The 144,179-nt window shown below is 44.7% G+C and overlaps 2 protein-coding genes across 2 annotated transcripts; both read right to left on the reverse strand.

Annotated features, from left to right (window-relative positions):
* Positions 1–6,435: 6,435 nt before the first annotated feature.
* Positions 6,436–39,249, reverse strand: ZNF652 (zinc finger protein 652). Its single transcript, XM_082194378.1, has 6 exons — positions 39,094–39,249; positions 21,942–23,064; positions 13,994–14,141; positions 11,832–11,947; positions 10,702–10,846; positions 6,436–9,267 (listed from the first exon to the last, which is right to left on the reverse strand). The coding sequence occupies exons 2-6, from the start codon at positions 22,842–22,844 to the stop codon at positions 8,747–8,749; spliced, it is 1,833 nt and encodes a 610-aa protein (XP_082050504.1). The 5' UTR covers positions 22,845–23,064; positions 39,094–39,249; the 3' UTR covers positions 6,436–8,746.
* Positions 39,250–48,813: 9,564 nt separating this feature from the next.
* Positions 48,814–60,638, reverse strand: PHB1 (prohibitin 1). Its single transcript, XM_082194526.1, has 7 exons — positions 60,513–60,638; positions 59,393–59,526; positions 57,041–57,202; positions 54,973–55,115; positions 53,600–53,716; positions 51,202–51,297; positions 48,814–49,835 (listed from the first exon to the last, which is right to left on the reverse strand). Exons 2-7 carry the CDS (start codon positions 59,478–59,480, stop codon positions 49,623–49,625), a joined length of 819 nt encoding a protein of 272 aa, XP_082050652.1. The 5' UTR covers positions 59,481–59,526; positions 60,513–60,638; the 3' UTR covers positions 48,814–49,622.
* Positions 60,639–144,179: the final 83,541 nt, after the last annotated feature.

Here is a 144,179-nt window from a genome sequence, read left to right on the forward strand (position 1 = left end):
TGCATTACAGTCTTGCTCAGTAAGTAGGGGGTGGGCCTTATGGGCCTTGGATACCTCAGTTGGTTAGACCATGGTGCTGATAACACCAAGGTTGCAGGTTCGATCCCTGTATGGGACAGCTGCATGTTCCTGCATTGCAGGGGGTTGGACTAGATGACCCTCAGGGTCCCTTCCAACTCTACAGTTCTATGATTCTATGATCTTCTTCTGCTAGTAGCACAGAAATGCATAGTGTTAGCTACTTCTAACACTTCATAACTTTTTGAGGGCTTATGTACAGTGATGGGTTTGTATCCATTCATGACGGTATGGGTGCATTGATAAGTGCAGTTTCCCTCACCAATCACTCTGGTGAATATCATACACTGAAGTTTCAGACACAATTGATTTATCCCTTTTCTCAAGCTGCATTTGATCAGAGCAAGACGATGCAGGTTAAATGCCTAAAGATAAGAGTAGGGGTCAGCAACCTTTTTCAGCAGGGGGCCAGTCCACCGTCCCTCAGACCATGTGGTAGGCTGGACTATACTTTGAAAAATAGGTAAAGGTAAAGGTACCCCTGCCCGTACGGGCCAGTCGTGACCGACTCTAGGGTTGCGCGCTCATCTCGCTCAAGAGGCCGGGAGCCAGCGCTGTCCGGAGACACTTCCAGGTCACGTGGCCAGCGTGACGAAGCTGCTCTGGCGAGCCAGCACCAGCGCAGCACACGGAAACACCGTTTACCTTCCCACTGTAAAGCGGTACATATTTATCTACTTGCACTTAGGGGTGCTTTCGAATTGCTAGGTGGGCAGGAGCTGGGACCGAACGATGGGAGCTCACCCCGCTGCGGGGATTCGAACCGCCAACCTTACGATCAGCAAGTCCTAGGCACTGAGGTTTTACCCACAGCGCCACCCGCGTCCCTATTTTGAAAAATAATAATGAACAAATTCCTATGCCCCACAAAGAATCCAGAGATGCATTTTAAATAAAAGGACACATTCTACTCATGTACAAACACGCTGATTCCTGGACCATCCGTCGGTTGGATTTAAAAGGTGATTGGGATGCATCTGGCCCCTGGACCTTAGGTTGCCTACCCCCGGATAAGAGTGTCCAGCTATGACTTGGGATATATTTCTGAGACAACCCCCTGCAAACAACAATCCATACTCCAGCGTGCTACAGGGAGAGCAAAGGCAGAAAGAAGCTAGAGTGCCCCATCCCTCAGCTACTCATCCTATTTCACTCCACAGAGATAAACAAGGTTATTTGTGTCCGCAATTACACAAAGCCAATCATAAAACAATTCCTACTGATGCACTCCTCCCCAATAAACATTTACGGTACCAAGGAACTATACCCAGACGTGCCATGCAACGCTATCTTAAAAATAAATAAATACAGGAATTTAAGAGCTGCAATTATATATTTTTATCTCTCAAAACTGACCGCACTTTGGACAACAAGGGAAGAGGGCAGAGTGTAATGCAATTTAGCATAAAACTAGTGAAAGGACAGTAGTTGAAAGGAACAACACAATAAATAGCGAGCTTATCTCTTTCTCAAGTGGTTGCTACAGCTCCAACCTTGCATTTCCTTGCAGTCGGATATTCAGATAGCAGACTGGCTTGCTTCAGCCCAGCTTGCTCCTGTAAAGTTTCACAAGAAAACACAAAAGAGCCTTTGTACAGAAAGTCAGCTGCTCCAAGCATAACACAGGAAACGTTACATCAACTTGCAACAGTTGTGTCAGCAGCAATTCAATAACCATCAAGAAATGTTGGACCATCTGTTTTAAATGGAAAGGAACTTTGCTTCAGTTATGACACAGACACAACAATGATAGGTCCTGACATCACCACTGCCATCCCTTCAAGTCTGCTGGAGAAAACAGGCTTGCAGCTTTTCAAACTGACCGAAAGATTAAAAATTGCACATATCTGCAACCTCTTTATGCAGCTAGATTCTCAGCAATTAGCTGGATAGGTTCTGTAAGAAGTGTTCTAGCTGTTGCTTAAAGAACACCCACATCCCAATTGTGAATTGTGATAGAGGTTCCTCACATGATAACAAATGAGTATGATTCATGTAATTTTGCATAAATACTTCCAGCCCCACACATGGGCTTCTGTAGCCTTTGCAGTACTGTATTTTTGCAAGAACACTGGCGTTAGAAGGGCAGGGAAGGAGGCAGACTGGGAGAAAACGTTAAGAGGAACCTTGGAATAAGTAGGAATTAAGTAGGAATTATGCAACACAGAAGCGACACACCCTTTGTCCTAGGACAGCATTATCCAAAATTCCATGTTCGTTTCAAGCTCACATACGCACAGGGGATACACAGAGTTTCCTCATTTTCCTTCTACTGTTGTGTTTTAATTATGCACCCTCAGTTACTACTGATAAACAATGCAATTTAGCATTTTAATTTGCATAGAAATTAGTGGAAACAGATGCTGTGCAGAAGCGATGCAGTCTTGACTTAGGAGGGCACAGAATGTTGCTCATTTTGGTTAAGGATTTAGCAGCACCTGCGATGTTGTGTAGAGGACCACTCCACATGGACACAGTACATTTGGTTGCCTGAAGGGCATGCACTGCCTCCACAAGTGCTCTGGGAATTGGTGGGCACCCAACACACATGTCCCACACGCCCAATGGTAGGACCAGAGCAAAGCTTAACACAAATTAACCGTGATGTTAGGTTAAGGAGAATCAACTCAAGCACAGGAACAAAAATGGGCAACCATGTTCAAGCAGTGCAGCCCTGAGCCCAAAAACAGGTTGCCCCACACCATCAGTTCCCTTCAGAGCAACCCGAAGGCAGTTCTCTTTTTAATGCAGTTGGTTGGCAGACTGGTAGCTTGGTATTTAGCAGCATTGAGCACCAGTATAGCAAAGCAAAATTATGCCCCAATCATCAAAAAACCAATAAAAACGAAAAGCAAAACCTTAAGCAAAGAAACGCCAACAGCCTGCTGCTCTGACAGTTTAACACAAATGCCATTAACAATGAATTATATTTAAAAGTACAGTGGTACCTCGGGTTACAGACGCTTCAGGTTACAGACTGCTAGCCCAGAAATAGTAACTTGGGTTAAGAACTTTGCTTCAGGATGAGAACAGAAATCGCGCGGCGGCAGTGGGAGGCCCCATTAGCTAAAGTGGTACCTCAGGTTAAGAACGGTTTTGGGTTAAGAATGGACCTCCGGAACGAATTAAGTTCTTAACCCGAGGTACCACTGTATGTTTTAGGGAGATGACTGTAGAAGGATTTAAACATGGAGATTTTAAGATGTTGCCCTAGCTGCAAATACCAAACTACTCATTACCTCAAGAACTGTTTCTGTATATAAAATTTATTTCCCTGTTGAAAGGTGAGTACAGATGGGAGATAAGGTTGTTAATAAGACATGCTACAGAGCATAACAGAAAAGTAATTTTGCAGCAATGTCACAAGGAAGGTTTTCTGTTCTCAGTGTCTAATATTAGATTTAATTTTTAAAGAAAATATGTAAGTATATAAATATGGGCGACAGGAATGGACAAAGTGTTTTTATTCACAGTCCACAGTGGACCTGCCAAAGAGGTTGCTTGTTAGAAAAGGGAACATGGAGTCTCTTCTATAAGCAGCAACTTCCACAAGCGACTAATTTTGCAAGTTTGCTTCGAGTGCCAGCTAATGCACGGTAGCTCCAGCATTTATTCCAAACTGCATCCATGCCTGCACATAATGCAATAAATAAATTGAGGGTGGCGTATTTCTGGTTTGCAACGTGCAACTTATTTTTACTGCAACATGCTGACAGAAGTATAATATGCTATTGTCAACTTGTGCGTTCCATCTATTATCCAATCTTACTACGGTGCCACCTGCTGTAATCCTGAGAGCCAAACTGCAGGAATAGACTTAAAACTCAGAAGCTTATTCAAAAAGCCTTTGCAATTGAAACAGAGATACAGATGCCAAATCAATATTATAGACTCTCCCCTTCTGTGTGTGATGGCATTAGTAATATTCAACTAGTCTTTCAAAACATCCACTTTCTGTAGGCTTTTTTTTACTTGTTTGCTCCACTCTAGTACTCTCAAGAATTGGAGCCCAGTGATTTTTAAATGAGGAAAGTAACTCAACTTTCAATTCAGTAAAACCAAGATGAGCCAGTTCTTAAGTCTACATGGAGTAATTTTGGTGGCAAGGAACTGCACCCTGTTGTTCAGCAACCTTGGCAAAACAAATCCCAAGTAGTTTGCCATACCCACTGCTCAAGCACTTGTGCTGGGGGGAAAATGTACAGTGGTACCTTGGGTTAAGTACTTAATTCGTTCTGGAGGTCCATTCTTAACCTGAAACTGTTCTTAACCTGAAGCACCACTTTAGCTAATGGGGCCTCCTGCTGCTGCCCCCTCACCAGAGCACGATTTCTGTTCTCATCCTGAAGCAAAGTTCTTAACCTGAGGTACTATTTCTGGGTTAGCGGAGTCTGTAACCTGAAGCGTATGTAACCCGAGGTACCACTGTATTGAGTTTTAATCAGCTCTGGGAATTTCAGAAGGAACAGTGATCCTAAAACCCAGATGAGAAGACGTTATGATGGGGCACAGGTGATTTGCTGCCAGGAGTCTGCTACAGAGGCCCCTCCCACATCCGCAAAAATCTCTATGGTCATAGATCTAGGCTGCTGGTGGTTTCATCAGTGAGAGGCTCTGAAATGGGGCATTTGAGGGGCGAGTTGGAAGTGACTCTGGATCTGCTGGATCCAAAGTCTTTGATTCCTCTGAGAAGCTCTAGGATGAATTTGAAGCTGGCAGAGCTAATTCCTCCCTTCCCTCTTGGTTTCAATGGGGGGGATTTTAAAAAAATAAAACAGAGAATTGCCTGGGCAAAACTAAATAAAGAGGACAAAGGTAAAATCCCTCCTCGCTCTCAAACCAGCCAGCACAAACTGGCAGACCTTTGAAAATGGCAATCTGTCCCCTCACCTTAGCCATGGATGCTTCCTAACTTTCAATATGTCAGAATCACTGATTCTGTAAGAAGTTCAGCTTGGAAGAATGTATTGATGCAAAGATCAGTCTTAATTATGCAGACATACTGTGGTGGCAAATTGTTGGTGCCTCTTTTAAAGTTTGAAGCAACTCGTAACTCAAAGGGATAGACTGTCCTTTCTGACATCAGCGCCAGTACTGCACTAGTTAAGAGCACGAAGAGGAAATCAAATATTCCGTTTAAGCAAAGCTGGCTTGCATTGCCACCTGAAAATATTTGCAATGAGATGCAACAAACTGGATTCTTATAGCATTCTGACACTGTCAGACACACTTCCTTCATGGATTTGCCAGGGTCAGGGCACTCATGCTTTCTGCAGCATCTTTGAAGGAAATGGACTCCAAGGTTTCCCAAGCTAAATTACTAAAATCCAAGCATAAATGCCACTATAGGGAAACGAGAAGGTGCAATATGCAGTCTTATGGCCTCTGAGGGACACACACAAAATCCATGTAACCAGTGCCTGTCCCACTTTTCCCAGGTTCAGGAAGCGATCAGCATGGACACCTCAATATCCCCAATACTGAGAACAAGTCAGACCCCCTCCCACAGAGCTGCATGTTCTGAAACCATTCACTTTTAGGACAAAAATGTTGAAATCAGTAGTATATCCATGAAATCAGCAGTATATCCATGAGTACGCGGGTGGCGCTGTGGGTTAAACCACAGAGCCTAGGGCTTGCCAATCAGAAGGTCGGCGGTTCGAATCCCCGCAACGGGGTGAACTCCTGTTGCTCCTGCCAACCTAGCAGTTCTAAAGCACGTCAAAGTGCAAGTAGATAAATAGGTACTGCTCTGGCAGGAAGGTAAATGGCGTTTCCGTGCGCTGCTCTGGTTCACCAGAAGTGGCTTAGTCATGCTGGCCACATGACCCGGAAGCTGTACGCCGGCTCCCTCGGCCAATAAAGCGAGATGAGCACCGCAACCCCAGAGTCAGTCACGACTGGACCTAATGGTCAGGGGTCCCTTTACCTTTACCTTAGTATATCCATGAACAGGTTTAGTTCTAATTCAGGCTTCCAAAGGACACATGGAGAAATAAATGGGCAAGGGGCTGCATTTGTCAGTTGTCCGCAATATCCTCATGCCTTTCAATTCCACCCCCTGACCTTTTTGTGTTGATGGAGGCTCTTCATGTGTTCTTCCGAACACACTTAGAACCTCTCCACAATCAGGAACTTGGCTTGGCTACTGCAACACAGCGGCTGCAAATCCATCCATAGGTTGGAAGGCAGATAGATAATGTGAGTAGAACTGCAGCTGCCCCCATCTTGCCACTTGCCAGGTTTACCCACATATATATATATTAATACAACTCTGAAGTGTGTAGAATCAGCCGCACATTCAAAGAGCCAGCTCAGCAGCTGTTTGGGGGAAAATAACACACCCATCTCAAGTAGTAGGATTCATAAATAGCAGCCAAATACTGTAAATTTATTGAGAAAACTTATTTTTCTTTTTTTTTTGCAAAAGTGGATTACAACTGATTTTACTACAATGGTTTTTTTCTTTCTTTCTTCCTATAAAAGTAGATTTAACAAGCCAGTTTGTTGACCTGTGGCATATCTACACAGAACTTTAGGTTTGCAAACATGACATGGAATGTATAAAACCATTCAGGGTAGTTGAAGATGACAAACTGTTATGTATCAATTATTCACTTTTATAGCTAGCTTTACTACCTACAAAAGAGAAGGAACAGATGTTATCACATTTTTTTAAAAATACTTATTTTTCCAGAAAAAAGGAGGAGATTTAGAGGTTTTTATTCAAATATGAATAGGTATGCAAAAGGCCTAACACTATTTTTTAATGCAAAAATCAAAGTTAATAGAGATGGTAAAAACACAATTAGCAACCTTGAGGTGCAATAGAGAGGGCTTTCTTTTTGATCAGATGTAATCCCTCACCTAAGATTTAAAAGCCATTTTAAAAAAGAGAATGGCATGCTAGGGATCAGCATGATGGTCTTGGGGGGGCGGGCGTGAAATGAAGCTTAAGGAAATTTGACCTCTTTTAATCATGAGTGTATCACTGTGCCTTCTCCTCAAGGAGCCAACAGCTATTTCAGCTGCTTAAAACGGTGCTGTATTTCAAATTCCGTAAACTACATCTGAATAAGAACCATGACTCTCTGCATTCAAACTAGTTTGCCACAATTCAGTGCCACTGGAAACTTTGAGAAAACACAACTAGCAACTTGCTTAACATTCAAATATTTCTTTGCCACATACCTGTGAAACCTGGTCAAATCTGAAAGAAGCTATCCTATATAATATGCACCTCTTTTCTATACCAGACACTGCTTCACTGCGTGCACATACTCTGTGGGTAAACATTTCAGGCAACATAACAACTGCGTTCCTGCTAATTCAAGGTTGTTGTTTTTACAAACCAAACCAAACAGCACCTTATTTGTGGTTTCCCACTTGTATCCTAATGAACTCTTTAATCTTTCGAGGAGGGGGGAAGCAAAAGCAGCATCAAGAATGATTCCCAGATTAAGTCATAGCTTAAACACATATCTATAAAATGAACTAGGTCCTAATGTATGCTAAAGAAACAACAGCATACAAATTCCAAATGTGTCACTTCTGGTTGAGTTCTTCCTTGCATCTTCATACCCCCAATTTCCCCCCCCCCCCAATGAGAGAGTCTATCCTTTCTGAAACGTTCCACACTTCAGTCCAGCAGAGGCAAGTGAAAAATGTTTGTGGGAATACAGTAGTTTAATGTTCTTGTCTAGCAACCCTTGAGTGACATTGAAAGAAGGTAACCGTCACGTTTAGAAAAAAAAAACACCCTACAAATAAGTTATATAAAGTTCTGAAATCATCTCCACTTCTGAGGCAGCCTTACCAGAGACTTATTGGGTTCCTTCCTCTCCCTTTCAAAGCACCTTTTTAAGAGTAGTACAGATGTAAGAATATTTTTTTCCCTATTATAAGCTATTTGCATCTTTTTTTCCTTAAAGAATCACATTTGAATGATTATAAAAAATTATCTATTGTAACAACATAGGTCCAGCTACACTGAAAAAAAGTTACACCGCTTATTTGAAATACATTTCATTTTAGAAACAGGCTACTAAATAGGTCTATACAAAAACTCTAAAATAATTTTTCCGTATTAAAATAAAGAGTGTGTTAGGAGAACTACTCAAATGGGATTAAGTTTTGTTTACCGTCTTTTTCCTATAATGCTTGATATTCTGCGATCATGTGGCTGGCTCACTCCATAACCAGCACACACACACACGCACAACCACACACACACACAATCACACACGCACACACACCAAAAAAAAAAAAAAGCTGAAAAGAAATTAACAAATACACAGTGATAATTAATGCTCTGGGATTTAGTCTCACAGTCTCTGATTAGTACAAAGGAAACCAGGCTCATCCCCTCTTTGAGGAGAAAGTCCGGGATATAAAAGCAAGCATACCTCATCAGCTGATATGAAATTATAAAAAATTTCACAAGTCTCAGTCATTTTGAAATCTAAAAAAGTCAACAGTAAAACGTGCAAGCCAAGTTGGGCTTCTGTCCTATCGGTTCCCCTGGGCTTGATGACCACTTTGCAGAACAGTCAAGATGCATGTGAAGTTCTTTCCCTTGGGGCTGCAGAAGCCACCGCGAGATTTCTTGGGAAGGGAGCACTTCCAGGTTCTCAAGACCAACTGAACGGCAGGCAGAAGACAAGAGCAGTTAGTGGTGCTGTACTGAACTGTTTTTCTCCGCTAGGTGTCGTAGAAAACTGTCTTCGCCTTGGCCCCTATGATTTAAAGGCTCACTCTTAAACAGAGCAGGAGGTGGGGGTAAATGAGGGACGGGAGGCACAGGGACAGGGAGGTGATGTGGATGGTGGGGGTGGAGGTGCAGGTGAGAATATGGATGGGCAATGGGGCGGGGTGGAAGCGTGCTCACTGGGTTCATATTGATTGGTGGAGTAGGAGCAGGGACGTTCTGTGTGTTCGCAATGGAAGGTACAGTGGTGGCAGGAGAGCTTGTGGCTAGTGTGATCTGGGCAGCTGGTGGCACGTTAACAGGACTGGTAACACGGAAGCACTTCTCCTTGTGTGCCTTGAGCATGTTGGAAAAGCGGAACCGCTGGCCGCACACGTCACATGGATATGGCTTCTCCCCTGTGTGAGTTCTGCGGTGTCTCTTCATGTTGGGGCGGCTGGTGAAGCTTTTGCCACAGATTTCACAGATAAAAGGCTTCTCTCCTGTTGGAAAATTGAAGGTGGAAATTCATTCTCCACCTACCTCAATCAGATATTCATTAACCGTAGGAAAAAACAGATCTACAATCAAAAACTTGTCAAAGGCTGAGGAATATATTAGGTGCTATGTTAAAGGACTCAAGACTTAAAATCACACAAAAATGATCTTAGCTAAGCAATGCTTATGATGCCAACTTGGTTTAAATCCTTGATGCTTCTCTACTTTTCATGCCCAAAGGCTGCACTTCTCCAGTTCCTTGACTCTCAATATAAAATGGGAGCTATCCAAACACTCTTTCCACCCCCATCCTTCAACACAGCCCTAAACCTTCTCCACCGCAGTCTTGCTTGCAGAGACGACCATGTGCCCCAGGATCCTATCCCTTCCAATTTCAGTTTGCCATCTCCCCAATTATTCTTCCTTTTCAGCAGAATATAATCAGCCTATTCTCCAGCTCCTTCTGTATTGTGTTCAAATGAATCAGCAAGACAAAAAGTCCTCTCTTGACCTATTCCACCCTTCTATCTATGGTCACATTTTTTCTTTTAGATCTTTCCTCCAAATTCCCGGAATACGGACTCTATTCTTGCTGTCTTATCCACCTCTTCTCTCAACCTACCACAACTGGCTCCTGCTTTCTGCACTCAATGTAACCTGCTTTATAAGTAGGCAGACCATCTGGTTGTCAGTACACTCTGGATAGCAGCAGCCCTCCAAGGCTCCAGAACCCGTCTTTCCCCCTGAAAGCGGACAGGGTCCATGTGTCACTGCTACTTTCACTTCGGCCTCCCATTTACTAACCTCAGTTCTTTCCTGTTTAGCTAACAACTCATTCATCTCTATCATTCAGACGATGCAACACATCGTCCCAAATCCCTATGTTCTTTTCCCATCCCCTTCTGTTTCCAGCACAAACACATGCTTAAAGCTCTCCAGCTCCCATAACTTTCCATACTGGATGCTGCTCTTTAAGGCCATAACTTCTCTCAGAGCACAAAAACTCTCCTCTAAACCTGTATTTTCTGGGAAACCTGGATCTTAACCATTTGCATTTCCCCACGTGCAATTCTGTTTCCTTATGTTTGGTTGTTGTTTACCCTTGACTTTCCTCCACTGTACTTCAAAATTTTTAGACTGGGCAAGAACCTGTCTTTTTCTTTTCATGTTCTGTATTATTGTTATAAATAAAACCGAGGGGTACATGCTGATGAATCTCTTTATTGTGGACTGCATATGACCTTTTCTGGTCTAGTGCAGAGTTTCCCAAACTTGGGTCTCCAGCTGTTTTTGGACTACAACTCCCATCATCCCTAGCTAGAAGGACCAGTCGTCACAAGATGATGGGAACTGTAGTCCTAAAACAGCTGGAAACCCAAGTTTGGGAAACCCTGTCCAGTGTACTTTCACATTATAGAATAAAAAAAGTACATCTTTACCAGTGTGGGTTTTCATGTGCTCATCGAAGTACTGCTTCATGTTGAAGTCTTTACCACACCACTGACACATAAACTGCTTGTGTCCAATGTGGATGCTCATGTGGGAACGGAGCTGGTACTTGTACTGAAACCTTTCATCACAGTTCTAAAAGAAACAAGAGGGTACAAGTCTTTCATTTGCAAGAATCAGGGTAAAATAAGCTATAATACAGCAGCAATGTATCCCATTGTGAAGAGACCAAAAAGGCTCTCATTCTGATTTAGCTTTCATTCTGCCTTACCACACAGAGTTTCAAGGCTGCTAAGGCTATCATAAAAATAATTGCAATAAAATCCTGTTGTGCTAATAAGTTCCCAGGATAGTTTGCATACTATTTCAAAAAAATTCAAAAAATTACACTGTAAAGACTTGATCAGTTTATCGTGTTGGGAGAAAGGAAACAAAAATATTCTTTCATATTTATGGACTTAAGGGCAAGGTGGAAAATTTGTAGTGGTATATGTAGAGAGCAGGAAATGAAAAGGGAGAACTTTGTTCTATTTCATTCCCAAGTCGAAATACCCAAGAATCAAGCTTTCGAAAGGTAAGAATCAAAGTAAGTCGCAATACTGATGCACATACTGGATTGTGTCCAACAAAGTCATTCCATTCACGCAAGAACATCTGCCTGCACAATGGAACTTCTTCTTCCCCTACCCAATTTTTGCAGATAACATTTTTTTTGGGGGGGGGAGGCAAAAGCTTAAATTTGCTTTTCTATAAGACTATTTCTTTCTCGCTTTCACCTTTGACAATCCCATTTTCCGCATCTCTAAATCTACACTCATACTCAGTTTTATTCTTCTGCTGCCTACGCTAAGATAAAATAGTCAGAATTTGCTGTATGATGGCAAGAGCATGGTCAGCCAGTCAGCTGTAGTGTCTTACCATATAGTGAAGTGCATTTTACAGTGTCCCTGCTACTTCACACTGTGATGATATGGCACAATAAATCTCACAGTCGGGCAGCAGACAAGCAACAAACAGTCACCAATATCCGGTCTAGATGTTTGTTCTCCATTGTGCACGTTTTTCAAATTCAAAGTAATTCCCAACTCTAACTGCACCCTGAATTAGCAAGAGTGCATACCTCACATCGGAAAGGCTTCTCTCCCGAATGCTGCAGGGAATGAACTTTGAGTGACATACTGCGTTTGAAGGATTTTCCACAGGTTTCACATGTAAATGGCATGTCCTTAGTGTGTGCTGAAAAGACAAATTTGGGAACAAGTATTTAGAGAGGAGAATCAGTAAGTGGTGAAAACAATGCTTAGTTCTATCCAGAATTCCACTCTGCTGTGATGGGCAAAAAAAGAGAGGTTGGAAAGGGTCAAAAAGCCACTGAGTCAAATCTCATACACTGGCAAAGGACTCTTCAAACCAACGTACTAATATCCACAACTGATGTTTCTTTTATTTCTATAATGACCTTCAGCCAGAATGCTTCCAGGATGGTTTATAAGAAAATAATTACAATATAAACGAAATAAAACAATATCATAATTAGATTTTCCAAATCCGTTTCTCCCCCAGAAAAAAATCAGCCCCCCCCCATTTTTTCTGGGTTTTTCCCAGGCCTTCCCATCTCTAGTCACAATAAGAACCAGCAATTTAAAATGGCATGTGAAATTTGAACCATAAAAAGCCCATTGCTGCGCACAACAGCCCCAGAGGAGGAGGGACCCAAAGAACACATCAGATATGTCCATAGAGCCATTACTAATTGAGAAAAGGGCTAATAATCAGACTATGAGAAAAACTTTCTTCTGCTGAAAATCTTTATAAGACCCCGGGGATAAAAGTAAAAAACTGCATACATAAGACTTAATATCAAGGAAGAAAGCAGCCTTTTACTATCATGCCTACCCTGCTCAACATCACACTAGTAATCTTAAACTTCCCAGGTATATTATTGGGTAAAATAGCACACATCAAAGTCAGCGCTTGGTGCTCCTGCACTGAGCAGATTTAACAAAACAACTGAATAATAAGGTAGCCTGGCTTTAGAAATGTCAAGTTGGAATATAAGATCTGGTATGATCTTCTAGGTTGTTGGTTAAACAAGTTATTCATTACTGAGCCAGAGTTCTTAGCAGGATGCTGTTGTAACCTTTGTGTCTTGGGCAGATTCTGCTGTAACTCAGCTTTGTTGAAGAAAATGTTTGCTAAGTAAGAACCTGGTAGGAAGGAAATAGTGTCAGACTTCAGACCTGTTAAGACTTGAGTTCAGATTCCCCCCTGAGGGTATGAAACTCACTGAGAGAGCCAGTCTCTCTCCCTCTCTCCTACCTTATAGGGTTGTTGCGAGGCCCACGTGAAGATGTGTTTGCATTCTTGTGCATGGATTTGATTTGCAACTGGGACAGCCGCGCCTGGGCTGGGAGAGCCTGGCCACAGTTCAGGCAGTGGTGACTTCAAGGCTGGATTACCGCAATGCACTCTCGTTGGGACTTCCCTTGTGTTTCATGCAGAAGCTGCAGTTAGTGCAGAATGCTGCAGCCTGGTTGCTGACAGGCCCTGTCTGCATGGAACACCTCTGCTCAGAGATCTACCGGGCCAAGTTCAAGGCGTAAACTTTAACCACAGGACCCACACTTCAGAACTCCCTTCTTAAAACATTTTTGTTTAGGAAAACCGATGCAGACCATGTAGAAGTTGAGTTGTCTCTCTTTGTTATTATTTTAGTAATTATGTTTGAAATTGTTTTTATTTCTTTTAATTGAGAATCTGAATGTCTGATTTTTGTTCTGTTGACAGCTCTGTTGTTTTCACCATCGAATGGTATATACATTTTGCAAATCAGAAGAACAGAATTTGAATTTCAGAGCAAAGGTAGTTTTGCTGGTGCAGGTAACAGCACTGATCTCACCAATAGCTCAGCTGGTTACAGCATGGTGCTAGCAATGCCAAGCTTGCTAGTTCAATCCCCGTAAGGGACAGCTGCATATTCCTGCATTGCAGGGGGCTGGACGAGATGACCCTCAGGGTTCCTTCAAACTCTGCAATGTTTTTTCCCATGTGAACATTTTGTTGACAAGGGTATTTCCCTCCACATTTTGGCCTCAGCTGCAAATAGAGATGGCAATGGCTGATGAGAATAAGGTTACAGTACTGGAGAGGAGACATAGACAAATCATTTGTCTATTTATAACCCAGAAGGCACTGGCAACAGTATAAGGAAAGTACTTTGAACGTTCTCGGAAACAAGCAGCAGAGAGATAAGGAACCACAATATGGGCAGCAAAAACTCACCAACCATGTGCTTTCGCACGTGAGCCATTGTGTAGAACTTCTTCTCGCATATCTCACAGGAGAACTTTTTCTCTGCATACCCATGGACAATCTTGATATGCTCATGGAGGGACCATAGCTTCTTGAACGATTTATTACAGGAAACACACTGAGGATGGATGGGACAAAGAAGTGCAATTCACACAGAGCTCATTTCAGATGGGACAAGCCAGCTGTAACTGAAATGCAGTGAAATACGGAAGGAAACCACAACCCTAGATACATTATTTTGTGGCAACTACTGAAATGCCACCCACTTCACTGTAATTCTGCTGCGCCGGCAGAGCTCAAAAGCTGAAAGTCCGATTAAAGAATGAGTGGGTTGTTCTTGGACTTACATCGCCACCTGCTGCTTCCGAACAGCAGCTACATCTAGATTAAAAACCTGGTGGCTGTGATGGGAGTGAAACCAATCCAAGATTGGTGTGGATGGGAAAGAAAGATTAGGATCACACTATTACAAACCCTATTCAGAGGCTAAAATATAACTTGTACTAGCTGGTCTAGAAGTATGCATGCACACGAAAGCTTATAACCAGAACAAACTTAATTGGTCACTAAGGTGCTACTGGACAATTTTTTCATTTATTTTAGCTGGTTTAGAGACCGTGATATTCTAACTCAGATAGATGCCAGCACGTTTTCATTTGTACACAGTGATTGGAACTTGTGAAGTCTAGAAAGCCCCATATTATGCAAACCAAGTAAATCTAAAGTGAAGCCTTTCTTATCCAGATTCTAGGAATTGCGAGAGTTTGGACAGTAACTGGGACTGGAAGGAGGGAGTAGAAAATAACATCCAAATGTTTTCCTTCTACCAGGGATTTATGAGATTCATTAAATCTAAACAAGTTAATGTAAGTTGGAAGTAATGACCCTTGGTTGCAAAGGGAGACAAATTTGAACTTATCAATTAGTAGTCAAAATAATTTTTGTTGTTTTAGTAACTAATGCCTCCATTTTCTCCAAACACAACTCCAAAATGCCTTAGAAAAGTAAAAATTGGATCAACACAGCAAATAAAACACCCTGTAACACAATTTACATCAACTACTAGACAACATGATTATGAGTTAGAAATGCATATAGGCACAAACCTTAACAATCCCCAATGGCCCAGTTATGCACATGGCCGTGTGTACTGTGAGCTTAAAAACTGAAATTCTATACCAAGAAAAGCTGGATTTTGCCCCCCTGTATAAATTATGCTAAATGTATCAACAGCAGCAGTTTATAAAAGTTAAACAGCATTTTAAACAGAAATACTTAATACTTTCTTCTAACACTTTAAAGGACTTTGAAGGTTTCTAACTCAACCCCTGGCATCCTTCGAACTAGTTAGCCCACTCCACAGTCCACCTTAGTGGACTTCAGGTTGTGACTCTTCTTTAATTTACTTGTAGGATTCAGGGAGATATGGAGACAGAAGTTAACTGGATTCGAGTTCCAAATGAACATGGCAGGAGGATTGTCCTAGCTGAGACAGCGGTAGCAGAATGAGGAGTTGGAACTAGTGAAGTGAAGCAGCAGCTTCTGTGCTTCCGTGTACCAAAATCATACCCAGGTACAAAAACTGGAACCTGGAATAGCAGAGGACTTTTTGGAGGGATGAATGAAAACAACCGGATCCCAGCAATCATATCAAGCACTTGGAATACAGCAAATCTATTGAACACACGAGGTTTCCCTGATCCAAAACAAGATCCAGTTCTTTAGCCATGGTATATAGCTCCAGTGTCTGAGGAATGACAGCTCTGCAAGTCTTCCACTTCTTAGCCACCAGATGCAGGTATGTCACCACCCAAACAGGCAATAGCTTAAAAGGCAGCCAATAGTAGGAGCTTCGGAAGGTTTGCCTATTAGTTCCCTTAGTCCTTTGCTACAGGTGATAAATGTTAACACCATCAGAATAGCTGGCCTCTTAGTACAGGAACCCTTAAAGGAAGAGAGCTAGCAGTTGCTAGCGCAAAGTCCTGCCAACTCATTCATCAAACATTTGTTCCCACAAGGACCCCATTTTCATATTCATTCCTGGACTGCTTAGGGTAATAGTCTCTGACATCAACCTCACCATTTACAGGCCCTGCAACCCCAGAAGTTTCTGGCGGAGTTCAATCTGCTCTGCTGCAGATAAGACTGCCCAAAAACTCTGCCCGATTCTTGGAAACAGCCTATACTTTGACTCATCAAATCTGATATAGCATTCCTGCAATGCAACACCTGATGCAATGACTATTTACACAGGCACCAGATTAAGAGACACTGATACCCTTTGTACATTTATCCCATTAAAATAAAATTAAACAGCTTAAGCAAATTCAAAATACACATCAATATACTAAATGCTTTTATCCAGAAGGTTTTAGATTTATACAATCACTTCAAGATCCAGCACAGGGTTCACCCTGGGCTAGTACCGCAGATTCTGAGCTCCCCCCTTTTTTAAAGCAAGTCACTAGCCCCCCTAGAAAGGAGGTTATGGGGCAAAATGTGCAGCAATCTTCTAAGTGATTTCTGTGAAACGAGTGAGCGTGATGTGGCCATCTTGTATATTTTTCCTGGTACTGTTCTTAAAACAGCAACAACATTTGAATGTATGTGTATGGTTGTCTGGCTAATTTTATGTTACGCCATTCCCCATGGCAGCTATTTTGTATTATGCCAAGTCTAGTGACATCCATTTTGTGTTATGCAACATGCAACATCTTTATCAACGACTTGGATGATGGACTCAAGGGCATCCTGATCAATTTTGCAGATGACACCAAACTGGGAGGGGTGGCTAACACCCCAGAGGACAGGATCACACTTCAAAACGACCTTGACAGATTAGAGAACTGGGCAAAAACAAACAAGATGAATTTTAACAGGGAGAAATGTAAAGTATTGCACTTGGGCAAAAAAAATGAGAGGCACAAATACAAGATGGGGGACACCTGGCTTGAGAGCAGTACATGTGAAAAGGATCTAAGAGTCTTGGTTGACCACAAACTTGACATGAGCCAACAGTGTGACACGGCAGCTAAAAAAGCCAATGCAATTCTGGGCTGCATCAATAGGAGTATAGCATCTAGATCAAGGGAAGTAATAGTGCCACTGTATTCTGCTCTGGTCAGACCTCACCTGGAGTTCTGTGTCCAGTTCTGGGCACCACAGTTCAAGAAGGACACTGACAAACTGGAACGTGTCCAGAGGAGGGCAACCAAAATGGTCAAAGGCCTGGAAACGATGCCTTATGAGGAATGGCTAAGGGAGCTGGGCATGTTTAGCCTGGAGAAGAGGAGGTTAAGGAGATAGCCATGTTCAAATATATAAAAGGATGCCACATAGAGGAGGGAGAAAGGTTGTTTTCTGCTGCTCCAGAGAAGCGGACACGGAGCAATGGATCCAAACTACAAGAAAGAAGATTCCACCTAAACATTAGGAAGAACTTCCTGACAGTAAGAGCTGTTTGACAGTGGAATTTGCTGCCAAGGAGTGTGGTGGAGTCTCCTACTTTGGAGGTCTTTAAGCAGAGGCTTGACAACCATGTGTCAGGAGTGCTCTGATGGTGTTTCCTGCTTGGCAGGGGGTTGGACTCGATGGCCCTTGTGGTCTCTTCCAACTCTATGATTCTATGTCCCCATGACAGCCATTTTGTGATTGGTGCCCTTAGCACTCTCTCAAAAACTGAAACACTTCTACTGGTTCAAAAAGGTTGGCAACCCCATTCTAGCAGTAGCCTAAACCTAAAACATGTCAATGAGTTTACGAGTAACTTCAAATAGTTAATAACCACATTTACAGACCGATTTGATTCAGATTTACTCATAAGCCCAAATTCAACAGGACTTAACTATCAGGATTGCTGGTTTAATTGCTCCACTTTAGCAAGCCAATGTAATAAGGATAAATGGTAATGAAAACTTTTGCCAAATGGGCAATGACAGTTATTTGACTGTCTTCTTTGTGACAATTTACCTTCAGATTTAAACAGCAATATGAGGGCACATGCTTTGCATTGAAAAGGTCCCAAGTTTAATGTCTGGCATCTCCAATAGGCATGGGAGATTCCAGTCTGAAATATTGGAGAGCCACTGCCAACACAATACTGGGTTAGACAAATCAATGATCTGACTCAGAATGAGGCAGCTTCCTAGGTTCTTTTGTCTGTCAATGGCCTGATCCACCTGTCACTTCAAAACCAGGGGTGGGGAACATGGGTCAAATCCTTATCGCTCCTACATCCTTGTGGGCCAAAGTTGACAGGTGGGCAGGGCTGTTTGCACAACATCACAGTGCCATCAGGTGATGGTCACCAGGAGTTCAATGAAGCCTGAGAGTCATTTTGGACTCGCAGCTGTCCATGGAGGCACTGGCCAATTGTGTCCAGGGCAGCTGTTTACCAGCTCCATCTGGAACGCAGGCTGAGACCCTATCTGCCTGAGGACTGTCTCGCCAGAGTGGTGCATGCTCTAGTTATCTCTTGCTTGAACTACTGCAATGCACTCTATGTGGGGCTACCTCTGAAGGTGACCCAGAAACTACAACTAATCCAGAATGCGGCAGCTAGACTGGTGACTGGGAGTGGCGGCCGAGACCACACAACACCGCTCTTGAAAGACCTACATTGGCTCCCAGTACGTTTCCGGGCACAATTCAAAGTGTTGGTGCTGACGTTTAAAGCCCTAACGGCCTTGGCCCAGTATACCAGAAGGAGCGTCTCCACCCACATCGTTCTGCCCGGACACTGAGGTCCAGTGCCGAGGGCCTTCTGGCGGTTCCCTTGCTGCGAGAAGCCAAGTTACAGGGAATCAGGCAGAGGGCCTTCTCGGTAGTGGCACCTGCCCTTTGGAACACCCTCCCACCAGATGTAAAAGAGAAAAACAACTACCAAACTTTTAGAAGACACCTAAAAGCAGCCCTGTTTAGGGAAGCTTTTAATGTTTGACAGACTACAGTGGTACCTTGGGTTACATACGCTTCAGGCTACATACGCTTCAGGTTACAAACTCCGCTAACCCAGAAATAGTACCTCGGGTTAAGAACTTTGCTTCAGGATGAGAACAGAAATTGTGCTCTGGCAGTGCGGCGGCAGCAGGAGGCCCCATTAGCTAAAGTGGTGCTTCAGGTTAAGAACAGACCTCCGGAACAAATTAAGTACTTAACCCAAGGTACCACTTTATTGTATTTTAATATTTTGTTGGAAGCCACCCAGAGTGGCTGGCGAAACCCAGCCAGATGGGCAGGGTATTATTATTATTATTATTATTATTAATAATAATAATAATAAAAATAATGTACCACAAAGGGCTTGCAAAGAGCATCACTGACCAACAGGCCTGATGCATTGTCAGGCATTATCTGCCTTGGGAGACAATGAAGGAGTGTGCCTTTGGGAGTGAAGTGAAATGGCTGGTGCAGTTCCAGACAACCATACACATGACATAACGCTAAGCCAAAAGCAGGAGATGAACACTGCAACCACAATTTCAGCAACGTGCACTGTCAAATTTAAATAATAGTTTAACAATGCAAATCAGGCCAATAGGAACAAATTTACTACCATGTTTTTGGCATGTTTATGGAGGGCTGTGGGGCACCTTAGGAGAATGAGCGAGTTTGGAGGGCAAACATTTTGGGTGACATATATATTTTGTATATGCTATGAGATGCCTGGTGTAGTTTTTCCTTTTATATACTTAAAAAGTTATGCAGCTGTTGTGTCTGGGCTGAGAGATCAGCAGTATGGTTCCCTTCTCACTTCTTTGCCACACAGTTCATTTTTCAAAGCTCTAAGGCTGATTATTTTTCAACAAAGCTTTGAGCTGCAACTTGGTTTTTTAAAAGTACTCAAGGAAACACTAAAATTGTCCCCAGCCCCTCATAATTGTAAGCAGGAAAGTCTTTACCTGAAAGCAAAGCACTTTCCCTCTTCACTTGGAAGTCCCTGATATTCTCTTCCCACCTTCACCAATGGACACAAATTATGTAAGGTGAGAAAGGAGGCTACATGTGAGACTTATTTGTTAAGTAAAAAAGGTGAATAAGGGGCAGTTTCAGAAAAGTTTATAAAATTATGCAGTGTAGAGAAAAACAGGCAGAAAAGTCAGTCTCTCTCATATAGTACTAAAATTCAAGGTCATCCAATGAAACTTACTAGAAGGAGATTCAATACAAACAGGATCATTTGGTTTAATCTAGCAGGGTTGCTTTTGTATTTTTAATACCCCTTTCAACATGCTCTTTAACATTATCTAATGTAACCAAGTCATCCCACTAGTATGATCCAACGATTCACATGTTTGTCCCTGCTTTTGTTCTCATCCTAGCAAAGCAACCAATTTATTTGTATCCGCCCTTTAAGAATTTGATGGCCCTGGTTTTCAGAGATGGAGAAAATTCAAGGCTGAGAATGTCAGCAAGCATCCTAAGACGGTGTGCTTTGAGGGTTTCTTCATAAGTACTTGTGCTACACGGAATCTGGATGTCAATGCAGTTTTACTTCCATTGAAGTAAATATAGCAGACACCAATGCTGTATTACTTTAGATGCCTGGGAACTATTTTTAATTTAGTAGGTCTACCCAGACATATAATTTGATTAGGTAATGTTTTATAAAAGTTTTGTTGCTTTTATTTGTGTTTTGTTGACAATTGTTTTATTATGTACACCGTGTAGGATTTTTTTTTTATATTAAGCAGTCTATAGGATTTTCTAAATAAAATAAAATGCAAGGACTCTGAATAAATAAAGTTTGTGATGAGGAGAGAACCCTGAGCAGGATTTGTGCTGATTGTATGCAGTTTCTATAGGACTCTTCATAAAACCTACAGCTTCACAATCCCTACTTCATCTCTTTGTGGTAGCAGCAGTCTCTCTCCCCCTTGTGGCACCTAGAACAGTTTCACACAAGATCATTCCATACATAGTTCTTTAATATGTGTACAAATGTCTATTTCACAAGCAGACATGAGCAATAAGTTGCAATAAGCCATCTATACTCAGACTCCTGTCCATTTTGTTACACATTAGTGTTTACAGCTTTCCTACATGGATGTGGGTGGCGCTGTAGGTTAAACCACTGAGCCTAGGACTTGCCAATCAGAAGGTCGGCGGTTCAAATCCCCGTGACGGGGTGAGCTCCTGTTGCTCGGTCCCAGCTCCTGCCAACCTAGCAGTTCGAAAGCACGTCAAGTGCAAGTAGATAAATAGGTACTGCTCCGGCGGGAAGGTAAATGGCGTTTCCGTGCACTGCTCTGGTTTGCCAGAAGCGGCTTAGTCATGCCAGCCACATGACCCGGAAGCTGTACACCGGCTCCCTCGGCCAATAAAGCGAGATGAGCGCCGCAACCCCAGAGTCGGCCATGACTGGACCTAATGGTCAGGGGTACCTTTTACATGGAAATACTTTTGAGGTAGGAAAATAGTCTTGCATGAAACAGCATCTGGATCCATCCTTGTATTTGCCTGCCCATCAATTCAAATTTTCCCTCCTTCCTTATCAAAGCATGTGACACCACACATTCTACAAGCAGAATTACTAAAATAAATAAATACAAGTTTTAAATTCAGCCTGTCCTTAGAACCTGAATTGCTTAGAGCACAGCAAACTCAGCTTCATGTTCATGATTGAAATAAACTTCTGCTCATACTAACCAGCACAGAGTGCATTAAGCTCTATTTTGAAGCACCTTATATTTCACCTCACCTGTAATGTTGTGTAGAAAAACCCTAAGAGCCACTTCTTACTCCCTCCCTTCCCCACCCCACATTCATACAGGTTAGTTTCCTTAGGTGCGCAACAGGAAATGCCGACAGAAGCAGAAAGGCTTGGGACCTTGTTCTCCTCAAAGGATTTCCCCCCTTTCGAAGTGTCCAGGGGACAGCAGAAGGCAGGGAGATCTTGCAAGCAGGCAAGAGAACCTACCTGAATGTTTTTTTCACAGTCTGTTTGCTGGTGGAGGGAGAGCTCACTTTCTAGAACAAATTTCTTCCCACACTTGTCGCAGATCTGCATGCGCCTGTGAGTGACGTTCATGTGCTTCTCCAGATACCAGCGTGTGTTAAACACCCTGGGGCACTTCTCACAGGTCAAAGTCTCCTTTTCTTCACACTTTGATTTCTGCACAGGTGCCTTGGGCTCCTTTGCAGCTTTCTTCTTACGCTTGGGGGGCTCAACGCTCTTTCTACGGCCCCTTGTAGTTCTGGAAGTAGGGGAAGTTGTGGCGGCTGCAGCAGATGCAGCTCTCCTTGTCCTCCTTTGTGCAACACTATCTTTCTCCTCTCTTTGCTCTTTTTTCTTCTGCCTCTCATTCTCCTCCTCATCATTACTGTCTTCAGTGGCCTCTTCCTCCCCACTGTCACCCTCCTCTTCCTCACTGCTGGTCTTAAGAACAGCAGTTTCTTTGGACTGGGAGGGGACCCCCTTCTCCCCTTTTGAAACATTTAATGTTTGGTTGTTAAGGTTTACCTCTACTATTATCTGCTCCCTTTTGTAAGTCACTTCATCTTCCTCCTCGTCCTCCTGCAAGTCGTCAGAGTTCTCCCTGTCTTCTTTCACGGCTCGGACCTCTCCTACTGTTCTGTCCTCCTTGAAATATGGCTGTTCCTCTCTTTCATGGAGATGTGGTTTACTTGCTTTTGGGTCCACCAATACGGAGTAAGGACTCCCAGACTCCCTTTTGTAGACTTTGGTGGACAAATCAAGTTCCTGGCTGGCACCATGGTAGAAAGTGGGTGGCACTTGAGCTCTGTCCTCTTGCGCCATCCCTGCTACATGTGTGCTACAGTTTTTAGCCATCTGCTGGCAAGAGCTGGCTGTTTCATTCATGGGGGCTCCCGATTCATTGAGCACCTTGTATTCCAGAATACCAAGGAAGTAACTCCTCTGGAGCAAGATGAATTGTCGGAGAGAACTAACACATGACTGCCTTGGGGAAGTAGAGCACCAAAGCACCCCGTGCAGGTCATGGAACTCTGGCTTTACAGCACGAGGAAATCGGCAGCAGTTCACAGGAAGAAAGCTGCCGCTCAACAGCTGAACATCTTGTCTAGAAAAGAAGGAGAAAATTAAGTCAGTGGCTTAAACATAACTAAAAGAACTTATCCCTGTGAAATCATTGGCTGCCTAACCTAAACAGAGTACAGGATTTGCCACACAAGTTGTTAAACATTCTTATTAATAATGGCTTATTCATCTTATTGCTGGGGGTTGGGGCGGGGAATTAATTCTACTGCTGGAAAATATGCGGCTTTCATCTGATCCTCAGAGCAGAGGAAGGTCCTGAAACACAGTTCCAAATAAATGGCCTCATCTAATTGAAAGATGGCACATAACAAAAAATAGTTTATCCAAGGTCAGTCACCAGCACTGGCATTCATCCATTTAACATCATTATTAACATACTTCCCTATTCTTATGTTCAACACTACAACAGAATTAATGTGCTGCACAATTAAACTTCATTGAATTGGTACAGTAAAATATCTCTCAGATTAAAAATAATAATAATCACACATTTATTCACACATAATTGAAAACTCTTGCACACACTAGTCCGCCCACCCATCGGTTTTGCCAGAAACAAATTATGAGCCCCCCAGGTATCCAACTAAGTTGTATGGTTCCTATGTGTCTACAGGTACACATTCAAAAGACATAGATTGTAATGTAGCATGGAACTTGGTATTCCCTGTCCTTGGCTTTTATTTTTTTAGATGATTCTAGACCAAGGGTCAGCAACGTAAGGTCCATGGGCCACAAGCGGCCCATGGGGGTCACTTAACCGGCCCATGGCCCTCCATCGCCCACTTGGCCAGCTCCCTTGCACCATGCTAAACCAGCATGGAGGGGAGTGGGGACTGCCGTCTGCAAAGCTGGACAGCTTCCCACTGGCTGCTGGAAGCTCCTGCAGCCAATGGGAAGCTGCGCACGCCTCCTTTGTGCTGGAAATAGCGTTTGCTCATGCGTGCCCACCGTGGCGTCTGCGGGACTGTGAACTGGCCCAAGGCACAAAAACTTTGCTGACCCCTGTTCTAGACCCTACAGCTGTGAAATGCAGCTTAAAAACTCATGGAAAGTGCCTAGTGATAAAGCTTCTCGTGTTCCTAGTTCACATCAGGACTGGTTACCTGTCTATAGCACAATCCTGTCTACTCTGACTAGCAGCAGCTCCAAGCAGTCTTGGACACAGGTCTTCTCCACTCAATCCTCTTTACTAGAGATGCCAGGAAATGAACCTGGGGCCTTTTGCACGCAGAACATGTGCTCAACCACTGAGGTACAGTCTAACTCAGAAGCCAGAGAGGATAGGAATTTCAGGGGTGGGGTATTTCATCATCATCATTTATACCCCACCCATCTAGCTGGGTTTCCCCAGCCACTCTGTGCGGCTCCCAACAGAATATTAATGATAATAAAAAAGTGATAAAACATCAAACATTAAAAACTTCCCTAAACAGGGCTGCCTTCAGATGTCTTCTAAAAGTCAGATAGTTGCTTATTTCCTTGACATCTGATGGGAGGGCATTTCACAGGGTGGGTGCCACTACCAAGAAGGCCCTCTGCATGGTTGCCTGTAGCTTCACTTCTCACAGTGAGGGAACCGCCAGAAGACTCTCGGAGCTGGACCTCAGTGTCCGGGCTGTCATATGCTCTATATAGCTCCTTTCCTATTCTGCTAGGAGGTCAGATAAATGTACACACACTTCCTTGATTTACACAATATATTCAGGCTTCAATATTTGGATTTTCTTATTTAAAAGATTTTATGCTACCTTTCCAAAGTTCCCCCAAAACAACTAAGACTGCCACTTATAAAAATCAACAATGTTGCTTATAGGGGTTTTTTCCTGTTTTGTTTTTCTTTAAAAAGCAACCAAACACTGTAAAATCAAACAATCAAAAACCCAGAAACAACCAAGGGCAAGAAAGCAGGGGGGCGGGGCAGTCAGTTTTCAAAGGCTAACCGTTTTGCCTGCCTTTGAAAAGCCAACAGGGAGGTAATTGTACAAACATCTCTTGGGAGTGAGCTGCACAGCATCAAGGCTGCTATGGAAGAAACCCTGCTGCGCAACACATTTCCTAAGATAGGACCAATCTGTTTAGGGCTTTAACAGCAAGAATAAAGCTCTTCTGAACTGAACCTGGAATGAAAGGATACTTCAAAACGGGTCAATATCAGACCACACATAGAGGCTTCTGCATTCTGCACTAGAAGTTTTCAAGTCATTGTCAAAGGCAGCCACATGTAGAACACAATACTCTATATTGGAGGCAACCAATGTATGGATAACCATGGTCAGGTTTCTATTTTCCAGCAACAGGCTTAGTCAGTATATCAGCCAAAGCCGATAAAAGGCACTCCAGGTCGTAGCCATCAGCTAGGAATTAAGGAGCAACACTGAGTCCAGCAACAAACTTAAGTTACAAACTTGGTTTTTACAGCAAAGTTGACCCTATTCAAAAAAGGTATTTCTTCAACCAGTCTACTGAGTTATCATCAGCTATCTTATCTGAATTTAGTTTAAATTCTTACATCTGTATTTAATCCACCACTGATCACACACATGTATTCTAGAACTAGGGTGTCTTGCCTGGGTTTGATGAAAAGTAGTAGTTTTTTGTGTGTAGCAAGGTGTCTATCACAGTGGATTTATAACTGTGGAATAAGGCATATATACCAGGCACATGTTGGACTGATCTGCTTTCAGCAGTTACATAACTATTTCAAAGTCGAAGATGCACATTTGCTACATAGTTTTCAGAATACATATAGTCCCTAAGGACATGCCTCCTACAGTGTCTTTTAGGTGCAGTCACTTTTTCCATGCTGCAGGGAAGCACAGCAAAGCAAGAACTCAAATGGCAGAACCAATAAAAAAGAATTGTCCACCTGCCGGGGGGGGGGTGTTCTGGCCAGTGCGCACCAAAAGAAACAGCTCCAGTTTGCTACTGCCATGCCTTCCCTTCAAAAGCTGAAACATTAAAAAGACTCTTACATACCAAGTAACTTTCTTGACAGCATGTAAATGTACAAACAGTTTAGGTTTTTGCCTTTTGACAGCAAACCGTACTACAGTGGTACCTCGCAAGATGAATGCCTCGCAAGACAAAAAACTCGCTAGACGAAAGGTTTTTCCGTTTTCGATTTGCCTCGCAAGACGAATTTCACCTATGGGCTTGCGTCGCAAGACGAAAACGTCTCACGACTTTGTTTCCTTTGTCTAAAAACAAAGACATGTTTTGTTTATAAAGTTAATTTATTTTCCCTTCAATTTTTGAACTGCTCTTTACAGTATGTGTGACTTTAAAGAGCAGTTAATAAACTGTTGTTGTACCAAATTTGGCTTTGTTTGGACTTTTTTTGACCATAGGAACGCATTAATTGATTTTCAATGCATTCCTATGGGATTTCGTGATTCGCAAGACGAAAAATTCGCTAGACGACAAAACTTGCGGAATGAATTAATTTCGTCTTGCGGGGCACCACTGTACAAGATACTGTGATCAATTGCTCCCTTCCAGGTCAGTTTCCATACAGCTTCATAGTTGCATGTACTTTGTGTGTCCAAATAAAAACCCATAGATTAATTATGCAAATAGCATAGGCATACATTATGTCAGGGGTCAGCAAACTTTTTCAGCAGGGGGCCGGTCCACTGTCCCTCAGACTTTGTGGGGGGGAAACTGAACAAATTCCTATGCCCCACAAATAACCCAGAGATGCATTTTAAATAAAAGAGCACATTCTAACTCATGTAAAAACACACTGATTTCAGTACTGCCCACGGGCTGGATTTAGAAGGCGATTGGGTCGGATCTGGCCTGCAGGGCTTAGTTTGCCTACCCATGGTCTAGAAACTATGTTCTACCAGCAGTTTCCATTTGTGATTCCCCCCCCCCCCTCTAAAGAAACTGGTTTAGCAAGACAACCAAGCGACTGCCTGTTGCCCTAAAACTGCAGCATTAGACTGGGGTAGGGGGAGGGGAAAAGAGGACTGCTGAATGGATCTAACAGCAAACAAATTCCTAAAGTCAACTGTTACATTTTCAACATTCTCTTTACCCTGTTCCAACTATATAAAAATAAAACATTTTTATATCACCTTTCAATTATATTCCAGGATGGCTTACAGAAAAGAACAAAACAACTGAAAAGAGAAATACAAACATACAATAACAGCGTTCGAAACTCCCATTGTTCTAGGTGCATTTTGCCACTGGGAATTTCATTAGCTCAAGCAATTTCTGAGCTCTGGGCACAGTACTGTGACTAAGATTTCAGATTAAAACTGCCGCTGCTGACGGCATGGGAGGAGAAATTCCTGCTTGCTTGACTTTCAAGAAATCACTGCAGCGTCAGGCAAGCTGATAGGTTCTGCCTTGAAGCTGGCCTCACAGAAAGGCAGTGTTTTGAGGGGAGGGCAGGGAAAGCATGGCTTTATTTTTTGCAGTCTTCAGATGAGGACTAGACCATGTGAAAAATGAACATAACATTTTAGGGGCAGTTCATTCATTTCCAACTTTGTATTCTTATTATTAAAAAAGTATGCCTCAACATTCCGTTGTGGCACCCATAACCTAGGTTTAAGATGCCATTTAGCTCCTAACTTTCATATCTCAGTTTCTAACACAGTACAATCAGCAAAAAGTCACAAAATCATAAAAGTAGCGTAAAACAGTAAAGGAGGATTAAAAGGATTCAAAATGAATCTAAAAAGCTTGGGAAAATAAACAAAAGTCTTAGCCTGGTGCCCAGTGGACAATAATATAGGTGCCAGACAAATCTCTCTGGGGAAAGTACTCCACAACTAGCATATGACCACCAAGAACATCCTGTGATCACATTTAACATATCTGGGTTGCTTTAGGGTTCAATAACAGCCACACAAGGAGCTGTAGGGAGAGGACTAAGGAGGGAGAGATCAGGACTGCAGGATACAACTTTCCCTTCACATTAAGTTCCCAATGAAAATGGCCTCTTCCAGGTTTCTGATGTGCAATAGCAGCTGACCCTGAATATACACACATCACTACTATTTAACAAAAAATACAGATACATTAACTGTGAACATGAATTTAACACTGTGCATACTTTGGTCCACGGTCTCTCACAAGAAAAACTTGAACAACGGTTTATTTCACATGACTGTTGTGACTCATTAAATAGTGCCGCATCTTCTGTAATTATTTTTCTGTTGTCTGCACTACAGCATTTGTAGAACCTGTCTGTGCTTGGGTGAATGTCTGCTGAACTCCAAATACTTCCTGCAGAATACAAGTAAGAAACAATCTTTTAAGGCAAAAAGAAGGGAGGTTGTGATGCCACTAGTCAACAGAACATGCTTCGTTTGCTTATCCAAAACCCTGAAGGTTCAACAACTAAAAGTTGCAATTAGAACCATGGTGGGTGGGTGGGTGTTTGAAATGCCTAGGACTGGGTGCAGATTATTTTCAGTGCCAATATCACATTGTGAGCAATCTTATGGGACTACATGCTAGTGGTGGAAAGGACCAGAAGCACTCATGGATGGCGAAGAGTATGGCTAGTCCTAAGTGGAGTCCCAAGGGCTAGACAGAGAGACCTGAAAGGCAACTTTTGATCTGCAGACTGGAGGTTCCCCACTCCTGACCTAGGATATATTTCAGGGGGAAAAAGTGATGAACCTGTAGGAAGCAGAGACTTAAAAGAAGTTGAAGCAAAGGGAAAGGAAGCTGAGACCAACATTCACTCATGCAGATGCAGTCTCTCCTCACGCAGATTCAGTCTCTCTCAGCTATACAGTGGTACTTTGGTTCTTGAACAGCCTAGTTCACGAACAAGTTAGAACCCGAACGTCGCAAACCCAGAAGTGAGCGTTCTGGTTCTCGAAATTTTTTTGGAAGTCAAATGTGTCCTGAGCTTCTGTTTTTAGTGTTGCGCTTCTGTTTCTAGAGAGATTGCACTGATTGGGGAGGTGAGGAGAACCCCAGCTGCTTTGAGGAGAGAGAGATCGAGATCAAAAGATCGCGCTGATTGGGGGGTGGGGAGAAGTGTTTTAGGGGTAGTTTTTCAACAGCCTGGAACAGATTAATCCGTTTTGCAATACTTTCTATGGGAAAGCACGCCTTGGTTTTGGAATGGACTCCCAGAACAGATTAAATTCGAGAACCAAGGTACCACTGTATTTCAATGCACATTTCAAGGATGCATTGCTAATGTAGCTACAAGGAACAGTTACACCTGAATAGGGTAAAACAGAAAGGAGGCAAGGGCCTGATGTAAAGGTATAGAGGAGGTGCCTGACAGATGAGAGGGGGAAAAGCAGGGGCTAGAAGCCAGAAATAAGTCTCTAGAAAAGTCAGCTGCGAAAGTTATTGGGGCTCTCACTTACCCCCAAATAGCTTCTTCCACATATTTGGCCACATTTCCATACACATTCCCTGCCATCTGATGGGCAGGAGCAAATCCAAGTTGAAGTTAAGTGGCAGGTAAGGTAATAAAAGGTGTTTGGGGAACCACCATCCTTTCATTTGGAAGCTCCCCAAGTACCCTTCACTCTGAGAACTGCAGAAAGGAATAAAACAGTACAGTACTCTGCTTTCGAAGAAAAGGGAAAATGATTGTAACAAATGTCAGCCATTGCACCAGTTCCCAACTATCAACTCCTTGCATGCCTAGAAAAACAATGTATGCAAATAAAGGGGCACTGAGGTCTCAGACAATGGTAAGAATTGGTACAATAGCAGCCACTGTCACAAGAATACCACTCCCCCTGTTCCTTGAAGAAAGTAATAGCAGAAGTCGACTGAAGAGAAAAGCAGAAAGAGTCAGACTCCTAAGATAAGAGAATAGAGAACAAGGAACAGTGAAAGGCAGGATGAAGGCAGCAAAGAAAACAGAAGACGAGGCAAAACTGGATGAGATGGGCAGATGGGACCAAGTCATCACCCAGGTACTGCTCATCAGTATGGTCTCCTTTCCATTCTTTTTGCAGTCAAGTTGTGTATACCTCATGAAAAATATAAGATGAAGAATCTATGTAAGCTAAGCTCATGTCACACCAAACCAAACCCAGTTCCACCATTTTACAAATTCATTTCCAGTCACGCATCAAAATATTTTTAAAGAATGAATTACAGATCTAACACATGAAATAGCTCAAAGTGATATAATCATTTAAAAAACTGGTTTTAATATATTCCCCCTAATGCATTTGAATTTTCTACAGCTGTGCCAAGCAGAGCAGGCCTGTGATTTTCCTGCTAAAATGGAGGGTGCAATGACAGTCATATTAAAGCAACTGTATAGAAAAGGAATATTTAAAACAAGTCTAAAATACTGTTCCATGAAGGACCCACAATATCCTAATAAAAATCTATCAGGCGGGTGATAAAACATTTAAACCAGAGCTCAGCAAATGCTTTATACAAAAGATTAGAGTAGAACAGGGACAGAAAACAGGTTGCGAAGAAACAATGCTTACTGACTATAGTTACGCTTTTTATTATAAACTTTTTTTTTTTAAATTAACAAAACACCTTAAGACAAAGACTGACATTCTTGACCAAGGCTGCATATACACCATGCCTTTAGAGCACACTCACTCAAAGAACCATGGGAACTGTAGTTTTGCAGGTGCTGAGGAACTGTAGCTCCGTGAAGACCAAACTTCCAGGATATTTTTTTAGCATGGAGGGTGGGGGTGAGAATGTGCTCTGAGTGTGCTTCAAATGTATGGTGTGTACACAGCCCAAGTATACATTAAAGGAAATTAAAGGAAACAAATCTCAGTCACTGTTCATTAATTAATCGTTCAGTGTTATAAGAATGAGCTGTGTTGATCTGCCACATGTGCTCTCTCTCTCCCTTTTCCACACATGAAGGAAGAAAAATGAAAGCTTGTGTATTTATTCAAAACCAAAAGTGAAAGCTTTCAATCTTCTACCCTAATAGCACTGTGTTCCGCACTATAAAAGCATGGGATGCCACACTGGAATAATAGATGAAAAAGGTAGTATATGAATCTGAATGTATTGAAGACATGACGAATTTCAGTAAGTCAGTTTTGAACTAAAGTTCAAAAAGATGAAAATCCATCTACAGTGATGAATAAATAGACCAAAGTAACACAGAAACCTGAAATCCTATCCGTGCATTGAAATGAACATGTACAGGGATGACATGTGTAAGGGGGAGTGGCAAGTTCCCCTCCAATCCATTCTTGCCTGCTCCACACCTAACCTTCCCATACTGAGCAGGAAAGCCTGAGAGAGGCTTCAGTCTGAACCTTAAAAGAATTGTTAGCACACAGAACATTTTACTAAGCTGCTATCATGTTTCCATGAACCATCTCTCCAAGCATAAGAGTTCAGTTTCTCGAGACTCTCATCTTTCATGGAAAAAACAAGTTCTGAGCCCTTAGGGTTGCATAAATATGCTTGAAATATGGCTGACATTGTAGAAGCCAGAAGAATGGCTGAATGAGGTTTCTAGTGGCTGGATGTGGGGTTTTACCTTTTTACCTCTCCATGGCTAACAGAAAGAAAATTATGGAAAATAATAATTGCTGTGTATGTATAATTTGAACAGGCTGCAGAGTCCAGCTTTTTCCTAATGTCATATAATATTCTATTGATTTTTCTCCCATTTCTAAAAATGCATTGCTTGATAAAAATTTGTAACACAATACCAGACAAATCAAGCAATTTCAAAGTTATTATTTTTTCAGGTGATTTTCCCAAGGAACCATAAATTTCTACTTACAGTCTATTTGTAAATTGGGAAGAGGGGAAGTTATTTTTTGTGTTGAAAATAAGTTGTGTGCGTTTCAAAAATAAGTGTCAGCACTTCAACAATTAATTCAACACTTAACTGACAGCTGCTAGGATGACTATTTGTTTTCACCCCAACTGAGAAATGAATTGATTCTTCTGCCCCATCTAAGTATAACATGAATGGCTGCGTGCACACAAATGCAGTGAGAGAATGCATACCTGGAAAATAATAGGGTCATAACCATACATGTAAAGGGACGCGGGTGGCTCTGTGGTTTAACCCTAGGACTTGCCAATCAGAAGGTTGGCTGTTCGAATCCTCGCGACGGGGTGAGCTCCGGGTTGCTCGGTCTCTGCTCCTGCCAACCTAGCAGTTCGAAAGCACGTCAAAGTGCAAATAGATAAATAGGTACCGCTCCGGCGGGAAGGTAAACGGCGTTTCCATGTGCTGCTCTGGTTCGCCAGAAGTGGCTTAGTCATGCTGGCCACATGACCCGGAAGCTGTACGCCAGCTCCCTCGGCCAATAAAGCGAGATGAGCGCCGCAACCCCAGAGTCGGCCACGACTGGACCTAATGGTCAGGGGTCCTTTACCTAAAGTGGGCAGTAGCAGAACAGTCCTTTACCTAAAGTGGTAAAGTTAGGTAAACAGTCCTTTACCTAAAGTGGGCAGTAGCAGAATAGGGTGGAGATGCAAGGCAAAACTGGAAGTCTGATAGGAGTTGAAATGAAAGGTGAATGTGCTTGAGTGCACAACAAATGGATACCAACAACTGATACTATACCAGCTAAAAGACAGACTAAAATTCAACAGAACCTTACACAATGAGGAGCTCTGATCGTATGTAAGAGCCTTTACATGATTATAGGAACAAACCATCTAGTAAAGCAGAGCTTTCCAAACTGTGTGTCATGACACGTTAGTGTGTCGGCTGCAGTGTTTAGGTGTGTTGTGTGAATGCTCCCTGCGCTCCTCCCAGGACTGGAAAGTGGTTAGTTTAACCTCTGGTTTGCTAGTAAAACTGAATTACTGTGTTGCGAAATGATGCATGTCTAAAAAGTGTGTCACCAACATGAAAAGTTTGTAAAGACCTGTAGTAAAGTATCTTAAACTTAAAGCCGTCATGACTATTAGTCGTATCCTCCATTATCTCCTCTAAAAGTTACTTAAGCTAGTAGCTGTTAACACATCTAGTAGCAGCAAACTTTATCAATTAATTTCCTTGAATATCATGACCATTCAAGTTCTGGTAATGAGACAGTTACAAACTTTTCTTCAGATCACACAAAATTTTATAAACCTCTTTTCATGCCCTGCAGATGTATCCTTCCTTCATCGAGAAGATGTTTCAGCCCATTGATAATTTCGGTTTCCCTTTCTTGAAACCTTTCCAGCTCTACAATATCCTCATGAAGACTGGGCACCCAAACTATTCACAGTATTTTAAGTGTGGTCATACAAGGATTACAAACATTGAAATACTACAGGAGTACCAGGCTGCCCATATGGGCTTTGAAGGCAAACCAGGTAGCTTATACCATGGGCACCTCATGGAGCCTAATGCTTAGCAATAACTTGGACCCAACACAAATACAACAATAACAGGTAACGTATTATTTAGGGTGCTATATATAATGATCAACATCAGAAATGAGATCTCTTTCCTCAGAGTTCTTTTTATGCACAGAAAACTGGTTTCATTTAATCTGTTAGCAGTCATGATTAAATAAATAAAATATAAACTACTGTATAGACTTAAGCATTTGCTTGTAAACAGTTCAGATTTCACTTTAATTTGCCACTATTTGATTGTTACAAAACTACCATTGATATTATTATTATTAACAAAAATCTATTTTTAATCCATCCTGATATAAGCTTATGAATTTGTGGATCGCATAGGACAGGAGTGCCCAGATTTTTTTCAACGAGGGCCAGATTTGATGAAGAGAACGTGCGTGAAGGCCGATCAAAGTTGTTGAGCTTTTTTAAGGATTGCAGTTGTTGAGCACACTAGAATCTGCACACTAGAAAGAGGGGAAGTGGGAGATGATGCAAAGGCAAGAAAAGTTCTTGCCAGTCCCTAGTTGTTTAATCTCCAAACTAAAAAAATACACACTATCAATAATTTATAGTATTTATGTCAGCTGCAAATAAACTACATTTTGGTTCTGTTTATGAATCACTTTCCATAAAACATCTAGAAGTGATTGCACAGTAAAATAATTGATAAGCTTCAGCCCTATGACAACTGGAGTTTTAAAAAGTTTGTGAAGTATCATTATCACCCTACCTGTAAGTTAAAAAGGACAGTCTTAACTGGCACCAGTAAATAATGAAAGGAAGGACTAATGGACTAGAGAATGAGATTCCTCAAGGTGCTAGCATGATTTTGAGCCAGTTCACAAGATCCTTGTCTCTTTTACTAATCATGTAAACCTTGGGTCTGCTGCAGAAAAGAAGACAAGGGACGCATTAACTCAACAGCAACACAGAATCACAGAATTGTAGCTATCATCATTTTTATTTTGAATGTTAGGCACCTTGAGCAATATTCAGTTGGGAAAGGTGGGATATAGATATTCTTAATAAATAAATAAATAAGAATAGTAACTATTCTGTGCTGATCCAATGTTTCTCTAGGTTAGAGACATGAGATGCAAAACAATGTACAGTTAAAGTCAATAAAATCTGCATGCGTATAACTGCATGCTGCAGCGTATCCATTGCTTTTATAAGCTACTTTGACTTCTACAATTCCGTCGCATGCTATCAAGATGAACTCATCATAATGTAGCGCACATTAATTTTGCACAGGAATCAACAAACGCTAGCGTAATGTTGGCTGTAAATAGTATTGCCAGAGTGAATGCAGAGGACACGTCAACTGACAGGCCAGTCACAAATCAACACAAGCTGCTATTCAATTCTTGCAATAATCACATATACACCACAGCCAGTCCTGGAACAATTAAGGACACCCTAGGGAGGGAGGAGAGAAGAGAAGAGAAGAGAAGAGAAGAAAAGAGAAGAGAAGAGGAATGACACTCAGCATATCATGGAAATTTAATACACAGAACCATCCCCTGTATCTCATTTTAAACCACTGTTTTATGCAATCCATGTACCTCAACAGAAACTAAAATGAAGCGCAAATACAACGCTACAACAGAATTAATGGAAAACATTATCTCAAATCACTACCGTCTGAATATGGACACTGCCAAAACTTCCCCAGGACCAAAAGTTGAACACAGGCCTGTTGAAAACAACCCCGGGCATACATACTGTACTATCTGTTACCCTAGGAGTGTCTGAGTGTTATCAGCATGCCTAATAACACAAGCACATACACAGCCTCCCAGCAGTTGCACCATCAAGAAATCCCACCGTATTCCAGATCTAGAAGAAACACTAGAAAAAAGTTTTTCATCCCATCCCTACCTGTCCTGATTGAAGTAGCCACATCTACCAAGTACAATCCTATTTCACCCCAGCTCATGAATGCTTCTGCTAAGGCAGCAGTTATATGGAGAGGAAATCTTTCTAGCACTTTATTTTTTGGTGGAAAAGTTTCCATTTCATAAGTTGATTAGTATCAGTGAATGGATACCAACTGCAAATACAATATTAGGCAAGCTTGGCTGTTTCAAAGATTTAGCTTTGTTTCCTCAAAGTGTCGTTGGTTTTTTTTTTAATAAAAAGGCTAAAATAGAAAATTCTATTTGCGACACAAATTTGCAAAAATTTCCTAGGCAAATTAGGCTATTATTTTTAAACCCCACACGCCTTTACAGAAGGCATTTCAGTAAATACAAGTCACCCTCAAAGAACCAATGTACACTCAAACTTTCGGAAGGATTATTTTAGATCACAAGGTATTACAGCAAGTGCAGCCTTTCTTCCCCTCTCATTGCTCAAACTGAAGCAGCTACAATGCAGTCAGTACAATTATTCCCTGGGCCAGTATGCTAGGAAATAAGCACTTACCACAGGTGCAGTAGCTGAAATATCTAGTGCCAACATCCAGATGCTGGCATAATTTTCTGCTAATTCTGGATTATCCCCCTATCATTCCTTCCCCCCCCCATACATCCATGACACAGAAAACAGCTGCTACCCCAAAGACTTTTAATTTGGAGTGGTACCTCTGGTTAAGAACTTAATTCGTTCTGGAGGTCCGTTCTTAACCTGAAACTGTTCTTAACCTGAAGCACCACTTTAGCTAATGGGGCCTCTCGCTGCTGCCTCAGCGCGATTTCTGTTCTCATCCTGAGGTAAAGTTATTAACCCAAGGTACTACTTTCGGGTTAGCGGAGTCTGTAACCTGAAGTGTTTGTAACCAGAGGTACCACTGTACTTCCATTTCTCCCAAGGCAGCACACTACCTACCAGTGTTAGAAACTCTCATATATAAGCTTGGTTTCAAATGACTCCTTAAACCAAAGTTTAAGGAGTCATTTGGAACCTAGCTTATATATGAGAGTTTAAGGAATGTCTCCTTAAACCAAGGTTTAAGGAGACATTCCTTAAACTGAATATCTACTTGCCGTTTCGGGGCAAGATAGCTCTAAAGTCTTAATTTTCAAAGGATGGACTGACTGTGATTGATTCTCAGTTAAGCATCTGGCTAGTTCAGATGACAACCTTGAACAAGGTTAAAAGCTTTGAGAACTTAAGAAAAGTCCCTTGATCCAGGGACAGTCTACATATATGCTGGACTCTTCCTACCTTTTTTCCTTAATGGTGACACAGACCATTCATAACAGAAGAATATTAATCACAACTGTGAGCACGGGAGTGGGCAGGGGTAAGTGAATACAAGCGGCAACTATTAACTATAGCACTGCTTCTGCTCAAGCTGCACAGAAAAAGCATTTTGTTCCTGAAATTCATTCTGATTGTGCAGATAAAATATAACTGAAATAGAATTCTACAGGATGCGGTATTCGTGTGTGAAAACAGTCAAGATCCAGTAATCCCTGTACCTTCCTGTTAAGTTGTACTGATTTTTTCCATACATTTAAAGTGTTGTAAAATGGATATTTAGCTGAAGGATCTGATCTGGGATAGCATAATAGATTGCTAGGTGATGCATATACTGCATTAAGAGTAAGGGGTAAAGGGCAGTAAGAGCATGCCCACATGAGTCGGGTTGTCATGCAACCCTGTATGCACATACACAACTCTCCACCCTCCTCTTTCCCTCATTAACCTTTGTTGCCAGCTGCTACCATTAGCCAGTTACACCTAGCAAAACAAACTTGATGCTAAGGCTTCCCAATATATATCTACCCTGAATAGTGTGGTGCTGAAAATGACAAGGTTGCAGGTTCGATCTCCACATGAGGCAGCTGCATATTCCTGCATTGCAGGGAGTTGCACTAGGTCCCTTCCAACACTACAATTCTATGATTCAGTTCTATGATATGGCCCACAACTTGTTTAGGAGCAACATCACCATCACCACCATCATTATTAATTATTATTAATTATTATTATTATTATTATTATTTGTATACTTCACTTCATCTGAAGATCACAGGGTGGTTCACAACATACAAATACAAAATGATAACATAAAATACAGAACAAAAACTAACACAAACCTATTTAAAAGGCTACATAGAATGTTCAATCAGCCAAAAACCTGATTATAAAAAAATACCTTTGCCTGGCGCCTAAAGATATGTAATAAAAACGCCAGGCAAGCCTCCCCGGTGACAGCATTCCACGAACAGGAAGCCATGTGGAGGGTGCACAAGAAGAAGGGGTTCAGATTTTGATCACATCTCTTCCTAGTTTCAGTTGGTGCCACAATCTCTGCAGGGCATACATTTAACTGCATCACTCGAGAAGGTTTTGAGTAGATCCTTTCTCCATCTTCATCATCCCAAAAGCTGTAAACCCCATCCATCATGCAAATAGCTCCAATTGTTTTTCTAGTTGCACAAACTTCTATCTGGTGTACAGAATAACTCCACCACCCAAGTTCAGCACCACCCAAGTTCAGCAACCACCCAACTGACACCCATAGACTAGCTTACATGAACATACCTAATTCTCACATCACGCACAATTTGAAGGACAGTAGATTTGCATCTATTTTCTTATGAATCCTATTTCACCTGAACAAAACTATCCCATTTGTCTCTCCTGCTTTACTCCAGCACAAATCACCTGAGTTCTCCCATTGGTATCCTTGTGAGAAAGAGCAATAGTAACACTCTCCAAAAGTCTGCTGTATAGCAGCCTAACAATTCTCCAATCTATCACCAGAGGAGCATTTTAAGAGTAGGGAGTATTTAAACAATGATGTTTGAAACAAATGTGTAACTTTCTTTTTCTACAAAATGAGATTTTAAATAGGACTGAACCAATTAATTTTCAGGCTTTCTAGGAGTTAGATTCAGGTTGCATGGAGATACATCATCCAAAGATATACTCCCAGGTAAGTTTTTATGAAAATAGTGTGACATAACACAGGTTGAAGTTAAGTCAATTTACAAACATTAGACACCTGTAGCTTATTTGCAGATGAGGAGTTTGGTCATCGGAAATCTGGGATTTTTACAGCCCTGATTTTAATCATATCAAACTTCAAATAGCAGTGGTTTGGAAGAGAAGGAACACTGTGTGTTGGGAAATGATAACATTTCTACTTCAGTACTGGAACATTTTCTTTTTTTTAACTTTTCTACTATTTCGCGGACCTAATGTAACAGAACACCCGAGGGTGCAAGGAGTCTCTTAACACTGCTTCCCTTCCCCCAATTCCCAAGATCCGCATTAAACGGAGATATTCCCAGCATCAGAGTTGTCTCAGGAGGCGGCACAACTTCCTCCTCCAACCACGCCAAACCTTTAAAGTGATGCCAAACTAAATGTTCCCCCCCTCTATGCCAACTTCTCTGCTGAAGAAGCACCTTCCACCTCAACTTTCCAAAACCCACACACACCCTTCAACTTTCGACCAACTGAGCTCCCCACCCTCCCAAAAAAAACTCGGCCCACGAAATCTCTCCCCCTTTCTCCAAAAAGGTTGCCAGTTTCAAGGAAGAAACGCTCCCGCAGCCAAACCCTCCGACCCCAAGACACTATCTCAACTGTCCAGATCCCAAGCAAGCAAGAGCACTCTGCACATGCTCAGGTGCACGCTCGCCCCTCCCTGACGCTCCACAGCCGGGCCTCGTTGGCACTTCGAAGCGGGAGGCACGTTACCAACAACTAAGCAAAAAAGAAGGAGGCTGTGGAGCTGAGCAGGAGGAGCTCGGCCTGCCCTTTCCCCAGCCGGAGGGCCTCTTTTCCTGCACGGACTCACCCAGGCCGGGACTCTCCGGGGCTGCCACCGGCGCTGCTCCTCCGTCGCCGCTCCGCCTCCTCCTCCTCCGCCGCCGCGGTCCATGCCTAGGCAGGGGAGGGGGGAAGGTAGGGGCGGCCAGGGCCCTCTTTCCTTCCTGCCCTCCCCCTCGGCTCGAGCCCCCTCCTCGTCCGCCGCCGCCTCAGGACCAGGCCTAGGCCCCGCCGCTCCAGCGGCTGCTCCCACTGACGCTCGCCCTCCCCTCGGCGGCCGCCGCCGCAGCGCTACGTGGCCGCCGCCGTAGCCAACCAAAGTCAGTCAGACACTCAGCCTCGCGACTGCACCGCCCGCTCCACTCGCAACACCCTCCCCCCTCCTCCTCCTCCGCCCCGCGCGCGCTCTCTCTCTTCGCTTTTCCTTCAGCGTCGCTGGCTGGCTTGACTGGCTCGTCGTAAAGGAAGACAGCGAAAGCGCTTGCGTCGTCGCCTGAGGAGGACTTCGCGCGAGAACGCGCGGCGGCTTCCCTCTTTCCCTCCCTCCCCCTTTTACTCCTTTCGCCGCCCCGCCCCTCGCCCAGCTCGTAACCTGCGCGCGCAATAGGCGCGAGCGCCGCTTTCTGAAGCGCGGCCGTTCCGTTCCTTTCCCTCCACCCTCGAACGCTGGCTGGCTGGCTGGCTGGCTGGCTTGGACGGCGGCGCGTGCGTGGTAGGAATCAACGTCTCCGCGCTCGCGCGCTCTGCTGCTCTCACCGCCTCAGGTGAGACGGGAGGAAGGGGCGGGGCCGAGGGCCAACAAAACAAAACGGTGCGGGAGGGAAGGAGGGAGCCAGCCGCGCATGCGTGCTCAGGGGCAGCTGCGAAATTCTGCTAGTTTCACTGAAATATATATAGAATCATAGAATCATAGAATCATAGAGTTGGAAGAGACCACAAGGGCCATCGAGTCCAACCCCCTGCCAAGCAGGAAACACCATCAGAGCACTCCTGACATATGGTTGTCAAGCCTCTGCTTAAAGACCTCCAAAGTAGGAGACTCCACCACACTCCTTGGCAGCAAATTCCACTGTCGAACAGCTCTTACTGTCAGGAAGTTCTTCCTAATGTTTAGGTGGAATCTTCTTTCTTGTAGTTTGGATCCATTGCTCCGTGTCCGCTTCTCTGGAGCAGCAGAAAACAACCTTTCTCCCTCCTCCATGTGACATCCTTTTATATATTTGAACATGGCTATCATATCACCCCTTAACCTCCTCTTCTCCAGGCTAAACATGCCCAGCTCCCTTAGCCGTTCCTCATAAGGCATCGTTTCCAGGCCTTTGACCATTTTGGTTGCCCTCCTCTGGACACGTTCCAGTTTGTCAGTGTCCTTCTTGAATTGTGGTGCCCAGAACTGGACACAGTACTCCAGGTGTGGTCTGACCAGAGCAGAATACAGTGGCACTATTACTTCCCTTGATCTAGATGCTATACTCCTATTGATGCAGCCCAGAATTGCATTGGCTTTTTTAGCTGCCGCGTCACACTGTTGGCTCATGTCAAGTTTTTGGTCAACCAAGACTCCTAGATCCTTTTCACATGTACTGCTCTAAAGCCAGGTGTCACCCATCTTGTATTTGTGCCTCTCATTTTTTTTGCCCAAGTGCAATACTTTACATTTCTCCCTGTTAAAATTCATCTTGTTTATTTTTGCCCAGTTCTCTAATCTGTCAAGGTCGTTTTGAAGTGTGATCCTGTCCTCTGGGGTGTTAGCCACCCCTCCCAGTTTGGTGTCATCTGCAAATTTGATCAGGATGCCCTTGAGTCCATCATCCAAGTCGTTGATAAAGATGTTGAATAAGACCGGACCCAAGACAGAACCCTGTGGCACCCCACTAGTCACTCTTCTCCAGGATGAAGAGGAACCATTGATGAGCACCCTTTGGGTTCGGTCAGTCAGCCAGTTACAAATCCACTGAGTGGTAGCATAGTCAAGACCGCATTTTACCAGCTTCTTTACAAGAATATCATGGGGCACCTTGTCAAATGCCTTGCTGAAATCAAGGTAGGCTACATCCACTGCGTTCCCTTCATCTACCAGGCTTGTAATTCTGTCAAAAAACGAGATCAGGTTAGTCTGACATGACTTATTTTTCAGAAATCCATGCTGACTATTGGTGATCACAGCATTCCTTTCTAGGTGCTCACAGACTGTTTGCTTAATGATCTGCTCCAGAATCTTCCCTGGTATTGATGTCAGACTGACTGGGCGGTAATTATTTGGGTCCTCTCTTTTCCCCTTTTTGAAAATAGGGACAACATTTGCCCTCCTCCAGTCTGCCGGGACTTCGCCTGTTCTCCAGGAATTCTCAAAGATAACTGCCAGTGGTTCTGAGATCACATCTGCCAGTTCTTTTAATACTCTTGGATGCAGTTCATCTGGCCCTGGAGACTTGAATACATCTAAACTAGCCAAATATTCTTGTACTATCTCCTTAGTTATTCTGGGCTGTGTTTCCTTTGCTGAATCATTTGCTCCAAATTCTTCAGGTCGGGCATTGTTTTCTTTATCGGAGAAGACTGAGGCATAGAAGGCATTGAGTAGTTCAGCCCTTTCTGTGTCCCCTGTTTGCATTTCACCATCTTCTCCTCTGAGTGACCCCATTGTTTCTTTGTTCTTCCTTTTGCTACGAACATACCCATAAAAGCCTTTTTTGTTGCTTTTAACCTCTCTAGCAAGCCTGAGTTCATTCTGTGCTTTAGCTTTTCTGACTTTGTGTCTACACGTGCTGGCTATTTGTTTGAATTCCTCTTTGGTGGTTTCCCCCCTTTTCCATTTTTTGTACACATCCTTTTTTAATCTTAATTCAGTTAAAAGTTCTTTAGATAGCCACCCTGGCTTCTTTAGGCACCTTCCATGTTTCCGTCTCATTGGTATTGCCTGACGTTGTGCTTTTAGTATCTCCCTCTTAACCTGTTAATGGCAAACATAATATCCCGCCATTTCCATGTTTATCCTTCGTCTCTCTTTCTGTCTTTCGGTCTGTTTGCTTGTTTCTCTGCATTAAGACCGATCCGGGGTTTTTCTTTTTATTTTTTAAAAAATTAAAAAAGTAAAAAACCACTATTTCTGTGGAAGGTTTTAATAAATGCTACAGCTGCTGATGGTGGTTGGAAAGTGTGGGAAGGCACGGAGGTACTTCAGAGTCCGTGCACTGAGAATGCACGCTCTTCAGTTAATTTTTGCGAAGGTGGATCAATGTTTTAGGAATTTTGTTAATAAAAATTATTTATTTATTTATACCCCGCTGTTTTCCCTGACAGGAACTCAAGACGGCTTACAGATAGACATAAAAGCAACCAAAAGCATGGGGGGGGGGGGAAAATAATTAAAACAACAACAATAATTAAACATTGATATGAGTTAAAGTGCTCTCTCTTTCTTGTCAAAGTCCTTTACATTTCAGAATTAGAGATAAGGTCCAGCTATTTGGAATATACACAGTTGTTATAAGAACTTTAAGGTCTTAGGTATATAATAAATGTTCATAAATGTGCCAGGCAGGCACGTACAGTCATACCTCAGGTTACAGATGCTTCGGGTTGTGTGATTTTGGGTTGCGCACCACGCCGAACCCAGAAGTACCGGGACGGATTACTTCTGGGTTTCGGCGCATGCGCAGAAGCGCTAAATCGCACTTTGTGCAGAAGCGCCTAATCGCAACCCACGCGTGTGCAGACACGGTGCTGCGGGTTGTGGGCGCTGCGGGTTGCGAACGTGCTTCCCACACATTTGCAACCTGAGCGTCTACTGTATATGAGTGTGTGAACCTCGTGTCTGGAGCAGCGCAGAGGGACAGTCCTGAAACCATTTTGACTCCCAAGCTGAACAAGTGTTTCTCTGCAAGGAGGTGAAAAAAACCTTCCCATTGTCTCAGGAATTAAGTAATTACCAAAGGAATGGCCAGACTACCAGAAAAGGCAATCAAATAAGGCATTGTCAGATAACCTGGCAGACAGGAAAAACAACAACATTCAAATTTCTGTTGTAGACTGCTTTTCTGTGATGTAGGTATGATGTATGGAGGAGTGGTCTTGAGCTTCAGGGCAGGGAATTTCAAAATGGCTATATAAGGCCTTGCACGCCATTGTTCGAGGTCGTCGTCCTCTCTCCTACATGTGGGGGAGCACCATGTTGCAACAGTCAATAAATATCAGGCTTACTACCGTAGTTGCTTTGCTTCTCAATATTCTCTGGTTGGTCTCTGTTATTTTCTCCTACCGAGAGAGAACCTACAAAAGGACTCTATATGGGCTCTTGGGTACCTCATAAGGGAAACGGAGCAGTCTTTTTACTTATATCACAATGAAGTCAGAAAAGCAGCAGTGGTTGCTACCCGTGAGGGAAAAACAAATCCAATTTACACTTTGGAAATTAATGACGAGAATGCCCATTGCCACTGGAAACAATGGGAGCTATCCGAAGGCCCCTGGGAAATAATGAGCTCTCCAAATGACCTTTTTTATATGACTGCTCCACGGAAGTAAAGTTCTTGGTTTGTGCGCAGAAAAAAACCCCAGGTTCAGTCTCCAGCACTGCCGGGTAACTAGGGAAATAATCCTGTCTGCAATTCTGAATAATCACTGCGGGTGAGCATAGATGACTGTTAGCTAGATAGGCCACTATCTTCTACTCAGTGCAAGGCAGCATCCTAAGCTCCCATAAGAAAGAGCTGCCGTTGTTTCCAGTGGGCATTCTTGTCATTCATTTTAGTCCAGGCATAGGCAAACTCGGCCCTCCAAATGTTTTGGGACTACAACTCCTATCATCCCTATTAACAGCACCAGTGGTCAGGGATGATGGGATTTGTAGTCCCAAAACATCTGGAGGGCCGAGTTTGCCTATGCCTGTTTTAGTCTATCCCAACATAAATACCAGGATTGTTAGGGTTAGCGGACCTAGAAACCAAGGGAAAAGCAGCTTTGGAAAATACAGTGTTACCCCGCAAGACGAATGCCTCGCAAGACGGAAAACCCACAAGACGAAAGGGTTTTCTGTTTTGGAGGCGCTTCGCAAGACGAATTTCCCTATGGGCTTGCTTCGCAAGACGAAAGCCCATAGGGAAATCTCCGGGGACCTGTTTTAAATTGCTGGCGGTCGGGAGCAAAGACTTTCGCCCACAGCCGGCCTTCAGAAGAGGTCCTGGACCTCTTCTGAAGGCCGGTGGGGGGCAAAAGTCTTTGCTCCCCCCCCCGCCTGCCTTCCCGGGACAGCGGAGACTTCTCTGCTGTCCTGGGCGATCTTAAAATGCTGGCGGGCGGGAGTGAAGTGTTCGCTGCCGACCCCCAGCATTTTAAAATCTCCCCGGGACAGCGGAGGCTTCGCTCCCGCCCGCCAGCATTTTAAAATCGCCCGGGACAGCAGGGGCTTTTAAAATGCTGGCGGTCGGCAGCAAAGCCCTCCTGTCCCCGGAGCTTGCGGGGCGGGAGGTGGGAAGAAGGGCTTTTTTTCCCCACCGCTAGCCTTCAGAACAGCCTTCTGAAGGCTGGCAGTGGGAAGAGAAGCCCTTGTTCCCCCTCCTCCAGCCTTCAGATGAGGTCGGGGGACAGACTGTCCCCGGACCTGGTCTGAAGGCGGTTTCCCTAGGAACGCATTAATTGATTTTCAATGCATTCCTATGGGAAACTGTGCTTCGCAAGACGAAAAACTCGCAAGAAGAAAAAACTTGCGGAACGAATTAATTTCGTCTTGCGAGGCACCACTGTAGAAGGTAGAAATGTATGCAGCATACGAACGATGCTTTATTGAGGGTAGTTGGGTGGTGGTTGACGCTTTTCTAGTCTGTCTTTTAGTCTCCCCCTTTTTATTATTCTTTCCATGAACAGTGACTGGGTGTGTCTCAAGAACCATGATGCCAAAGTGTTACCCAAATCAGTGCATTTTTTTTAAATGGCTGAGTCCTCAAATGTAGACCAAAACATCCTCAGGAACCAACAGGTAGAGGGGCATCTAACAATAGACAAAAATTGTTCCATGACATCAGGAACCATCATTACAACTTTGATTTAAGGTATCTTCAGTGGCAGATTATGCATGTGCACAAACAACCCTTGCTGGCTGAATTCCATATGTGGAAACCTTTTGACTGAGTAGACTTGGTGTTGACCTACATATGGCATAACAAAGGTATTTGTATATACTTGTTTGATATTTAAGCAGGATTTTATATAATCATTATCATCGCCAGCTTCATCTTTTTAGTGAACAAACTTCAGTGACTAATAACACAAATATAAAAAAGACAAATGGGTCAGGGCAGGCTGTGGGAAAAGGGGTTGTGCTGTCCCTTCCTGAGCATTGATGGATGTATTCATAGTCAGTATGGTGTCGTGTTAGTGTGTCAGATTAGGATTTAAGAGATTGGTGTACAAATCCCCTTTCATTCATGAAGCTCTTTGGGCAACTTTGAGCCAATCATCGTTGACTGAATTATCTCAGGGCTTTTTTTTCAGCCAGAACTTGCCAGAACTCAGTTCCGGCACCTTCCAGGTGGGCACCGTTGCCATTATAAGAGAACAAGGGAGGCATTCATAGCGAGTTCTGGCACCTTTTTTTTCTAGAAAAATAGCACTGGTTATTATGAAGATAAAGTGGAGAGGGGAACCACATGTACTACCTTGAGTTCCTTGGAGGAAAAGTGGAATGTAAACAAAACAGCAAAAATATTTTGGAAATGTTTACCTCTCATATAATCCCTTTTGCTCTCTCCTGGCCCCCATATTGGTATTGAATACTGTCAACAATAATTAAGTACTATCTTTTTTTATTCTTACTTGGGATACCTGCCACAAACCCTGGAGAGCCAGTGCCAGATTTGATGAAGCGAAGGGCCATGGGGGCCCAAAGGACCAACCAGTTGTTGACCTTTTTTTAGGATTGAAAAGTTGTTGAGCTTTTTCTATGATTTTACCCCAAAGTTGTTGGGCTTTTTTTAAGATTGAAGTTGTTGAACTTTTTAAAAGGTTTTTTTAGGGGTGGAGTTGTTTGTTGAGCTTCTTTTAGGATTGAAGCTGTTGAGGTTTTTTTAGGATTTTACCCCAGGAAATAAACTGCTACAAGGACCGGATTAAACCAACCAGCGGGCCGGATCAGGCCCCTGAAGCGGACTTTGGACATGCCTGCCATAGGCCATTCTGGATGGGACTGGCAGGAGTTGTAAACCAATACCCCTGGAGACCACCAAGTTGGCTATGCCTGGACAACACTGGACTAGATGGTAAAAGAATATCTGACCTGGTATACGACTGCTTTCTGTGTTCCCCAGAGAGCAGATCATGGTGAGGTTGGTACGCAGACGTTCTCCACCCGCTGCATCCAAAAGCACATTCTAATCTGCCTCGCAGCTTCTAAATTTGCAGGTGAAGAAACACTCTCACACCACCTGCGCGTTGGCATGAGAGTGGGATCGTTGATTCTTGGAAGACAAGTATATGCGGCAACGTACGGCAAGAACTGAAGCTTGGAGCAGCTGCCAAGTGAAACCGCAGGGAGGATATGGAAGGGAGATTATCTGTTGGGATTGCAGCCAGGATGCCTGGGGAGAAAAATGCCATGAGAAATATTCCGAAGGCTAGGGAGCATCTATGTGGAAAGCAGATTAGGCATCTTCAGTCTCCAGTGCCAACAGGGAAATCACGGTCCCGATTAAGATCTGCAGCTGAGGGGCAGGCGTGTCGCGCTGTGTGTTGGCAAATGGCTGCGGTATGCGAACAGGTGTGGGTTTGTTACGCAGTTTCCTTTCTTTCTCTGCCCAGGTGACATGTCCTTTCATGTGAAAATGGAGATCAAAGGTGGGGGCACTGTAGGCAGCCAAAAACAGCCTTGTGAAAACAAGCACTGCAAAATTGACCATGCAACACTTTGAACATACGTTTCCACTTACAAGGCAGACTTGAGGAGGCCCTTGGGCAAAGTGTGTTTCGGTGAGTCATCTCTTCCGTCAGTGAGCCCTGGCTGCGGTGGCAAAGCAGGGCTGGACAGCTAACTCTAGCCATCACATTAATTTCCCATAATGCCCCAGAACAATGCTAGGCCCAGGGCATTGTGGGAAATTTAAAGAGTGGCTAGATCCAGCTGCTGCGTGCTGCTCTGAGTGCCAGCCCAGAATGTAACATTGGCCTGTGGCAGGAATCATCTGTTGACTCTGCCAGTGAACAGCACCTAGCTTCAATTACCTTACTGCCCTTGTTCTTAATACTATGCAAACTTCTCAATTTATTGCCTAGCCATGTCTCAAAAAACATTGGGCAGGACATCTTTTTCTTCCAGTGGTCTTAACATATGCATCGAATGTTAGTTCTCCTCAGAGTAGACTCACTGAAATGAAGAGGACTAAGCTAGGCCCAAATATTTCAAGGGGTTTACTCTGAGGAGAACGTAGTTGGATATTGTCAGGGCTGCCTCAGGTCTCAGCTCACAAAAGACCAACGCCAAGCTCTTCTTATATACAAGGATGTTTATTGCAGTTCATTATCGGTTCCACAACCGAGGCGCGCAGCCCCGCGTCTCTTAGCCTAGACGTTTGAAGTCCCCTCTGAATCAGTCCCACCCCTACACCAGCTTAAGAGGCTTGTGCTAGACCACCTCTTCCTGTCTTTCCTTTTCCGCAGGGTCTTTCTGCCCCCCTGGGTTCCTTCCCTCCTGCTCTCTCCTGAAGCGGATTCCTCAGATGCCTGTTCCCCCCTCCTTCGTGCTTTGGGGCCAGGCTCCTCCTCCGAGCTCTCTCCATTTCCGCGCGCCTCCACATTTGAACTTGGCGCGCGTTCGCTACCCCTGACCTTCCTCTTGACACTTACACTACTCCCTGTACTACTCTCCACCTCTTCCGGCAGGACGTCCTGCCCCGATCTCCTTCCCCTGTCTCCATCCTGCTCCGCTCCGTGTGTCACACTGGGAACTCCACTCTCTTCACTTCGTTCCTGCTGGGAAGCCGGCCCCGATCTCCCACTCCTACTCGGGGTTTCCCTGCTGCTTCCCTGCTCCTGGCAGGTCCCCCCTGTGACCCCCCTTGGCCTGACTAGGGGCGCCCCCTTCTGGGAATCCTCCGATTCACTTGAGAGACTCATGGAAGACCTCAAGTCATTGTCATCCTCTTCCTCACTGTCCTGGGATTCTTCCCCATCGCTCTCCGTCTCCCCCCTCACCTGTGCCTCTGTCTCTGAACCCCTGACAGATATAATTTAAAGAAATCTGCTTCTGTGGAAATATGAGGCCTATGAACGAAACACATTTAGAAACTAAGCATTAATTTGATAGGCATCTTTCCCAGAATCTGATTCACTATGTCCCAGGCATGTGTCAATCACACAATTCAAATGCAGGTTAACATTCAAATGAACACTAAATTTAGTAACTGGGCAGTGGGTGGGTGGGGTAGCAATCCTGTTTTTTTGCTAACCTTAAACACTGGCAGAACCAGCTGTAAGATTTTAGAGGCTTTTCTGGGACTACTTGAGTGCAAGACAGTCAACACGGCACCTTCCAAATGTTGTTGGACTACAACTGCCACCATCCCCAATCACTGACCATCCTGGCTGAGGGTTAATGGGAGTTGTAGTCCCAATCTGCCATCCACACACAACACTTTTTTCGCTAGATTTTCCTCCCCACCTCTGACGGAAAATGCAAATTGTGAAAAGCAAACACAACCATAAATTTTGGTAACACTGTCAACGTGCTAAATACAAACCACGCAGTTAAGAAGGGGCATTTTATTTGTTCATTTATTGAAGGTTGGTTAGTACAATTTCATATTTTGCAATATGTTAAAGTGAACATCTTTTAATTAAAAGAGCCCCAATAACACACACATGAATGCAGCCTATCAGTGGAATAAGTACCCCTCTTAAAGCTGGGCCTTGAGACATGTGGAATAGATGCTTGCTGCCTAAAAAGTCAGCCTTTTTCTGCACAAGGTCAGATACAAGCTACAGAGAAGAGAAAGAGCTGTCTCCAAGAACTGTAATTCCACATATGGGAACATTATAATCTCAGATCTATACAGAACTGAAACTATATCAGGTGTTTTAGATCTGCGCTGTTGCAGTCTGAAGCATTACTGCAGAACCAGAAATTAGGGAGAAATAAACCAGGAAGAGGAGCTGATATGTTACCTGTATGACACTAGATCTGGCAGGAAAGAAGGTGGGGCAAGGGGAAAAAACCCTTCTCTTTTCCATAAACAGCAGCAAACCAAAGTTGGCCTAGTTCCGATTACACAGACCGCAGGCTGCTATGGCAAGGTCTTACCAAAACAAAAGGCTTTCCCAGTGGACAAAAACAAACACCCCCCACTCCTTTACAGCTTTTATTCCAAGCACTGATCTGCTAAAAATTATATTCTAGAGTGGGAAAGGGAGATTGCCTTAATTAGATCGAGGGATTTTACATCCATTTGATTTCCTGCTATCTGTCAACCCCCAGATGGGGAAATCTCAGTGATTATATACTTATGACACATCTGTTAAGTTTCAAGGGAATAGTAGAAAAAAACATGAGGATGGGGAGAGTCAGGACACTCATTGTGGTAGCTGGAGCAACACTGACTGTCCTGAGGGCAGGTAGGTGATGTTGCGGGAGCGCGAGAGCTGGTAAGCGATGTCTTCGGCTGCCTCAAGTTTGCGCAGCTCAATGAGGCCGTCGCCCACTGAAGACAGTGACGTGGCGATGAGCTCAGCTGCCTTCGAATCCCCCTCAGCTGAGATTATAGCGGCTTTCTTTTGCTGCTCTGCCTGTGAAGGGGACCGGGTTGGGGTGGGGGGAGAGATAAGATACAGACAGTGAACTTTGGCCAAAGAGCAGTGCTGATAAACAGGTCATGTGCCCCCAATAATAATGAACTCAGGTGGCGCATGCCGACAGAAGTGTAACCAAAAACAGGCATCTGAGAAAACCAGAGTAGCAGCAGTTATCTGCAGACTTGCATGCGCAGATACACTCAGTGATGGCTCATCATGCTCAGTAGCCATAGGAGTGTCAGAAAAAGAGACCAGGCTCCAATTGCTGACCTAGGCTAGGCAGTGTCAAGCAAGTCATCATCTTTCACAGCCCAGCCTATTTTACAGGACAGTCAATGAGATAAATGAAAAGTGCCAGTTTAAAGGTAAAGGGGACCCGTGACCATTAGGTCCAGTCCTGGCTGACTCTGGGGTTGCGGCGCTCATCTCGCTTTATTGGCCGAGGGAGCCGGCGTACAGCTTCCAGGTCATGTGGCCAGCATGACTAAGCCGCTTCTGGCGAACCAGAGCAGCGCACAGAAACACTGTTTACTTTCCTGCCAGAGCAGTACCTATTTATCTACTTGCACTTTGACATGCTTTTGAACTGCTAGGTTGGCAGGAGCAGGGACTGAGCAACGGGAGCTCACCCCGTCGCGGGGATTTGAACAGCCGACCTTCTGATCGGCAAGTCGTGGGCTCTGTGGTTTAACCCACAGCGCCACCTGTGTCCCTGTCAATGAGATAAATGAAAAGGGCCAGTTTAGGTGGTTTCAAAAAACGAGTTAAGACAAATTCATGGAGTCTTCCAAGGCTTCAATCCGAGCCCAATTGAGGTCAGTAGGACTTAGTTTTGAGTAAACATGCTTAGGATCGCACTGTAAGTCGGTTACAGTGGCTATGGGTCATGCCAGGTGCAAGCAGCCTCCAGATTTCAGAGGCAGTTCCACTTGCTGAAGAGCAAAAACAGGATCTGGCGGTTGCTTTCTTCTCCTGCTTGTAGGTTTCCCAGAGAACATCTGGCTGATACTGCAGAAAATAGGATGACTCTGGTCTGATCCCAGAGGATTCTGATGTCTCTTATGCAGGGGTGGGGAACCCACGACCCTCCAAATCCTTTTTCACTCCCAACTCTCATCAGCTCCAGACAATGGCCAGGCTTGATGGCATTTGTAGTCCAACAACATCTGGAGGGCCACAGATTCCCCAAAGCTGCTCTAAAGCATTTGCAACACAGAAACGGTGCATTGGAAGGGATGGGTTCTGCAGAACATGATGCAAGTGGAACACTGAATGAGGTGAAAAAACCCCACCTCGGTTGTTGCATTGGCAAGAAACAACAACAGATGTTGAGGCCAGCTGGCAAGCTCAACGTCCTCACCTTTTCCACGATGAATCTGGCTCTCTCTGCTTCTTGCTGTGCAACTTGCTTCATTTCTACTGCCTCCGTGAACTCCTTTCCGAATGTCAGATGTGTCTAAGAGGGAAGAATAAATGCACGTGCTCAAAAAACATTTCTTTATTGTCTTACTTCCAAACAGATTCCCAGGGCAGGAGATGTACAAGAGGACAGAGGCTTAATTGAAACATAATATAACACAAAGTATTTACAAAGACGACCAAGGGATTATAGAAATTTAAAATGACTGGGTAAATAAAAATATGCCTTAACCCGGTGCTGAAAAGATGGTAAAGTAGGCACCAAATCTAGAGAAACATGATCAGTCCCAAAAGGAGGTAAGGTCCACAGCTTATATGCAGGTTTCATTTAAGCACCACTGGCTTAACATATGTATTGCATTGGCTGCTGTTTTCTTTTAATTGATTAGGTTAGCAACATCTACAGACTTGGTACTTTACAAACAGGTTTGACAGGTCTCTGCTGCCCCAAAAGACTTACAGTCTAGAAAAGAAAGGGAAAAAAACAGAGGCAAACGACATAAGGAAAACAACAGAGGAAGGTGGGGTGATGAAGGGGGTAGGGAAGGAAATTAGGGGAAGAATATGTGATTATTTCAGTTCTATGCACTTTCAGTTAGCTATATTAGGGTACTGGGATTAGGAGGCTGTTCCAAAGTAGGAATGGGCAATCTAGGTGTTGCTGGACCCATCAACTTCATCAGCCTTATCAGTGACTGCGATGCAAAGCCAAATCTCAAAATTCAGTTCAATTGAGCATTTTTTCCTATTGGATGCTGTGTGTGTTTCTCCCTGTTCTACTTGCTATTGGATGTTGCATGTTGTTTAAGCAATCTTGTTAAATTTGTAGTATTGAAATACGAGGGTGGAGGTTTGTATGTTGTTATATTTTTGTTTTGCTGTGCTATTATGAAATTTGTTATTTTTTTTGCTTTGCAAAAAACTGATTTTTTTTTGCATTTGTTAGACATGCACGCCTGTTTCTTTGTTGTAAGCGGTTTTGAGCATTATATTTTAGTGGGAAAGTGGCATACAAATAAAATAAAAATTTATTACAAAGCTCTTCAGTATGTTATTCACAACTTTCCCCTCTTCTCCTTTTCTTGGAATCATAGGACTGCCGCATCCCTGTTGTTGGTGGCTGGCTGAGTTCTTGCATTCTTACAGGCAAAGAGCACTGCAAAGCCAGAGAAATAGAGTATACCATATTCTAGAACAGAGCTTTCCAAACTTTTCATGTTGGTGGCACACTTTTTAGACATGCATCATTTCGTGACACAGTAATTCAGTTTTGCTAGCAAACAGGAGGTCAAACTAACCCCTTTCCAGCATGGGGTGTGTTCGTGTGATACACCTACACACCGCAGCTGACACACTAATGTGTTGTGACACAGTTTTGAAAGCTCTGTTCTAGAATATCCTGGCTCTCAATTGTGAAGGTTCCTAAGCATTTGGTGATAACAGCTTTGGAGTGTGGACAGAGACGTCACTGAAGGACTTGAGAATTTTGCGTTGCTTTTGTTTGAACCTCGATAGCCTCCCAAACCTCTCACTGCATCCAGCAGAGGCAGCTTGCTCACTTCTCCCAATTGTACTTTGAGCATCCCTTTGATGGGGAACCCTTGACCTGTCAGATAGTTAAGACTCCTACTCCCATCAGCCCCTAGCAGCACTACAAATGGTTGGGTATGATGGGAATTGCAGTCCAACAACATCTGAAGGCCCATAGGCCCACTTTAAGGATCAAAACACAACCTCGGCCTGAATTTTGCAAACCGGCTGCGGTAGCTGACCAAAATCACAATCGAGACCTTACTATTGGTTTGCGGTATTGGGAGGGCTAACCATGGCCTTAAGGTTTGCATGCCCGGCAGGTGAAAAACAAAATCACTAACCTATTTAACTCTGGAGAAAATAAGAGACGAACCTAACACATATTTTTTTTCAGCAGTAAATATTCCCCCGATCCAAATCTTCTGCTTCCTCTGCCATGAATTTTTTTTCACTGCAGATTTTGTGGTGCAGAGAATGGAATTTGAAGGGTCCAGTCCCTAAAGTCAGAGTGGGAAACCTGTGATCCTCCAGAACAGGCATAGGCAAACTCAGCCCTCCGGATGTTTTCGGACTACAACTCCCATCATCCGTGGCCACTGGTCCTGTTAGCTGGGGATGATGGGAGTTGTAGTCTCAAAACATCTGGAGGGCTGAGTTTGCCTATGTCTGCTCCAGAATTTGCTGGATTAGAACCAGTGACTGCTGGCCACACTGGCTGGGGATGATAGGAGCGGGAGTCCAGCGAGGTCTAGAGGGCCACAAGCTTCCTTTCCCTGCTGTAAACCAAACTAGAAGGTAGCTCTTACCAAGGAAACATCATCTAGGATGAGGCCAAAAGTTGCCGCTCTTTCCGTGAGGTCTTCGCTCACTTGCCTAGAAACGAGTTCTCTCTGCGTGATCAACTCACCAGCATCAAAGCGAGCCTAAAAAGGAGACAAGCAATGATAAATGCGGAAGTAAACCAAAGAGCTTTCGTTAAAGCTGCAAGCCCTTGTTACAACATAGCCCTAAGGAGCCTGCAAGGGACGCTGCTGGATGTGGATTGCCAAGTCAGCATCCTCTGATCCAGGCAAATGCATGGACACACCTTCCCAGCTCTTTCCCTCCATTACTCTGAGACATTATCCAATACCACTTTAGTTAAGGTAAAAAAAAAAAAAAAAGGTAAAGGACCCCTGGACGGTTAAGTCCAGACTACGGTGTTGCAGCACTCATCTCGCTTTCAGGCCGAGGGAGCCGGCATTTGTCCACAGACAGCTTTCCGGGTCATGTGGCCAGCATGACTAAACCGCTTCTGGCTCAACGGGACACCCTGAGGGAAGCCAGAGTGCACGGAAACACCGTTTACCTTCCCGCTGCAGTGGTATCTGTTTATCTACTTGCACTGGTATGCTTTCAAACTGCTAGGTAGGCAGGAGCTGGGACAGAGCAATGGGAGCTCACCCCGTCACAGGGATCCAAACTGTCGACCTTCTGATCGGCAAGCCCGAAAGGCTCAGTGGTTCAGATCACAGTGCCACCCTTTACCACTTTAGTTAGCACCGAGGCTAGACATGACACTGTTTATGCTATTGAAAATTATTAAAAAGAAAAGCAGTGGGAAGAGGTGATCTAGATCAGAACTGCAGAAGTGGCACAGGGTAAAAGCCCCTCTGCCCACATCAGGGTTTGTATCAGGCCAGCCACGCCTACCATTTATTATTTTATTTTTTATTATTATTACTATTATTATTGTTGTTGTTGTTATTAGAGTTTATATAATGCCCTATACCTGGAGGTCTCAAGGCGGTTTAACCCTCTCACATCTAGCTTGGCCCTTGGTTAGTATTTAAAAGGATCAATCCTAATGGAAAACTATGTGACCCAAAGTGTGCTGCTGGTTTCCATGTACCCCTTAAGATCTCTCCTTTGGCTTTCTAATACAACCGCTCCCCTTTTCCTTCCTTCAAAGGATGAGAAAAGAGGAACACAAGGCCCAAAGATAGGGGAGGGGCAGCTGAAGCCCTCCAGCTCTTGTGGGACTCTAACTCCCATAAGCCCGCCAGCATAATCAACAGTCAAGGATGATGGGAGCTGCAGTCCAAGGTTCCCCAGCCCTGCCATTTAGGGCTCCAGTATTAATGGAGCCAGAGGCTTCCAATGAAAAGAGGAATATCACCCGCTGTTCCTTGGTCCTTACCACCACAGATTTGAGGATCTCAGTCGTGATGGAAGGCAGCACCCGCTCATCATAATCCTCGCCGATCGTGGTGAAAATCCGGGGGAGCTGCATGGTCACCGGCCTGAACAAGATCCTTAGTGTGATGTTCACGTTCTGTAGATCTACCGGGGGAAGGCAGCAGGGAGAGGGGCAGAGCAGGAACAAGTCTCAGCAACTGCTAAAGGTTAAAAGCTGGATTGGCGGCGGCGGCACAAATTCCACCACTACTGCTTTAGGGGTTCGCAGGGGGGACCCGCAACAAAATGTTGCTGGCATCGAGTGTTGCTGTGCAGGATTCCGGACACTCAACTTTGTCCCCCACTCCCAGTTTTCAGTTCCTGCCCCCTCCCTAAAGCAACCGCTGCTCAGAGTCCAATATCCTGCTCAGAACACTCACTGCTCAGTGAGCTCTTGGGAAGAGAGGATTCTAAAGGTTTTATGTACTTCTGCAAACCTTGGGGCTCCCCACAAACTTGCTAATGCCACCCCCACTTTGGATATATAAGCAGCAGCACTGAGATGGCTATGATCGTTGTTGTCGGCATCCGTCCGTCTTGAGAGACAATGGAGCACACCTCCGGGGGTGAAGTCAAACCGCTGTGTCAGCAGCAGCAAAGTGAGCTCCCTGGTGTACAAGCCAGGGCATTGCATACAAAGTTCTTCGGCTGCCCAGAAGCCTTGCTGATGTGGTCCAAAGGAAAGCAGAGCAATATGTTTGGCACCAGCTTGGCTGCAGTTGCTGCCGGAAGGAGCAGTACAAGGTGCCATTCAACCATCTTAGGGACTCCAAATTTGTGTAGGGTTTACTCCTTAGCCTTTTCTACTCCTGAAGATGTCCCTCAAAGGCAGCGGTGGTTTAAGATCAGAGTTTTCCTTTTCCTAGATGGGCTGCCCACCCAGGTTGACAAGCCCCATCTGCCCCTCACTTCCATCTACGGCATGTGCAGAAACTGCCTTCTTGATTGTTGGATCCACTACAGTGGTACCTCAGGTTACATACGCTTCAGGTTACAGACTCCGTTAACCCAGAAATAGTGCTTCAGGTTAAGAACTTTGCTTCAGGGTGAGAACAGAAATTGTGCTCTGGCGGCGCGGCAGCAGCAGGAGGCCCCATTAGCTAAAGTGGTGCTTCAGATTAAGAACAGTTTCAGGTTAAGAACAGACCTCCGGAACGAATTAAGTACTTAACCTGAGGTACTACTGTATTGGTTTTGTTCGCTCAATCTGCTGGAGCTTGTCTTCACATGCAGGGGAAGTCCCTAGCTCCCTGAGGGTTTGAGACCCACCGACCACCCACACGTGGTTCAGCTGGCCAGTCGAAGCCATTCTCGGGGAGTGGCTGCTATTGCATGTTGGCATCTTCTAGGAGTCCTGGGTGAGAGCTGGGTACAAGGACAAGCTGGACAAACCACCCTGGGAGGAGTATGACATGTCCCCTACCAGAGGTATTAGGTAAAGGTAAAGGGACCCCTGACCGTTAGGTCCAGTCGCGGGTGACTCTGGGGTTGCAGCGCTCATCCCGCTTTATTGGCCGAGGGAGCCGGCGCACAGCTTCCGGGTCATGTGGCCAGCATGACTAAGCCACTTCTAGCAAACCAGAGCAGCACAAGGAAATGCCGATTACCTTCCCGCCAGAGCGGTACCTATCTACTTGCACTCTGACATGCTTTCGAACTGCTAGGTTGGAAGGAGCTGGGACCGAGCAACACGTTGCGGGGATTCGAACTGCCGACCTTCCGATCAGCAAGCCCTAGGATTGGTGGTTTAGACCACAGCGCCACCTGCGTCCCACCCCTCCCCTAGCACCCCATACACCCCTTGCTATGACTACGTGCAACATTATGGGAAAGGACATATTCAAATGGATGTCTTCTTTCTCAATTTTAAAGCAGCCTTTATAGCTGCTGCTAAAAAAATGATGCATTTGGGGTCAGAAGCTGGTATGTAATTAGGGCAGCTTGCCTTTGTGTTTAGTTTCTCGTTACCCAGACCCAACTTCCGACTCCCGAGTCCAGAGGATAAAAAACTGCATCCACCCACTGCTCACCTTTGCTGCCAGTGATAACAGGAACGTTACGTGGGCGTGAGCGGCAGTCGAAGATGATTGGCTTCTGCACCCAGGGAATGAGAAAATGGGTCCCTTCTCCCACCACTATGTCCTGGACGCCTCGGAATCGGTCAAAGATGACAGCCCTGTGGCCTGCGTCAACTAGAGAAGAGAGAAACAGCTCAGCGACATTGCACTCAAAACACAAAGAAGAAATATTGAATGATTATGTGACGATCGCTATGCCCAGATTCTAGGTAAACCTGGATTCATTTACACGTTCTTCTGGAGGCTTTTTTTTTTTGGGGGGGGGGACACATGACATAGGTGAATGGGGCCAGAGGCAAAACTGGGAAGTTCAATAAATGAATTTTACATTTGCGCCATCCACACTCCTGAAAAACCATTTTAGAAAACCATTAAGAAAAATCAGTTGAACAGCACATGTTCAAATCCCCAAACACTTACCAATACACCCCCCTACTCCCCATTTGTCCTACTCCCTTGGTGGACTGGTCTTTCTTTTTCTTCGACCTCACCGGTGCATTCTTAAAGGGACACTGTATTAAAGAATACAAATGGGCCTGAAGAATGGAAGCCCCTTTCAGATTATTTAAAGAAATTTTACAACATGAAGAATCCGCAAACAGGTTTTGAGTTATGAGCAAAAGAAAGGATTAGAAACTATTGTGCTTGGAGGACTATGATAAAAAGAGTGTGGAGTGTGGATAGGGTGCAGCAAAGGGGTTGAAAAGGAAAAATGGTTGGGAAGTCAAAAATAGAAAAGTAATTTCTTTTTTAAAGGTATTGGAATTTTATGCAATTTCAGAAATTTAATAAAAATACACACACACACACATTACAAATGGGCCAAACAGGTCCTGCAGCAAGTTGTTTTGTGGAGTGCTTGATTTAGAGCAGGGATTTGATTTAAATCAAATCAATGTAAATCATGATTTAAATCACTAGTCTGTAAGACTTGATTTAACTCATTTTTTTTTTAACAGAAAGACTCATTCTTGCTGGTATAATCTTAATATTTACAACCAGATGAAGGTTTCATTTTTGGAATAATAAATTTTCAGGGTAGTTTTTACAGTTATATCAAAAATTAATGATTTGGTTATACTATTGAAAATACGTAGACAGATAACTTATTAAACCTCACAATAATTTCATAATTAACTGTTTATATTTGCACAACTTTTCTGCTGTACTTTATTGGAAGGAGAAAAATAATCATTAACAATTTAAACAATTTATTTAACTAAAACAGTAACAATGTAGCATATATATCCATGTTTGCTAACTGATGTGGTTTTTTTTAAACAAGAACAACCTTAGACTGAGTTTTAGCACACATGAAAAACTTGAAACAAATCCTTATTTCCTGATGAATAGCCTTTGGACTATAATGTAACTTAAATAGAAAACTATCTTTAGAAATATTTTTCCTCCAAAAGCATTTTATTTTTTAAAAAATAAAATAATCTGATCTAATTTTTTAAAAAAATTGATTTTAAAAAAATAATCATTGATTTTTATCCACCCTGATTTAGAGTTCCGCCAGTCATGCCCCCTTCCAAGGTATGTCATTCCATTCACCAAGCCATCAATGTTCTATGCACATTGAGCATGCTCAGTCCCCAAATATATTTTTGTACTTCTGCAGGCCTTGGCGTTTGTCCAAGCCACCCACTTTGGTGAGATAAGGGCTGGTGCTCAGAGAACGAGTTTGCCCTTTAAATAGGACTAAATAAGCACATTCCTCCTTCTCCCCACTACAAAATTACAGAACCAGGTGAAGCCAACAGCACTGGCCTAAGTTGGATGAACTCAACGGCTACCAAAGCACAAGTGATCTATAAGAAAGATAGGGAATTAGGCTTGTTGCAGCCAAAGCATTTGGGACTGTCTCCTATCGCACCAGTAGACCAGGGGTAGCCAACGTGGTGGTTCCTTCTCGATCTTTCTGGACTACAACTCCATCAGCCCTGGCCATTCCCTCTGTTGGCTGGGGCTGACGGGAGCCAGAATCCAACAATAACTGGAGGGCGCCATTTTAGCTACCGCTGCTGTAGACCATATTCAGGAGAAATACTGTAACTGTATATTCACTGCTGTGCTTTGTTTTTATTTTACGACTGCAGCACCTATAGAGGTGAGGATCCAGACCCTCATATTTTTTATAAAAATCACTGCTACATAGCCTGTGGGAAAGGATAGAATCCTGTAGACTCCCATCTTATTCCACAGGAATAAGATGTGTGGTTTGTTTTGGGCTGAAGAATTCCAGATAAACAAAAATAGTCATGCAACAGCTCAGTGTTATGGAAGAAAAGGCCTCCTCACCGTTATAAAGAGCAGAGTTGACGACTCCGCCGGCAACGGCCAGCCCCAGGCCAAGTTTGCCGATTGTCTCAAAGATCTTGGTAGCCATCGGTGTCGGCTCAAATCCGCCTCCTGTGTTGCCGAAAAAGTCACACCTACTCAAACATAAAGGAAAGATGCAGCAGCATTAGACAACTCAGTCAGCGAAACAGCTTCCTAAAAGATACCATTGCAGGGGGTTGGACTTGACCACCAGGGTGGTTCCATCTCTCCAATCCTATGATTCTAAGCCCCCCAGCCCCCCTCCCCAGCTTGCAATGCACTCCAAGGCATCTGGAACACAGTTTGAAGCTTCCTGTGCTTTTTCTACACTCGTCTCTTACCTCAACCCCATATTTCCCCCTTCTCAGGGACCACTGCCTTTCCCAGTCTTGCATTACCCGCCACCTTCTCCCCCCAACCCCCACCCTCTCTCACCATCACTATATTCTACCGCTGCATACTTTTTAATTTTACCAATCATGAGAGCTCTGCTGCTGCAGCACGAGACTCCTTAATCTCAGGGTTGTGGGTTCGAGACCAGCGTTGGGCAAAAGATTCCTGCACTGCAGGGGTTGGACTGAATGAAGCTCTACAATTCTATGACATATACTGCACATCCTTTTCCTGCTCAAAACCCCAAAAAGGTGGAGGGCAGGGGAATCGCCGCCTTTCACTTAACTTTAGGCAAAAGCATTCCTCTTCTCCCAAGCCTAGGAACAACCAAGGGCCTTTTTAACTGTGTGTGTTTGGGGAGGGTGTTTGTGAATTATTATTATTAAAATTATGCTATATATTTTCGTATTTTCTATTGTAAACCGCCCTGTGATCTTCGGGTGAAGGGCGCCATAGATATAAAATAATGATAATGATAATAAGAATATTCTCAGCACCGTTCTCCCTTTCCTACTTTACCTCGTTACTTTATGTCACTAATTAACCTCCACGCTCTCCCAGCTCCGTTTCCCTATCTTCCCCTCCCCTTTCTCTTCCTTTTCTGCAGCCGCTGGCGTGCCAAGCACCGTTTGCCAACCCTCCCGGGGCTCCGGGGCGCGAAGGGCGCAGCAGCCAAGGCCCTTCGCCTCCCGCGCTCGACTCTCACCTCGCAGCGCAGCGCTGACCTCCGCGTGAATGCCTAGCCGAGCCACCTGGTCCTTGTCGCTCGAGGCATGACGCAAAACCCGCGCGACCGCGAAGCGTCCCGCGATTGGCTCCCGCCTAAAAGGGCCGCGACGCCTGACGGGATCGGTAGTTCCCCAGCCCACCCGCTGCGCCGTTCGCAGGGCGCTTAACGGCAGGGCCTTCCCTTGGAAGGCGTGAGAACTACAGATCCCGAAGGGCACCGCGGCACCACCGCCTCCTACTTTCGCCTTTGGGGCAGCGCAAGGGGATCCTGGGAGTTGTTGTCCGCTGTATTTGGTGCTCGTTCCCACCTGTAAGCACCAAGGGCAGGAGGCAGCGGTGCCAGTGCGGGAGGGGAAAAACAAGCGCCCCCACCCCACCCATTGCTGGACACCTGTCCATATACGTTACGTTACGTTACCATCACGTTATCGATATCGATATCGTTACCGGCGATATTGATATCGTTATCAATACCGGAAGCATCGCGATATAGATATCGATACTAACGATATCATTATCGTTATCGCCACTGGCGGTATCGATATTATCGGATCCTCCGATATTTTTACCGTCTATATCGTTATCTTCGATTTCGATATTGTTACCGTCGATATATCGAGATCATCGTTAGCTGGCTGTTTTGGCTTCCTCTTTAGCCCCACGCAACCTCTCCTTGCCGGGAGAGGCTGCGCAGGGCTAAAGAAGCCATATGGAACAAGCCTGCATTTGCTCCATAGGACGCACACACATTTCCCCTCAATTTTTGGAGAGGAAAAACTGTGTCCAATAGAGCGAAAAATACGGTACATCAAACTATATAATATTTCCTTAAAAAGTCCAAAAAGGTCTTCCATTCTTCAAAAAAACCCGACACCCCACCATCATCATTATGTTGTTGTTTAGTCGTTTAGTCGTGTCTGACTCTTAGTGACCCCCTTCCCCTGAAGATCACAGGGCGGTTCGCAGCATAACAATACAATCGGAGAACACAAAATACATACTAAAAACAAGAACAGAACATATCCGACAACTATGGAAGATCTGTTGCCTCTGCCAGTGCTGCCTCTACAGCAGCCTTTTGGTGAATAGGAAGACTGCTGTTCTCTCCCCTCCCCTAGTGAGGAAATGGTGGGGGCTGCCCTGTGGGGCCATAGCTGTCAACTTTTTCCTTTTCTTGCAAGGAATCCTATTCAGAATAAGGGAATATCCCTTACAAAAAGGAAAACATTGACAGCTATGTGTGGGGGTCTCCAGGGGTCTGCAGCCAGCCGGCGTGGACTTAAACTGGGGTTAACAGATGGGCAACCGACAAACCCAGCCCGATGCAGTCAATGATGTGGAACCATTGTAGTACTTTTCTGCTATTAGAGGAGAGCAACCAAACACACCCATGTCATTGTCAACCATTAAAGCTACTGGCAGCCTCCCACCATATCTGATGTTGCCACCAGTACTGATGTGGGAAAGGGACCTCCGATCCTTTTGCTTCGCAGAGGCCCCCTATTACAGTGGTATCTTGGGTTAAGAACTTAATTCGTTCTGGAGGTCCGTTCTTAACCTGAAACTGTCCTTAACCTAAAGCACCACTTTAGCTAATGGGGCCTCCTGCTGCCGCTGCGCCGCCGGAGCACAATTTCTATTCTCATCCTGAAGCAAAGTTCTTAACCCGAGATACCATTTCTGGATTAGCGGAGTCTGTAACCTGAAGCGTATGTAACCCGAAGCGTATGTAACCCGAGGTGCCACTGTACTGCCAAGGAGGTGATGCAATGCAGAATCTTAACTGTAATGCTGTTGTCCCAACAGTAGGTGGCGCGGTTTCCCATAACTTAGTAACAGCATCTCTTGTATCCATCAGGTTAGAATAATACAACTTGAATTCTTAGCAATATGCTTAGGGTAGCTTTGCAGAACCTGTTGCCCTACAGATGTTTGGGAGCCCAACTCCCACCAGCCCTAGCCAGCCAGCACGACTAATAGTCACAGATGATGGGAGTTGTCATCCGAAACATCTGGAGGGCACAAGTTTGGGTACTGTCCAAGAACACAGAGGTGTTCATGGCAAAAGAAAACGCTCTGACGCAGGTGATGTGCTGCAGGTGAAAAGGGCTTCCTTTAAGACAGGCCTGAATCCCAGATTTGGTTTTCAAAGTCAGGGCTCAGCAGCAGGGGAAAATTTCTTGCAGTGATCAGCAGAAAAGGAGCTCTGAGCATGGACAGAATGCCATGGACCGCCCTGTCCAAACAGCCCACAAAAGAAGACATTGAGCCTCTGACCACATTTCCTTCCCCTTTTGTTCAGTATGGCATTCTCCTTGGCCGTTTTCCCAGCTGACTGTGGCATCGAACCCCATTAAAGTACTAACTAAGCAGAATCAGAGCAATAGGTCATTACTTCTTCTTTTTAATCTTCCATTAAAAATGTGGGGGAAAGGCACAAAATTGCCTTTCTTTCCTCCAATACACTGCTGAGCTAGCAACATTTCTAGGAGCAGAGGTATATTATTGAGCAGAGACAGATAGACCGAGGAAATCTGCTGACAGTGCATCTTGGGAGGGCATAATACACTCGCCTATCCAGAAGAAGAATGATTGATTGGGGGCTATCAATGGCGACTGCCTTTCTTTTCACTGGAGTGCTTAGTTTTTCAAAGGAGAGGTGTCTGGGCTCCACGTTATTGTTGAACTACAGTGGTACCTTGGTTCCCAAACACCTTGGTTCCCAAACACCAAAACCAGGAAGTAAATGTCCCGGTTTTCGAACTCTTTTCGGGAGTCGAATGTCCGATGCAGTTGGCGGCTGTTGTTTCTGGGGCGCCTGCACCAATCAGAAGCTGTGCCTTGGTTTTTGAACATTTTGGAAGTCAACCGGACTTCTGGAATGGATTAAGTTTGGCGCTTTTGTTTTTGCTATTAATTTTGTGTTTTTGAGGCTTTTTCGGTTCATTTGTTTTTGTGACTGTGTGGAACCCAGTTCAGCTACTGATTGATTGCTTGTGTGACTGCGGAAATGGATAAAAGCCCCCCATCCAAACAACGACTATCATCAGTGCTGGTAAGAAAAATCAATTAATTTTTATTTTTATCATCTACAGTACTGTTTTATTTATTTTATAGTATTGCTTTCATTTTATGGATCAATGGTCTCGTTTTATAGTAAAATGCATGTTAAATTGCTGTTTTAGGGGTCGTTTTTAAAAGATGAATCCATTTTTCATTACTTTCTATGGGAAAGCACGCCTTGGTTTTGGAACGCTTTGGTTTTGGAACGGATTAAGTTTGAGAACCAAGGTTACCACTGTAAAGTTCCTATTAGCCATCCTGGCAGGACTGATAGGTGCTGGAGACCAGGCTCATTCATTTATTTACTACTGAAAGAAATAAAAAATACGTCTCCCCTCACCCACTGCAGTCTCTTGCTTTTCTAAGGCCGGCTAAACATCTTACAGATCTGACTTTACATTAGCAGGGGTGGGTGGGGATAATCAGAGGAACACAGAGTAAAAGAGTCATGTGCTTCCCATCCCTGGTGGCTTAGGCAAGCCTCATGTTTGTGGGGAAGGATGTTCATCACTACATGCAAGAAATATGCAGATTAGCTGGAGCCCCTCTGCTTGGCATATGTTGCCCACCCAAGACATAATCGAGAGACCTCCTCCATCCCATCTCAGCTACGTCTTCTTGCAATCGTTTCTCTCCAGTGGCCACTGGGAGGCACTGTTGTCCTCACCCATCAGTCTTGGTGGGTGAAAAAAATGACTCGAGTTTTGCTGAAGGTCTGGACTTAGCCTGTCGTCCGAGAAGGAAGAAAATATAACTTAAGTATATTTCTTGTTTAGTCGTTTAGTCGTGTCCGACTCTTGGTGACTCCATGGACCAGAGCACACCAGGCACTCCTGTCTTCCGCTGCCTCCTGCAGTTTGGCCAGACTCATGCTGGTAGCTTCGAGAACACTATCCAACCATCTCGTCCTCTGTCGTCCCCTTCTCCTTGTGCCCTCCATCTTTCCCAACATCAGGGTCTTTTCCAGGGAGTCTTCTCTTCTCATGAGGTGGCCAAAGTATTGGAGCCTCAGCTTCAGGATCTGTCCTTCCAGTGAGCACTCAGGGCTGATTTCTTTCAGAATGGATAGGTTTGATTTTCTTGCAGTCCATGGGACTCTCAAGAGTCTCCTCCAGCGCCAGAATTCAAAAGCATCAATTCTTCGGATCACTGCCTTGCCGTGGAGAAGGGGCTTGAATAACTAAGAGAAGCTATGAGCTATGCCGTACAGGGCCACCCAAGATGGACAGGTCATAGTGGAGAGTTTTGACCAAACGTGATCCACCTGGAGCAGGAACCGGCAGGCCACTCCAGTATCCCTGCCAAGAAAACTCCATGGACAAAGACCTCAATATCTAGTTCAGCGTATATCAAGTCCCTTCCACAGCCCCCCCCCCCCGCTTCACTCTAGCAAACTCAAGCACTGCTCTGTAGATCTTGCCTTCAGTTTCATACCCCCAAGCATAGGGTCTTCATTAAGACAAAGGGTTGGTGATTTGCAAGGCAACAGCTTAGATCTTGACATCTATCAGGTATCAGATAAACTTAAGAGGGCCAGAGGGGAGGGAGGACGAGGCGAAGGGAGTGGGGAGTGGTTCCGGAAAACCAGCTGCTAGTGGTGGGTTCTCCTTGCTCAATGGCACACTGGCTGATTTACGAGCTCCGAAATGAATCACTTTTATTGCTGTCCCTTTGTCTTGCTGTCATGCGTTTAACCCAAAACATCAGTCAGGGGCTGCGGAGGGTCTCTGCTTGCGTCAAGCACAAGCTATCTATTCCTGCAATGACGTCCGATCCTCCCATAAGCCCCTTCCCTGTCTTTGCATGCAATAGAATCACAAGGGGCAAATTTAGGTCCACAGCAACTAAATCGAATTTCTCCCTGCCATCATATACACTATATTAACAAACACACCATATTATTATGATTAGAGATTGGATGGCCATCTGTCATGGATGCATTCATTTAGATTCCTTGCATTGCAAGGGGTTGGACTAGATGACTCTTGGGGTCTCTTCCTGCTTTATGATATTATTATTATTATTATTATTATTATTATTATTATTAAAATTTCCATGCATGTCCATCAGCTGATATCACTGGATGATGACATATAGTGGGCAGGATTTAATTCTGCTGGGTGCTACTTTAAAGCCCTAAATGGCCTCAGCCCAGTATACTTGAAGGAGCGTCTCCACCCCCATTGTGCAGCTTCTGGCAGTTCCCTCGCTGCGAGAAGTGAGGTTACAGGGAACCCGGCAGAGGGCCTTCTTGGTGGTGGCACCCCCCGTGGAACGCTCTCCCATCAGATGTCAAGGAAATAAACAACTCTATGACTTTTAGAAGACATCTCAAGGCAGCCCTGTTTAGGGAAGTTTTTAATGTCTGATGTTTTATTGTATTTTTAATATTTTGTTCAAAGCAGCCCAGAGTGGCTGGGGAAACCCAGCTAGATGGGTGGGGTATAAATAATTTATTATTATTATTATTATTATTATTATTATTATTATTATTATTATTATTACTTTGCCAGCATCTTCCCTGTGAGAAACATGCTGGTGAAGCAGACCCATGCCAGGTAAATGTAAAGGACCCCTGGATGGTTAAGTCCAGTCAAAGACAACTGTGGGGTTGCGGTGCTCATCTTGCTTTTGGGCCGAGGGAGCCGGCGTTTGTCCACAGACAGCTTTCCGGGTCATGTGGCCAGCATGACTAAACCACTTCTGGCACAACAAAACACCATAACAGAAACCAGAGCACACGGAAACGCCGTTTACCTTCCCGCCGGAGCGGTACCTATTTATCTACTTGCACTTGCGTGCTTTCGAACTGCTAGGTTGTCAGGAGCTGGTACGGAGCAACGGCAGCTCACCCCGTTGTGGGGATTCGAACTGCCGACCTTCTGATCGGCAAGCCCAAGAGGCTCAGTGGTTTGGACCACACCCCCACCTGTGTAGGATTGAACCCTCCACTCATCAGCTGACGAGCAAAGCAGACCCCACTCAGGCAAGTTTGACAGATGAATGGCAAGTGGTTCAGTCTGCAGGGTTGGGGGAGATAAAGAATTGATCCACTGGGCCAAAAAATGTTTCCTGCCCCAGTTGTAAATACATACCTTCGTGAATCCCATAATCTGGCAGAAAGTTCCCCTGCATAAGCTGCATTGACAGGATCAAGGGGTAGGAGTGGCTCCCTTTTGAGAAAAAGTTACAGCATCTTGGACCGTTTAATTGGGGGGGGGGGGGAGGAAACAAGGACATGAAAGAAGTGCATTAGGGTAGAACTACCCAGTGCTTTTTTTCTTAAAAAATGTTTAGGGGTTCTCAGGGCACTGCGCTCAGCTCAGAGGCGAGAGGTGGAAGGGGAGTTGTGTTACAGGGAGCCTCCGAAGATCGTGTGAAGAAGAAGAAGAGTTTGGATTTGATATCCCGCTTTATCACTACCCGAAGGAGTCTCAAAGCGGCTAACATTCTCCTTTCCCTTCCTCCCCCACAACAAACACTCTATGAGGTGAGTGGGGCTGAGACTTTGAAGAAGTGTGACTGGCCCAAGGTCACCCAGCAGCTGCATGTGGAGGAGCAGGGAAGCGAACCTGGTTCACCAGATTACGAGCCTACCGCTCTTATCCACTACACCACACTGGCAATGCAGCTCTTCCTCCGGCGAGGAGGGAAGCCCCGCCTCCAGTGGGGAAGGGATGTAGGGATCAGAAGATGATAGAGAGAGCCTCAACACTGAGCCTGAGCAAAGTGTGTGTGTGGGGGAGGCAAGTCCCCCTGGCCAATGCCCTTTCTGCGCAGTCGGTTTGCGCGCAGAGAGGGGAGGAGAAGGATGGGGGTCAAAAGACTGTTATGCTGGGGAAGGTTTAAGAACCGCCCACTCCCAGATTCTGCTAGCGACTGAGCAGACATGGACTTGAGACGCTCTGCACTGTAAATGTTTTTGTACAGATAATAAAGCCTGGAAAAGACAAGTTGGCGTCTTGCTTGTTCGCTCTCGAGCAACCACGCTGGCACATAACAGGGGTACTCTCATTTTCCTACTCATATTGAAATACTGCCCCTCAATGAGGCCAAACTTAGATTCACAAAATGTTTAGGGGTATGCGTACCCCTGTGTCCCCCCAGAAAAAAGCACCGAAACCACCCAAACTGTATAGAAATTTATGTATGTATGTGGCTACAGCAGCAAGAATGTTACTTGCCCAGAAATGGAAAGAAGTCCCAACAAAAGAAGAATGGATACAAAAACTTATGGAATATGCAGCTATGGTGAAACTTACCGAAATAAAAGAAAGAAATCAAGATAACAAACTTTTTATAAAAGAATGGAAATGCTTTATTGAATATTTACAGATAAATTGCAAACAGTTAAATACCCTTTTGGTTGGCGCTGTGAGTCCCTGTGTCTAAAGGTAAACAACTATTTCCTAAAAAAAGCCAACAACTTTGGGGTCCCCCACCCCTAAAAAAGGTCTACAACTCTGGGCAACCTAGGGGCGCTGGGTGGATCTTTGCACCCTGGCGCCACATATGCTTAAGACGGCCCTGTTATGTACTGAAGTTCTCACCCTGGGCCAGCAGGGGGATACTGTAGATAGTTATGCAATAAGGGATCGAAAGTGACGTTCAGTGATTGGATAGTTTTAGAAAATTGTTACAGTTACGTTGTACTGGAGCTCTATATAAGCAGGCTGGCTGAACCCTTCAGTTCAGTTCTGTTCTGGCCTGTGAATAAACCAGAGCTGTTTGAAGAATCGCTGTGTCGTCTGATATGTTCACCCACAACTTAACAGGCTCTGTGAATGAGCTCAGTAGAAGGCAGTTCTCTCCTCCTGTTCTGCTTAGAGTGTCTCCTTCTTTCCTCTTTACTGTAGTTTCCTCTTTACTGTAGTTTCAAGGATGGGACTGGGGCAATGACAAGAAGATTGTCACCTCCCCTTGGGTTGTAAAATGTAAAGGTACCCCTGCCCGTACGGGCCAGTCGTGACCGTCTCTGGGGTTGCGTGCTCATCTCGCTTAAGAGGCCGGGAGCCAGCGCTGTCCGAAGACACTTCCGGGTCACGTCCCCTTGGGTTGACTGTGTGCTACAAGACTGGTCTCCTCATACTGCAGGGTCTTCCATTTTACAGAGTGTACATTCAAGAAGGGGAGGGGAGGGAAAATGCCCTGCTGCAGGAATTCCTTTCCTTTTCTTAGATGGTATTTTTGAGGGACAGGCAAGGACAGTGCCATCCTGTTTCGTCACCCGATATGAAATGGGAAGGTGCCGCCTCAACTCACCACCGCCCAAGCCTCCCTTTTTACATATATAATAATTTTAATTCGATTTTACAAATATAGAATTATAACAATCCAAATTACATATCCCTATTTAGAGATTTCTCCAAACCTCTGGACTTCCCCCCTTCCACCCATGGATCCTATTGTCCACCTACTCAACTGCATATTATTTCATAGTCCATATTTTATCTTCCCATATTATCCATAATATTGGCTACATTACAAGTGTTATTCAAATCCTGCTAAGGTTTTCATCTGCTTACAGTGGTCTCCTAGATAAATTATAATTTTTTTCCATTCTTCGTTGAAGTTTTGGTCCTCTTGGTTCCTGAGCCTTCCGGTCAGTTTTGTCCTTTTGGAATAGTCCATCAGCTTGGTTTGCCATTCCTCTCTGGTAGGGACTTTGTCTTCTTTCCATCTCTGGGCTAGTAGCATCCGCATTGCTGTTGTCACATACATGAAAAGTCTTTTCTGTTCCTTTGGAATGTCGGTACCTACAATTCCTAATAAAAGGCTTCTGGGTTTGTTTGTTTTAACAAAAGTTATTTTAAACATTTTTTTCAATTCATTATACCGGTACCTTGAAATAACCCAAAGAAGAGTTTCTTGAAGGGAAATCATCAAAAAGGCCATGTTTTCTGGGCGTAATTCCCTTTTCCATGATTTCCCAAAGAAGGATAATGCAAACTTTACCCTTCAATAAAAAGTTGTTGGTGTCACTGAAAGCTCTGTTACTGTTTTTTTTCTTTTAAGACCAAAGATGCTAATGTATGAGTCGTTTTTTTTTCTAAACTGAAACCTCAGTAAGGTAAAGGGTAAAGGGACTAAGCCGCTTCTGGCGAACCAGAGCAGCGCACGGAAACGCCGTTTACCTTCCTGCTGGAGCGGTACCTATTTATCTACTTGCACTTTTGACATGCTTTTGAACTGCTAGGTTGGCAGGATCAGGGATCAAGCAACGGGAGCTCACCGCGTCGCGGGGATTTGAACTGCCAACCTACTGATCGGCAAGTCCTAGGCTCTGTGGTTTAACCCACAGCTCCACCCGTGTCCCGAAACCTCAGTATTCAGGTTAAATTGCCGTGTTGGCACTTTGCGATAAATAAGTGGGTTGCACTTTGGGCACTCAGTCTCTAAAAGGTTCATCATCCCTGGGCTAGATGATCCTCACGGTCGCTTCCAATGCTACTTTTCTAACCTTTCTACACCTTCCCCCTTCTTTTCTTCTCTCTTTCTCCGATTATTTAAAATGCATGCTGTATCTTACTTTTATGGGCTTTATCTGACTATTACTCTCTGATGGCGTGTTGCCATCTTTGCCTTTTTACGATGTATTAATCTTCCGGCACACACATCGGGAAGAATGCTGAATAGATGGGTTCACTGGAAGTGCCCCAGGATTTGCCTCTCTGTAAAGAAAGGAATGTGGCTGGCGGTGGCACAAAATTAGGTGGGCATCCTATTTCAAAAGGAGAAACAGAATGGCGTAATGTTTAGAGCAGGGACGCGGGTGGCGCTGTGAGTTAAACCACAGAGCCTAGGACTTGCCGATCAGAAGGTCGGCAGTTCGAATGCCCGTGATGGGGTGATCAAAGTGCAAGTAGATAAATAGGTACCACTCTGGCAGGAAGGTAAACGGCGTTTCCATACGCGGCTCTGGTTCGCCAGAAGCGGCTTAGTCATGCTGGCCACATGACCCGGAAGCTGTACGCCGGCTCCCTCGGCCAATAAAGCGAGATGAGTGCTGCAACCCCAGAGTCGGTCACGACTGGACCTAATGGTCAGGGGTCCCTTTACCTTTACTAGTCAACCTTTTTATACCTATGTTGTTGTTGTTTAGTCATTTAGCCGTGTCCGACTCTTCGTGACCCCATGGACCAGAGCACGCCAGGCACTCCTGTCTTCCGCTGCCTTCTGCAGTTGGGTCAAACTCATGCTGGTAGCTTCGAGAACACTGTCCAACCATCTCGTCCTTTGCTGTCCCCTTCTCCTTACGCCCTCCATCTTTCCCAACATCAGGGTCTTTTCCAGGGAGTCTTCTCTTCTCATGAGGTGGTCAACGTATTGGAGCCTCAGCTTCAGGATCTGTCCTTCCGGTGAACACTCAGGGCTGATTCCCTTCAGAATTGATAGGTTTGATCTTTTTGCAGTCCATGGGACTCTCAAGAGTCTCCTCCAGCACCATAATTCAAAAGCATACCTACCGCTCACTCGTGCGTACTTCTTGATGGTAAAATTTCCTTACCGGCCACCAGTGCTCGATGGAAGGAGGATTTAGCTTTCACCGTAGAACCCCCTACCACCCACCTAGAATCCTGAAACACCCACTAGTGGATGGTAGGGACTAGGTTGGCAACCCCTGTGTTAGAGTGATGGACTGGGAAGAAGACATGTATTCAAATCTCCACTTGGTCATAAAGCCTTGGGCCAATCACTTTCTCTGAGCCTGACCTATGTTGTGAGGATAAAATGGGGTTTGTGAGAGAGAATCACACACCCCACTTGGCGCTCCTTGGAGGAAATCTGAAATATACATGTAAATATGAGAATGTAATGATAACTATTACTGCTGTTTGGTTCAGAGGAAAGTGAAATATCAACAGCAATAATATTGAGGTGAATGTTGCCGTGGTTCAGATGAAGATGAAAGAATAAGCCACGCCTTACCGTTTTGTAACTTCCATCAAGATCTCCGAAAAAAATTAACTAATCCATCAATCACTTTGTATCCTGGAAGATCACCTGAATATTATGTCTCTCCTTCTCTGATACAGATAAGAGCAGAGTCACAGAAACCACAGCTAAACTCCCGTTTCGAGCAATTAAGATACAAGTAAAAATGGCACCCAAACAAATGCAATTAAGTGATCTTATCTGTTAATAGAGATCATTGATCATTCTGCACCCTAGTTTTGCATGTTAACTTGAGCTGTAAGTTTTATTGTGAGGTCTCCTGACAGAATCAGTAGATTGACTCACTAATGGCACAAAGGGAACAAGTGGTTGCCAAGGTCCTTAAAATGTTAATTTTGCTGCAAAGTTTGGCATGAATGTTAGATTTTATCAGCGCTAGCCCACCTTCTGAGAATAAATTCTTCTTAACACCCACACCCACAGCTGCACAGCTGCAATTCTTTGCAAACTTACCTGAGAATAAGATCCCCTGAACACAAATGGAACTTAATTCCAAGTAAACATTGGACTGGGCTGTTTATATTAGTTTCCTGCATGATACCTTACTGAGTTCTACAAACCAAACCCCAAATGTTGTGGAATTCAATTGTATATATAATTCAGTCAAATATATATATATAGGAAACCCATGCAATGCCTACTATTTTCCCCATTCCAAAAGTAGGAAATGCAAAGTGACCTAGCCAAGCTAGATGGGTGGAGTATAAATAATAAAATTATTATTATTATTATTATTATTATTATTATTATTATTATTATTATTATGAGCCATTGGTAATGGAAGAGAACTGTCATCCCTCCTTGCCCTGAAGTGTGAACAGAGATGGGGGGTTTGGAAGGTTGCCAGGGCAACTGGGTGTGAGGTAACAGGAAAAGAGAGGGTTTTTTTAGCTAGGTGTTCTGGGAAGAAGAAGAAGGAAGAAGACAGAATGGGATCCATCTTGGGCAGGCTGACTGAAGGCTGGCTGCACTCCTGTGGGTGACAAGTCCCTCTTGAAATAACCATGCTGTAAGATCTGGACTCCCTCCATGCAGACTGAAGGTGTAAATAGGCGAATAAACCATATTTCTTAAAGCTACGGCAGTCTCTGCTGTGTCTCAATTTTCCAAAGGAGCACAGAACCTGGGTGAGTGCCTGGAATCCTCTGGGATCTTGAAGAGAGTGGGGGATGGCGCATGGTTGTGGCAACAATAGACTTCGTTTTTAATCCTGGAACTGTTTATACCACAAATGTTCCAGGATTTGCTTGTTTGGTCCTACTTTTGCTGTGCTAGAGTGGAAAAGTAACATTGGGGGGACTAATAAGGCAGAACGAGGAGCGGACAGCCCACTATAAACCCACGACTAATGCACTATTATGGCATCAATGACATGTTGCAGAAGACACCCGGCGAAAATCTGCAGGGGCTTCAGAGATGTGCCAAAGTTATCAGTGTCCCAAGACCCCTTGCTTGAATCTGGTTCTGATAAGCACCTCCCTGACCAGCCATATGACCGATGAGATGTATGACCTGTTGTTGTTTTTTGACATTGCAGGGAAGTGTTTTCAGTGGGGAGGAGGAATAAATAGCAGCCTCTTATTTACAAACAGCGAGAGAGGCGGTGGGTGGCCTCGAAAGCAGCTGGAACAAATGTGTGTGTACCGTATCTAGACAAAGCTGCTCAGATGTAGAGGATCTCCAACTGCTGAACTGAAAATTCAAGAAATGACCTCCGGGTTCCACTCGGTGTGAAACTCCCTGTGCACCAAGGACAAGTTCACAGCTGATATTCACTTCTGGCACCAAGCATGTTCCTGTTTTGTTAAAGGGGGGGATTAAATGAAAAGGGGAGCGGGGGAAACAGCCTGTACACCCAAGTCCCTCACTGCACTGGAGACCAGCTGTACGGAACAGATGTACGGCAGCGTGGTTGGAGTTGAGTTTTGCATTTCTGGCAAATCCTTTCCCCGCATTCACAAAAGATCTTTTATGTCTTGACAGCTCTGGGAAGCAGAAACTTTAGAGGAGAAAGGAAGAGAGGGGGAAGGTGTTTACAGGTGTGCGGGATTGTTCTAGTGTCTCATCCCCCGGGACAGAGGAAGGGAAGGAGACCCTGACGTCACAGACGGAGGTTCCACAAAAGTTTCTAATAAGCCATTCGCCGGAAGAAGGGGGGGAGGGAAGCAGTGAGGGGATCGAGGATCCTCTGGGGGCTCAAACCTGGATGGAAGAAAAGGAAAGGAAGGCGAGAGGTGTGTGTATGTGCCAGAGCTCATTCTCATAAAAGAGAAGCTACGAATCGCGGGGGACTCCAGATTGGCTTCTTTTGGAGGTTGAAGGTTGGAACGGACCGGCCCTTGGGACCGGCTAAAGCCATGTGGAGCTGAGCTCATCCATATAAAGGACACTTGGAGGGGGAGGACAGCGGAAGAGAAGCCTGCAGGACGGAAATGGGGTGGGTGATGGTAACAGAGCATCACGAGAGATTTGAGCACAAAGGGGCCAAACACCAGTTCATAAGGATAAAGGTAAAGGGACCCCTGACCATTAGATCCAGTCGTGGCCGACTCTGGGGTTGCGGCGCTCATCTCACTTTATTGGCCTAGGGAGCCGGCATACAGCTTCCAGGTCATGTGGCCAGCATGACTAAGCCACTTCTGGTGAACCAGAACAGCGCACGGAAACACCATTTACCTTTCCGTCGGAGCGGTACCTATTTATCTACTTGCACTTTGACGTGCTTCTTAACTGCTAGGTTGGCAGGAGCAGGGACTGAGCAACGGGAGCTCACCCCGCTGTGTGGATTCGAACCGCTGACCTTCTGATCGGCAAGTCCTAGGCTCTGTGGTTTAACCCACAGCACCACCTGCGTCCCGTAAAAGATCGTACCATAACCCCTTATGTACCCGACTGATCACTGTGCGCCAACATCTCATCAGGGAATCTGTTCCATATGATGTAAGAATGGGACCTTTCGTGTGGTGCATCTATACTTTGGACCGCCGCACCGTGATGGAAACCAGAACAGCGCACGGAAATGCCGTTTACCTTCCCGCTGGAGTGGTACCTATTTATCTACTTGCACTGGCATGCTTTCAAATTGCTAGGTTGGCAGGAGCTGGGACAGAGCAATGGGAGCTCACCCCGTCGCGGGGATTCAAACTGCCGACCTTCTGATCGACAAGTCCTAGGCTCTGTGGTTTAACCCACAGTGCCACCCGCATCCCTGTATAAATAATAATAATAATAATAATAATAATAATAATAGCTCAGCGCCCTGTGTGTGTGTGTGTGGGGGGGGACTGGATGCACCACCCTAAATCCTGGCTATAGAGTATTAGAAGCCTGGAAGCAGAGTTTCTATACCAGATTAAAGTGCTGATTGATTGAGTGCTGCTAAACCACCCTCTTCTGCATCATCCTGGGGCTCCTGTCTAGAATGACCAGCTTGTCAGTTTGCATTTCTTAGTGCAGAAAGTATTGCTCTGATGTGTAGAGATCTTTCCTATTCTAATTAATTCAAGAGTGTTCTGGAAGCTTTTGGAAGCTTCTCTATGTGAAAGAAACAGGCAGAAGGCTCATGATGTTTGGGTTATTCCTTCAGAGAAGCTGAGCACAGCAGGCTTAAACTGGTTCTGTTATCTTTTCTGTAAGGCCAGAAGGAGCCTGGATTTCACTTTTCTCCATCTCTTTTTTTCTGGTGTGGTGTTCTGTACATAGTACATAGTACAGTGTTAAGGTTTAGATTTATTATAAGGTATTGTAGAATCATAGAATCATAGAGTTGGAAGAGACCACAAGGGCCATCGAGTCCAACCCCCTGCCAAGCAGGAAACACCATCAGAGCACTCCTGACATATGGCTGTCAAGCCTCTCCTTAAAGACCTCCAAAGAAGGAGACTCCACCACACTCCTTGGCAGCAAATTCCACTGTCGAACAGCTCTTACTGTCAGGAAGTTCCTGACAGTAAGAGCTGTTCGACAGTGGAATTTGCTGCCAAGGAGTGTGGTGGAGTCTCCTTCTTTGTAAGTTTTTTAGATTTATTATAAGTTATCGTGAAGCTGAGGCTCCAATACTTTGGCCACCTCATGAGAAGAGAAGACTCCCTGGAAAAGACCCTGATGTTGGGAAAGATGGAGGGCACAAGGAGAAGGGGACGACAGAGGATGAGATGGCTGGACAGTGTTCTCGAAGCTACCAGCATGAGTTTGACCAAACTGTGGGAGGCAGTGGAAGACAGGAGTGCCTGGCGTGCTCTGGTCCATAGGGTCACAAAGAGTTGGACACGACTAAACAACAACAACAACAACATCACTGTAAGTTTAAGTTAAGTCTTCCACTACTGGATTTCTTATGGACAGTGCCAATCCTGAATGTATTGGAATTGTGACCATTATGCTCATTTGCCTTCAGTAGCAGTAAAGCTCTGCTGGATGAAATACATTTGCCTCTGGTCTATTTTTGTGTGAATCCTGCAACGTGTTTAAGGTTTTACGCTGCTAACTATACATTGGAATCTACTCTGGATCAATACTGAGTAGAATTCCATGACACAGCTGTCTCCAGATCTCAGTTCTATGCAGACCACATGCATGGAACGTTTGACCCTCCAAATGTTGCTGAACCACAACTCCCATCAGCCCCAGCCAGCATGACCAATGGCCAGGGATGATGGGAGCTGTAGTTCAGCCACATCTGAGGGACCAAAGAAACCTGTGGCTAATGATAGCCAAATTTTAAAGCTGCATCATTTCTGGGGCTAAGTACCAACCATGCAACGATGGTGATGCCTTTCAAAAAGCAAGTTACTGTAGTTGCATGTTGTTCTTGTATTTACATGAAAACCAATAGAAAGTATTTGGATTTTTTAAAAAATGACACACCATTGACTGAGTGTTGGGACATTTTTCTGGCTGGAAGCGTTTTATGATCTTCGGCGGGCTCCACAAGAAGCTGTGCTGATGACAACTGCAATTTGCGGCACTTCCCTGCTTGGCTGGCGTTTTCTCCAGGGGAGACCCCAGGCCACTTGGATCCTGGCTGAGAGTCTCAATTACAGACAGCAGCACCCCCGGCATGCTCAAATCTGGGCTGGCTGAGTGGCTTGATGTTGAGAGAGAGCGCAGATCTCCTGGGTACTTGCTAATTAGCTGCTCTTGAAGAATTGATGAGCTGCTAATTTCTGCTCATCTGGGGTGAAACCTGGAGATTTGTTTTCACCGCTTTCTGCAAAGACCCGGCAAGCTTGCCGTGCCACCCGGCGAGCGTCGCTGCTTGCTGTGCTTGCAGATTTTACATTTCCCAGGACCCATTGCAAACAAAGTGAAAGCAAAAACTCCCAAGGCCTCCAACAGAATTGTGGGGACTGTCAGTGCCGGATTTATGTATAAGCTAAACAAGCTATAGCTTAGGGCCCCAGTCTCTTGGCCCCCCCCAAAGAAAAAAACACACACCTGGATGTACATTTCCAAAATATAAGATAAAAACAAATAAAATAAAGCCTACATACAGCAACAGTGTTTTGTGTTGTGTAGGCTCCTATGATGTAAGTAATGGGCCCGCCTTGCTCCCTAAAATATCACTGGTTTGCTCATTTCTATATATAGGGTGCCTAAATTCTGCATGGACTAGTTACATGGCAACACGTGCAAATGGCTTTAGATAACTATGAGGTCCATAAATTACCATATAGCATATATTCAACACAAAAAACAGCGACAATTTGTTGTTGGCAAAGGACAGCTGGACATATAAAGGGCCCCATTATCTTCAGTGGCTCAGGGCCTCATCAAACCTAAATCTGGCCCTTGGGCTGATGCGTCAAAAAATATACTTTTTTTTCGTCCCAAAACAATCGGGAGAGAAAAACCCTCACAGGACAACGTTATGAAGGTTTCTTCTCAGAGTTTAAAGGAAGCAAGAACTCATCATAGCATGGTGCTAAGATCACATTTCTGTGCCACTCCTGTAGCAGTTGAAAAGCTTATGCAAAGTGGCCTATTGTTGCATCGTCATCACAGACCACTCTTCCCAGGTGGAACTTAGGGTGTCCTCAATAAGAAAGGAGGGTAGAAGGCAACTTCCAGGTGGATTTGAACCTCTACGTAGAGTCTATGGGATACGTTTCCTTTAAGACATTACAGTGTTACATACGCTTCAGGTTACAGACTCCGCTAACCCAGAAATAGTGCTTCAGGTTAAGAACTTTGCTTCAGGATAAGAACAGAAATCATGCTCTGGCGGCACAGGGGCAGCAGGAGACCCCGTTAGGTAAAGTGGTGCTTCAGGTTAAGAACAGTTTCAGGTTAAGAACGGACCTCCGGAACGAATTAAGTACTTAACCTGAGGTACCACTGTAACTACTATCCATGCGAATTGCTGCTACTGCAGCAACACCTCAAGGATTCTTTATTTAAACATTAGATATACATCTGATCTATGTAGCGGTGCACAGGAAGATTGCAAAAGATCCATTAAAGATCAAATCAGCTAAAAGTAACTGGAAAACTAACTTCAAATGCCATGGAAATTAGTAAGCCTTCACCAAGGGCTGGAAGTTCAGCGGGGACTGGGAACATGCAACCCCTGTTCTTCAGCCAAAAAGACTTCCAGAGTAGCTTACATACAATTAATTAAAACAAGAACGTCCCTGCGCACAGGCTTAAAATCTTAAACATATGATACAATAGAAAACAAGGAAGGAAGGAAGAGTGAAACGTTAACATCATTCAGAAAGCCATCCTTTATCCCAAAAGACACTCTTGTTCCAAACCGTGCCAGTTAAAATCCAACTCTGTCTTTTGCATTAAACCAAAATAAATACCATTGCCTGATTAATAACTATTGGAATCATCATGTCAGCTATAAACAACATGGCACCCTCTTTTGCTGTAACCAGGGTCCAGGGAGGAGGGTACCCTCAGCAAAGTGCTATCTGGTGGGCCCCCAATGTAGGACAATCATGGCTTTGCTTGCTGCTGGGAGCAGATGGTTGGAAAGCTGCCAATTAGAATTTCCCACAATGCCCCTGTGTGCTCAGTGGACAGTTGCTCCAGAGCACTATGGGAAATGTTCGGTGGAAACATCCCAGACCCCGCCATCTGGCATGGAGTGGACAGGGCATCCATCAAAACAGGAGGGTCCAGGGCCGGACAGCTGCTGCTGGACTCTGAAATGCCACATATATGTGACAAACTGCCTCTTAAGACTCTCCCTGCTGCCCTCTTCCAAATCACTGTCTCAATCAACTTCCTTTTCTACAGGGTTTCTTTCTTTCTTTCTTTCTTTCTTTCTTTCTTTCTTTCTTTCTTTCTTTCTTTCTTTCTTTCTTTCTTTCAACTTTCTTATGTCACATGTGTATACATTATCCTTTTCTACAGGGTTTCTTTCTTTCTTTCTTTCTTTCTTTCTTTCTTTCTTTCTTTCTTTCTTTCTTTCTAACGTTCTTATGTCACATGTGTATACATTATCATATTACATTACAGGGCATATTATAATATAATTTCCAACATGTATACAAAGTTTGTATACCAAATTTATGTACCTAAAGAAAGAAAAAAGAAAAAACAAAGATATAAAGCCATTTCCAAATAATATTTGTACCAAGACTACAGACTTCCTGTCAATCTCATTGTATATGTATATTCTTTTTTTACAAATGAATGTACTCTTATTATTGTATATTTCTTTACATTTTATCTAATACATTCCTATATCTATATGTACCCTTAATCTTGTTTCTCAACTCAATTTCTCTCCAACGTCAATCGAATGCTAGCATAGATAGCGAACCTTTACTATATTTTTGAACATATATCTTATATCTATCCCATTTTTCCATAATTTTTTGTTTTGAATTGCCTCTCAGGCTATTTGTCAACTGTGCCATTTCAGTAAATTCTTGTAGTTTATTATGCCAATCCATTATTGTCGGGGCTTCTTCTTCCTTCCACCCCTTTCACCTTCTGCAAGGTTTCAAATACAGTGGTGCCCCGCAAGATGAATGCCTCGCAAGATGGAAAACTCGCTAGACGAAAGGGTTTTCGGTTTTTGAGCTGCTTCGCAAGACGAATTTCCCTATGGGCTTGCTTCGCAAGACGAAAATGTCTTGCAAGTTTGTTTCCTTTTTCTTAACACCGTTAATACAGTTGCAACTTGACTTCGAGGAGCAACTCATAGAACGCAGTGTACATAGTAGCCTTTTTTGAGGTTTTTAAAGACTTTGGTGATTTTTGAAGCTTTTCCAAAACTTCTTTTGCAGCCATTTGGTAAAGTTAAGCTTTTAAAACTTTTTTTTTTTTTTGGGGGGTGGATTTTGGGTTGGGGTGTTTGGAATTCAAGGACTTGGTGTTGGGAAGGGGTTTGCAAGAATCTGGAAGCTTGTGTGTTATTTCCCTGCATTTTTATGATTTTCTTTGACCATTGGGCCACTCTGCTGTTTTTTTTTTTAAAAAAATCTGGATTTGAATTTCTGTGTGCTGGGAGGCTGGGGGAACAGTTGGGGAGGGGTTTGCAAGAATCTGGAAGCTTGTGTTTTTTTCCTGCATTTTTATGATTTTCTGTGACCATTGGGCCACTCTGCTGTTTTTTTAAAAAAATTCTGGGTTTGAATTTTGAAATGCTCTTTACAGTATGTGTGACTTTAAAGAGCACTTAATAAACTCTTGTTGTACCAAATTTGGCTTTGTTTGGACTTTTTTTGACCATAGGAACGCATTAATTGATTTTCAATGCATTCCTATGGGAAACCGTGCTTCGCAAGACGAAAAATTCGCTAGACGAAAAAATTCGTGGAACGAGTTAATTTCGTCTTGCAAGGCACCACTGTACACATCTGGCAGTGGTGGTACTGCCCTTGAGCTGAGGCCAGGTAGGCAGTTCTCTCCCCTTGCAAGCTGCCATGGTGTGGGATATTCAAAAGGCAGTCACACCAACAATTTATGCCTTGCTAGATAGGCACATGATAGGAGCTGAAGCTCACAGAGTTTTCCTGTTAAGTCTGCTAGAGAGAACTCTGTGATAGATACTCCCATGGTGCCCTGACAGGGAGGGAGGGCATAGCTAGATATTCACCTACCTGCCTGGGCGCACTCTTTTATTCCCTTTCCATCTATGTCCACCTCCTTCCACTCTGCAAGCAATGTGAGAACACCTGCATGTCTGAGCTCCATGCTCAGACACCATTTCAAGCTAGACTTAAGTACAGTGGTACCTCAGGTTACAAATGCTTCAGGTTACAGACTCCGCTAACCCAGAAATAGTGCTTCAGGTTAAGAACTTTGCTTCAGGATGAGAACAGAACTCGTGCTCCGGAGGCACGGCGGCAGCAGGAGGCCCCATTACCTAAAGTGGTGCTTCAGGTTAAGAACAGTTTCAGGTTAAGTACGGACCTTCGGAACGAATTAAGTACTTAACCCGAGGTACCACTGTATGTCTTTGTGACTGAATTACCACCTGAAGCCTGCCTGGACAAAGCTGCTGTATTCGTTACTCTTCCAACAAGTATTCTGTGTGAGTAAATGCTATTTTTACCTTTTACAAGACTGTTTGTGTGTTTGTTGCTTTAAGGAGGAGAAAAGGGGGAAATGCCAGGAAAATCCCATCTGCCTTAAAGCTTCCTGGATTCCTTAAACTCAAAAGCTAAAACTAGCCTATCTAAGCTTCCCTTTTAAACTGAAAAGGGATGACACTCTATTGAACTCACAAATATAAGGAAGGATAATATCTAACAAACGTATCCTCTCCTAGCATATAAAAGGTAAAGGACCCCTGGGCGGTTATGTCCAGTCAAAGATGACTATGGGGTTGCGGCACTCATCTCGCTTTCAGGCTGAGGCGTTTGTCCACAGACAGCTTTCCGGATCATGTGGCCAGCATGACTAAACTGCTTCTGGCACAACGGAGCACCGTGATGGAAACCAGAACAGCGCACGGAAATGCCGTTTACCTTCCCGCTGGAGTGGTACCTATTTATCTACTTGCACTGGCATGCTTTCAAATTGCTAGGTTGGCAGGAGCTGGGACAGAGCAACGGGAGCTCACCCCATTGTGGGGATTCGAACCACCGACCTTCTGATCGACAAGCCCAAGAGGCTCAGTGGTTTAGACCACAGCGCCACCTGCGTCCCCTAGCATCTATTCAAATCCCAACAACATGGAATAACATACAGTGGTGCCTCGCAAGACGAAAAGAATCCGTTCCGTGAGTCTCTTCATCTTGCGGTTTTTTCGTCTTGCGAAGCAAGCCCATTAGCGGCTAAGCGGATTAGCGCTATTAGCGGCTTAGCAGGCTTAGCAGATCAGCTGATAAGCGGTTTAGCGGCTTAGCGGATCAGCTGATAAGCGGCTTAGCGGATCAGCTGTTAAGCGGCTTAGCGGCTTAGGATCAGCTGATAAGCGGCTTAGTGGCTTGGGAAAAAGGGGGGGGGAAGGAAAAAAAACCCCGCAGGAACTCGCAAGACATTTTCGTCTTGCGAAGCAAGCCCATAGGAAATTCGTTTTGCGAAGCACCTCCAAAACGGAAAACCCTTTCGTCTAGCGGGTTTTCCGTCTTGCGAAGCATTTGTCTTGCGGGGCACCACTGTACACTGGAGCCCTGCTTTCCCAGCCCCCAGTATGAGAGACCACCACATTGATGTGCGAGATAAGTGACTGGCTGCAGTTCTCTCCACTCTCACCTCACACCTATTTGCATGCCAAGCAACCAACACATGTCAAACTAAGGGGCGAAGGGAGGCAAGCTGCCATGTTTCACAGGCATGTAAGGCAAGGTTCAAGAAACGAGGATGGGCACGTAGAGGCGAGTCTCAACAAGCGTAGCTACTCTGTGCTTTGCAAATTCTCATTTTGCCCTTGGTAGTTCCTCCCTTGAATTTTGCCTGCTTGTCAGTTCCATTGCGGCTGTGTTGTTCGAAACACTTCGCAGCCTTTGACGCATCTGTCTGCAAGACAAAACTCTGCGTGGCAAAGTGTAAGGATGCTAGTTTTACAGAGGGAGGGATCTGAAGAGAAGCGGCTGGGCAAGGGAAAGTCTGTGGGGCTGGCCAAGGTTTGAACCCAAGGCTGTGTGGCCGCAGGTCCAGGACTCCTTCCGGAAATGCTTTCCGTTGCACTGAACTGTTCAGTAGACGGCACAGTGGCTGCCTAGGGAAGAAAGTGCTGAATCTTTTGCTGAATTAGGACTTTGGAGCGGCAGTGACGCCGACTTGACTTGCTATCAGCTTCCACAGACACACGCCTGGCCAAAGCATCCTCGGAGGTCAGATTGGCCTCTGCCTCCTCCATCCAGATTTGTCACGGGGAGTTTTGATTCTGTTTAATGAGGCTGAAGGATTGCTGAGGAAAGAAACACGTCAGTTGGATTTCATTTACAAATCAAGCGGATGGACCTTTGGCTTCGTTAGCAAAACCAGACGCATAACATGCACGCATGCACACCAAATGAACAAACAAACAAACAAACAACCATTTCCACATTTTTTATAAAAAAAATAGTTTCTCTTAAAGCTTTTTCTTGCGCTGCAAAATAAACGAATAGGGAAAAGTGCATCTTTCGACTCCACTCTCAATTCATAGATTCTTTTTCACAGCTCGTTTACATGTCGCGAGAGACACTTTTGACATACAGTGGTACCTTGGGTTACATACGCTTCAGGTTACATACGCTTCAGGTTACAAACTCCGCTAACCCAGAAATAGTGCTTCAGGTTAAGAACTTTGCTTCAGGATGAGAACAGAAATTGTGCTCCGGCGGCGCAGCGGCAGCGGGAGGCCCCATTAGCTAAAGTGGTGCTTCAGGTTAAGAACAGTTTCAGGTTAAGTACGGACCTCCGGAACAAATTAAGTACTTAACCTGAGGTACTGCTGTATTGTGATTGGGGGGAAAGGGAGAGAGAGGGAGGGAGGGAGAAAGACGGTGTGTGTGTTTTCCCCCCCAGATGGGGGGGGGGTGTTCTTTTGGTCTGTTGTGTAGTGTTAGGGCAGGGTTTTGTTTCGGAGTCACAATTATTTAGCAAACCATCAAACCGACAAGTCCCACCCCCCTCTTGGGTTATTTATATATTTAATTGCTTTCCTTTGTAAAAGATCATCAGTTCCCACACAACATATCCACTTACCTAAACTGGCTATAAATGGATGCAAAATGAGAAGTTTGTTTCTTGAGGGACCACATTAAGAAGACAGGGAGGATTTGCATGTGTGTGAGAGAGGGGGGGGGGAGGGAGAGGGAGAGAGGGAAGCCACGCAGTACAAAAACTGCAGAGTTTCAAAGGAAAAGGGTTCCTCTGGATCAGTGATTATGCAAAGGGCCCTTTTGGCATTTATTGGTCTTCTGTGAAACTCTGGTAAATTGTAGATGATCTCAAACGTGTATTGTGTGTGGGGGTGAATAATAGACCTAGAATTTTTGAGTTGAAATGGGACCCTGGAGGTTTATCCATTCTAGCAGCCTGCACAAGGCAGTTTATGAAGCAACTGGCTATGCTTATTGGGACTAGGGATGGGTGAACCTGTTCATTTCAGTTTTCTCATTTTCTTTAAATCTTATGTTTAAAGAAACAAAATGCAGGTGAGTTTGCGTTTTTCTTTTCCTTTCTTTTCTATATATATAAAAAAAGCCCTCATGAATATTTGTAATCATTTTACTGTGAATTCTTCAAAGAGACACATTTTGGCAGGGACCTTTGTCTAATATAGTTTGTTTATTTGCTTATTCGTTGAAGTTTTTGTAACCTACAATTTCATAGCAGTATATCATAGGTAGGCAAACTACAGCCTGGGGGCCGGATGCAGCCCAATCGCCTTCTAAATCCGGCCTGCGGATGGTCTGGGAATCAGTGTGTTTTTACATGAGTAGAATGTGTGCTTTTATTTAAAATGCATCTCTGGGTTATTCATGCAGCATAGGAATTCATTCACATTTTTTTTTTCCAAAATATAGTCCGGCCCACCACATGGTCTGAGGGACAGTAGACTGGCCCCCTGCTGAAAAAGTTTGCTGACCCCTGCAGTATATCAGGGGTCCGTTCCAAAACCAAAGCGTTTCAAAACCAAGGCACGCTTTCCAATAGAAAGTAATGCAAAATGGATTAATCCATTCCAGACTTTTAAAAACAACCCCTAAAACAGCAATTTAACATGAATTTGACTATCTAACGAGACTATTGATCCATAAAATGAAAGCAATAAACAATGTACTTCAGTCACACAATCTATCAATCCGTAGCTGACTGGGTTCCACACAATCATAAAAACGAAACAAAAAGAGCCGCAAAAAGAAAAATGCAAAATCAATAGCAAAAACAGACAGATCTCAGTGTAACACTCAAAACGGTGGCGTGGTACTCAAATCGGAAGCGTAACATGCAAAATGGAAGCATGGCACTCAAAACGGAGCACATTCGGTTTCTGAAAAAAGTTCGCAAACCGGAACACCTACTTCTGGGTTTGTAGTGTTTGGGTTCCAAGTTGTTTGAGTACCAAGGCGTTTGAGAACCAGGGTACCACTATATTGGATGCTAGCCCGAGGAGTTGCCACTTTTTCTCCTGGTCCACAGCATGCAAAAATTGCGTGTGAAATTTTTCATGGTGAGGCTATCAGAGGGAGGGAAAGCAGGTTCCAACACGAGCTCCTGCATGTACACTTAGAAGGGGACTTCCCCCTGTGGGCACAGGAGTGCAGTTGGTTTAATGCTTGTGTATCATGGGACGCGAGTGGCGCTGTGGGTTAACCACAGAGCCTAGGACTTGCTGATCAGAAGGTTGGCAGTTCGAATCCCCGCGACGGGGTGAGCTCCCGTTGCTCGGTCCCAGCTCCTGCCAACCCAGCAGTTCGAAAGCACGTCAAAGTGCAAATAGATAAATAGGTACTGCTCTGGCGAGAAGGTAAACGGCATTTCCATGCGCTGCTCTGGTTCGCCAGAAGCGGCTTAGTCATGCTGGCCACATGACCCGGAAGCTGTACACCGGCTCCCTCGGCCAATAAAGTGAGATGAACGCCGCAACCCCAGAGTCGGTCATGACTGGGCCTAATGGTCAGGGGTCCCTTTACCTTTATCATGCAACTACTAAACTGAGAAGAACAGAGCCAGTAAAGAAAAAATGTAATGCAATCCTGCTGCAAGATGCCTCTTCTCTTGTTATCATTGCCTGCTTGTTCTTGCCTAGGGCAGATGTTGTGTCTGCACAACATCCCACGCCTGCTTGCCTTGCCAGCATCGGTGCCGTTTCTCGTGGACTGGTGCCGTTGTCCTCCTCCTGCCCCCTCTTAAACTTCTAGCACCGCAGCTCATAAGGCCAGGGTGTCGGGCTTTTCAGGAATCCAGAGGGGCATCTCTTGGTCCTTCCCCAACGGCTAACAATGGGATTTCCGATCGATGACGACTTGCAGAAACAAAGACGGGAGTCTGAATCGGGGCTCTGTGTGGGAATTGGGTGTATTTGAGAAGATCCATTCCGAGATTGGGGGCAGAGCCTCCACCGGGCGAAGCCACGGCCTCCGAGCCAAGAAGCGCTCCATTGTATTTCTCCGCTGGGAGTCTAGGCCAGCACCAACTCCATGCTTGGAAGGGAGCAGGCGGGCTGGGGGAACAAGAGAGACCCTTCTTCCTCATCCCTCTCCAGCCCGCCAGCCCAAAGACAATGGTGTCCAAAGTCTACCCCAGAGGGGGGAAAGTTGCGGCATGAAATTTGCAAACTCTGGAGAATTTGAAGTGCTTGTCACCGAGTGACCCCAGAGATCTTGTCAGCTATAAAGGCAGCCATTGATCTCTCCCCATCTCGCTTTGGGAATCCTTGTTATTGCTAGAAGCTCGTTATTTCGTTTGGGCAGAGGCAGTCGTGGTGACAGTGGTCAGGATGTCTCAAACTGGCTGCGTTTTCAAGAAAGGGGGAGTCACAGGTGTTGCGTGATAGCTGGTTGGCTTTGTCCTGCCTAGAGATGGGAAGGCCTGGGAAAAACCCTGGAAAAATGGAGGTGGAGACCCTGTCCCCCCCAATTTTTCCAGTCCCCCCCAGGCCTTCCCATCTCTAGTCCTGCCCCTTTGGTGATGCCATAGGAGTGTGCCGGTCAGTAATCACACACTTCAAAGATGGAGCTAGCTATTAGCAAACACATGACCTCCACAGACTTGGTTGAGTGTCAGGCCTAATGAGCGGTCTTCCTCCATGAAAATCTGCTCTAGAGATTCATAGAATCATAGAATCATAGAGTTGGAATAGACCACAAGGGCCATCGAGTCCAACCCCCTGCCAAGCAGGAAACACCATTAGAGCACTCCTGACATATGGTTGTCAAGCCTCTGCTTAAAGACCTCCAAAGTAGGAGACTCCACCACACACCTTGGCAGCAAATTCCACTATCGAACAGCTCTTACTGTCAGGAAGTTCTTCCTAATGTTTAGGTGGAATCTTCTTTCTTGTAGTTTGGATCCATTGCTCCGTGTCCGCTTCTCTGGAGCAGCAGAAAACAACCTTTCTCCCTCCTCTATATGACATCCTTTTATATATTTGAACATGGCTATCATATCACCCCTTAACCTCCTCTTCTCCAGGCTAAACATGCCCAGCTCCCTTAGCCGTTCCTCATAAGGCATCGTTTCCAGGCCTTTGACCATTTTGGTTGCCCTCCTCTGGACATGTTCCAGTTTGTGAGTGTCCTTCTTGAACTGTGGTGCCCAGAACTGGACACAGTATTCCAGGTGAGGTCTGACCAGAGCAGAATACAGTGGCACTGTTACTTCCCTTGATCTAGATGTTATACTCCTATTGATGCAGCCCAGAATTGCATTGGCTTTTTTAGCTGCCGCGTCACACTGTTGGCTCATGTCAAGTTTGTGGTCAACCAAGACTCCTAGATCCTTTTCACATGTACTGCTCTCAAGCCAGGTGTCACCCATCTTGTATTTGTGCCTCTCATTTGCCCAAGTGCAATACTTTACATTTCCCCCTGTTAAAGTTCATCTTGTTTGTTTTGGCCCAGTTCTCTAACCTGTCAAGGTTGTTTTGAAGTGTGATCCTGTCCTCTGGGGTGTTAGCCACCCCTCCCAGTTTGGTGCCATCTGCAAATTTGATCAGGATGCCCTTGAGTCCATCATCCAAGTCGTTGATAAAGATGTTGAATAAGACCGGGCCCAAGACAGAACCCTGTGGCACCCCACTAGTCACTCTTCTCCAGGATGAAGAGGAACCATTGATGAGCACCCTTTGGGTTCGGTCAGTCAGCCAGTTACAAATCCACTGAGTGGTAGCATAGTCAAGACCGCATTTTACCAGCTTCTTTACAAGAATATCATGGGGCACCTTGTCAAATGCCTTGCTGAAATCAAGGTAGGCTACATCCACTGCGTTCCCTTCATCTACCAGGCTTGTTATTCTGTCAAAAAACGAGATCAGGTTAGTCTGACATGACTTATTTTTCAGAAATCCATGCTGACTATTGGTGATCACAGCATTCCTTTCTAGGTGCTCACAGACTGTTTGCTTAATGATCTGCTCCAGAATCTTCCCTGGTATTGATGTCAGACTGACTGGGCGATAATTATTTGGGTCCTCTCTTTTCCCTTTTTTGAAAATAGGGACAACATTTGCCCTCCTCCAGTCTGCCAGGACTTCGCCTGTTCTCCAGGAATTCTCAAAGATGACTGCCAGTGGTTCTGAGATCACACCTGCCAGTTCTTTTAATACTCTTGGATGCAGTTCATCTGGCCCTGGAGACTTGAATACATCTAAACTGGCCAAGTATTCTTGTACTATCTCCTTAGTTATTGTGGGCTGTGTTTCCTCTGCTGAATCATTTGCTCCAAATTCTTCAGGTCGGGCATTGTTTTCTTTATCGGAGAAAGACTGAGGCAAAGAAGGCATTGAGGAGTTCAGCCCTTTCTGTGTCCCCTGTTTGCATTTCACCATCTTCTATTCTGAGTGACCCCACTGTTTCTTTGTTCTTCCTTTTGCTACGGACATACCCATAAAAGCCTTTTTTGTTGCTTTTAACCTCTCTAGCAAGTTCATTCTGTGCTTTAGCTTTTCTGACTTTGTGTCTACATGTGCTGGCTATTTGTTTGAATTCCTCTTTGGTGGTTTCCCCCCTTTTCCATTTTTTGTACACATCCTTTTTTAATCTTAACTCAGTTAAAAGTTCTTTAGATAGCCACCCTGGCTTCTTTAGGCACCTTCCATGTTTCCGTCTTATTGGTATTGCCTGAAGTTGTGTTTTTACTATCTCCCTCTTAACAAACTCCCAGCCATCATGAACGCCCTTTCCTTTTAGTATTACTGTCCATGGGATCTCACCCAGCACTTCCCTAAGTTTTATGAAGTCGGTTTTCTTAAAGTCAAGAAATTGAGTCCTAGTATGCTTGGCTGCTCCTTTCCGCTGTATAGTAAACTTCAGAAGAGCATGATCACTCACGCCTAATGATCCTTCCACTTCTACCCCACTAACCAGGTCATCAACATTGTTTAGGACCAGATCTAAAATGGCTGTTCCTCTTGTTGCTTCTCCCACTTTCTGGACAATGAAGTTGTCTGCAAGGCCAGTGAGGAATCTGTTTGACCTTATGCTCTTGGCTGAGTTTGACATCCAACAAATATCCGGGTAATTGAAGTCCCCCATTACTACTATCTCCCTACCTTTTGCATGCTTGGCCATCTGTTCCAGGAAGGCATCATCTATGTCCTCCGTTTGGCTTGGGGATCTATAGTAAACTCCCACAATGAGGTCTCTGTTATTCTTCTCTCCCTTAATTTTGACCCAAATGCTCTCACTTTGGCTTTGAGGTTCTAAATCTTGGATCTCTTCACAGGTATACACATCCCTGACATATAATGCCACTCCTCCTCCTTTCTTGTCTGGTCTGTTTCTCTGAAATAGATTGTATCCCTCCATTATTACATTCCAATCGTGGGACTTATCCCACCAGGTTTCAGTGATGCCTATTATGTCATATTTAGTTTGCTGTACCAAGAGCTCAAGATCATCTTGTTTATTTCCCATGCTTTGCGCATTAGTGTACAGACATTGAAGTCCATTAATCATTCCCCCGTGTCTCTTATTTAAGGATTTTTTCCTCCCACCACTAGGTCTGCGTGCTGTTTCCTCCATTTGGTCTATGACATTTGGATGATCATCTTCATCAGTTGATAGACTCCTACCTTCAGGAGCACTGTCTCCCTCCCCCACATTAGTCAGTTTAAAGCCCTCCTGATGAGGTTTCTGAGATTTTTGGCAAAAACATTCCTCCCAACCGTTGTGAGGTGCAGCCCATCGCTTGACAGAAGTCCATCTTCAAGAAACTGCAGTCCGTGATCTAAGAATCCAAACCGTTCCTGTTTACACCATTTGTGAAGCCAGCTGTTCACTTCCACTATTTTCCCCTCTCTTCCTGGGCCACGTCGTTCAACTGGGAGGACAGATGAGATGACAATTTGTGCATTTAATTGCTTCAATTTCCTGCCCAGAGCCTGCCCAGATTGAAAGTCCCCACCTCCTCCTTGTTTCCCAAGCAACCAGAGACTGTGTCTGTGTGATACCAACCTCTCCTATGCCCTTTTCATACCTCTCCTGGTCCTGGGAGATCAGAAGGGAGGAGATCTGGTCACAGTAGGAAGGGGAGACACCTGTGACTCTGCACCAGCCTGACTCATCTCTACCTCTTGGCCTCCCTCATCTCACTGTCCTGCTTCAGCTTCTGCCTCCGATTCTGGACTTCTTTCTGCCACAGACTCTCCTGGGTCATTAAGCCCTGTTAGCTCTTCAGCTTCTGACACCTCCTCCTCCCAGTCCTGTCCCTCTTCTCCCTCTGGCCACTCATCATCGTCCTACCACCACCACTCTGAGCCTTCATTTCTTGGGGTTTTCATTGGGGGTTCCCCAGCTGATGCCTTACACCACTACTTTGCATCCAGCGCGCCCATGATACCAAACTACACTGACCTTGTAGTCTGAGGCCCTTCTCTATGCCCCTGCTCCCTGAGAGGTTCGGAAGGTGACATGAGAATGGGCCTTTGTTGTGGTGGCTCCCCATCTGTGGAATGTTCTCCTCAGAGAGGCACACCTGGCACCATCATTGCATGTCTTTAGGCCCCAGTCAAAACATTCCTCTTTACCTGGGCCTTTGGCTATTAAAGAATAATCTATGACCTGTTAAAGCTGTGGAGGGGTGGGGCTGTTATTATGATTATTTTATTATTATGCTGTCTGCTAGTATGCTTTTATAATTGATGCTCCATAAAATGTGCTATTAATGTTGTAAGCCACACCAGGATCTTTTGATAAAGAGTAGTATACAAATCAAATAAATTATTATTATTATTCAGCCTTCATTCAGCTTTGTTTGCAGGAAGGTTGGCTATTTATTGAGCATTCATTCACGCCCTAAGGAAAAGTGGACATTTTAGGATCAAATCAGAAGCGGGGCAGCTGTAAATCCGAGACTGTCCGTGGAAAACAGGGACACTTCAAAGGGCCTGTCATTCTGATTTGTTTTTGGGGAGAGCATGTTCCTGTCACTTTCATCATCACATAAAATCTGATATTCAGGGGAATAAGGGGTTGGGGTTTTTTGCACCAAACCTGCCCATCACCTATAACAAGGTTCAGATTTAGGTTTGATGAGGCCCTAAGCTACTGAAGGTAATGGGACCCTTTATATGTCCAGCTGTCCTTTGTCAACAACAAATTGTCACTTTTTGTGTGTGTTGAATATATGGTAATTTACGGACCTAATAGATATCTAAAGCCATTTGCACATAACAACCCCTCTTGAACTGAAACACAATTAAGAACCAGTGATATTTTAGGGAGCAGGCTAGCAGGCGGAGCCCATTACTTACATCATAGGAGCCTACGCAACGCAAAACACTGTTGCTGTGTGTAGCTTTTATTTTATTTGGTTTTTATCTTATATTTTGGAAATGTACAGTGGTACCTTGGGTTACAGGCGCTTGAGGTTACATACGCTTCAGGTTACAGACTCCGCTAACCCAGAAATAATACCTCGGGTTAAGAACTTCAAGATGAGAACAGAAATCGTGCAGCGGTGGTGCAGCTGCAGCAGCAGGCCCCATTAGCTAAAGTGGTGCTTCAGGTTAAGAACAGTTTCAGGTTAAGAACAGACCACCAGAATGAATTAAGTTCTTAACCCGAGGTACTACTGTACATCCAGTTTTTTTCCTTTAATTTTTTGGGGCCCCCCAAGAGAGTGGGGCCCTAAGCTATAGCTTGTTTAGCTTATACGCAAATCCGGCACTGCCTATAACTGCATGACTTGGATTTGCCAGAGTGTGACTGAATTCCACCTGAAAATAGCAGCAGCCTGGAAGGGCCCGAAGCTGGCATGGGAGCCATTCCAATCCGAAAAAGGGATGCATCTTCGATGAGGCCCTGAAGGGCGAAAGTCTTCCCAAGAGCACACAGAGGCAGCATTCAGGCCCGGCTTCCCGACTTGCCCGGCTACCTCCCTGCTCTCCAGAATGGCTTCAGCAGCATCTTTTGTTCGACATTGCTTAAAATAGCTCCCTGGCGGTGGTGGCAGTGAGGAGATAGGAGGGAGTCTGAATCACCCGCATTCACAGGGCCTGCTGTGATTCAAGCTGTCGCTCGCAAAGCAATTACGCCAAGCTGTTAACTTAAGAATGGGAGCGACACAGTTGCGGCAGGGAAGCTGATAGCGGCCAGTCATGCCAGCCTGGCGGGAGAGGAGCTGGCATATGAACTGATGTTTGTTGTTTAACGTATTTGTCAGCCACCCTGAGCCATCAGGCGTGGGTGGGGAGGGGGGGGTTGTGGAGATGGAGCGGCAAGGGATGAGAATCTAGACACAATTTAGGGCCTCTTTGTACACCTGTTTCACTTCAACTGGTTTCTATTGTATGTTGTGATCACGTTCGCACCATACATTGAAAGCACTCTGACAGCAATCATGGCAACCTCCCCCTCCCGGCCCCAAAACCCCTCTGGGAACTGTAGTTTGTTGCTGGGAATTTTTGCTGTTTGAGGAGGGGTGTGTGTCTCCTGACCAAGGCCAGCCCAAGACATTTTGCTGCCTGAGGCAACTGGCAAGATGGTGCCCCGTTTCATATACAGTGGTGCCCCGCAAGACGAATGCCTCGCAAGACGGAAAACCCGCTAGACGAAAGGGTTTTCCGTTTTTGAGCTGCTTCGCAAGACGATTTTCCCTATGGGCTTGCTTTGCAAGATGAAAACGTCTTGCAAGTGTTCTGATTTTTTTCCGCTCCCCCCCTTTTCTAAGCCGCTAAGCCGCTAATAGCCTTTTAGCCGCTAATCCACTAATCCTTTAATAGCCGCTAAACCGCTAAGCCGCTAATAGGGTTGCTTCGCAAGACGAAAAAAAGCTAGACGAAGAGACTCGCGGAACGGATTAATTTCGTCTTGCGAGGCACCACTGTATACAGTTACAGGGAACCAGGTAGAGGGCCTTCTCAGTAGTGGCGCCCTCCCTGTGGAATGCCCTCCCACCAGATGTCAAAGAGAACAACAACTACCGGACTTTTAGAAGACATCTGAAGGCAGCCCTGTTTAGGGAAGCTTTTAATGTTTGATGTATTATAGTATTTTAATATTTTTTTGGAAGCCGCCCAGAGTGGCTGGGGAAGCCCAGCCAGATGGGCGGGGTATAAATAAATAAATAAATAAATAATAATAATAATAATAATAATAATAATTATTATTATTATTAGGAAGTCAACCGGAGCAGCAGTTCTCTGGTGCTAAGATGGCGTCCTCCATTCCACCCAAGGAAGCAGGCTAATTCAGGGGGTGCAGAATGATCTGGGTGGCATACCCAGCTCTGCCCTCAAATGGGAGGGAGTGGTTCACCCCTGAATCGGCCACCTGAGACAGTTCCCTAATGGTAAGGCGGGTCCGACTCTGATAAATATTAGCACCTTTAACAAATTGTAGTTCCCAGGGTTGTTTGGGGGAAGCCTTGGCCCAGTATACCTGAAGGAGTGTCTCCACCCCATCGTTCAGCTCGGACACGGAGGTCCAGCTCCAAGGGCCTTCTGGTGGTTCCCTCCCTGCGAGAAGTGAGGTTGCAGGGAACCAGGCAGAGGGCCTTCTTGGTAGTGGTGCCCACCCTTTGGGAATACCCTCCTATCAGATGTCAAGGAGATGAATAATTATATATCTTTTAGGAGACATCTAAAGGCAACCCTGTTTAGGAAGGTTTTTAATGTTTGGTGTTTTATCGCATTTGTAATATTCTTTTGGAAGCCGCCCAGAGTGGCTGGCGAAACCTAGCCAGATGGGTGGGGTATAAATAATAAATTATAATAATATTATTATTAACAGTAGCATAAGAGTGCTTTAAATGTATGGCATGGATGTGACTACGTTGTCCCTGTAAATCGTTTTGAGACTTCTAGTACTGCTGCTGTTGTTGCTGTTGTTATTTGCTTCTATATGTACTCTATCTAATCCTGGTACCCGATGAGGGGAGACTTATAATTATTTTACATTAGAAAATAAAATAAATGTCGCCCTCTTGAGTCTCCCTGACTTCTCACACCAAATTGCTTTTAAACGCCATACAAAAACGATTGCCTTGAACTTCAAATCCACCACTTGAGGCGACTGCTTTGCCTTGAGGTAAAATAGCTTCTGAACTGTAGTAGTAGCAGCAGCAGCAGATAAAGCGAAGTGTCTTGCCAATGTATACATTTGCACTCACTTGAGATAGCTAGCGGCCTCACCCAACCTTTGGCATTGACATTAACCTGCAGGGAGTTTATAGTCTGTAATTCCTGTCATAATCCCCCTCCTGATCACCTTGCTTTCTGTTTGGATTGTGCACCGTGTGTGTGTGTGTGTGTGTGTGTGTGTGTGTGTTTAGCGGTTGTTTTTAACCTGGAGTTAACAACCGTTTTTGCTATTTAACAGCTGGGGGCAGAGCAATTAATGAGCAAAGCCCCACTGGTTGTTAACCGCAGTAATGACTAATTTCCAGACCCTGCAGACATGGGGAAAGCCCCAGTTTACAACTGCAATAACAGACTGTGTGTTTTTAGAAAATTGATAGCCGCCATCACTTTGGTTGGAGATAGCTTTCCTGATGCTGAGCAGAAACGCTTCCAGGCTGAATAGACTTGGGACGCATTCACACCGTTTAAAAGCACTGTGGCGCCCCTTCTGGGAGCTGTAGTTCCTTAAGGGAAAACTCTATTCCCCTCCCAGAGTTCCCAGAAAAGAGGGATTGATTGTTAAACTATTTTCGGAATTGTAGCTCCGGGAGAGAAACGGGGGTCTCCTAACAACTCTTAGCACTCTTAACAAACTAAACTTCCCAGAATTCTTTAGGGGAGTTGTTTAAAATTGTACCACAGTGCTTTAAAAGCCATACTTTTGAAAAAACTTGGTATCGCTGTGGTACTTGTTTCATGTCAATGGTGTCACAGACCCCCTGGGTGGGTTACGCGGACCCCCATTTGGGAACCACTGGGCTAGAGGAAGTCCTGGTGAACCCATTGACACTTCTGAATGAGCATTGAATAGGATTACTTTGAAATGACAGGCCAGGCAGGTATGAAACAGTATTTTTTTTATTTTAAAAAATTACACACAGAGAGAGACAATTAAAACAAGAGCACTTTCCAGATTCATCATAACCAATTCAGACAGCAGAATGGATGACTCCATTTTAGCATTTAAAATATAGCTTCCTTTCCCATCAGATCTGAAAGAAAAATTCATTTCGCTTAAATTGCCTGAGAGAATAAAATGTCTTTAATTGTTCCATCTGGGAACCATCTAGTTATGAGGATGATGATTTGCAGAGGGTGTTCTTGGTAACTGCCTCACACAACTTAACTTTGGGACTCTGAGGGGAGACGTGATGTCAGGACTTCCTGCCTGAGAGGGACATTTGGTGGCCTGGAGTAAAACTGCATGGCAGGATAGCTTTAATTGTACTGCGCTGAATATTCAGTGGAACTGTGGTTAGTTTCCTTCTTCTTATTTAAAAAATATTGTGCTATTACTCAACGTATTCCCTTTGGATGGAGCATGTTACATACATATTACAACTCATAACTAAAGGTTGCAGCAGCAGAAGCTTTTTTTGCCAATTTCGGACGGTGCTTTCCCCTCTGATCCACAATCTCCAAGCTCCATTGAGGTGCTCTTTAAATAATAATAATAATAAAACCTACCTCCTGTCTTCCTATCCCTTGAGCAAGAGAGAAATTGCTTTTTGGCAGCAAGTGCCAGCAATTAAAACTTTCACTGTCTGCTCAGCTCGACTTCCATTCAACAAGGAACAGATAAATATTAATGGGAAGAGCGCCTATGGCTGGCTCCTTCGGAACAAAGAACTCCAGGCACTAAAATAGGGACAGGGAACCTGTGGCTCTGCAGAGGTTGTGGGACTCCAACTCCCATCAGCCCCATCAAGCATGGACAATGGCCAGGAATGATGGGAGCTATAGGTAAAGGTAAAGGTACCCCTGACCGTTAGGTCCAGTCGTGACCGACTCTGGGGTTGCGGCACTCATGTCTCTTTATTGGCCGGGGGAGCCGGCATACAGCTTCCGGGTCATGTGGCCAGCATGACCAAGCCGCTTCTGGCGAACCAGAGTAGTGCACGGAAATGCCATTTACCTTCCTGCCGGAGCAGTACCTATTTATCTACTTGCACTTTGATGTGCTTTCGAACTGCTACGTGGGGAGGAGCTGGGACCGAACAATGGGACCTCACCCCGTCACGGAGATTCGAACTGATGACCTTCTGATCGGCAAGCCCTAGGCTCTGTGGCTTAGACCACAGCGCCACCCACGTCCCGATGGGAGCTATAGTCCTGCACTAAAACATGGACCAGGAAACCAGATCTTTGAAACTCTCACCATGGACTTTTCCTGGGCCCAGATGTTGATTGAATCATGATCTATGCCAACCTCGATGGAGTTCTGAATAGTTCTATACTTTATGCAGAACGAGGTGATCAAACTACCACTATGTACACACTAGTATATAGTGGTACCTTGTGTTACAGATGCTTCAGGTTACAGATGCTTCAGGTTACAGACTCCACTAACCCAGAAATAGAACCTCGGGTTAAGAACTTTGCTTCAGGATGAGAACAGAAATCGCACAGCGGTGGTGCTGTGGCAGTGGGAGGCCCCATTAGCTAAAGCGGTACCTCAGGTTAAGAACAGTTTCAGGTTAAGAACGGACCTCCAGAATGAATTAAGTTCTTAACCCGAGGTACCATTGTACCTTTAAAGCACACCTGAAGCATGTTTCCCCCTCATCAGCAGAATATTGCACAAAACTGGGATGATGACACTAATGGTTCAGATTCTTGTCAAATGAACCTCTCCAACTCAAGGAATTACTTGTGATGCTCCTGCAGATGATCTCAGAAACTGAAATATAAGGGGTCAGGTGGTCTCTAAAGTACCCTTGGACCTAACCTGTTTGGGTTTTTTTTAAAAAGCAATATAAGGTATTGACGGTTGGCTGTTGATGAGGTTAGATATTAGAAGTCTGTCAAAATCAAACCATCAGGAGATGTCTATGTACATTAGGTAATTGTATTTATATGCAGATTTCACATTGTGTATAAAAAAATTCTCTACCATTTCTCACTGAAATGGTTTGAATGGGAAGCAAGAATGGAAATTCGCCAATATCTACTGTATAGATATTAGTTTCTGCTCTAGGGTAATCCTTTACTTCAAGGACCACAGCATCCCTGAATTATAAAACTGAATCATAATTGCCTGCCACTGTCTCTGTACAGAAGAGGATCAGAGGGAGTGGGCTGTTCCTTTTTCTTCTTGTGTTTAATTACAATTTTCAAAACTTTTTCTCAAAAGTGCATTATGGATTTATAAGAGAATTAAGTTTCAACAAGGCTAACTTGAGGGTTTCTGGGAATTGCAACTCTGTGAGGGGGAAACTACAGTGCCCAGAATTCTTTGAGGGAAATAATACATTTCAGATGTGCTTTAAAGGTATAGTGTATACGCAGCCAGAGGTACAGTACTAGGAATCTGGAGCAGTTGCTCTTTGTACTGCAGCTATGCGTGTGGGTTAATATTTTAAAATAGTTCCTCAAGTAAAAGCTGCTTGCGTGTGGTTAATAGAAGAACTTTGTTCTTGGTCTGCATGTTCACTAAGTGCAAGATGTTAGTGGTTTTGATTTTTTTTTTTAAATGTGGGAATTTGAAGCGGAGGAGAGAGGCTAAAAGGCAAAGCATTTGTTGGGCTGCCCTTCCAGAAGCCTGAAAGTGTTTTGAGATGTGAGAGTTATTCCCCTCAACCCAACCCACCAAAGTTATGGGGTGGGATAGGAATGGGCCACAGATGGAAGTGTTAGAATCGTCCTGCTGGCATGTAGGACCCTGACAGAGACACATGTCCGACTGGCAAGTTCTCTCCCTCCTGGTCTGTTGTTCGGGAGCTTCAAAAGCTTTCTTCTGCCCAAACATCACAGCGACTGATACCAAGAAGTATCTGCACACTTACGATCCTGCAAAGTATTGGCAGGTTGCGTAACAGAACTCAGTAGCACAGCATTTTGGCTAATCTACTTTATTTACATATAATACACTCGGAGCATTCTGACTTAGCTCTGACTTAGAGAGGAAGAACAAAGGACAATAGTCCTACATTCCGGAACACAGTAACACAAAACATCCTGTCTCTGTCACTTCCCACACTGTGGAATGAAAACATACACCGTCATGTGATAGAAAACAATCCCATGACTGCAAACACGGAGCAAGAATCCTAACAGGAAGATGCATGTGCAATCTGTGTTCCTGCTGAGCATGTTATGCCGCATAAAAAAACACTGTGAAAATGCTTTAAAAAACATGTTTTAAAACATATATGGAATTTGCCATTAGCTCACCAGTGCCATCTTGTTTCACATTTGTATAATGCACTTAAAACACACTTAAAACGTTATATTTGCAGCTGTATAGCTGAGTCCAAGGACTGTGATTTAAAAAGAAATATAAACAATCCATCTGGCCATCGGGGAAAAACTGGGCTCAGATGACCCATGTGCTTGCTGAGCCTGCTGTCCAGGTTTAAGAGTTGATGGGCGAGCCCTGTCCTGCGCTCCCTTCGTAGGGTTCTTCTGTGGGAATGCTTAGGATAATAGGAGAGGATATAATGATTAAATATTATTCTACCTCACGCTAGTGAGCTTGTAGCAGTGCACATTCTCTTATACATTGCATGAAGCTAGTTGATGGATTCGTGATAATTATTTGAGTTAAGCAACCCAGTCGTGGTAAATCCCCTTTAAAAGGTAAAGGTACCCCTGCCCGTACGGGCCAGTCTTGACAGACTCTAGGGTTGTGCGCTCACCTCACTCTAGAGGCCGGGAGCCAGCGCTGTCCACAGACACTTCCGGGTCACGTGGCCAGCATGATGAAGCTGCTCTGGCGAGCCGGCACCAGCGCAGCACACGGAAACGCCGTTTACCTTCCCGCTAAAAAGCGGTACCTATTTATCTACTTGCACTTAAGGGTGCTTTCGAACTGCAAGGTGGGCAGCAGCTGGGACCGAACGGCGGGAGCTCACCCCGCTGCGGGGATTCGAACCGCCAACCATGCGATCGGCAAGTCCTAGGTGCTGAGGTTTTACCCACAGCGCCACCCGCGTCCCAAATCCCCTTTAGTTCCCTCTTAAAAAGCAATAATGACACAACAGTCTTAATAGTAATGAATGTTACTTACATTGAGTTCACAGTATGGTCCTGAAGGCAGGCTTTGGCTCAGGCATAGGCAAACTGGGCCCTCCAGATGTTTTGGGACTACAATTCCCATCATCCCTAGCTAACAGGACCAGTGGTCAGGGATGATGGGGATTGTAGTCCCAAAACATCTGGAGGGCCGAGTTTGCCTATGCCTGCGTTAGCTTGTAGTTACAGTGAAAAGTGTGGGTTCATCCTCTGTGAAGGATGAGCCCATGTGCTGCTGGCTGAGAGCCAGCAGACAGCAAAAGGCAAAATAGAGAGAAGGGATCAAGAGAGAGAGATGGCTGCATGACTGGCCCTTTTGTAAGGTCTGCCAGGGACACGCCCATCTCCCTGGTCACACGCAGGGGAAGGATGCTCCAGACCAGGTGTGACAGGAAGTCCTCTTGGCTGAAGTAACATTACCCAGCATGTCCACTCTGGGCAAACAGGAATTGCTTCTTCAGTGATGTTACATCCCACATCTTCAACATTAAACCAGCCTGGATTGTCCAGTTCTTGGAAGAGAAAACCCCTTCAAGCAGACAACTGCTCTCTTTCAATTGTCGTCAATAAAACAGGCCACCCTGCCTAACTCACCTGGCATAGTAGCTCCGCTTCTGCCTTGTCTGTGTGCCGCCCGACAGAAACCGTTCCAGCTCCCATTAACGCTCCCCTTTTACAGGCAGGTCCATCAAGGCCGGTGGTCCCCGCAGGTAGATGCACTTTAGCTTCCGAAGGAGGGAGGCCTGAGCCATGTGGTGGAAAAGGAAGAGAGCGCCAAGAGAAGGGCCTCCGCATCTGGACAGTGTCCTGCTTCCCTCTCCCTTCCTTTAAAGCCACTTCCAGATCTCTTATCGTCTCTTAACAAAGTTGCCTCCTCTGCAGACCTGGCTTGCGCCCTGAAATTTGCTGCGCCTGAGCCCGGTTCTGCTCCAAGGAAAGCCGTAATGGCCGGTAATTGCCTGCCGACAGTCGTAGCGGAGGCCAAGAATTGGAAAGCAAAACTGCAGGTGTCTTCCCTCCTCGTCACATCACACCCTTTCTAGGCTTATCCCCTCCCACCCCCACCGCCTCCCGGCTCTTCTCCATTTTCAGGGTTCTCCCACTCCATTATCTCCTCTCTCCATTCAGCTGCTAATCGCTCTCCCATTCAAAGAGCTGTTTCTCATTTAGGAGCAATTATTGTGCGCATCTGGGCCCCCCTCCCCGTATGTCCCTCTCTGGGCCTCCGTAAGCTAAGTTAGGAACGGAGCATGCTACGTGTGCTTCTGCGACAGAGCACCGTTTGTGTGCAAGATAGATACCTCTAACACAGTGGAAGGCCTGAGACGAAGAATGTCCAAATATCTTGGTCAGTAAACTTTTTCAGCAGGGGGCCGGTCCACTGTCCCTCAGACCTGGTGGGGGGCCGGACTATATTTTGAAGGGAAGAAAAATGAACGAATTCCTTTGCCCCACAAATAACCCAGAGATGCATTTTAAATAAAAGGACACATTCTACTCATGTAAAAACACGTTGATTCCTGGACCGTCTGCGGGCCGGATTTAGAAGGCGATTGGGCTGGATCCAGCCCCCGGGCCTTAGTTTGCCTACCCATGATCTTGGTGGTTGTTTACTTACTGCCTATTAACTTTCAGAAACAAGGCAGGCTTTGCAAGAGGTCAGCTGCAAATCAGTAACAGGTCTGTTGTGTGGTTTTGTCGAAACGATCTGAAACTGAAACTGTGCCAGTGGCAAAATAGGACAGATTGTCACATATTATGACCCTACTCCAGTACAGGAACTGAGCAACTGGTGCTGGCCAAAACCGTTTTGATGCCTGAAGGGAACTCCAAATGACAGCCTGCCCCCTCCAGCTGTTTTGAAGACACTCAAACTCTGGATGAAAGGGAGAAACGTGCTAAGAGGAAGGTACGCTTGGCAAACCTTCACCATGATCAACTCCCACCCAGAAACCTATGTCCCCACTGTGGAAGGGCGTGTGGATCCAGAATTGGCCTCCACATTCACTTACGGTCTCACTGTTAAGAATGTGATCATGGAAGACAATCTTACTCGGCTACAAGTGGTCACCAAAGAAGAAGACGCAAATGTCTAGAAAGTTTACGCAAGTTTTAATTTCTTCTTAGTCTAATGTTATTTCAACTTTTCGTATGTCTTGCATGATCGCTGTTCATTTTTCTTACTGGCTATTTTATTGTTTTATCTTATTTTGCCAACCGCTTGGAGCTTCTTTGGCAATCAAGCGGCCCATAAATTTTATGAAATACTGTAACTAAATATATAAATCGGACTTGTACACTTATCACTATAGGGGCAGACTATGCAGAGGGAGAAACTGAAAAGCTCTCTCGCCGCCTCCCCTCCCCAGCACTGTAGCCTGAAATTGTTGGGTGAGGACTGCTTTTTGCATAAAAATGAAATAAAATAAATAGCAGGAGATCTTTATCACAGACCTCCCTCCTGCATCTCATCTAGTTGGAGTGTTTGTGTGAAGGAGAAAGAGAAAAGAATGGAGACCACAAGAATGAAAACCATAAGGAGACAAATGCTGAAATGAATGAATGAGGGAAGGTATTTTGGTGTTTTTTTTAAAAAGCAAGAAGCAGCACCCCGCTGCAAAAATAATCTGCTTGGTTTCCCTCTTTGTCGCACGTGTTTGGAAGAGAGCTGGTTATCACATCGAGGGCTTTTCTGGGATTTATTAGCGTTAACCTCACCATCGCCCGCGGGCAAGCCTCGCGCACAGCCCTTCAGTCATTAGCTGCCTCGGCAATTAAAATAAGCCACTGCTGGAAGCAGCTGCAATCTGGGACTTCTTCAAAGATCCCGCAGGAAGTACCTTGACTGTCTCTCCAGGAAACAGCAGACAGCAGAGGCACAGCAGGGATGGCGTGGGCTACGGTTTTAACACAGGATAGCTCTCCGTTTAGGAATTCGACCCAATCGCAAGGTGACCTTTGACCTTCAAGGCTAGGACGAGCATTGCCAAATCGGGATCACAACTACTCAAGGACACCATTTAAGGAAGGGGGTGCAATCCATCACCCCCCCACAGATGGTATACGATTCATTCATCAAGAGCATCTATTTGCGACCAAGTCACTGGTTGTTTTACACACCGAGTGACTGTTTGTGTTCGTATTAAAAAAATAATAATAATGAAAGAAGCTTGTGTATGAAGTATGGTGGTACCTCAGGTTACAGACGCTTCAGGTTACAGACTCTGCTAACCCAGAAATAGTACCTCGGGTTAAGAACTTTGCTTCAGGATGAGAACAGAAGTTGCATGACAGCAGCGGGAGGCCCCATTAGCTAAAGTGGTACCTCAGGTTAAGAACAGTTTCAGGTTAAGAACGGACCTCCGGAACGAATTAAGTACTTAACCCGTGGTACCACTGTATGCATGAAAAAAAGGTATAAGTACTGTATTAGCCCAGATATAAGCCACACCCGAACCTTTAAAATTCAATGGCGGGGGGGGGAATAATACCCAAATATAAGCCACTCCCTTTAAATTCCACAGGTATTCACACCCGTTCCATTTTACTGTATGTCTGTTTCAGCAGCAATGTCGTAAAAAAGGCCAATTTTTGTAAGGTCGCGAATTTAAGCCACACTTTAACTTTTCATAGTCAGAATTTGGGGGGAAGTGCGGCTTATATTCGGGCCAATACGGTAACCCTCGTTTGCTTTTTCAAAAGATGACTGTTTGACCCAAACTGATAACATCACCACAGTTATTATGAACTACAGCTATTATAAACTGCAGTTGTGCTGGACTACATACACATTGTGCCAAAAAAACGGCAACAAAAAAGCAGCCTCTCTTTAACAAATCTCAAAATTGACTTTTAAACTTTGATTAAAATCTTGCCCTTTTATTAATATATCTCTTCACCCTGCCCCCAAATCTGAAATACCTCTGCTCTTACTACCACCAAAGGAAAGTGTCGCCCGACATTCCCTAGATGCACATACGTGCAAGTGAACCCGTGGCTGCACATTCTCCATGGAAATTCACTCTGCACATGCTCTGGAGAACTTTTTTTGGATGATCTTTACCTACTCTAGCAGGGGTGAGCCCTGGTATTCAAAAACAAGCTTGAAAGCTGAGCCTGGTTTAAATTGTCCCACTGCAGCTACATGGAAGGCTTGGTCCAATCCTGGATCCTATTTCTTAACATGTCTCTAGCATCAAAGAGAAGTTGTTAAGACCAGTGAAGAAAATGAAGACATAAGCCACAATGCAAAAGATAAAGGACCCCTGGACAGTTAAGTCCAGTCAAAGGGGACTATGGGGTTGCAGCACTCATTTTGCTTTCAGGCCGAAGGAGCTGGCCTTTGTCCACAGACAACTTTCTGGGTCATGTGGCCAGCAGGACTGAACCGCTTCTGGCGCAATGAAACACCATGACAGAAACCAGAGCGCACGGAAACGCCGATTACCTTCCCGCCGGAGCGGTACCTATTTATCTACTTGCACTTGTTTGCTTTCGAAGTGCTAGGTTGGCAGGAGCAGGGACCAGGCAACAGGAGCTCACCCCGTCGCGGGGATTCGAACTGTCGACCTTCCGATCGGCAAACCAAGATGCTCAGTGGTTTAGATCACAGCGCCACCCGCATCCCACAGTGTAAGAACATAAGAAGTGCCTGATGGATCAAGCCAATGGCCTATCTAGTCCAACATCTGTTCCCACAGTACAGTGGTACCTCGGGTTACATACGCTTCAGGTTACATACGCTTCAGGTTACAGACTCCGCTAACCCAGAAATATTACCTTGGGTTAAGAACTTTACCTCAGTATGAGAACAGAAATTGCGCGGCAGCAGCAGGAGGCCCCATTAGCTAAAGTGGTACCTCAGATTAAGAACAGTTTCAGGTTAAGAACGGACCTCTGGAACAAACTAAGTTCTTAACCAGAGGTACCACTGTAGTCGACCAGATGCCTGTGGAAACCAGCAAGCAGGATTCGAACCCAAGAGCACTCTCCCCTCCTGTGGTCTCCAGCAACTGGTGTTCTGAAGCAGTAGTGCTGCCTCCAGCTGTGGCAGCTGAGCCAAGCCAAGCCACTGAGGCTGGTAGCCATCGATAGCCCTCTCCTCCAAGAATTCGTCTCGTCCTCTTTTAAAGCCATCTAAGTTTATGGCTGTCAGTGCCTCCTGTGGAAGCGAGATCCAGGACGCGGGTGGCGCTGTGGGTAAAAGCCTCAGCGCCTAGGGCTTGCCGATCGAAAGGTCGGCGGTTCGAATCCCCGCGGCGGGGTGCGCTCCCGCTGCTCGGTCCCAGCGCCTGCCAACCTAGCAGTTCGAAAGCACCCCCGGGTGCAAGTAGATAAATAGGTACCGCTTACCAGAGGGAAGGTAAACGGCGTTCCGTGTGCTGCGCTGGCTCGCCAGATGCAGCTTTGTCACGCTGGCCACGTGACCCGGAAGTGTCTCCGGACAGCGCTGGCCCCCGGCCTATAGATGTGAGATGGGCGCACAAACCCCAGAGTCTGTCAAGACTGGCCCGCTCGGGCAGGGGTACCTTTACCTTTACCTTTAAGTTTATGGCTGTCAGTGCTTCCTGTGGAAGCGAGATCCATAGCCAGGGTTGCCAGGACACCCCGAAAGTTGATGAGCTTATTTAGGAAGACCCCCAAATTGCTGAGCTTTTTTAAAACAAACCTCAAGTTTTATAGAAACTTGCCAGGACAAAGTGCCCTAGCTTTGGCAGCCCAAGTTTAACTATGCGCTGAAGAAATACTGTATTTTATCTGTCCCAAATCTTCCAGCATTCAGCTTCTTTGAATGTCCAGGAGTTCTAGTGTTACAGAGTAAGAAGCTTTTTAAAATATAAATTATAATGCGGAAGTATTTGATTCACCGCAGATCATCTGGTACGATAGATAGGGACAGATTCTCTTATCCCTGCCCAGTTTGGCGGCTGGATATCTCTGATTACCAGATGCTGGAGGGAAAATTAGAGAAAGAGATGCTATCTGCATAATTCTTTTTTCATGTAACCCTCGGCTGAATGGTGCTATTTGGAATTCCTGAAATGTGCTGGCATCTCCAGTGTCCAGCCAGCTGTAGCCTGCACTGTGAGATGGAGGGGGAGGGAGCAACCCAGCTCACTTAGCCCCTTCTGTGGTCCTCACCAGCCCCCTCAGGGCTGGCCTATGCATGAGGCGCAGACTGAGGTGGCCACCTCATGCAGTGGAATCCAACGGGTGCTTCTGTGGGCACCTCCATGGACACACTCCCCTCTGCCACCGCTGGAGAAGTGACTGCAGTGGTTTTCAGGTTCTGGAGAACCTCATGAGAGCCCTGCGAGATGTCACCAGAACATGGAAGCCACAGGTTTTTGATACTGGTGTCAGGGACTGTCTGGATGAGGAAGAGTGGCAGGAGGACACAGAAGAAGACAACTTTGATCCCAGATCCTGGTGGCGGGAAACTATGGGGCAGTCTAGGAAAGGGACAAGCTGGGAGGTGCTGGAAGCAGGGGGTTTGAGCGATCAAGGCAGGTCAGAAGATGTAGGGCCTTCCTGGACAGGGTTAGAGGCTGAGAGTCACAGTGTGAACACAGACTCAGAGAGGAGTCAGAGGTTGCCCTTGCTATCCAGCAGCAGGACAGTCTCAGTCCCATCTGTTCTCCTCCTCCTCTGACACCCTGCTTGAGGTAGGTAAAGGTAAAAGACCCCTGGATGGTTAAGTCCAGTCAAAAGTGATTATGGGGTTGCGGCACTCATCTCACTTTCAGGCTGAGGGAGCCAGCGTTTGTCCACAGACAGCTTTCCGGGTCATGTGGCCAGCATGACTAAACTGCTTCTGGCACAACGGGACACCGTGACGGAAACCAGAGCGCACGGAAACGCCATTTACCTTCCCGCCGCAGCCATTTACCTATTTACCTATTTGCACTGGCATGTTTTCGAACTGCTAGGTTGGCAGGAGCTGGGACTGAGCAACAGGAGCTCACCTCGTCATGGGGATTCGAACCACTGACCTTCTGATCTGCAAGCCCAAGAAGCTCAGTGGTTTAGACCCCAGCGCCACCCACAATATGCTGATGACACGCAGCTCTACTTTTCCTTTACAGAACCTCCTGATTCCTTATTTCCTATCAGCTGAAGCACAACGGAACACCTTGACAGAAGCCAGAGCGCATGGAAACACTGTTTACCTTCCTGCCCCAGCGGTACCTATTTATCTACTTGCGCTTGTATGCTTTCAAACTGCTAGGTTGGCAGGAGCTGGGACAGAGCAATGGGAGCTCACCCGTCTTGGGGATTTGAACTGCTGACCTCCTGATCGGCAAGCCCAAGAGGCTCAGTGGTTTAAACCACAGTGCCAGGAGAGTCCTGCTGGGCAACGGTTCAGACAGGCCCAGAGGAGGAGCCCACGTCCTCGATGCAGCCTTTGTCAGCTTGGGACAGATCCAGAATGAGTGGCTTGGGGTGGGAAGTGGTTAGTTTCAGCAATGTCTCAGCTGAATTAAGACAAATCAGAGGACTCTACCGTCTTGTTATTTTCTGTTACTAAAAAGCCAATGGCATTCCGTGCCTCCCGTCTTTCCCTGCCCTGTGGTTGATCTGGACAACCTTGACAGCTCCTTGCAACTGGCAAGCTAGGCTTTGGTAGGGGTGCACCACACAGGGCGACACCTTCCCGTTTCACCTACAGCCCCTGCCAACCTCTGCCATCTAATGAAAGTTTTTTTTAAATCCTAGTTGCCTCCACTAAAACAGCCCTTTCTCTTATGTGATGTTGTCACTATCCCAGCCAACTCGTTCATCATACTGGGTAAGACAGAAAGGTGATTCAGCACGGGCTGAAATTTAGCGCATGAAACCAAGGTTTCACCAACGACATAATCAGATTCTAACTAAAGGCTTTGAAAGGCTGCAATTTATGATGGTATCTCGGGGGGCAGGGGGGGAAGGAGGAACAGAATTCAAAACAGTTAACTCTGAGAGCAATTAGGATATGAAAATAACATGGAAAAACACATTAATCCGAACCTTGTCTAGACAGTTTCCTGACTTAAGCGAATGAAGTGATTTCAGCTCATCCTAGTCCACTAGCAGTGCTGTTTCCAGCCTTCCTCCTTTCATCTCAATTTATTTAGTCCCTGGAGTCTGGGTCCCCTGCTGCACTCTCCATCCTGTCACCTTCCGATTCATAGCACTTTCATCTTTCTCCAGCAACCCTCTTCAGTTCACCAACAATTCTTTTAACACTGCTTGATAGCTTCTCTTACAGCTGGGGAACCTTTCTGGCCTGCAGGTTTGCTCTCAATCTCCCTGACCGTTGGTCCTTCACGTGTCAATCACCCAGTGCCACGGTGACGTCAGGCGTCATTGAAGCTCAGATTGTATGGCGTCAGGTGTAGGTGGGTGTTTTTCCAAGAATGGCATCCTGAACCAAATGGGGAGGGCTGGGAGGACTTCCGGGTTGGCGCCATCGCCGAATGGCGGACTCCCTCCGAGCTCCGGAGGGAGTCTGCTCGGCAGGGGCTGGGTCCTACCGCGCCGGCGACGCGGGGACCCTTAGAAACCACGGGAACGGATCCCGTGGACATGGTGACTCGGCTGGCACCGTTATCGCTCTCCCGGCTTGTGAAAGAGCCTTTTTAAAGGCTACGGATCGGGCGCCGGGGAGTAGCGTGGTGCTTTGAGTCCTCCGCTTCCCCTGCCGGGCGCAGCCGCATGCCATTCGGCGGAGAGCGCTAGCTTCTTCCAAAGGAAATTCGGACAATTGATCAACAACCCGTGAGTAATTGGGCAACCGGGTTTAAAAGGAGGAAAAAAGAAAAAATTTTCCGGATTTGGCACGAGCGGGAGGGGATCCAAAAAAGGAAGTCAGTCCCCTCCCTGATTGTAAACATGTTAAAACAAGGACTGAGAAACCAAGATCTATTCAGAAGCTTATTGATGATAAAAATTACCAACTCCACGATGTGAATTATAAGAACTGTGCTGGAGGAGAGGAGTCGAGGGTGAGGAAAAAGCAACCCCCCCCCTGGGAACCGGGGCGATTCGGACAGCCTGGCGAAGAGAGATGGAGATTTTGACAGCTGTCAAAGGAGCTGTCAAAACTGGAAATTATAAAGAGGACTTTGCTACAAGTTCTTTGCTGGTTAATTTTGTTACAATTTGATATAAATATGGATATAAACTGTTGGGAAAAAGAAACAACAAATTGACTTTTGGATTAGAGGATACAAAGTTATTGTAATCCCTCTAGAGGGGATTCGGGACATTACAAGTGTCGTATGTGGAAAACTACTCTGGGATGTGCAAAGGTCTTATCTCCTGGGAAAGCTGCAGAACTGAAATATTATTTTGTCTACAGAGGTGACTATAACACAATAGAATCTTCTATTGAAGCAAGAAAGGAACTGGACGTAAGTCTGTGTCCCTGAATAACAAACCTCTGTAGAGACGTTAAATTTTGGAACAAGAATGTTTTGACAGCTGAACAAGACAGAAACCTGAGAAACCAAGAAATAAAAGAGTAGATGACTGAATACGACACGGAAAGAATAATGGGAGGAGCAACAAAAGATTAAAGAAAATTAAAGGCCTCTATTAGATTGGATTTTCGAAGTTAAACATCATTAAGACAACCAAATCCGAAGAAAACAGCATGATGGACTGAGATAAATTTGGCTGTGGACTTAAGATCTCCAGGCCGACAACATACAGACAAATGGACATGGGGAATCAAAACCGGGGAAGGGAGGGGGAACATTAGAATCCAAAGGCTTTGTAACCAACTTTTTGAATTTCTCTATACTTTCTATCTTATATTCTTTATAACTTTGATATTTTACGTTTCTGTTTTTTCTTTTTTTTAGAAAGGGGGAACTCGTGGAAGGAATGAGAGCGGATCTTGGGGAAAATTTTGTTCTATTATAAGACGAGGAGTGATGCTAAGATGGTGTAAATTTAAATTGGTTTATGAGTATAATATATTAGGTTTAATTGGGGATGAGAACTTGTGGAACCAACTTAGATAAAGGGGAATACAATCGGGAGGGGAAGGAGGAAGTCCCAGAAAGAAGGTTATGAAAAGAAGGGTCTAAATTAGTTTCTCTTTTTCTTTCTTTCCTTTATCTTTCTTATTTTCCTATTCTGTTATTATTGGAAATTTTAATAAATATGATTATAAAAAAAAAAAACAAATGGGGAGGGCTGGCAGGCCAGGTGTGGCCCACAGGCCAGAGGCTCCCCATCCCAACTTGTATGCAGTACAGTGGTACCTCGGGTTACATACGCTTCAGGCTACATACGCTTCAGGTTACAGACTCTGCTAACCCAGAAATAGTATCTCGGGTTAAGAACTTTGCTTCAGGATGAGAACAGAAATTGTGCAGCGGCGGTGGGAGGCCCCAGTAGCTAAAGTGGTGCTTCAGGTTACGAACAGTTTCAGGTTAAGAACGGACCTCCGGAACGAATTCAGTACGTAACCAGAGGTACCACTGTATTTTAATTATTACAACTCCCAGAAGCCCTAGCCAGGGTAGCTAAGGGTCAAGGATGATGGCTGGTGTGGTCTAAGACCTGGAGGGCAGCTTTTTCTCAGGGCATGTTTGTGTAGAGTGGTGTTTGTGCCCGCCCATTGTGCAGGCTATGTTCCAAAAAGCCCCAGCGTCAGCCCTGAGTGGCTCAAGTCTGCAGGGAAGTTTAATGGCTTGTTTATATTGCCGCTTCCTTTGCCCTAGATTTAATATTCTCTCTGAAATGTGGTAGGGAAAAAAGAATAACCCGCAAGCAAATGTAATTAAATGAGAAAGGGGGGAAAAACAACAAATGAATAAAATAACTTTAGAAGAAGCTGGTGTTTTCTTGTTCCCCCCTCCCTCCTAATGGCGTCATGCCTTTTTTTTGGTTTAGTGCTGTTATTTTTGGGCCCTTAAAACAGAATAAATTGGGCTTTCATTATTTTTCTGGGTCTAAGTGAAGCATTGCTTTGTACTCTCAGGCATAATCTGATACGACGTGGCAGCTACTCAAGTAAAACCATGGAACCCAAATCGTGGAGACTTGAGGGCTGCAAAGGCACCAAGTGATTATTGCCCAATAACTGTGCGGTCCTTCAAACATCAGCTGCTCAGAGATCCGCTGACATCATCCCTTGGTTGATACACACATTGAAGGCCAGATCTCTGCTGTGCATCTGGGATGGAGACATCCTTCTTCATGTGCTCTGCATGCTTAAAAGAACATAAGCTGAGGAAGAAACCATTCATGGAGTGTGGGGGTACAGGGCACCCTCTTCACCCTCTGCCAAACAGAACAGATGGCTATCTGTGCTGAATATATGCTAGATGGCAATTTATGGACCTAATAGGTATCTAAAACCATGTGCACATAACAAAATATGTATTTTATGTTGAACTGAAATACAATTGTGAAGAAGTCTATTAATAGCGAAATACAATTAAGAAGAAGTATATTTTTAGGAGGCCCCCAAGAGAGTGGGGCCCTAAGCAATAGATTGTTTGTGGTTGTTGTGGTTGTTTAGTCGTTTAGTCGTGTCCGACTCTTCGTGACCCCATGGACCAGAGCACGCCAGGCACTCCTGTCTTTCACTGCCTCCCGCAGTTTAGTCAAACTCATGCTGGTAGCTTTGAGAACACTATCCAACCATCTTGTCCTCTGTCGTTCCCTTCTCCTTGTGCCATCCATCTTTCCCAACATCAGGGTCTTTTCCAGGGAGTCTTCTCTTCTCATGAGGTGGCCAAAGTATTGGAGCCTCAGCTTCAGGATCTGTCCTTCCAGTGAGCACTCAGGGCTGATTTCCTTCAGAATGGATAGGTTTGATCTTCTTGCAGTCCATGGGACTCTCAAGAGTCTCCTCCAGCACCATAATTCTAAAGCATCAATTCTTCAGCGATCAGCCTTCTTTATGGTCCAGCTCTCACTTCCATACATCACTTCTGGATAGCTTGTTTAGCTTATACCTAAAATCCAGCACTGATGCCAGGTGACTGTGTGTGTGTGTGTGTGTGTGTGTGAGAGAGAGAGAGAGAGAGAGAGAGAGAGAGAGCGTGCGTGCTGGGAATGAAATTTTCTGCAAAAGAGCATGGCTAGCTAGAATCCTGGACACAGCAACGTCCCCCCCCCCTTTGCCTTTCTCCTAATGATAAAAGCTTCCAGAAAACTCCTTGCTTCCTTAGGCACTGTTTACCAGCTGGCAAAGCACAACATATATTATTATTATTTTAAAAAGAGGCCCAAACACACACATAAAAGAGGGTGATATATTTTTATTTTTTGGCAAGGGGGTGGTTGTTGTTTTTTTCTTTCTTCCTGTCTCTGCACTGGTGGGCCTCCAAATGAGAGGCGCTGCTCTTGGCCAACTCTTAACTTACTGTAATGCTTGTGGCACAAATGGAATTGCCATTAGAGGAGAGAGTCTCTCCAGGCAGAGGACCCAGCCAGCCCTCTGAGTGAAGCAAGTAATAAATATAACATGAACGGCAGTGCAGAAACACCATTGATCTGAAATCATCCCTGCCCACCAAGTTCATTTGTGATTTTTAATGGATCACTCCCCCTCCGTACAGCTGTCTGAGGGCTGTGTGTGTGAGGGGAGGGGGGGGGCTTTTAATAATTGGTTTTCAGAATGTGCCGCTATTTGGGGCGGGGTAACGGGGGGAGAGCTTGCAGGTGGAACAACAAAAGCCGTTGTTCATTTGGCAAATGAATGAGATGGCCGGATAGCTTCTGTACTCAGGCTGCCACTTGGGACTGAGAGAGAGAAAGAGAGACTCTGAATATGACTAGAAATTGCTGCACCGAGGGACAGAGCTGAGTGGCATTTAGACCGGGAGAGCTAGTGGCTTTTGAAAGAGTGTCTGCCAGGAAGACTCTTTAAAAAACCACTAACTCAGGGTCTAAATGCCATTCAGCACTGTTTATACTGAGTCAAGGCTTATGAAGAGACTCTTCGGTTTATGTGATCTCCCTTGGAGATTTCTTTCTTTTTCTTTTTTGCTTAGCATAGCTACTATACATTTAAAGCATATTCAACACACATTTAGAGCACACCACTTCTCCAGATATTACCTGGGAGCTATAGTTTTCCCTCCACAGTGCTACAAATTCCCAGCAACCTTAACGAACAAGCATTCCCTCTTATTTCCAGCTTTCCTCCCTGCTGCCTTTTCTTTACGGAAGTTAGAATATTCATGAATATTCTCCAACCTCACGGCAACTAAGCCTGTGAATGGGGATTTTTACAACCAGAAGACAGAAAAGGAGCAATTTTAAAACCTACGAATGATGTACAATGTTAGTCATAAATGGAGTAGACCCATTGAACTTTCAATTTATTTCAAAAAGTCTACACTGTGTATAACTTAGGTGGACACCAGCCCATGTACTAATGAACCAAATCAAGACAGACAACCATGAGTAATCAGGTTTGAAACCAGGATGAATTGTGAACATTTCAAACAACGGTAACGGTGGTGGTATTTGTTATTATGGTCAATCAATTGACTCCTGGATTCTCATTGCATCTGTGTCAGTAGGCAATTATCTTGAGGAGCGGTATGTTCAGGTTCCATAAAAGAGGGACAGTCTTCTTGTTGTTTAGTCGTTTAGTCCAACTCTTCGTGACCCCATGGACCAGAGCACGCCAAGTCCTCCACTGTCTTCCACTGCCTCCCGCAGTTTGGTCAAACTCATGCTGGTAGCTTCAAGAACACTGTCCAACCATCTCATCCTCTGTCGTCCCCTTCTCTTTGTGCCCTCCATCTTTCCCAACATCAGGGTCTTTTCCAGGGAGTCTTCTCTTCTCATGAGGTGGCCAAAGTATTGGAGCCTCAGCTTCAGGATTTGTCCTTCCAGTGAGCACTCAGGGCTGATTTCCTTAAGAATGGATAGGTTTGATCTTCTTGAAAAGTAAGAGTTAAGGAAGGGTTTAAGGTAATAATGGCTGTATAACCTACCTCCATTATAGTGACAGGGTGGGATAGGAGAAACAAGCTCTATAAATTGACATTGTTCCTTTGTGGGAGCTTACAATGTGAATCAAATGTACTTTTTATGATTAGGATTAGGATTGTTAACATACTTATCTTCCTCTGAATGAGTCTGAGGATCTTTGGATAGCATATATCCTGTTCCCTTCCTGTTCTTCTTCTTCTTCTTCTGATTTTGACTGGCGCAAGGTTACCTGGCAAGTTTTGTGGCTAAGTGAGAACTTGAACCCAAGTCCTCACTCGCCCTCCCATCTATCACACCGTGTTAGCTGCCTTTCATATGTCTCCTTATAATATTTTACTCTCCTTTCATATGGGACGCAGAAGTTATCTCGGGGAATACACAATGCACGCTCCACAAATGTGAGGGGTTATCCTTCGCTGCGGTTGGCTCAGAGGGAAGCTGAACCCTTCTTGTCTCTTCATAAATCAGAGCCTCCTCTTCGTCATGATAGCTTGATTGGCAGGAGGGAAGACATCCGGGATGGGCATCTGGTTGCCATGGAAATAAGCAAAGAGGGTCAGGCAGAGGTCTGGGAGGTTTCAGTCTTCCTGTAATATCCTTAATTGCTCATTTATTTAGTGCAATTAGTCCCAGGTGCTTGCTCTCGTTCCTATGACCCCGGGCAAGGCACCGTTTGCAACCTTGCCGTGCTATTCCGAGACGTTCCATCGATTTCTCCCCATCCCCAACCCCCACCTGAAGACGTCTGCTGAGTGAGCAATACAGGCCTCGCAGTTTTACCCGCTGGGTGCGTGTTCTTCTGCTAAGTATAGAACGAAGATTCAAAAATATTTTATGTTAAGATCTTCCCCCGGAGGACCAGTACCAGACATAGCTGTCAACTTCCCCCCTTTTTAAAGGGAAATTCCCTTATTCCGAATAGGATTCCTCTCAAGAAAAGGGAAAAGTTGACAGCTGTGGTACCAGATATATCGGAAGTGACAGGTGAAAAGGGCCCTTTCTGAGGTAATAAAGTGGCGCTGCCAAGGTGGGACTTTAGGGTGACAATCCAGCACCCCACTCAGCGGAATGAGCAGGGCTAGGTAATCACATTTTGAAGTAAGTGACACAATACACATAATCATCCCTGCACCCATCAGGTTCAGAATCTATGCCCACTAGACCAACCCTCCTGCCTCCAGTCCTCAGCCGTCAGGGGTCCATGCCTGCCCTGGGGGTGCCTGATTTTGCCCCCTCAAAAATATTTGCCTGGGGCCACAGTTTCCCCCCATGCTATGCCTCTGCTTCCCAGTTTCATTATTTAGTCATCTGCATGGCTATTGTTTTGGGGTCTTTTTTCTAAAAAAATGATTGGCGTCAACTGTTTTACTCCAAGTAAATCCATTGAAACTAACAGACCTAACTTACTCATGTTTATTTTTTTTGTTTTAAAATAAAGTTTTTTATTTATGCTACTACAGCAGCAAGAATTCTTATTGCTAAGCATTGGAAGACTCAAGATTTGCCCACACTGGAGGACTGGCAGACGCAATTGATGAACTACATGGAACTAGCCGAGATGACTGCAAGGATCCGAGATTTGGGAGAAGAAGCAATGAAGGAGGATTGGAAAAAATTTAAGGACTATTTGCAAAAGTATTATAAGTTATATGAATCTTAAGATGCCGTATGACTTGGAATGTTAGCCCCAGCAACGAAAGTGGATTATATATGAAATTGGATAATATTTATGAAAGAATCAAAGTTTAAATGGGTAAAAATGACAATATGTTATATTTTTAGAGTAAATGGGAAACAAGAGATTTAAACTTAAACTGCAATTGAAAGTACAAAGAAACACATGAAACAAGGTCATAATTTGCTGATAACTTTATTGTCAAGAATGCATTATGTGGGAGATGCGGGGAAGTCCGATAGAAATCTGAAATAAGTTGTTGAAATGGTTGTGATTTTCTGTTTTTTCTTTCTTTCTACTTTCTATGTTCTTTCTTTTTTCTGTTTTATCTGTAATTTGGAAAAAAAAATGCAATAAAAATTATTATAAAAAAAATAAAATAAAGTTTTTTATTTATACAACAAGAAAAAACACACACAAAAACCACAAATACCAAATTACACACAAATTACAAAAATAACCATAGACACATAATTTTATTAGCAAACAATAAAACATCTATTGGTCTTAACACTAAAGACCCAACCTCCCATCTATTCTATATTACAAATTCATATTACTTATTGCCAATACACACTTTTATCATAATTAAACTTATTCTCAATAAATCTAATTTCTTATATCTACCTTGCAACTATTACTGAAGTTCCTCGAATGCTGCAACAGAATTTAAACTACTATATTTATTTTTCAGATATTCTTTGAAAACCTCCCATTTAGAAACAAATTCCTGTTTTGATTTATTCTTTATTTTTTCTGATAAACCATCTAATTCGGCATATTCTGTCAGCTTTTCGATCCAACCTTGTATAGAGGGGATTTCATTACTCTTCCATTTTGCTGCGATCAAAACTCTTGCTGCCGTCGTCGCATATAAAAAGATACCCTTCCTCTTGTGGAATATCCAAATCTGTTATTCCCAGGAGGTAGGCCTCTGGTTTTTTTATTGAAAGAGATCTTTAGCTTTTTTTGCAGTTCTGCATGTATACTCTCCCAGAATACCTGTATTTTCCTACATATCCACCACATATGGTAGAATGTTCCTGAGTCTCCGCATCTCCAACAATTACTTGACACATTACTTGACACATTTTTATACATTTTTGAAAGTTTCCATGGTGTTAGATACCATCGATGTTGCATTTTTTGAAAGTTCTCGCTAATCGTGTAACAATTTGTGAATTTCCAATTGATCTTCCATAAATTTTCCCATTAGGCCATGGTTATTGAATGGCCAAAATCCTGGGACCACCTCACCATTGCCACTGTTACCTCCTCCTCCTTGACTGTCTAGTCAAGGAGGAGTCGGTAAGTTTTGGAAAGAGTTTTTCTTTTAGAATTACAAGATCAGATTCGAATCGGGAAATTTCTGTTGAGAACCCCTTTTGTTTGTCAGATTTAAATTTTTCAAATAACTGATGGTATTGGAACCAGTCTGAAATGTGTTCTCTTATTTCCTCAAAGTTTTTTAATTTTATTTGGTTATCTTCATTTTTTAGAAGTATTTTATATGTTGGCCAGCTTTCCTGAGTATTTTTCCATTTTACTGCTATGGCTTCTATTGGAGAAGTCCACCACGGGACTTTAGGCTCCATCAGGTCTTTATATTTTTCCCATACAGCAAAGAGTGACTTTCTTATTATATGGCTGGTAAAAAATTTATGAATTTTCGCTTTTCCATATATTAGGTAGCCGTGCCATCCCCAACGGTTGTCAAAACCTTCCAGGTCCAGGAGGTCCGGATCCTGCAACGTGCACCAGTCATGTTTATTACTTCCAGTGGGTCTAAAACAGGCACAGGCAAACTCGGCTCTTCAGATGTTTTGGGACTAAAAGTTTGTTGTTGTTGTTTATTGAATTTATATACTGCCCTATGCCCAGAGGTCTCAGGGCGGTTCACATAAAAAGATCACAATATATAAAATCAAAATCAAAGCAATAACCCAATAATACCCCCCCCAAAGCCACATTTTAAAAGGGTATGGGATGTTGATCAGTTCAACCAAAGGGCTCCAGCCCAATTGCTTCTGATTTCACCCACTGATGTCTCTGGTAGGGTTGTGTGATACCTGTTTTTCAGCGTTGTGATAGTACACCAGCTAAACATCACGATGTCTGAAATAAGGATGGAGCTATGCAGAGGCATCTACTTTGAATTGTGCTCAGAAACGTACTGGGAGCCAGTGTAGGTCTTTCAGGACCGGTGTTATGTGGTCTCGGTGGCCACTCCCAGGCACCAGTCTCATTGCCGCATTCTGGATTAGTTGTAGTTTCCGGGTCACCTTCAAAGGTAGCCCCACATAGAGTGCATTGCAGTAGTCCAGGCGGGAGATAACCAGAGCATGCACCACTCTGGCTAGACAGAGATTTCCATAAGGGCACCAGAAGCTTCTAACACTCTGTTCTCCAAAGGAAATGGGTCTGCTGCAGGCTGCCCTGAACTTTGCCCTGCTCAAGTAAATGGGAGCAAAACATCATATTTGTTATGGTTTATTCCCCTCTGATGGGCACATTGGCAGGCAGGCCGCAAAAAAAGAGAAAAGAACAGAGATGCCCTTTGTGGAGATGAGGAAAACATGCAAAGATAAATAAGAAAGCCTCTTTCACTGGACCAGTAATGCAACTCAGTTGGCTCTTGCCTATTATTTATTTATTTGGTCTGGAGGGCACGGTGGGATCCTTATGCCTTTTCCCCTCCCATCGCCTCTTTTTTTGGCAAAAGGCTCTTCTCATCCGCACAATGGCCCTTCAGTGAAAGGAGGAGGGAGAGAAAAAGCCTCCGATATGATGATGCTCATTTCGGCAGCTGAGTTTTTTTTTTAATGGCGCAAGAAACCATAAGATAAAGGGCAAAGGAACTGAGGGCTGTGGGAGTGACTTAGTGACAAGCTGGTTGTCTGAGAATGGTGTTTGGACGGACCTGGAAAGGAGCCAAAGGAGGCGAGACTTTAGGCACAGTTAATGAATGCTGTGAGACATGCTTGGCTTTTGGGTGACTTCCCTCAGCTCCAGCCAAATGGAGCCTGATGCCTTTTGTATACCAATTCTTGTGGATTATGAATGGGAGAGGGCTAGGGCACTCAGATCATCCTCTAGGATTTCTTATAGGCATCTGGTTTCTCTGATGAAATGATAATGATGATGATGATGATGATGATATTACAGTGGTACCTCAGGTTACAGACACTTCAGGTTACAGACTCCACTAACCCAGAAATAGTACCTGGGGTTAAGAACTTTGCTTCAGGATGAGAACAGAAATTGTGCACCGGCAGCGGGAGGCCCCATTAGCTAAAGTGGTACCTCAGGTTAAGAACAGTTTCAGGTTAAGAACAGACCTCCGGAACAAATTAAGTTCTTAACCCAAGGTACCACTGTATTTATACCCTGTCCATTTGACTGTGTTGCCCCAGCCACTCTGGGCAGCTTCCAATGTATATAAAAACATAATAAAACATTAAAAACTTCCCTATACAGGGCTGACTTCCAGCGGTTGTATAGTTCCTTATCTTCTTGGCTGGGGGTGGGGGGGAAGGGTTGCATAACTCCATACCCTCCAACATTTCTTCAATGAAAATAGGAACATCCTAAGGCAGGCTTCCCCAAACTCGGCCCTCTAGATGTTTTGGGACTACAACTCCCATCATCCCTAGCTAACAGGACCAGTGGTCTGGGATGATGGGAATTGTAGTCCCAAAACATCTGGAGGGCCGAGTTTGGGGATGCCTGTCCTAAGGAAAAGCGGGATCAACTCAGAAACCGAGTGAAGCATTTTCTAGCAGCTCCTAAATGATTTTTTTCTGATACCCCTGTGTGCTCGTTCCCCCCCTTTTGCTGTAGTTTGATAGGAGGGAAGGTGTTTCTCGGGGCTTGCCGTCTGTTACCTGTCTCAGCAACAAAGGAGACTGGGGGGGGCTCTGTGATCCCCCCCAAAAAAGAGGTGGAGGGCTCCTGGCATTGATCAACCCAGTCCAGAGGCTTTGCATTCTGGATTTTTATTTGCCGTCCATTTTTTCAGGCTGCTAAAACAATCCCAAGCCCTTTGTTTTCAGTGACTGGAGAGATTCTCTTCTCAGCTCCTTCACAGGTCTCCAGGGTCCACTTTGGGCCATGCTAACAGCTTGTATGTTGTTTGCTTTAAGTGAGATGGTGAAAATCTAATGCTAGACAAATATATGACAGGGCTCCTGATATTTTCTCCTTGCTTTCTGCTTTCAAAGCTTGGGTGTTGAAGAAAGGGGGAAAGAAAGCCCAGCAACATAAAAATACAGCAACAAGACTTGTCAAGTGGAAAGGAACCAGAAAGATGGATGGGTGCTCAGCCATGCAGAGAAATTATGTAAATAAACGGAAGTAAATATCTGAAAAGTGACTACGATAAGTTGAGCACTGAGAATTCTGCAAGTGGAAGAAAAGAGGCCTTTAAACATCTGGTTTTCAGACCATGACGTTCCAAATGCTACCCAATGCCCACACGAACAGCCGGATTACATAGTGTGCAAAAAACGTCCCCAGGATTTGTGTGCACAGAGTTGGTGACATAGTGTGCTTTAACTTAGCCTTTGCCATCCTGGTACCTTCCAAATAATTTGGGACTACAACTCCTATTATCCTCAGCCAGTCCAAAACATCTGGAGGGGACCACGTTGACGAAGGCTGTTCCAGTGTGTGCTGTAAAATAGTCCTTTGCGAGCAGCAGGCATATTCTGCACGTGCGAGAGAGCATCTTTTGTAGGGTGCATCAGGTGTAGGGTGGATGGGTGTGGTTTCTCCTCATGGGCCAAACAGAGAGGTCCAGGATAGAGGTTCCCCATTCCTGTAGTATTGTGAGGAGTATAGTGATGGGCAACCACGAGCAGGTAACTGAGGAAACCACTTGATTCTGCCTTATGGGTTGCAAAATTTGTTGCATAGGAGGTGAACTTAGACTGTTCTCTTTTCGTCTGACCAGGCTTCCAAAAGGCACAGCCTTCTCCCTCTCACTGAACTTCTGTCCACCACTAGCTCTTATTCTGTAATTCTGGTAGGTTATCATAAACTTTATTGCACTAGCCAAAGGCCATGGCATCGTTCACAAAGGGAACAAAAAGCAAAGCAAAAATAACCATAAAAACCATAAAAACACCAGGCACTGCAAATACAATAAACCATGATCACGTCTCCTAAAAATTATTTGTGGCACACAATAGAATAGCAAGGGGTTCTCAGGTAGAAAGTGCCAGCTTAAATGTCCGAATCACCTTTGCAATTGACCACTATTTTATCTAGTTCTTTTCTCCCGATCTTCTTAGCTTTAATTCTGGTAGGTGTTTGTGAATCGCTCCTACTTTCACCGATGCCAGTCTTGCAGCTGACCCAAAGGAGAACAGGATTGGACCTCAGAGGCAAAACAGTTAAGTGAAAATGCATTGGGGTTTGAGTAGATTTTATAGCCCTCATTGTTCACCCTGAAAGCTTCTAACAGTAAACAGGGACTGCCTGCCAAACAGATCGTCATCGTTCCCCAGACACTTCCTTTCCCCATTTCTTCTTCCTTGCTTCTCATTCATCTATATCTTTCCCAACTATTGACGCTACCAAAGAGCAATAGATCTCGGCAGATTAAACCTTTCTGCATGCATCTCTCACCAGCAAGCTTTAATTGGCTACCCAATGCTGCATATCAAATCCCCTTGGAGCCATCCTTAACACTTAAATCAAAGATATGGGGAATAAGGGTGACTTGTTAGGGTGCATGAGCAACACTTAGCAGGAAGCAGGCTCTCTGTGCAGCAGCCTTCCAGATGTTTTGGACTACAATTCCCATCAGCCCCAGCCAGCATGGCCAATGGTCAGGGACGACCATTGTAGTCTAACAACATCTGGAAGACATGAAGATACAGGAATGGTGAGAAGTAGGGCTATTCCTGCTACAACAGGTTTGGGGAGCCTTCTTCAACCTGAGAACCACATGCTGCTGGTGTGTGGAGCTTGAGGCGAAAGGGGATGGAGCAATGCATATAAATTTTACCTTTGTACAGACATCTAGTTTGGACACCTTCCAGCCAGGTGAAAACAGAGGGAATATGAAACAAGGTGGCGAAGAGTATAGCCGGAAGGGAGAGGACGTGGTTCAAGAACAGGGGTAGGTTCGGGAGAGTCCCAAGGGTCTGAACCTCCCCACTCCTGTGCTACAGGGACATTTATTCTTCTGGAGTCTGATTAGCGCTGGATTCTGTTAAATGATGGAGAACCAGTGGGTACCACTCCACTGCATCAATAGCTTTCTGAGCAAAGCAAGCCAAGGAAGATTATGAGAGTGGAGTAAGACTGTGGCCATGTCAGGGCCCACCCTGACCCAGACAACAATCTTGACCAGTCTGAAGATAAAGTTGGATGCATCTTTGATAATACACAATAGTGCTTTTGGTCTTTTCCATACAGCATCACCATAATAATCACAACTGCAATGTATGGTAGTATTCTTATCTCTACACTAGAGAGAGGGAGTTGAGACAGTTGTTTGCCCTGAAGGATGCCCAATGATATCCAGGTTGAGTTGGGGACCTCGTGTTTTTAACCACTGCGAACACAGGAACATAGGAAGCTGGCTTTTACAGACCCTAGTTCAGTGCTGTCTAATCCTGCTGGCAGCAGCTGTACAGAGCTTTAGGCAAGAAGCTTTCCCCAGACCTACCTGCAGATGCCCAGGATTGAATCTGGGGCCTTTGACATGCAGACCATGTGCTTTACCACTCAGCCACAGCCCTTGCCACTGAGGAAAATATATTGTTTAATTTTGTAACTCGATGAGCCCAGAAAGGCTCAGTTCCTTTCTATGTGGCACGAGGAAGTGCTGCAAATAACATTACGTTGTCTGCCGTGTTATGTTGGGAAGTCTTAACAGTGACCGTGTTTGGCCTTAGGAAAGAATTTAGCTCATATTTAAGTTGGCTAATGATTTTATTTTGGAATTTGTCTGGGCTGTGTGGCTTGGAACTCTTGCTTGGCTTTTCATATTTGCTCTGCAATAATCTTTTTGCAGCACACCCTATTCTTTCTTTGGGTTATGCTGCAGTCTGGATTTTTCAGGTTGATCTAGGGCCAACCCTATCATTAGGCAGAGGGAAGCAATCACCTCAGTGGCCGGTGTTAGGAGGCAGGGAGCAGCAGGCAGCTGTTGAAGGATAGCACTGTGTGTGCCATATAACCTGGCCTGGGCGCCCTAAGCTAGCCTACTGCCTTTACCATTGAGGGCAGGTGTTGTGATGTGAGGCACAAAAGTTCCCCAAACATAAAATTTCCCATTAATTTCATGACATTAGTAAGAATGAATGGGTTCTAATTGCATGCACAATATTAGGCAAACATGGCTATTTCCTAGTTTCTAACTTGTGAGGACATCAAGGAATCTCTGTGGCCAAGTGAAGATTTTCAAATGCAAATGACAATATGCAAAGTACTGTAATTTGCATACTGTAATTCAAAATTTTCTGGAAAGCCCAAATCATTGTGCCCTATTATTAGTACCCTGCCCATCTTACAGCATGTATAAAACATAGTAAAATATCAAACATTAAAAACTTCCCGATATAGGGCTGCCTTCAGATGTCTTCTAAAAGTTACGTAGTTCTTTATCATCACCAGTATCGAAGTAGGATCTAAATGCCACACTGTACATTTAAAGCACTTTTATACCACTCGAACGATTATTGCTTTCCTGCAAAGAATCCTGTGAGCCTTCGTTGGTTAAGGATGCTAGGAACTGTAGCTCTGTGAAGGATAAACGACAGTTCCAATGAGTCTTTTGGGGATGCCAGGATTGTTAAAGTGATATGAATTCGCTCTAAATGCATACCGCCCAATTGGGGCATGACCTTGACAGAGGCTGTGCCCCCTCTCACAAACACACCCCTGGCTCCCTTGCACCTTTGCCTGCCACTTTCGCCCTCTGACTCCACTGCAACCACCTCTGCCACAACTGCACTTCCAGAAATGTGGTGCAGCTTTCTGGAAGTACGTTGGCTGGAAAACCATGCTGGAAGGAGGAACGACGGTGGTGATGTGCAGAGCAAGGTAAGTTTTGCTTCTTCCTTTTTGGTCCCTCGCTCGGTGTCATAGTCTGGTTCACGGGCGATCGAAGTCCTGGCTGGGGACGTCAGGACCGGGGGCAAGATGGTGGGGTAGGAACAGGAATGGGACTCCAAAAGCCAGGAGCCAGGAAGCCAAGAGTCCGAGGGTCAGAGAGCTGGGAGTCAGGAAGTCAAGGGTCTGAGGATCAAGAAGCAAGGAGTCAAGGAGCCAAATGCAGCAAGGCAGGGAACGTGTTGCTGTGGCAAAGAGCCGAAGGGAAATGCTGACCTTATATCCTTCCCAGCTCTTGCCACCAGGTGCTGTGAGTTACCAATCGGCCTCACCTGTGCGGCCTCTTCAGAACAAACTTAGGAGGTCTCCAGTCCTGCAAAGTCCTATTGGTCACAGGGCCTGGCTCCTGCACACACTCCTGACACTCTGGCATGAGCCAACTGACTCACTCCACAGTGCAGGATGGAAAAATGGGACACCCAGGATTGGGATTGGAAACCGGGGTAGCTTCTGTAAATCTGGGGTGTCCCGCTTAAAACGGGACAGTTTTGTGGTATGTAAATGCATCGTGTGGGTATGACCTTGGCGAGGATTTGAATCCTCCAATCCTCTAAAATGTCCAAAATGTCGCAATGAGGCCTGAGTGCATTTAGAGGCCCCGTAATGTTTGCTAGTGGTGGTGATGAGAAAAAGAAAACTGAGAGGGAAGGGCAAATGGAATGTTCTTAATAGGAGCACCACACAGTGCAACGCTTTGTTGCAGGTCCCACTTGTGCACTTGGCTTCAGACCCGTTTCTAGATCTTCAAGGGGCTGATTAATGTCTGACTCCTACCAACTGCTGACCACTGTAGCTTCTGACTGGCCTCCTGGGTCTCGTTGTGCCATAGCTGGCATCTTCCCAGGAAGCTGCAATAATAAAAAAAAGAAAGAGTGAGTAAGCACGTAAAAGCACATTTAAGATAGCTGCTCTGAAGAAGCAAATATGGCCGATCAGTTTAGTGGTGACTCATTAAAGCCTGAGGGATTATGCTTCCTGAAGCTTAAGTGAACAACTGGAAATTGGAGAGGAACTGGGACATTTCTTGCAAAATATTTTGGTCCATCAGAAGGGTTAGTGATTTTTTTTAAAAAAGTAATACTGTACTTTCCCATCTACAAGACGCCCCCATGGATAAGACACCCCCTAATTTCAGGGATTCAATATTAAGAAAATGGGGGGAGATTGTCCAGAATGGAAGGAATGCCGAAAAAAGCTCACCCAAATTCCAAATGCTTGCGATCGAATGCAACGCAGAAGCATCCTCTCGTATTTCCGATCGACACTAGCCTCCACCAATCACACGCCCAATTGCCTCAGCAGTGCCCAATCACCAGCAGCCATTGCTGCAGCAGCGACCAATCGCAAGCGGACATTGCCGCAGCAACGCCCAATCACAAACAGACATTGCTGCAGCAGCCTATCACTCGCAGTAATGCCAGTGACAATCTACTGCTCAAGACAGAAATCATTTCCACCGTCCCCCCTCTGCACTATCCAATGTATAAGACGACCCCAATTTTTAAGCGTTGTTTTAAGGTAAAAAACCAACCTCTTATACACGGAAAAGTACAGTACAGTGGTACCTCAGGTTACATACGCTTCAGGTTACAGACTCCGCTAATCCAGAAATAGTACCTCGGGTTACGAACTTAAAGTTCGTAACCCGAGGTACCACTGTATTTCAAAAGAATAGTGTTGCTGGACAGAACAATCCAAGTTTCCAATCCGCTGTGCTGGAGGGGTTCAAACTAGGAATGGAAGAGTCTCTCTGTCCACTTTGGTTCCTCTTAGTTTCTCATTTTCATAATCTTAAATTTAGTTTGCCACATTTCCACATCAGTTCATGGTGCTTTTATATATATATATATATATATATATATATATATATATATATATATATATATATTTGCTTTCGTAGATTTTCACGGGTACAGGAATGCAGGTTTTGGTGTCTTCGGGTGTCTTCCCGTGTAAGAGTCGGGGTGTCTGGGCGACGTTTCGACGAGGTCTCACTCGTCATCTTCAGGCTGGTGCTTTCGGCTTCTTGTTACTGGAACAGAGCAGAATCTGGTGTTTGAGTTCCTATAAATACTGTTGAGGGGTGTGGTGTATAGCCTCCAACGTTCTGGGCAGGGAGGAAGTTCCTAGATTAGTGTGCCTTTTCTTCTTTTGTTCCTTAATTACTTGAGGGATATCTTGGGTGATTTCATGAGTGATATTCTGAATACCACTGGGTGGGTCATTAAGTGTAGATTAGTTGCTAAAGCTTTCGTGTCTTGACCTCTTGAGCTTGTGAAGAGTTTTTCTGAGAAGATGGCTGTGCTGCATTTAGTTGTGCTCTGGCTTGGCTTCGTGTATAGGGGCGAGCTGTGATTTTGTGATATGCAGGTTTTGGTGTCTTCGGGTGTCTTCCCGTGTAAGAGTCGGGGTGTCTGTGCGACGTTTCGACGAGGTCGCACAGACACCCCGACTCTTACACGGGAAGACACCCGAAGACACCAAAACCTGCATTCCTGTACCCGTGAAAATCTACGAAAGCAAATATATATATATATATATATATATATATATATATATATATATATATGTGCTCATGTACATTTGTCAGCATTTTTGTATACTGTTTCCCAGTGCTTTTCCCCCAGCCGGAGCACAGTTCTGGCACCTCTCAGGTGGGCGCCATTGCAGGCTGGTGCTCCCCTCCCCCACTTCTTTCCTTTATTTACTTCTGAGCAGCCCCAAACAAACATTTCAAGTCAAAACGGAAACTGACCAGAATGTGCGAGTGTACACTATTTTTTTTTAGATCAATGATGCTGCCTATCTCCTAGCCACTCCTAGCTGCGACTGGTCAAGCTACGGGGCGGGGCCAATTCATATTTCCTTCTCTTCAGTCTGTCTCTCATGTAGGCTTTTAGCTTTTCAGCCATGCCCCTATCGCTGCACGTCTGCATGTTTGCATGAGGGCCCTTCTGAGCTGCCCTAGCCATCTACCTGGATCTAAGAGAACAAGGGATGTGGGGCACCTTTATTTGACCTGCACCAGAACTGGGTGACCCACAAACCAGCTAGGGAGACAGCTTGCCGATTACCTGTTGCAGGGCAATTCGATAGTCCTAGCATACAGTGGTACCTCTGGTTAAAAACTTAATTCATTACGGAGGTCTGTTCTTAACCTGAAACTGTTCTTAACTTGAGGTACCGCTTTAGCTAATGGGGCCTCCTGCTGCCACCGCGCTGCCAGTGCATGATTTCTGTTCTCATCCTGAAGCAAAGTTCTTAACCCGAGGTAATATTTCTGGGTTAGCGGAGTCTGTAACCTGAAGCGTATGTAACCTGAGGTACCACTGTGCCGTACTTTTCTGTGTATAAGACGTTGGTTTTTTACCTTAAAACAACGCGTAAAAATTGGGGTCATCTTATACATTGGATAGTGCAGAGGGGGGAATGATTTCTGTCTTGAGTAATAGATTGTCGCTGGCGTTATTGCAGGTGATAGGCTGCTGCGACAATGTCCGCTTGTGATTGGGCATTGCTGCGGCAATGTCTGCTTGCGATTGGTCGCGGCTGCAGCAATGGCTGCTGGTGATTGGGCACTGCTGCGGCAATTGGGTGTGTGATTGGCGGAGGCTACAATAGGAGGCAGAGGCTACAATAGGATTGGTGGAGGAAATACAATAGGAGGCTTCTGCGTTTCATTTGATCACAAGCATTTGGAATTTGAGTGAGCTTTTTTTGGGGGGGGCATTCCTCCCATTCTGGACAACCCCCCCCCCATTTTCTTAATATTGAGTCCCTGAAATTAACTACTGGGTCAGCGGAGTTTGCAACCTGAAGCGTTTGTAACCCGAGGTACCAGTGTATTTTTAATCCAAAGAACTAACAGCCTATTGGCCCTTAAATTGATGGAGGACAGGCTATTGCCAAATAAATGAATGCATCACAAGGAAGGTAGCAATGTGAAATAATTCAGTAAATTTTTAGCCAAATCAGGCATAATTGGATGCAGTCTTAAACACCTTGAGCAAGGAAGGCATTCTGTTGATTGAGGAGAAGGGCTTAGCCAGACTCTGCGTTCCAGCCTAAACACAAGTTTTCTGACAGCACTGCATGAGAGGAGACTGCAGCTTCTAAAGCAGAAACAGTTGCAAGCCGATTTCTGTGAATTGAATTGCTGTTAAAGCGGGGCAGGCTGTTTTCCACCCACCCACACCTTTCCTCAGCCTGTTAGGAATTCTAGGTCGGCTCCGTACTAGGAATGCCTGAGTCCTTTGATCTGTGAAAATTCTGATAGGAATTGCATCTCTCCCTGACTTAGGGAAGGATCAGAGTATGCCTGTCAATCAGATGTTGCAGTTCTTCAAATGCTTTCAACATGGTTTTCAGCTCAAAAGTGTATCAAAATGCAACATGCATATTTTGAGATAAAATACATTTTGAGACACGACTATTAAAAGATGGTACGTTCAAAAATGAATATTTCAATATGAATTTTCGTACAGATCTCTTAAACCCGCCCCATTAATGTAAAGAAAAGAAAAGAAAAAAGGACAGAACAGATATGTAAAAGCGATACTGTGGTTTGACTGTCCCTGAGATTCTGGACTTAGGCTGTCACCCTATATTCACTTATGAGGAAGGAAGACCCATTGGACTTAAAAGGATTTCTGGGTTGGATTGTCTGTTACATTAGCTGAACTTCAAGATGATTTCAGTAACAGAAATCAATAGGCTATGTTTGCCCTATTGTCAGGTTTTCTCGATTCTCGTTGGAGCTAAGGACAATTAACTTTGACTACAGTTCTGTACACACATTCTGGGAATTAAGGCTGCAATTCTAACCTCACTTATCTGAGAACAAGCCCCATTACGCTCAGAATGCCTTACTTCTAAGTGACTTGCACAGGATTGGGTTACTAGCCTGGATCCAGACCTTTGACTATCCATAATCAGCTGTTTGGTAGAAAAGCAATCTTCCTTGCTCCCTATTCTGAAAAGCTGATTATGTGATTCAGAGTAACTTATCCAGGCTGTGTCTGTGAACCGCTTGTTTAATTCCCTGTCCAACTGGAGCTAAAGGCTTCTGCACATCCTACCTAGATATTAGGTAAAGGTAAAGGACCCCTGCCAGTTAAGTCCAGTCGCAAACGACTCTGGGTTGCGGTGTTCATCTCGCTTTACTGGTCAAGGGAGCCAACGTTTGTCCGCAGACAGTTTTTCTGGGTCATGTGGCCAGCATGACTAAGCCGTTTCTGGCGAAACCAGAGCAGCGCACGGAAATGCCATTTATCTTCCTGCTGGAGCAGTACCTATTTATCTACTTGCACTTTGATGTGCTTTTGAACTGCTAGGTTGGCGGGATCTGGGACTGAGCAACGGGAGCTCACCCCGTCATGGGGATACGAACCGCCAACCTTCTGATCGGCAAGCCCTAGGCTCTGTGGTTTAGACCACAGTGCCACCCTCGTCCCTACCTACATATTGGGGTTGCTAAATACAGAATACCACAATACTATGACTGTTGCTCTCCCCACCCTCATCACACTATAGTAATGTTAATTTTCTAGCTTTTTTGGTAGAAGCATGATTACTTATTGTTTTTCTCTTTAACATTGTGGTCTGAATACTATTTTAAAGCCCAAACAAATGAAAACTTCCCTTTCCGTTTGCAGTTGCTTTCCATTTTCATTCTGTTTTTATTTTTATTTTTTGGCATTTGCCAACTGGCAAGAAGCAGCGATTAGGTCCCCCGGGCTACAACTCCATTCCCAGAACTGGACATGTTTGCAATTACTGTTCCAGTCTTGAAATTAGTAATTTATGCACCTCAGTCCTGCTCCCAATTCTACACCCCCATCAAGAACTGGCAGCAAAGTGACTTAAGAATTCCAATATTTTACTGCACATGGAGAAAGCCCTGAGCCTGGAAGCTGTTGCATAAGAAATCTGCTGGCTGCTTCTGCCTAACCAGTGTCCTGTGGGCTATATCCATTGTTAGCTGTGCTGAGAGCAGACCCATTAAAATTCATGGACATGAGTAATGTAGGTCCGTTGCTTCCTATAGGTCTACTCCAAGTATAATTTAGTTGGCTGTAACACCAACCAGCAGTATTCACCATGGTATATTAGGGTATAGGCAAAAGGGTAATGATAAGCTAAATGGGTACCACTTAGCCTCACTTGCTGCCCTTACTTGGCTTCTCAGCAAGCTGAGGTCTAGCTTTTAATCTTCAGAATTTGCTTATGTAGTAGTAGCTGGTGTTGCCGCATTACTCACCAGGTTTTCCCCAAGGTGTGCATCACTGCTGCTTACTGATAGAGAGAGGGGCAAGACAGAGGGAGCATTGGGATTGCTCTGCTGCTGCACCTGCATTGTGTCAAGCTTCCTAATGTCTTGCCCCTCCTGATCTTGGTAACCAGGTAACCAGCAGTGAGATGAGCCATTGGGAAACCAGGTGAGCAATGGTGCCTTGTCCCTGCTGCCACGCCAGCCTCTACTCTACTTACCTATTCCAAATTTAAAAGAAAACAATACATACACATTAGAATTATTCTATTATATCAGGGATAAGGAACCTATGGCCTTCTGCAAGATGTCGGACTCCAACTCCTTTCATCCTTGGTCACTGGCCATACTGGTTGGGGCTGATGGGAATTGGAATCCAATATCTGAAGGGCCATATCCATCCTGTATTAGATGATATTTAATGTCCCTTTTGTTTCTCTCTCTAAGTTAAGCCCAGGGCAGGTGCCTCTACTGTCCTACCCAAGTTGCACTGACATAATTAGGGCTGCAACCTTTAATTGATTAATCAAATTAATAAATTAGAAAACTTTCTAATCAAATTAAAGACCATTCATTATAAATTTTTCAACACATAAAATAATTGTTGCAATATAAGTATCATCTAGAAGAACGGGACTTCACTCTCATGCAGGAGAAAGTTCTTCTTCTAAGATGGTGTCTTCTGAAACAGATCCAGGCTCCATTTATAAATGAAGAGTGTTCTTCTTTCCTTCAAAACTAGTAGTAATATTTTAGTAATATGTGAATTCATGCAGATTTAGGGGGTGGTCCTATGGTGCTTGGGAGGATGCCTCAAGAGAGCCCAACAACCTTTGGGAGTCCACAGATTTCCCATTCCTGTATTATAGGCTCTTTAATGTCAATTTTGTGTCTACATCTCTGGTCTAGAAGCTGGCGATGGAATGTGAAGACCGCTGTTCATTAGAGAACCCCCTAATTTGGGTCGCTCCCTGGAGCAAGCTAATATCAAAAGGTGGCCTTCAAGCCCTGTTCTTCCCTTCAAAGTTGGCACTTCGTCTCAGCCAACGTGTCTGCGTAGATTTGACAGGGTCAAAAGCGCCATGTCTGATTCCCTCTGCCATCTCTTTTAAGTGGATTATGTACTGGGCCCAGGGGTATGTTTCCAATTCCTCTCCAGGAAATGCAGAGTTCATGCCCTCAGCCCTTTCGTGAAGGCAAGACCAGCAGCCAAAGGCGAGGGCATCTCCTCTTCCCCCTCGGAAGACCTTTCCTTCAGCAGCCGATTAGAGAAAATGTCAACAGCGAGAGTCAAGAATAATGAGCCAACGATGAAACAAAGATGAAAAAACAGCCCAACTAATGACTGGGCACCAAGGGGGGCTTTGAAGTTTTATTATACCCAGACCTGAGGAGCTCCGACTTAGCAGATCCATTAAGCTGGGGATGCGTTCAGTGTAATCCCTCCAACATGAGTTTTTTGAGAGTGATCAAAGACTAGATTATCCAGACAGATCTTATACGTCCATATGGGAGCAGTGCATGACCACACTTCTTTGTTTATGAATGGCTCCCTCTGAATCAAAACCCTTACATGTCACAATGTACAGAATTATAACATATGGGATAGAACGGAATACACCACGCAAGGCCAGGGGTAGTCAATATGTTGCTGGACTCCAGCTCCCATCAGCTCCACCTATCATGGCCAAGAAGCAGTAATGATGACAGCTGTACTCCACAATGTCTGGAGAGCACCATATTGACTAACTAAAAGCTATACAAAGAGAGTGTTGGAGGCTACTGTGTCACGACAACTTTCTTTTTTCTTTTTCTTTTACAAATACATATGCTCCAAAAGTTCATATTTGCTTGGCGCAATTTGTTGAGGACCCTGTTTCCTATTTATCAGTCCCCAGTAAAGCACTGTCTTTGGTTTTATCCTCAAGGTGTGATCTGGCTCCAGGTCTGAGGTGTTAACTATAGTAATTCAGTTCGCTGAAACGGTAAATGCTTGTATGACTCACTATGTGTTTAAATTTGATTGGTTGGTAATGGAATTCTAGAGAGTTCTCTAGTAGTTCCCGTGTGATTGGCTAATGCCGGTCACATGAGAGGTATTGCGTGAAGGGGAGATTCCATTTTATGAGAAGCAAGATGGCTGTGTTTTAGAATCCACTGTGAACACTGCTAAGTTGAAGGGAGCGTTGGAGTGCTTCTCTGCTTGAAAGAAAGAGAGCAAAGCTGCAGGAGAAGGTAAAAGTGGAAATCTCTAAAGGAGCTGCAAGGCATGGCCTAATTGAGATGCAGAGGACTGAGGGCTGAGCTCTGGAAAGAGAGGAAAATACAGTTGTTTGGAAGTTAGAAGTAGAGACTGTAAGCCCATGCTTGAATAAGCAGTGACCAGTAGGTGACCTGTGAGGAACAGCTGCTCCACTGTTGTCTCCTGTGCGACGCAGGTTAGAGGGCACAATTCTTGCCTTGCCCCGGGTTCTGCCAACTCACGCTATGCCACTGGCAGGGAGGGCCTTACCTTTAGGCTGCGTGAGGCATGCAGCAGATTGCTGGACTGGGCTGGGAAGTGGTGGAGGGATACTGAAGAACAGACCTGTGTGTCAAATGGGCTGCCCTACACCCCTAAAGAGAGACATCACCTTGCCAACAAAGGTCCGTATAGTTAAAGCTATGGTTTTCCCAGTAGTGATGTATGGAAGTGAAAGCTGGACCATAAAGAAGGCTGATCGCTGAAGAATTGATGCTTTAGAATTATGGTGCTGGAGGAGACTCTTGAGAGTCCCATGGAGAGTCGCAAGAAGATCAATCCTATCCATTCTGAAGGAAATCAGCCCTGAGTGCTCACTGGAAGGACGGATCCTGAAGCTGAGGCTCCAATACTTTGGCCACCTCATGAGAAGAGAAGACTCTCTGGAAAAGACCCTGATGTTGGGAAAGATTGAGGGTACAAGGGGATGGCAGAGGACAAGATGGTTGGACAGTGTTCTTGAAGCTACCAGCATGAGTTTGACCAAACTGTGGGAGGCAGTGGAAGACAGGAGTGCCTGGTGTGCTCTGGTCCATGGGGTCATGAAGAGTCAGACACGACTACACGACTAAACAACAACAACACACCCCTAAAGTAGCTTGCTGACCTGGAGTGCAATGGAGAAAGCTGCCCCATCTCCACAAAGGTAAGACCCTGCTCCTAATCCATCGGCTTCTGTAAGTGCATTTGGCGGGTCGTGGTGGTGGGGCACCATCTTGCCACTCTCCTCAGGGAGCAAAATGTCTTGAGCCAGCCCTGGCTCAAAGTACAGCGAACTCCCATTGATTTCCACCAACTGTTGTCCCTATGAAGCATCACTTCTCCAGTTAGGCCAGGTCAGGCCAGGCTAGGTCAGGCCAAGCTTTCCGAACACCCCCCCCCCGATGTGTGTGACTTGCCGGTTGCTTGGGAATAAAAGCTTTCCTGCTGAAGTTAATTGCTCATTAATCAAACTTCCACTGGCTCCATCAGCCAGTGGTCGCACACCACGCTTCTGAGACAAGGGATCATCTCTGCGTGGCACGGCAAAAGCATGCGGTCGCAACAATAAGCCTGTGATTTTAAAGCCTGGGTCAATATGTATCTTTCTGGCCATTGATTGAGTTTTCACCCTTTCTGGATTTCTGAGGGCAGATGACAATTTAAAAGCTGAAAATAAAGAGTCTGAGGGCACAACATCACACACAGCCTCTCAGAAATGCTCTCTCTGGGTGAATATCTACAACTATCTCTATCTTTTTTCCTCTATCTATATTCTCCCTGTTTGTTTGGCTTTTGAGAGCAAACCTTCCAATTGCCACCTATGTTCCAGGTCAAGTCCTTCATAAATCACAGTTCCTGTTTTTTCTTATGGGAACCACTGCAAACATTTTCTCTCCCCCCGCCTTCTTCTTCTTCTTCTTCTTCTTCTTCTTCTTCTTCTTCTTCTTTTTTTGGTCAAATCTTTTTTATTGAGTTTTACATTGCAGATTTAAATTCAAACATTAAACACCAACATCATCATTTAGAATTCCCTGAATCCTTCGACTCCCCTCCACACTTCCATGGTTACCATTATCAATCTTTTTTCAGCTGCTTCAATTAATTTCTCTATTTTTAAAAATAACAATCCATTTTTACCATAGTTTTTAGTACATTACAAGCATTACTCAAATCCTGCCAAAGTTTTTAAGTTGTTTACAGTGTTCTCTTAAATACATTGTAAATTTCCCCTATTCCTTCTTAAAGTTCTTCTCTTCCTGGTTTCTGATTTTCCCGGTCAGTTTCGCCATTTCAGCATAGTCCATCATCTTCATCAACCATTCGTCTCTGGTCGGGACTTTATCTTCTTTCCATCTCTGGGCCAGTAGTATCCATGCTGCTGTTGGCGCATACATAAATCTTCGTTTCTGCTCCTGCAAACATTTTCTCTTAATGCACTGGTGTTCCTGAGGTTCTGTTACTAATCTAACTGTTAAAAGAAAACTCTTATTATCAGTTTACTAGCATATTCTGATTGGGAATCCAGTTTTCATGCCTGGCTACTGAAGAGCAAATGAATATCCACAGTTAAGTTTCCCAGCTTATCAACTCCTCCACAAGCTTTGCCTCCAGCAGAGGCCTCTGATGGACAAAGGGGTAAGGTGATGCATCAAACTAAAATAGAATCCCAATCTCCCTTCTCTCCTTTACTCGGAAGTCTTTGTTAGAGGCCCAGGCATCAGGGCTGGTTGAAATGTTGGCAACCCTAGCTGTAAATGTTCATTTATTCTGCAATAGCCTGGGATAAAATCTGGCTTTTCAATCAGGGCGTGTTAAGTAAACCCTATACATATATATATTAAAAAGTGTACACAAAACAGAGCTTGGTCTGTCGCACTTAGCAGCTGGTAGCATTTACTTCTGTGCAATGGAAAGCGTCAACTGCTAATTGCTGCAGATCAAGCACAGCAGCAAGGGCCAATTTAAAAAGTTGGCTACTGTACGTACAGCAATCAAAAGTTTTCAGGAATCTGTGAGAACAGAACTTGGGAGTGGGGGCAAGGGGGGGGGGACCATGACCAAGTGAGCCTTTGTGTAAGAACAGGGTTTTAACAATGCACAAGAGAGTCCATATTTTCATCTGTGAAATACTGGATGGTAATGGAACAGCCAGAGCTAAGCATGCACATTTTGGGTCAATACGATTCTATTTCTTTATCCTATGCAATAATTTTCACCCTGCCTTTCAGCTTCGGTTGGTCTGCAAGGCAGCTCACAATAACTAAGGGTCCTTCCAGGCTGGGATTTTTTTCACTTTCCATTTTGCATGCTTATTCTGCAACTTGCCATTGTTCTAAAAATAGTGCATTAGGGGTAGACCTATACTCAATATTTCACATATCGTTCTGCTTCCTTGGTTCTTCTGTGATGTCTCCCCAATGCTAATTGCATTATTGTGGGGTGGGGTGCCAATCCTGCACCATAGCGCCCCAAAAGCAGGACAAAACAAAATAAACCCAGAACATTTGCTGCATGAAAAGTCCTAGAATTTCTGCAGAAAGTTCTAAGATAGACATGAACTAGAAGTGAAGCCAAATGACTGCCCTGCAGTTTCAGGGCAACAGGGTAGCATATACCCCATCACAAAATCATAGGGTTGGAAGGGACTCAAGGGATTACAGTGGAACTTCGGTTCTCGAACATCTCCGTTGATGAATGTTTTGGAACACGAACGTCGAAAACCCGGAAGTAAACGCTTCCATTTTTTAACGTGCCTTGGAAGTTGAATGGCTTCCCCTGTGTGTTTTTTCAAACCCAGAAGTAAATGTTCCAGTTTTCGAATGTTTTTTGGAAGCCGAACGTCTGAAACGGCTTCTGCTTGAGTGCAAGAACCTCCGGCAACCAGTCGGAAGCCGCGCCTCGGTTTTCAAATGTTTTGGAAGTCAAACGGTCTTCCGGAAAGGATTACGTTTGAAAACTGAGGTTCCATTGTATCTAGTCCAACCCCCTGCGATGCAGGAATATGCCCCCAAGTGGGGATCAAACCCATGACCTTGGCATCATGAGCACAAATAATCATGAACACACCAGAAAAAGGTTGCCTGGTCTAACACATAAGAATAAAACACCAGTACTAACCACATTAAAAAAAGAAAGAAAGAAGTTTTGTTCTACTTCGCTGTGAAGTTTTCCCGTTCCGCTGTTTATACCCTTTGAGCCTCTAAGTGAAGTGTTTTTTAAAAGGCCCATGAAATAAATAAAATGCTAGCGAGCTGCCCAATTCGATGCTTTGAAGACGCATGCAAAGATCAAGAGGCATCGTTTTTATATGTATAAAAAGGAGGTACCTCACTGTTTAACTGCTTGATGCTTTCCTTTGTGTGCTACTTCTGCCTATCTCTACTCCTGAAGTTTCTATAGCCTGTTGTGGGATTGTATCGGGGATGCCTGAAGATTGGCAAAAGTGACAGTTTGGGTTTCTCTCCATTTCTCATCTTTCCGCTCTTCAGTTTTCTACATTACCACATCAGTTTGTGATTTTTCTTTTAAAAGATCCTCATGGAAATCCACCAGCATGGCAGTGTGAATGTCACAACAACAACAACAACAACAACTTTATTATTTATACCCTGCCCAACTGACTGGGTCTTCCCAGCTAGAATATACTTTTTCAAGCTCTTAATATGCAATTTCTTTTTGCAAGCAAATTACCTTAATTGAATTCATTCCTGTATGTTATTTTCAGTGACATACGCATTTATATGCACACTTTATGCTAATATATGAATTTTTGGACACATTGCATGACTGAAGAAGTGCCCAGCTAAGTTCGAGTTCTGAAGCATGGCTGTACAATATTTCAGTTTATGTATTCTTTTGGAAAGTGAGAATTAAGTAAGATCTCATTTAAATGCAAATGAAATTGAATTTGTCCCCCATCCCCAGGGATAGGGTTAAATCCATCCAGTTCAGATTTTAATACAAGCCCGCCTAACTGACACTAGCTCAACCAGTAGGCAAACTGAAACACAAGTATTTTTATATATATATATATATATATATATATATATATATATATATATATATGTTTTGGTGTCTTCGGGTGTCTTCCCGTGTAAGAGTCGGGGTGTCTGTGCGACGTTTCGACGAGGTCTCACTCGTCATCTTCAGGCTGGTGCTTTCGGCTTCTTGTTACTGGAACAGAGCAGAATCTGGTGTTTGAGTTCCTATAAATACTGTTGAGGGGTGTGGTGTATAGCCTCCAACGTTCTGGGCAGAGAGGAAGTTCCTAGATTAGTGTGCCTTTTCTTCTTTTGTTCCTTAATTACTTGAGGGATATCTTGAGTGATTTCATGAGTGATATTCTGAGCACAACTAAATGCAGCACAGCCATCTTCTCAGAAAAACTCTTCACAAGCTCAAGAGGTCAAGACACGAAAGCTTTAGCAACTAATCTACACTTAATGACCCACCCAGTGGTATTCAGAATATCACTCATGAAATCACTCAAGATATCCCTCAAGTAATTAAGGAACAAAAGAAGAAAAGGCACACTAATCTAGGAACTTCCTCTCTGCCCAGAACGTTGGAGGCTATACACCACACCCCTCAACAGTATTTATAGGAACTCAAACACCAGATTCTGCTCTGTTCCAGTAACAAGAAGCCGAAAGCACCAGCCTGAAGATGACGACTCTTACACGGGAAGTCTGTGCGACGTTTCGACGAGGTCTCACTCGTCATCTTCAGGCTGGTGCTTTCGGCTTCTTGTTACTTGTTCTTGTTACTGTTCCAGTAACAAGAAGGCGAAAGCACCAGCCCGAAGACGACGAGCGAGACCTCGCCGAAACGCCGCACAGACACCCCGACTCCCACACGGGAAGACACCCGAAGACACCAAAACCTGCATTCCTGTACCCGTGAAAATCTACGAAAGCATATATATATATATATATATATATGCAGGTTTTGGTGTCTTCGGGTGTCTTCCCGTGTAAGAGTCGGGGTGTCTGTGCGACGTTTCGACGAGGTCTCACTCGTCATCTTCAGGCTGGTGCTTTCGGCTTCTTGTTACTGGAACAGAGCAGAATCTGGTGTTTGAGTTCCTATAAATACTGTTGAGGGGTGTGGTGTATAGCCTCCAACGTTCTGGGCAGAGAGGAAGTTCCTAGATTAGTGTGCCTTTTCTTCTTTTGTTCCTTAATTACTTGAGGGATATCTTGAGTGATTTCATGAGTGATATTCTGAGCACAACTAAATGCAGCACAGCCATCTTCTCAGAAAAACTCTTCACAAGCTCAAGAGGTCAAGACACGAAAGCTTTAGCAACTAATCTACACTTAATGACCCACCCAGTGGTATTCAGAATATCACTCATGAAATCACTCAAGATATCCCTCAAGTAATTAAGGAACAAAAGAAGAAAAGGCACACTAATCTAGGAACTTCCTCTCTGCCCAGAACGTTGGAGGCTATACACCACACCCCTCAACAGTATTTATAGGAACTCAAACACCAGATTCTGCTCTGTTCCAGTAACAAGAAGCCGAAAGCACCAGCCTGAAGATGACGACTCTTACACGGGAAGTCTGTGCGACGTTTCGACGAGGTCTCACTCGTCATCTTCAGGCTGGTGCTTTCGGCTTCTTGTTACTTGTTCTTGTTACTGTTCCAGTAACAAGAAGGCGAAAGCACCAGCCCGAAGACGACGAGCGAGACCTCGCCGAAACGCCGCACAGACACCCCGACTCCCACACGGGAAGACACCCGAAGACACCAAAACCTGCATTCCTGTACCCGTGAAAATCTACGAAAGCATATATATATATATATATATATGCAGGTTTTGGTGTCTTCGGGTGTCTTCCCGTGTAAGAGTCGGGGTGTCTGTGCGACGTTTCGACGAGGTCTCACTCGTCATCTTCAGGCTGGTGCTTTCGGCTTCTTGTTACTGGAACAGAGCAGAGTCTGGTGTTTGAGTTCCTATAAATACTGTTGAGGGGTGTGGTGTATAGCCTCCAACGTTCTGGGCAGAGAGGAAGTTCCTAGATTAGTGTGCCTTTTCTTCTTTTGTTCCTTAATTACTTGAGGGATATCTTGGGTGATTTCATGAGTGATATTCTGAATACCACTGGGTGGGTCATTAAGTGTAGATTAGTTGCTAAAGCTTTCGTGTCTTGACCTCTTGAGCTTGTGAAGAGTTTTTCTGAGAAGATGGCTGTGCTGCATTTAGTTGTGCTCTGGCTTGGCTTCGTGTATAGGGACGAGCTGTGGTTTTGTGCCTTGTGCCAGCCAGATCTGTGTAGGGATTGCAGGGGGGTGCAGCATCCGGAGGTGCCACTATAGTTTGGCTACTGGATGGAGTCTGTAATATGTCTGTGGAGAGGGTCTGGGTTTGGGTCTGGTGTGGTTGATTGGTGACGGCGTTCTGTGTGCCTCTGGTTCTGGTGTCGGTTTTTGTGGGGAGGGCTAATTTCCAGATGTCTGGCAGGCGGGACGTGTCGTCACGCTTGTTCATGTTGTGAGGGTGTTTCTCTATCTCGATGGCTTCCATGATTATTCTCTTGTGGTGATGTTCCATGTTAAAGAGCAATTTGGAATCTGCAAAATTAATTTCGTGTCCTGTTTCTTTCATGTGTTGGAAAAGAGAGGAAGTTTTTTCTTCTTTTTTGACGGCATTCTTGTGTTCTGCGATACGTGCATTTATTCGTCTGTTTGTTTGTCCAATGTACGTGGCTGGGCAGACTTTGCAGGGTATTTCATAGACCCCTTGGTTTTCCAGCTGGATTTTGTCTTTTGGGTTTCTGAGGATATTGGCTATTTTTTGGTTGGTGCAGAAGGCTGTTTTGATATTGTGTTTATGGAGGATTTTGCTGATTTTGTCTGTAGTGCCCTTGATGTAAGGAAGGAGGGCCATGCCATTGTTTTCTTCTGTGTCTTGGTTTTTGGGGGGTGTTTCTTTTTGGATTAGCTTCGTAACCCTGTTTTTCTGGTATCCATTGGCGATTAACACATTTGAGAGATTCTGTAACTCAGTTGTCAAGTGGTCTTTGTCAGCCAGGCGTTTGGTTCTGGAGATGAGAGTCTTGGCTACGGAGTTTATTTGTGCAGGGTGGTGGTGTGATTGTGCATGTAAGTAGCGGTTGGTGTGTGTTTTTTTCCGGTAGATAGTGTGTCCTAGGGAGCCATCAGGTTTTTTGTAGATTAGGACGTCAAGAAAGGGGAGTTGGTTGTTGTCTTCTATTTCCATAGTGAATTGTATTTTGGGGTGTAGGCTGTTGAGATGTGTGAGGAAGCTATCTAGTTTTTCTTTCCCGTGTGGCCAAATTACAAAGGTGTCGTCAACATATCTGAGCCAAAGTTTGGGTTTGTGTTCTGACTTGTCTAAAGCATTGGTTTCAAAGTGTTCCATGTACAAATTTGCGATGACCGGTGAGAGGGGTGATCCCATAGGTGCTCCTTCTATCTGTTTGTATCTTTGTCCATTGTGGATGAAGTACGTGTTGGTTAGGCAGTGGTTGGTCAGGTCCAGGATGTATTTGGGGGGGTTGTATTTGTTTTGAATGGCTGTCAAGGCTTCATTAATGGGCACTTGAGTGAAGAGAGATACAACATCGAACACATGAACACATCGGACTACCAAGCAAAACTATCAAATCTACTCCAAGACCCTACCTACCAACCTATAAAAACAGATCCCACCACCTATCTGGAAAAAACCACCAAATCCAAAATAAAAGCCTCTCCTATCAGTGAAGAAATCCAGCTAAGAATCATCCCCAGAGAAAAATCATCCAGATGCCCCAAACTCTACGGTCTCCCCAAGATACACAAAGAAGGAACACCACTCAGACCAATAGTCAGCTCCATAGGCTCACCTCTACAAAATCTCGCTAAATTTCTCGCTAAGCAACTTCAGCCCTATGCAGAATCCATCGCTTCACACGTTACTAACTCCTTCCAGTTCATAGAAACAATAAAGAAGCAATACCTACATCCCGATGACCTACTTGTGAGCTTCGATGTTGTATCTCTCTTCACTCAAGTGCCCATTAATGAAGCCTTGACAGCCATTCAAAACAAATACAACCCCCCCAAATACATCCTGGACCTGACCAACCACTGCCTAACCAACACGTACTTCATCCACAATGGACAAAGATACAAACAGATAGAAGGAGCACCTATGGGATCACCCCTCTCACCGGTCATCGCAAATTTGTACATGGAACACTTTGAAACCAATGCTTTAGACAAGTCAGAACACAAACCCAAACTTTGGCTCAGATATGTTGACGACACCTTTGTAATTTGGCCACACGGGAAAGAAAAACTAGATAGCTTCCTCACACATCTCAACAGCCTACACCCCAAAATACAATTCACTATGGAAATAGAAGACAACAACCAACTCCCCTTTCTTGACGTCCTAATCTACAAAAAACCTGATGGCTCCCTAGGACACACTATCTACCGGAAAAAAACACACACCAACCGCTACTTACATGCACAATCACACCACCACCCTGCACAAATAAACTCCGTAGCCAAGACTCTCATCTCCAGAACCAAACGCCTGGCTGACAAAGACCACTTGACAACTGAGTTACAGAATCTCTCAAATGTGTTAATCGCCAATGGATACCAGAAAAACAGGGTTACGAAGCTAATCCAAAAAGAAACACCCCCCAAAAACCAAGACACAGAAGAAAACAATGGCATGGCCCTCCTTCCTTACATCAAGGGCACTACAGACAAAATCAGCAAAATCCTCCATAAACACAATATCAAAACAGCCTTCTGCACCAACCAAAAAATAGCCAATATCCTCAGAAACCCAAAAGACAAAATCCAGCTGGAAAACCAAGGGGTCTATGAAATACCCTGCAAAGTCTGCCCAGCCACGTACATTGGACAAACAAACAGACGAATAAATGCACGTATCGCAGAACACAAGAATGCCGTCAAAAAAGAAGAAAAAACTTCCTCTCTTTTCCAACACATGAAAGAAACAGGACACGAAATTAATTTTGCAGATTCCAAATTGCTCTTTAACATGGAACATCACCACAAGAGAATAATCATGGAAGCCATCGAGATAGAGAAACACCCTCACAACATGAACAAGCGTGACGACACGTCCCGCCTGCCAGACATCTGGAAATTAGCCCTCCCCACAAAAACCGACACCAGAACCAGAGGCACACAGAACGCCGTCACCAATCAACCACACCAGACCCAAACCCAGACCCTCTCCACAGACATATTACAGACTCCATCCAGTAGCCAAACTATAGTGGCACCTCCGGATGCTGCACCCCCCTGCAATCCTTACACAGATCTGGCTGGCACAAGGCACAAAACCACAGCTCGTCCCTATACACGAAGCCAAGCCAGAGCACAACTAAATGCAGCACAGCCATCTTCTCAGAAAAACTCTTCACAAGCTCAAGAGGTCAAGACACGAAAGCTTTAGCAACTAATCTACACTTAATGACCCACCCAGTGGTATTCAGAATATCACTCATGAAATCACCCAAGATATCCCTCAAGTAATTAAGGAACAAAAGAAGAAAAGGCACACTAATCTAGGAACTTCCTCTCTGCCCAGAACGTTGGAGGCTATACACCACACCCCTCAACAGTATTTATAGGAACTCAAACACCAGACTCTGCTCTGTTCCAGTAACAAGAAGCCGAAAGCACCAGCCTGAAGATGACGAGTGAGACCTCGTCGAAACGTCGCACAGACACCCCGACTCTTACACGGGAAGACACCCGAAGACACCAAAACCTGCATTCCTGTACCCGTGAAAATCTACGAAAGCATATATATATATATATATATATATATATATATATATATATATAATTTACTCCTTTGAATTTTGTGACATAGTTTTCCAACAACAAAAATGTCCACTTAAAAGATATATTAGGGGAATATGTAAACACACAATAACCCAGTGAATATTTGTGAAAATAATGTTAAGAATGCATTTTATTAGAGAAATCAGCTAGCCAAAAATGTGTACACCAAACTGAGTACAATTTTTTTATGCAGACTCTTTTTTATTTTTAGAAAAAGCAAGTTTGCAAACAGATATATTACAAAAGAAGAAGAAAAATGTTATAGTAGTTAACCAGACCGTAACCTACTACAGTACCGTTGTACCTCAGAAGTCAAATGGAATCTGTTCCAGAAGTCTATTCGACTTCCAAAACATTCGGAAACCAAAGTGCGGCTTCCGATTGGCTGCAGGAAGCCACGGAAGCTGCGTCAGACATTCGTGTTCCAAAGAACGTTCGCAAACCGAAACACTCACTTCTGGGTTTCGATGTTCAGGAGCCAAAATGTTCGAGTTGTAAGGCGTCCGACTTCCGAGGTACAACTGTATTTATAAAAATGAATTCCAAATATTGTTAAATTTGTCCATGGTAAGCCTACATTTGTAACTAATGTGTTCTTGTGTTGCGAGTTTGCACATATTTTCAATCTTTCTTTTTTGTGTGATATGTACAATTTCTTTTCTTTTCTTTTGCTCTGTTTTGTTTTCTACATGGGTACTATTTCCTTCTTTTTTGCGTCTTATCTTTCTCTGTGGACATGTGATTACGTCTTTAATTTTCAATATAGAATATATGTTTCTTTGTGTGTGTGTATCTGTTTGCAAACTGATACGGAAATGGGACAAGCTGAACTTAAGCCTAGAAAAAAACAACCTAGAGAAACTGGAAAGCACAGATTCATGTATCTCTAGCCCCACAGCGCAAAGCCCACAACAGCTACCCGGCAGTAGAAGGAAATGTCAAATAAATCCCTCAGACCTACGCAGACACCTAATCTGCATTAGCAATTTGAATCATGCCAATAAATCCAACCCCGGCCTGAACTTGCTAGCTGTCTACCGAAAAGCCAGTCTCTGCGGAGGAAGTTGAATAGATTTTTGCTCCCACTGGTGGCAGTTCTGTGTTAGAAAAACAACAGAGGAAGGGGTTGGGGAGGTGGAGGGAGAGAGCGAGGGATGCCTCATATGCCTGCATTCTGTATCACTCCCTCTCTGCACTTGGTACCCACTGCTTCAGTTTCGTATACAGGTAAGAAAGGTGAAAAGGTAAAGGACCCCTGGGCAGTTAAGTCCAGCCAAAGGCGACTATGGGGTTGTGGCGCTCATCTCGCTTTCAGGCTGAGGGAGCCGGTGTTTGTACACAGACAGTTTTCCATGTCATGTGGCCAGCATGGCTAAACCGCTTCTGGCGCAATGGGACACTGTGACAGAAACCAGAGCACACGGAAACGCCGTTTACCTTTCCACCAGAGTGGTACCTCTTTATCTACTTGCGCTGGCGTGCTTTCAAACTGCTAGGTTGGCAGGAGCTGGGACAGAGCAATGGGAGCTCACTCTGTCACGGGGATTCAAACCCCCAACCTCCTGATCGGCAAGCGCAAGAGGCTCAGTGGTTTAGACCACAGCTATTTAGTATCTATTTAAAGCACATTTTGAAGCACCCCTTCCCACCCACCCAAAGGGCATGGCAGTTCATCCCTCACAGAGCTAGGATTCCCGGCACCCCTGAAGCTACAGTTCCCAGGATTATCTGGCTGGGTGTGCGCTTTAAATGTGCTCCATGGTGTACATGCAGCCCTTGTTGACATGGAGGAGGAGGGAGAAGAAGGAAGCATCAGAAGCAATCCGTATTTGAGGGTTGGATGAGACCAGCTGCGAGCGTGGGATTTATTATAGCCCGATTAGAATACAGCACGACTGCTGGGTCCTTCGCCAGGGGGCTGTGCATTAGCGAGGGAGACTCAGTTTTCAAGCGGCTGCTAATTGAGCAATCTGCCACACTAATGGGAGAACTAATGAGGGGGACGGTTCTGGGGAGGGGGTCTCCTTCCTGTGTAGGCCAAGGGGAGGCCACAGCAACACTTTG

Source organism: Podarcis vaucheri, assembly GCF_965113315.1.
Source record: "Podarcis vaucheri genome assembly, chromosome: 13".
In the NCBI taxonomy this organism is placed as follows: Eukaryota; Metazoa; Chordata; class Lepidosauria; order Squamata; family Lacertidae; genus Podarcis; species Podarcis vaucheri.

Coding starts and splice junctions, on each gene's coding strand:
- ZNF652 (XM_082194378.1), bottom strand. CDS start 22,844: ATGAATGAAACAGCCAGCTCTTGCCAGCAGATGGCTAAAAACTGTAGC. Junction 11,948..13,993: donor CGTGCGAAAGCACATGGTTG/GTGAGTTTTTGC, acceptor TTGTCTTTTCAG/CACACACTAAGGACATGCCA. Junction 9,268..10,701: donor GCACATGAAAACCCACACTG/GTAAAGATGTAC, acceptor ATTTTCCAACAG/GAGAGAAGCCTTTTATCTGT.
- PHB1 (XM_082194526.1), bottom strand. CDS start 59,480: ATGGCTACCAAGATCTTTGAGACAATCGGCAAACTTGGCCTGGGGCTG. Junction 55,116..57,040: donor TGTTATCACTGGCAGCAAAG/GTGAGCAGTGGG, acceptor TTCCCCCGGTAG/ATCTACAGAACGTGAACATC. Junction 51,298..53,599: donor TCCTAGATGATGTTTCCTTG/GTAAGAGCTACC, acceptor CTTCCCTCTTAG/ACACATCTGACATTCGGAAA.